The following is a 122,642-nucleotide window of genomic DNA, read 5'->3' as shown; positions in this document are numbered from 1 at the left end:
CCTATTACGTTCCTTCATCTCATGCCTGGAGACATGGGGAGGTTTTAAGTGTTTGTGCAAATATTTTTGAGTACAGTGCTAGTTATATATATGATTAGTATAGTATAACACATCAGATTTCATTGTTTTGGTAAACAGAACATGGGGGTTAACAAGGAAAGACGGCTTTGCTTAACATTTAAAACCTTAAGACATCTGTTATATAGATAAAGGCCCCATTTTTTTAATAATAACTAATATTTTTGGTCAGTTTGATTTTCTGTGAAAATGAAATTTCAATAACCTGATTTTTTTTTTTTAAACATCCCCTCTTATATTATATTGCATGCTGCAGCTGTTGAGAAGGTGAGGGTGAAAAAAAAAAAGATTGCTCATTTTGTACATATGTTTTATGGTTGCATTTTGTAAGTCGTTTTAAGCAATTTTATAAGTTTGTATTTATGATGATGATGAGAAGGAGGAGGGGGATGACAAATCCCTCCTTGGCCCAAGTGGAGTGCTCATATGGTGATTCTTTTTTGTGTATACTGAATTGTTAGTGTGATATTTTTTTTTAAGAAGAGTTTTTTTTTGCCTAAAACTCAACTTGAATTGTTCTCTCGTCGGTAAACATTATTGCCTGGTGTCCTCCATGTGATTCTGCACTTGTTGTTTATTGTAGGCAAGAGATACATGATTATAAGTATTGTCTAAAAAAAAAAAAATCTCACACCTTTTCGGATCATGAACTACAAAAAAAAAAAAAAAAAGCAAAATCTTTGTTAGATTTCAAAAAAATGATGCATATGCTTTTTTTTTTTTTTCCCTGAATGCATTTGGTAAAGAGAAGCAGTACATCTGCTTCCTTCTTACATCTGTCACTAGTCGTGTTAACAGCAGTACATTTACACACGATCAACTAGAATCATCGTGAGGCTCAGTAAAGCTCATTTAGATCCACAGATGATGATCAGGCACCATCATGGAGGTTACCATGTGAAATCATGCCGAGCCTTAAATTCGAATCGGTGGCAGAAGCTTTATTTTCCAGAGCCATACGCCTTGTGCAATGCTTTTTAATTTAAAACTGTTTTAATAGGCTGTGGCTTGATTTAGACAGAAAATATATTTTCTACTTGTTTGAGGACAACAATAAATTTAGATGAAAATCACTGCAGTTGTGCATGTTTTTCTTTCTTGGTAGAAACTGGTATTATATAGCCCTAACTACCATTATGGTACCAAAACTATGATGCACTGTGTGTTCTGACTCACTTACTATCTGGATCAGCATTACCCTTTTAAGCCACAGTAAATTTTATTGGATCGGACTAAACGGGCCACACGTTCATGAGCCTTGGCTGTCCATGACTTTGTTGACAGCTCACCGGTTTTCCTTTTCTTGGAACACTTTTGGTATGTTTCGACCACTCCAGCCTGGGAACATCCCACAAGTGTAACGGCTAGAAGATTGGGTCAGAGTAATTACAAAAAACACCTGTTGTAGTGGGATGTTCCTAGTCTGCAGTTTTCATACCAAAAGTGCTCAACAAAGCAAAACCGGTGACCTGGTTTCAAGGCACTATTGGGCATGAATGCTGAGTGTAATCTAATGTAAAGGTTAATGATGACTGCCTTTGAAAAGTGTCAGATCCACCCAGGTCATCACTGTTTTGGTGTAAAAATAGGGACATACTCAATATTGGGTGTCTCATTTTAATATTATTGCTGATCGGTGTACACTGCCTGGCCAAAAAAGGCACCATTTCAAAAAACCCTACATCAAGCAAAGAAAACTACTAGGGAAATTAGTTGTTGTGATGTGTTAAAAAAAAAATGGCATTATTAAAGCCTAGCATGACAACACTGAACTGTCAGCTGCACAAATGAAATGTGGGAGGAGATCGCTTCATGTTGCATCATAAAAAGCTGACCGTAAAAATCACATTTATGTTAAAAGGTGGTTAGTGTTATGATCTGGGGTTGCTTCAGTTGGTCAGGTCTACGCTCTGCAACGCTACGTTGCAATAAGCTGATTACCTGAAGTTACTGAATCTGGAGTTTTTCTTCCCTGATAGTACAGGTATACTTAAGGCCTCAAGAGTAAGAGTGCTTGTGGGAGCCAATGCTACAGACACCTACAGCAAATACAGCAGTGCTTTCTTACTCACTCACTCACTTACTCACTCACTCATTGTCTATACTGTTTTATCATCTATACATGGTCATGGGGGCCTTGAGTCTAACCCAGAAAACTTAGGGCACAAGGCGGGTACACCCTGGTGAAAATCCCTCCCAGGGCTCATACACTGACGCTCTCATTCACACACTATGGTGATTTGGGCTCGCCAGTTTGCCTAATCTGCATGTCTTTGGATTGTGGGAGGAAATCAGAGCAACCAGAGGAAACCCACCCTTATGCACACAGACCACAAGGTAGGAATCAAACTCAGACCCTGGAGGTGCAGGGCGACACAGCTAATCACTACGCCACCGTGCCGCCCCAGAAGTGCTTTCTATGAACTTTCTTATGTGGAACAGGGTGGATTGTGCTTACCTCAGGGGTAAATATATCATGCTACCTTTTGACTCGGTGAAAAAAAAAATTCTCACTACTTTGCTTATGTTGATAGGAAACGTCAAAAAGCAGAATGATTCTCCCATTGCATATATTTGTTCAGTTACCATATTACCATATTATTCTCGCCAAACTTTTACCATATAAAATTTATCTACACTTGCTTCTTTCCAAAGCTCTGGAACTCTTTTTTTTTTTTTTTTTTTTTTTACCCATTTTAAAATTCTTTTAGCATAGAAGATTACTTTTGTACATAAAGGTAATTTGTACAGTAGACTTTTATTTTGGTAAGCCTTTCATGTCTGCAGTTTAGGATTAACGGAAACGTTATCATATGACAGTCACGTGACTGGGACGCGGAAGACAGATGAGAGGGTGAGTAGTGCAGCTGCAGAGCGGATCCTATAGATATTAAATATATATTTGGCGCGTAATAATCTAGAACAAACCAAAGATTAAATACCGCGCAGTTAATTTGCCAAATCAGTTGTTGTTTTTTTTACCTGTTTGCCAGTGAATCAGAATCAGGGGCAGGTTAGTTATTTAGCCTTCAGAGTGAGAGTGTTATCGTAAACAAACAAACAACAACAACAATAATAATAATCATTGTATAAATGGCGCCGTTCCACTTCTTTTTATTCTCCTCTTTCTTCTTGGACTTTTTCTTTTCTTCTTTGATCTCCTCTTTCCAATCATCATCATCATCCTACTCTTCATCATCTCTAGTGTTATCTTTTTGCTCATCCCTCTCTTCTTCTTTTTCTTCTTTATTTTTTCTTCTCTCTCTCTCTTCCACCTCTACCTAATTTCCTCTTCCTCCTCCTCATCCATCTTCTTGGATCTTTTCTATATCCTTACGTACTATACCCTTTCTTCTCGTATTTATTTATCATCTCACTTTGATCTTCTCTTCAACCTCGTCATCCTTTTCTTCCTCATCTGTTTGTCATCGTTTTTGCTCATCCACCTCTTCCTCTCTTCTTTCTTCTTTTTTATCTTGTTCTCTTTCCCATCTCTACCTTATTTATTCCCTCTCTTCATCCTCCTCCCTATTCTTCTTTCTGAACGTTTTCTTTATCATTATGTACTATATCTTTTGTTCTTGAAGTTCTTTATCATCCCACCATGATCTTGTCTTCCTCCTCTTGCTTTTCCTCATTCTCCATTATCTTCTATTATGTTGTCTTGATGATGATCCTTGTCATTTCCTCCTTTCTCCCTCATCTTTTTCTTTTTTATCTCTTTGTGTCATCACTTCAATCATTCACCTCATCCTTATGCTTCTTCTCTTCTTCTTTTTCTTTTTTTTTAACTTTTTCTTTATCCTTACTTACTTTTACCTTTCTTTTTACTTGTATTACTTTATCATCTCACCTTGATTTTTGTTCCTCACCCTCCTCCTTTTCCTTCTTCCTCTACTATGACCTCTTTCTCCTCCTCATTATCATTTTTTTCTTCATCACATATTTCTTTACCTAAATATAATTTCTTCTTAATATTAAGAATAGACAAACAAGGTAGCTCTACAAGGTAGTTTTTTTTTTTTTTTTAAACCTAAATGAAGTTTATGGCTGATAAGCATTTGGTCTTTGCAGTGCTTTGGCAGTTGATCAGCTCCAGTATCGTACTGTTGGATGTTTTCCCGGACTCTGTGGCCATCACCATGGACTTCCTCGCCGAGAATAACCTTTGCGGCCAGGCCATCCTGAGGATCGTGTCTCGTGGAAACGCCATCATCGCTGAGCTGCTGCGCCTCTCCGACTTTATCCCAACCGTGTTCAGGCTCCGAGACAAGAGCGACCAACAGAAATATGGAGACATCATCTGCGACTTCAGCTATTTCAAGGTAAACTTAGGACATGCTTACCTGCTTTGCTTTTACAGTTTTACATTTAAAATAATAAATGTGTGTGTGTTTTAATACATGTGCATAAAACCTCAGGGTCAGGATTACTACGAGAACAAGCTTGAGGCCAAGCCAGAACTTCAGGACCTGGACGAGGAGTTCCGGGAAAACAACATCGAAATATTGTCTCGCTTTTATCTGGCGTTTGAAAGTGTCCATAAATACATTGTGGACTTAATAAGGTGAGAGAACAGTTGATAAATGCTGGACATGCCATACTGATCTGCCGATTTATTAGGAACACCTGTGAACGCACATTGATGCGAATGCGATTATCCGATCAGCCAGAGTGTATGCGGATACAGCTTGAGAGCTTTAGTGAATATTTGCATGAGACATCAGAAGTGTGATCTCCATGACATGGTCATTGGTGATAGATGGGCTGGTTTGAGGAATTTCTGAAGCAAAAAAACAGGGATTTTTACACCCAACAGTCTCTAAAATTTACGCGGAATGGTGTGGAAAAACTACTAAACATTTAGTAAATGGAAGTTCTGCAGATGAAAAAGCGTTGATGGTAAAAGAAAATTGTGTCTCAAACTGAAGGTTAGTGTACCTCAAATAACGACTTTTTACAAACGTGATGAGCATAATAGTATCCCACAGTGAACGTGCTGAAAACCACGTCGGGTTCTGTTCCCTTTAACCAAGAGTAGGAATCCGAGGCTGCGGTCAGAACAGAAACTGGATAGTTTAGGATTTTGAAATCTATATATTTCTTTGTGTTTATTGAAACTACCATTTCTTAATGCTTAATAATAAGTTATATATTTAATGCTTAATTATAAGTTATTATGATGTTATTTTTTACTTTAGAAGTCATGTTAATTTTTTTTTACCAGGTTACAGTATTAAAATAATAATAATAATAATACTATGATTGCTTTAAAGGTACCTGGATGACCTTAATGAAGGTGTCTACATTCAGCAGACTCTGGAAACAGTCCTGCTGAACGAAGATGGAAAACAGCTCTTGGTAATAATAATAATAGTAATAATAATAATGAATTTAAATGATGTACTGTACAATACTGTGCAAAAGCCTTAGGCACCCTATTATGTCACAGTGTCGTAGTGCAGTCTCGCTCTTCTAGGGTCGAGGGTTCGATTCACGTCTTGTGTCTGAGTGCCTGCAGTTTCCATGTTCTCCCTGTGCTTGGTCGGTTTCCTCCCACAGTCCAAAGACATTCAGATTAGGCTAATTGGTGTCCCTAAATTGCCCTGTAGTGTGTAAATGAGTGTGTGTCCAGGGTGTACCCTGCCTTGTGCCCGAAGTTAACTGGGATAGGCTCCAGGCTTCCTACAACCCTGTATAGAATGAGCAGTATAGAAAATGAATAAATTATTATATTAATGTTTATCCTTTCTGCATTATTATGTACAAAACTATCCACTATTTTCAAACATAACTTAAAAATGTATAAAAACATAACATTACAGAAGAATATTTGCATACCTGTAAAATATGCAAGGCTCTTGTGTTTTACAGTATGAATATAGAAAGGAGCAAGTGTGCCAAAGTTACTAGAAATCCAGCACACTCAGTAAAACCTAACAGATGTTTTATTTACAGTACTACAAAAATGCCTTAAACAAAGATGCCTTTGAAAACATTTCTGCATTAAAAAAAAACATCTAAACTGTGTGCTAGTGTTAAATACAGATTTGTGCAGTTTTAGGAATAAAACAGCTGTTACTGTAGGTTTTACTGAGCATGCTGGAGTATGAGTTTTTTTACTGGTAACTTTTTCACACTCCCTCCTTTCTATTTTTATGCAAAAGCCAGGAGTCTACATTACAATTTTTTTCATCTATAAACCAGTCTGTTATGTAATATGTTGCTTTCTTTACAGGTACATAAATATTCTTCTGTAATGTTATTTATTGATTACTTTTTACCTTCGGTTTGGTAAAATTTAATGATTTTGTACATAATAATGCAAACATGATAAACATATCTAACACAATTTGTGCTAAAGATAAAAGTACAGTGTCTAAGAATTTTGCACAGTACTGTGTATATATTAAAATGAAGAAATCTTTAACCGTATTAACATTTTTTGTCTTGTTCAGTGTGAAGCTCTGTACCTGTACGGCGTCATGCTATTGGTTATCGATCAGAAAATAGAAGGAGAAGTCAGAGAGAGGATGCTGGTCTCCTATTACAGATACAGGTACAGATGTAAATGCGCCTTCATTTGTCTTCAGTTAACAATAATGGAATGATGATTAGGGATGAGCCTGAATGAAACCATCATCTCTTTCTTGGCACATAATCATATGTCTGTAATGAAACTTAATTCCTAGGCTTTGATGATGTAAACACAGTTTTTTTCCTCACATGCAGTGCTGCTCGATCTTCAGCAGACTCAAATCTGGATGATATCTGTAAACTCTTAAGAAGCACCGGTTACTCCAGTAACCCTGGGGCAAAACGGCCCAATAACTACCCGGAAAGCTACTTCCAGAGAGTCCCCATCAGCTCCACCTTCATCAGCATGGTCATAGGGCGTCTGCGCTCCGATGACATCTATAACCAGGCATGAGAAACACTCACGATGCATGTCATAAATTTTTTTTGGGAATAAAATTAAAAAGATAACTGATTCTGCTTACTACATTTGTTTAAAAACTTTTGGCCTCTTTTTAACTTTATTTTACCCTTTATTTTTGGATTTAGATTTATTCCATATTTTTATTTTTGTTACTTAATTGTTTTTTTTTTTTTAGAACGTTTTTTAGAACTAACGTTTTGTTAGTAATTCTTTTTTTAAATTTCTCTTTGATTATATTTTCATATCTAGATCTTTTTTTGATGAGGGATTGTAGATTTTTTTTATTCATTAAAGACGTGCTTGTTTGTAAAAATGTCCACCTTTTCCATGTGCTAATGGTTTTCAGGTCTCTGCTTATCCACTGCCGGAGCACCGGAGCACCGCCCTAGCCACCCAAGCAGCCATGCTGTATGTCTGTCTGTACTTCTGTCCCTCCATCTTACACACGCAGCAGGCCAAGATGAGAGAGATTGTGGACAAATACTTTCCTGATAACTGGGTAAGCGGTGTTACTGTCACACCAGGACCTGATTTTAATACGGTGTTGATGTCTGCACACGTGTACATTGCAGGAGTCTCAGATATTATTTAAAGCTACGGCTAGGAACTGACTGATTTTAGACACAATATGTTAAAATATTATGTTACATTTGCTCTGATAATGAAAATAGTTCCCAAACAAACTACATCTTGGTAGAATATGTTGTGTTGCCATGCCGATGCAGAGACTGACTGACAGCCCATAGTAATTTAGTAACATTTTCAATGGAACAGTGAAAGTTTGACCTCTGAAGGTGTGCCGTGGGTATCTGTCACCAAGTCGTCATGTGGGGCCTCCATTGACATGTTTTTGATTTCCATCCTATGATTAAAAAAAAACGTGATTCATCAGACCAGGCCACCTTCTTTCATTTCTCCATTTGTCCACTCCCGATGCACAATGTAGGCACTTATAGTAGTGGGCACGGGTCACCATGGGCTCCCTGGCCGTTCTGCAGCTACGAAGCCCCATGCACAGCAAACAGAGATAGAAAGGTATCAGAACACACTGTTTATCAGAACCAGCATTAACTTTTTCAGCAAGTTGAGCGACAGTATCTCTTTTGCTGGAGTGGACTACACAGGCCAGCCTTTGCTCCTCACTTGCTTCAGTGAGCCTTGGTTGGCCATGACCTTGATGCCAGTTCACTGGTTTTCCGTCCTTGGAGCATGTTTTAGGTCCTGACCACTGCAAACTGGAATTGCTTTGTCCCAGTCATCACAAATTGGCCCTTATCGGAGTCGGTCATATCTTTACATTTGGCCTTTCTACCTTCAGGGACAAAATGTTCACTTGCTGCCCAACATATCCCAGTGTAATAATAAAAAAATAATAATAAAAAAAAAAAAATTCACTTCATCTCTCAGTGGTCATAATGTTACAGGCCGATATCTCACGGTATATTTATCATATGGTGTTTGATACACTTACTGTACATGCTCTCTTGTTAAATCAGGTGATCAGTATTTACATGGGCATTACTGTGAACTTAGTGGAGGCCTGGGAGCCTTATAAAGCAGCCAAGACTGCACTGAATTACACCCTGGATGCAGCAAACATCAAAGAGCAGGTGTGTATGTATACACACACAACAGCAGTTATACGCTTCACTTACACACAAACACGTAGTCACACCATAATAATATGGGATTGACCTGTTATTAGGCGCAGCCCTCTGCTCACTTAAGTGATATGAAAAGCATTTTATGGAGGATTTTAATTTCTTGTTCAGTCCTGTTTTATCCCCACGAAAATTATTCTCACATTATGTACAAGTAAAAGTAAAAAAAAAAAAAAAAATACAGTAATAAGCATACAGTAATATGCTCCAATATCTTTGTTCATTTGATATAACTAGATTTTTATTAAAATACAATTATATAAAATATAGTGTTTCTAATCTTAAACTGCATATTCTCAGTTTATTTTTAAATGGTTATTTTGAGGGAGTGTATTTTTACTGTTATTTTAGAAATATTTTTGGCTAACATTTTTTTAAACGTTTTTTCAAAATATTGTAATTTAACAAGAAAACATCCCAATTTTTTATCTCATAATAAGTTGGAAAAATTTTAATTAAACATTTTGACGTTTATTTTCTCATAATTTCCCCCCTTTTTTTAAAATACAACTTTATTCTTGTTACATTCTCATTTTATTTTGGAAATTTTACTTCTGTTGAAAGTGCACCTAATACCCCTTCATGGTGCTTTCATCAAGTAAAAAAAATAAAAAATAAAATAAGAATATATATATAATATATATATTTTTTTAGTTAATTCATTTAGATTAATATTGCAACTCAAACTTATAAATCTAATCTTATTTAATTTATATTGAAATAATTTGAAATATTTTATCCAAGATTTATAAGATTAAATAAAATAACTGGTATTTGTAAATCATATTGTAAAAATGCCATCAAAAGGATTTCTAAACATCTAAAACGCTTATTAGTTTTGTTAATTGTTTCTGTGTGTTATAATTAAACTGTATTTTAATATATTAAATTAATCTAATTATCGTATTGCTTACAAGACTGAAGCAAATGAAATGCTTAGTTCAATTAAATTTTTAATAAAACAAGCAGGCGTTGCTGTATGAATTAATAAACAGTAAACAGAATATTGCCATTAAACTTCATCAGCATTTCTGATTTGAAATGTTTCCTAAAAGTGCATGCGTGTGTATTTTCAGGCTTCTCGCTACGCCTCCAGCGTGGAGACCCTCCGGCCGCAGGTGCAGCAGCTGCTGAAGGAGGGCTTCCTGAGGGAGGAGATCGTCCTCGACAACATTCCCAAACTGCTGAACTGCCTGCGTGACTGTAACGTCGCCATCCGCTGGCTGATGCTGCACACTGCAGAGTCAGGTCTGAGCCATGTCTCTTTGGCTCATTTAAAACAGATTTTAAACAAAGGGCCGAATCATATGAATAACAAATGTTTTTTTTTTTTTCCTTCACAATAATTTAATTAAAAAAAAAGGCATTCAAAATAGTCAACATGTGAGAGACCTGTTACTTTATCATTCATCTGATTTTAATTCTATTTTTCCTTCCCCCATTCACACAGTCTCGGGGAATAAGATAGTTTGTAATCACTTGTATAGAATGTATTCTTCATCTTATGTCTTCCAGTGTACGATCCGAACAACAAGAGACTGCGTCAGATCAAAGATCAAGCGATCAGCGACTCCAAATACAATCCCAAGATCTTGTTTCAGCTTCTCCTGGACACGGCTCAGTTCGAATTCACCCTTAAAGAAGTGAGTGTCCAAGATTGCAGCTTCTTCTCACCTTTTCCCACCATCACTGTTTGATATGTGGGCGTAAATGAAGCTGTAAAACTACACATTATAGAAACTCACCTAGGAGTTATTGCCACATCCCCCGTATAGTCCTGACCTCCCTCCGAACCACTTCCACATGTTTGAACCATTAAGGGAGTTTCTGGGAGGCCAGGAACCTTGATGGTGGGTGCATTAGTGTAGCAGGGAGTTATATAAAGAAATAAAGATTTTTTACTCTCGTAACTTTCTTCTGTTATGCTACATTATCAAAAATCCTGGTTTTATTTGAACGCCCCGTGAAATCTTTTTTAATTGAATAATGACACGAGGCTGTTTATCATGCGATATAATTAAAAATAATGCACCGGTTTATTATTTAAAGTCTAAAGAATTTAAATATAGCGTGTAAACGTCTGTATCACCATGCTGTTTTGGTATCACCCAGATGTTCAAGCAGATGTTGGCAGAAAAACAGCTGAAATGGGAGAGCTATAAGAAAGAAGGGTCGGAAAGGATGACAGAACTGGCCGAGGTGTTTTCTGGAGTCAAGCCTCTCACTAGAGTGGAGAAAAATGGTTCGATTCACTTTATTTAAACCAGACCACACAATCAGTCTGGCTCTTTAAAATGGTGGCCATGTTTTGCCACTTGAAACTATTTTTGACTGATGATTTTGAATAACAATGACTAGTAAACTTAATGGCTTAAGCATGGGATCAGTATAACTATCTGTGAGCTTATAGAATATAAAAATAGTGATTTCTGTAGAATCTAACTAAGAATTAACCATCAGATTAGTCTTAAGCTATCTTTTTGTTTAGCTGTGACATAATTATATATATTTTTTAACCTCTTTAGTAACGCAATTTAACATTAACAGTTGTTAAGGTGTTGGATTACTGATCGGAAAACCCCAGGTTCATACCCCACCTCCATCAGGGTGCCACTGTTGGGCCCTTGAGCAAGGCCCTTAACCCTCAACCTTAAGGATAAAGTGCCATTTAGTGAGTCTGTGGTTTAAGATAAAAGCTGTTTTTTTAATTATGTCTTGCTGTTTCCTCCATAGAAAACCTGCAGGCGTGGTTCAGAGAGATCTCTAAACAAATCGAGTCTCTGAACTATGAAGACTCCACAGCAGCCGGGAGGAAGACGGTGCAGCTCATTCAGGCTCTAGTAGAAGTAAGCGCTGCTTTCTTATTCATTTAGTCGTACACAATATAATTAGAGATGTTACTTAAGGAATAAAGTGTGTAGTTATGTAAAGAATGTGCCAACACTAAGTTTTTATTTATTTATTGAAGTATGTCACATCATCTATTTGCTTTGTTCACAGGTACAATTACTGTTGATTATTAGACTTGGATAATATAAGGTTTCAGTTATTATAGACACTTTATAATTAAACCCCGCTCATCAAGCCCCTGAGTGGCACAGCGGTAATGTGCTCGCCCTTGTACTCAAGTAAAAGTACTGTTACATAAATGAAATTTGACTGAAGTACAAGAAAAGTTACCATTATAAAAATCTACTTAAGTAAAAGTTACGGAGTTACTTTATTTTAACAGCGCGGTTGGGATGGGGGATTCTGGTGTAGTTTAAAAAAGACAAGAAATAAAAGGATATAATTCTCAAAGTAGTTGTTTTTAATTGAAAAAAGACCTTTGCATAATAAACCTGTTGCCTTTCTTGTTATTGAAAGGGTCGCTTAAATATGACCAGGAGTTTGCTTCATAAGAATTTGATAGCTTTTCATTTTCATCTGGGTCTGCATCACTGGCATCTGCTTTGTCCGTCTTTATCGTTCTTCCGAATTTAGCGCGTTTGTTCTCCATGCCCATCAATCAATCAGTGCAGTGGTGTCTGGGGTGCAATTTTTTCCACCGTTGCATTATTTTTAATAATTTTTCATTCATTTATTTTTTACTCGGTAGCGAATATGACTTAAAATGTAGCGAAGTACAATACTTCTAACAAAACATATTTAAGTAAAAGTAAAATTACAGATTTATAAAACTACTTTAAAAAGTAGAAGAACATAAAAAACTACACAATTACAGTAACGTGAGTAATTGTAATCCGTTATTTTCCACCTCTGGTCTTAAGACAGTTTCTTATCAGTACGTAATGAAATAAATTCTTGCGCTGATGTTTTTCATTAAGCACTTTCTGTTATCTCAGGTGCAAGAGTTCCACCAGCTGGAGTCAAACCTGCAGGTGTGTCAGTTCCTGGCCGACACACGCAAGTTCCTGCACCAGATGATTCGCACAATCAACATTAAAGAGGAGGTTTTGATCACTGTGCAGATTGTGGGGGATTTATCCTACGCCTGGCAACTTATAGATAGGTAAGGTCTGCTATCTCGGTGAGAGGTGACAGAAGGGACACAGATATCCTGTTAAAAATGTTAAACAGACGAATCAAACCTGAAAATGTGGTTTAATACTCTTCACTTTTCAGTTTCACATCCATCATGCAGGAGAGTATCCGAGTCAGCCCGTCCATGGTCACCAAACTTCGAGCGACGTTTCTGAAGGTGTGGCATCCAAGTATTATAAATTTTAACGAAGACGAGCTTGCAGTTACAGATGTAGACGTTTAAACTAAATTTTGCACTATCTGCTTTAAACAGTTGGCCTCAGCTTTGGATCTTCCCCTGATGCGCATTAATCAGGCCAACAGCCCCGACCTGCTCAGCGTGTCACAGTTCTACTCTGGAGAGCTGGTGGCCTACGTCAGAAAGGTACTGACTTTTGATTGTGCAGAGTAACAGAACACAGTTATGAGAGTTCAAACTCACTTTATTTCTTCATATAATCTTCTGCTTTACTAATGCACTTAGTGCTTGGATGCGTGCATGCTTGGATACTATCAAGGTAGAAAGTTTTTTGCGTGGCAATAACAAGCAGCCGAGTTGAAATAACGTGCAAGGGGTGTTGGTGAATAATTACGTGTACAGTTCTTGTAATTGGAATTTTTATTTGGAAGTCCCGGTTAGACTTGAATGTGGCACCTGTATTAGCCAGGCTAAAAAAAGATTTCATTAATGATAACGCTCACTTTTCATGTATATTGTTATTTTAAACCTATCAGTTTTATATAAAAGTAGTTAATAGAAACATTTGTCCCTGAACATGAAATTTGTCCTACCTTCAGGTCCTGCAGATCATTCCAGAAAGCATGTTCACCTCGCTGGCTAAAATCATCAAGCTGCAGATCCATGATATCATGGAGGTTCCTACACGGCTGGACAAGGACAAACTAAAGGACTATTCCCAGCTTGGGGCACGCTACGAGGTCAGAGTACTAGGATTTAATGTGCATTTCTATCATTTTGTTTTAACAGAAATGTGTGGCTTACCTTTAAGTCCTTTATTTGTTGTCAGGTTGCCAAACTCACCCATGCCATTTCCATCTTCACTGAAGGAATTCTGATGATGAAAACGACACTTGTCGGAATCATTAAGGTCTGAAACTTTATGAAGTTGTATGTACTGTATGTTGCGTTTCTATGATGATGTTACTGGAATATATATAATTGTGCTACATCATCATCATGTGAGGATGATGTAGCACAATTATATATATTTATATGTATACGTATATACTGTATATGGTGTGGCTTTAGGTGGATCCCAAGCAGCTGCTGGAGGATGGAATAAGGAAGGAGCTTGTTAAACGAGTTGCTCTTTCTCTACACAAAGGCCTCATCTTCAACCCCAAAGCTAAAGTAAGAGCAGAACTTAAGACCTTCGTGTTTTCTCTTTCACCCGGCCATGCGTAATTAAAAGTTTATTCTGAATGTAAATATAGAGGATTCTTTATGCAGTTTGATGTACATTGAATTTACATGATAAATTGTCCACTTTTGAGCACATTTCACTTTAATGCTTAATAATTAAACAAAAATTTATAAAATGCAGACATCTATTAATATATAGTGCAGTAGACTTATTTCCTCCTTTTGAATATTATATTCTAGTGTCAAATAATCAACTGATTCTTTTTTCCAGCCGAGCGAGCTAATGCCCAAACTGAAGGAAATGGCTGCCACCATGGACGGCTTCTATCGCTCTTTCGAGTACATCCAGGACTACGTCAGCATCTACGGCCTGAAGATCTGGCAGGAGGAGGTTTCCCGGATCATCAACTACAACGTGGAGCAGGAGTGCAACAGCTTTCTCAGAACCAAGGTTTCCTCACTGCTCCATCTGTATTACATTCACTTTAACATCTGTTTTTACATTTGTAATTAAATACACATTAGATGGCCGCAGTTGCAGCAAGATGTATGAGCTATTGTTTGTCTTGTGAAAAGCCAAAACCCACACATACATACACAAAAAAAATCACATCATATTTTTTAATCTTACTTTTTGTTACTCTGATCTGGAGGTCAGCTTGTATGCAGGTCATATGAATAGGTACAGATTATTAGCTACTCTTTAGTTTATATGGAAACATTCCTAGCAGACCTTTAGATTAAGAGGTTAAGGTCGTTACTAGCTAGCCAGTAGAATAAGACATGTTAGCTTTACAGTATTTATTTATTTGTTGGTTAGTTAGTTGGTTGGTTGGTTGATTGATTAAAAAAAAAAAAAAAGGTCCTAGATGGAACTTTTCCTAACCAGCTAGCCTGTAAAATAGCATGTTAGCTTTAGTTTGAATAAAAAAGTTAATTTCTGCCTAGCTATTCTGTAGAATGAAAGATGCTAGCTTAAGTTTAAATAATTAACTTTCTAACCACCTATTCTGTAGAAAAAGACATGTAAGTTTTAGGACAAAGAAAAAGGAATTTGCTAACTAACAAGTTTAAAGAATAAAATGTCTTGGCTTTAATTTTAAAGAAATTAAACTTTTTAACCTAGCTAGCCTGTAAAATAAGTCATGTTAGCTTTGGTGGGAAGAAAAAGTAACTTTCTAAGTAGCTAGTCTAGCTAGTCTGTAGAATAAAAGGGGCTACTTAAGTTTAAAAACATTAGCTTTAGGATAAAGACAAAATAATTAAAGAAGAAAACATCTTACTGTAGCTTTAGTTTAAAGAAAAAAATTCTAACCAAATAGTCTGTAGAATGAAAGTTGCTAGCTTAAGTTTAAAGAAAAAAAGTTTCTTCCTAACCAGCTAGCCTGTAAAACAAGGAGCGCTAGCTTTTGTGGGAAAAAAAAGTAAATTTCTAATGAGCTAGTCTGTAGAGAATGAGGTGCTAGCTTAAGTTTAAAGAAGTAAGATTCTTATTAGCTAGTCCTCAGATTAAAACAGTAGCTTTAGTATTAAGAAAAACTAAGTTAGTAACTAGCTAGCCTATAGGACAAGCTACATTATCTTTAATTTTAATATAAGATATTGTATTAAATAGATGGTTTCTAAAATAAAGGCTATAAGCTGCTTTTTTATTTGTAATAAAACATTTTCTAACTAGCTAGTTTGCAAGAAAAACACAGGCTCCTGGCTAGATACAAAATAAGTTTTTAATTTTACTTCAATTAAATAGTTTTTTAAATATATATTTATTATTCCTAATAAGAGGTGTTCGCACCAATTTAAAGCAAAAGTAAATTCCTACTTTTCTTCACTTGAGAATAAGGAGTATCATAAGCAGTTAAAGGGGTAATAAAAGGACAATTGAAAATTTTCAAATCCACATGGAATTTATATTTTGACCCTAATTTGACTTGACATATTAATTCTACGAGAAAACTGTGTTTAATAATAGAGGACTCATCACTGGCGGGACATTTTCTGGTGTACTGTATATTAAATAACCATTCTCATGCCAGTGCGCTGGCTCTTCTTTCTCTACATCTTCATTCATTTAGTTTTCTATCTTCTTTAATTTGTATCAGAGTTGTTATGTTACCACTAATCATTTTGTTTTCCTCAGATCCAAGACTGGCAGAGCATCTACCAATCAACACACATTCCCATTCCCAAATACTCACCGGTGGACGAGTCGGCCACTTTCATTGGCCGTCTCTGCAGGGAGATCCTGAGGATCACTGATCCAAAGTAAGTTCAAATAAAAGGTCCACTTGCTTAACATCACTATACTTATGTGCAAGCTGTTTGTTATTTTCATTTGTCATTTTTCTTTAGGACAACGTGTTATATAGATCAGTTGAACACCTGGTATGACATGAAGACCCACCAGGAAGTGACTAATAACAGGCTGTTCTCAGAGATCCAGGACACTCTGGGCACATTCGGCCTGAACGGACTCGACCGTCTGCTGTGCTTTATGATCGTCAAGGAGCTACAGGTGTCTGTTAAAGTTAACAATATGTTAAACATTACGTAATAATATTTTAGAATAATTAACATTTAACACTTAAACAATAAGAGATCATCTAAGACATAAATTTAAATAAGTTTAATAACTCATGCTTTGGCTTGTTTTTATTCCAGACTTTCCTGACTGTACTTCAGAAGATCATCCTCAAGGACAAAGCTGTGGTCGATGTTTTTAAAGCTTTGCTGACCGCTGTGAACCCGGTGAAAGGCATTGTGGGTAGGGTAACACTATAGTTAAAGTATACAGTAAGTTTTAACTTTAAGAGCCAGGTCTTATAAAAGGGACACTGTAATAGAGTCACAAAATAAAATCAGAGGATATTTCAAGATTTTAAGATGTGTATTACATAACTTTCAAATAAAAACAAGGGATATTTATAGCATTTTGTTAATTTATATAGTTATGTGGAACAAATAAGATGAAAAGGAAGCAACAAATTTATTAATAGAAATTTTGGATTCAGAACATTCTTAACAGCGACATGAATTGCAATCGAAATGATTCTCTGAATTTTATAGAAATCCAAAACTCTTACTTTAAAAAACAGTTAAAAAACAGTTTTTTATATAAGTGTAACCCCCCCTTTCAGCCACCAAAGGGTGTACACTCAACTATACATTAATTAAAGTTAATCCAAACAAGATCCTGGGTTCCAAGTTCTTAATAACGGTGGCTGCAATTCCCTATTTACCCGCTCAAACAAAATTTTAAATATACATCTAACAGAAAGAGTAGCGCGGTGCCTCCACTGTGGAAATATTAAACTGAAATGAAGCTATTCAGTATATACCATATTTCCCCAGAATACTAAGAAGAAAAAAAACAGATTATCACATCCCCAATAAAACACATTCAACAATACATATACATAACCAGGGCAATTTATTAAACCCAAGGAAAACTACCAGAATTTGTTAGGTAACCTAAGTAAACAAAATAATAATAAATAAAAAGAAATAAAGAGCAGAGTACAGTTAAACTGTAAATTTACATTTACCCTTCACTGCAGCGCCATGAAAACATGGAGAGAAAATAATAAAAGAACCAGTTGCTCGGCGCAGGACGTTGGGGCCCGTTCGTTGGTGCACTTTTGGCCGTACCAAGGAAAAAAAAAAAAGTTACCACAGTACGTTCTCGCAGCCAAGTCGAGGGTGTGTGTGCGTGTGGGTCAGTATCAGTGTAGATGTAAGTTACCCGCAACCTTGTTCAGGGTAGAAACTCAATGCAGCGAGGCGCCCGCGAGCAAGTTCTGCCGAGGAGGGATTTCTTTCAGCACGTCTCAAGTTTGCGCAGCGTCACGGTGCAGACAAACACGCAGCCGAACACTTCCGAGTCCTGGCGTATCGGTCACTCTCCTCTGTGGTCGGGTTTCCCGTCCGGCAGTGGAATAAAGCAGCAAAAACTCCAAACAACACTTTTCAGAAAGAGAAAACTGCTCCGAATCTCCGCACGTTGCTCTCGCGCTCTCCTTCCGCGCTCTCTCTCTCTCTTTCTCTTTTTTTTCCGCTTTCCCCCCCCAAAGAAAAAAACTTCCCGCAATATTTAGTCACTCATCTTCTCATTGGTCCATTCACGTCTCATTAGCAAACCAATCAACATGGATGAAAATTATTGGCCAACACATTATAACAAAAACGCGGCAACTCTTACCAAGGCATTCTGGGTAATGTAGTCCCAGTATACAATACAGTAACATCTTAAAAAAAATACAGCACAATGGAATTACAAAAACAAAATATGCAATTCTCCGTATTACATTTTCACAGGTCCTTACACTCTCCCCCCACCAAATAACAGCATGCCCCCAGGCTGAGGGATAGAGGAAAGAGAAATAAACAAATAAAAAAATAAACATCTAAACAAATCACAGTCTGACATTTACCCAGGACAATGGATGTAAGGCAAGGGACAGGAGAAACCCTTCTGCATGCATGTATTACAAAGTGCATGGAAATTACACCACCAAGCATGTGACCTATTATACTTGGCAGGGAAACTGAAATTCGTAGCAGTCATGAGATGAACGCCACAACATTTAGAACCTACTAAATAATCCTTAGCTGGCCCACCGGGTTCATCAAAAGTTAGACGGGCAGGGGGTTTTCTCTCTCTGTTCGACCTGCGTACAACTTCTGAGGAAGATACCGTGCTAGCTACAGGTTGAACATCAGAAATGCACACATCCTGATTTACAGGTACAGAATCCTCTACAATCTCTACAGTCTCTGGCAAATCAACAGGGATTTCAGTCTCTATATGATCAGTTTGTGCAGGAGTGGGTAAGTGACATGGAATGGAGGTACTGGGCACCTCGGACGCACTGGGCACAGCCTTGTTGGGCTGAGGGGGAGGCTGGTCCTCAACATAACACCCAAACTCAGACTCTGACTCTGAAACATCACCGTCATTTTGAGCATTCACCTGAGGATGAAGTGGTTCCGGTTCAGAAACCTGACATTTCCCTTTTTCCTTCCTAGGCCTTATAGCTCGGGGTCGGGGAACATCTGTATGCTCAACCACAGGACTCAGTCTCACATCCTGTGCCAAAGGCAAAATATGGTTACGATGCATCACCTTGACCCGTCCAGGACTATCCATAGACTTCAATCTGTACACAGGGAGGTCAGACAGTTGACTGTCAACTATATAAGGACAAGAGCCCCATCTGTCCGCAAGCTTGTGCTTACCTGTCAGACCCAAATTGCGAATTAAGACCCGATCTCCTGGGCTTAACCTATGATAGCGAACCTTCTGGTCATACCTTTCCTTATTGCTTTGATTCATCTTGTCAGCAGATGCTTTGGCTAACTGATACGCTGCATGCAATGACTGCTTCAACCTTGTCACATATTTTAGGTGCGAGGATGAGGAGGTGTCATCTGCGGATGCACCAAAACAAACGTCTATGGGGAGCCGGGCTTCCCTACCAAACATTAAGTAATATGGTGAATACCCGGTGGCTTCATTAGGAGTACAGTTATATGCATGTACCAGATGGGTAATGTGCTGGCTCCATTTTGATTTCTGCAATGAATCAAGAGTACCCAACATGTCTAACAGAGTTCTGTTGAACCTCTCAGGTTGTGGATCACCCTGAGGATGATACGGAGATGTCCTAGACTTCTTCACCCCCAGCACTGTCAACATCTCAGTCACCAGCTTACTCTCAAAATCCCTGCCCTGGTCTGAGTGTATGCGAGAAGGCAAACCATAGTGTATGAAATACTTGTCCCATAGGGTCTTTGCCACTGTGCAAGCTTTTTGGTCTGGTGTGGGAAACGCTTGGGCGTAGCGAGTAAAATGGTCAGTGACGACCAACACATTGCCGACATTCCGCGAATCAGGCTCTATAGAAAGAAAATCTATACAGACTAAGTCTAAGGGTCCCGAACTCTGCATGTGTGAAAGGGGAGCAGCTTTTTGAGGCAGTGTTTTTCTTTTAATGCAGCGTTCACAAGTCTTACAGTATTTCTCAACATCAAGCTTCATTCGAGGCCAGAAAAACCTGTCACGAACCAAACTGTAGGACTTGTCAAACCCCAAATGGCCAATATCATCATGCAGTGACTTCAGAACAAAGTGGTGAAACTGTTTAGGCAGCACCAATTGTCGGACCTGACGGTCACCAAACTTTACTGTCCGATATAGCAGCCCCTTGTCAACAGACAATTTTTCCCACTCCCTTTTCAGGACTCGAGTTTCTGCATTCCCCAGTCGGATGCTGTTAACAGGTCTCTTTTGACTGATCACTTCCCATATCTCACCTATGTACGGATCTTTCTTCTGAGCATCTTGAATCTCATCAATGTTAAACACAGGTAACTGCTCAGTCACTAGTGTAGTAGCATGACAGTATGCTTCAGGGACAGCAGACACATTGCAACCAACCATCTCTACGAAGCATGGAGAACCAGAACCCACCCCCTTAACAGACACAGCCTGACAAAGAGCTCGCACACCTGGTGCAGGAATTTCTAACCACTCATCATCTGAAGGATGACTGGAATGAGGACGCCTAGACAGTGCATCAGCATCAACATTTTTCCGCCCTGGCCTGTACTTCAGACTGAATGTGTAGGTGGACAATGCAGACAGCCAACGGTGACCAGTAGCATCCAACTTTGCTGATTTTGTAATGTATGTGAGGGGATTGTTGTCAGTTCTCACCTCAAAATTTACACCATAGAGGTAATCATGCAAGCGGTCCACAATCGCCCACTTCAGAGCCAAAAATTCCAGTTTGTGAGCTGGATAATTCCTCTCTGATGGAGAGAGACTGCGGCTAACAAAAGCAACAGGACGCAAGTCACCATCATGCTCCTGATACAGAACACCACCTAACCCATCATAACTGGCATCAACATGTAACACATATGGTTTTTGTGCATCAGCAAAAGCGAGTACAGGTGCCTGAGTCAGCTTTCCTTTAAGCTCCTGAAATGCAGCCTCACACTGCTCACTCCACTGGGAACCAAAAGGCTCAGAGGGTTTCACCCCAGGGCGCAACGAGCCTTTCAGCAGCTCATTCAAAGGTCGGCACAGTGTCGAAAAACCCTTCACAAAACGGCGGTAGTACCCGCAAAAACCCAGGAATGATCTGAGCTCAGTCACAGTTTGGGGTCGGGGCCAAGAAACAACAGCCTCTATCTTGGAGGGGTCAGTGGCTACTCCATCTTGGGAGACAATGTGCCCAACATAGTTCACAGATGCCTGACCAAACTGGCACTTGTCTAAAGATATTTTGAGACCTTCAGCTCTCAATCTATCCAAGACCTTCAAAAGCCGCTCTTCGTGCTCCTCCAGAGTATGCCCAAACACAATCAGATCATCCAAGTACACTAAAGCCTCCAAAAAATTCATGTCTCCCACTGTCCTCTCCATGACTCTCTGAAAGGTGGCAGGTGCACCGCAGATACCCTGAGGCATGCGTTCGAACTGGTAAAACCCTAAAGGGCAAATGAATGCGGTTTTCTCCTTATCAGCATCACTCATAGGAACCTGATAGTAACCACTCCTCAAATCTAAAACCGTAAACCACTTGCTACCAGAGAGACAATGAAGGGCATCTTCAATCCGAGGCACAGTGTACTGATCAGGGATCGTCCGCTGATTGAGCGTCCGATAGTCAACACACATTCTGACCTTTCCTGACTTCTTACGCACAACAACAATGGGTGATGCATATGGACTCCTGGATTCAGCGATAATGCCATTTCTCTGAAGATCTTGTAAATGTTGACGAACGTCCTCCCAATCAGCAGGAGCCAAGCGACGGGATCTCTCCCGAAAAGGGCGAGGATCTGTCAACCTAATTTCATGCAAAGTGCTCTTTGAACAGCCCAAATCCCACTCATGACAAGAAAACACTTCCTTTCTCTGCATCATTTTCTCACACAAGCGCAGTTTAGCCTCCTCTGGCATGGGCGAGGCTCCAAAATCAAAAGCTGCAGAAGAAAGCTCGCCTACACTTCTCATGCTACCAGAGAGGGGAATCTGTGACACCACATCCACCGGGAATATGTGAGCAAGGGGACTGCCACGCTTCACCACAACATCTCTGGAGGAAATATTCTGCATTGTGACAGTTATGTGCCGACTGAAAACAGCAGCAACTGGATGAACCTCAGGTCTCACCTGCAACTCTAATGAAGACACATCATCATCGGCACACACTTGATCTACGAGCACTAAAGAATCCTTAATGGGCCCTGGGAACTTGGGCAACCCTGGCACCTGCAACACCTGTCCTGGTTTTAAGATGGCTGGTTTACGCTTAGTGTACCACACAGTTCCATGCTTCTCCAGATCTTTAGGTGCAACCAATGATGCTTTACAAGACTCAAAAGCTTCTCGGATCAGAGGATGTACCTGGAGAGTACTGATAAACCCCTCTCCTCCATGTTCCTGACAACACTCAAACAACTTCTTCACTAACTGTGTGTTTGTACCCACCAGAATAGCTATTCCACCTTTAGCCAGCGGGTCAGGACACACAAGAGCTAACGTGTCCACCACCTGATGCACGCCTGCAACAGCTTCCGTAAACTCAAGCTTGAGTGACAAATATCCATCATACGGGTATCTATGTGAACTTAGACCCCAAATTTCTAGATTCTCCAAAGGCTGTATGGGCAAATGTTTCAGATAGGCATCATAAAAACTACGGTACAAAATGGTAACCTGAGAGCCACTATCGAGAAGAGCTTTAGCATAAATCCCCTCTATCTGAACAGGCACCTGAGCTGAAGGTCCCACCAATCCAACAGGTAACTGCGGAGGACTGACTTTAATTGAGGACGTACAATGAATGGAACGCGTTCTTTTATTGGGAGCCCCATGCCGTTCCCTCACTGAGCTCCCAGCCAGTTTCCCTGCGGCCTAGCCCCTTTAATGAGCTTCTGATTTACCAATCTAAGATTCTCAGAATTTGCACAACTTCGCTTTGTATGGCCATCCTCCCCACACTTGTAGCAGAAAATGCCAGGCAAACTAGAAGACAATGAAAACTGTGGCATTTTAACCCTCTGGAGACCCTCTGGAATAGGGTTCACAGCTCCCAGATTACCAGCATTCTGGGCGACACGATCGGCTGGGGAAATCACTGGAGCTGCACTCAAAAGCTTCATCTGAGTTGCAAGCTCCTTAACTTCCTTCCTTAAGCTGTCCAATTCAGACATCACAGGACCGGACGGAACTGACGGAACAGCAGTCATGGCGACTGAGACTTTTGCATTTGTTCTAGCACTTAACCAATGCTCTTCCTCTCTCACCTCCCGCATCAGCTGGGAGAAAGAAGGTGGGTCTTGTAAAGTGTGAGTCACACGCACCCGCAAAGCCACCATGTCACTGGGGAGTGCCCCTTTAAACAGTTGTTCCATTCGTGCACGATTTACACCCACAGTATCAATGCCACCCTTCAGGAGAGCCCGATGGAGAAGTTTGTCCAATCTATACAAATAAGCAGAAAGTTTTTCACCATCGTCCTGAAAAGTGTGACGAAATGTGGCCATAAGATCTGCTCCGCTTTCAGTAGATCCATAAGCTGTGTCAAGAGCACATAAGTATTCAGTAGCTGTAGCAGAAGGATTACCAACTTTGAGGAACCTCACAATGTCTGCAGCAGGCCCTCGCAAACTCTCAACAATGCGTTGTCGTTTTGCCGCATCGGTGCATTGCCATTCACTGACCATCTGAGTGGCTTGCTCCATCCAGGCATCATACTCTTCCTCCCCTGGCGGAACAGGCTTTAAACCAGAAAACAACCTCAGTTTTCTATAGCTTGGTCCATCATTAGATGACTGAGTGCAGCGATCTACTAGCTTGCCTATGGCATCCACTAAATCAACATTAACGACAGGCTTGGTAGACTTATCTCCCACAACAGCCCTCACATCACCCATAGATTTACCTTCCTGCTGTAACAATGCCAGCAGCTTGGCCTCAAAATCATCACCTGCAACGACAGCCGGGTTAGGGGTTACCAGGCTACTCACTACATGAACAGGCCAAGGCCCGACTTCACCCTCAATCCCAACTTCAGGAGGTACACCAAGGCTTGGCGCCAACTCAGCAGAAGACTCCACTAAAATGAAAAGTTGCCTTCCAGTCACATCACCCCGCCGTCCACAGATACGTGTTTGACCAAAGACTTTCACAGTATTCAAAACACGGCTAAGCACGCCATCACTAACATCCAGTGGTACTCCACTAATCACAATGGCACGAGCCAAATCCACATTTTCTTCCCGGGTCCACTCGACTGCCTGACTAATATCCATATTACACACCAAAGACAATTTAAAATAAAATGAACAGACCTCAATATGGAATTAAATAAATCAGAGAAAGGACTGAATTTGGGTAAACAGGAGATAAAGATCCCAGCGGTGCCTCCAAAATGTAACCCCCCCTTTCAGCCACCAAAGGGTGTACACTCAACTATACATTAATTAAAGTTAATCCAAACAAGATCCTGGGTTCCAAGTTCTTAATAACGGTGGCTGCAATTCCCTATTTACCCGCTCAAACAAAATTTTAAATATACATCTAACAGAAAGAGTAGCGCGGTGCCTCCACTGTGGAAATATTAAACTGAAATGAAGCTATTCAGTATATACCATATTTCCCCAGAATACTAAGAAGAAAAAAAACAGATTATCACATCCCCAATAAAACACATTCAACAATACATATACATAACCAGGGCAATTTATTAAACCCAAGGAAAACTACCAGAATTTGTTAGGTAACCTAAGTAAACAAAATAATAATAAATAAAAAGAAATAAAGAGCAGAGTACAGTTAAACTGTAAATTTACATTTACCCTTCACTGCAGCGCCATGAAAACATGGAGAGAAAATAATAAAAGAACCAGTTGCTCGGCGCAGGACGTTGGGGCCCGTTCGTTGGTGCACTTTTGGCCGTACCAAGGAAAAAAAAAAAAGTTACCACAGTACGTTCTCGCAGCCAAGTCGAGGGTGTGTGTGCGTGTGGGTCAGTATCAGTGTAGATGTAAGTTACCCGCAACCTTGTTCAGGGTAGAAACTCAATGCAGCGAGGCGCCCGCGAGCAAGTTCTGCCGAGGAGGGATTTCTTTCAGCACGTCTCAAGTTTGCGCAGCGTCACGGTGCAGACAAACACGCAGCCGAACACTTCCGAGTCCTGGCGTATCGGTCACTCTCCTCTGTGGTCGGGTTTCCCGTCCGGCAGTGGAATAAAGCAGCAAAAACTCCAAACAACACTTTTCAGAAAGAGAAAACTGCTCCGAATCTCCGCACGTTGCTCTCGCGCTCTCCTTCCGCGCTCTCTCTCTCTCTTTCTCTTTTTTTTCCGCTTTCCCCCCCCAAAGAAAAAAACTTCCCGCAATATTTAGTCACTCATCTTCTCATTGGTCCATTCACGTCTCATTAGCAAACCAATCAACATGGATGAAAATTATTGGCCAACACATTATAACAAAAACGCGGCAACTCTTACCAAGGCATTCTGGGTAATGTAGTCCCAGTATACAATACAGTAACATCTTAAAAAAAAATACAGCACAATGGAATTACAAAAACAAAATATGCAATTCTCCGTATTACATTTTCACAGGTCCTTACATAAGTTTTAGTTTTTACTATACAATTCGCTTCTGAACAAGTAATATGATTGGACAAGAGGCTTTCCATGTGTTTTTAATAGACGGTAACAGCAGTCAGAAGTTTAACTATATGTATCAGACCACATCAACTGTTGGTCGAAGCGTGGGTGAAAGGAGGTCAGTGCGGTCCATAGTACTGAGGTTAGAGGAGTAACCTGCCAAAACCCACATTCAAAACCAGGTCCGGAAGCACTTTCAGAAAGAAAACACATCTGATAGTGTTGTCATCTTAAACAAGAATTGCCTCCGAATCATCCATGTTCTTTTCATGGCTAACATGAGCTACAAAGCTAACTAGCATCTAGCACAAGGCTGAATCCCAAATCTCTCTCTAACTACTGAACAAGGGAACTACTTGGTGTGTGGAACAAGTGATTCCACATATGATAAAAATTGAGGAATAACACACTTTAGGTTGTGCTGGATATTAGCCTGATTCTGATACCTGCGGCTCTAAGGCTACGCTCTTCACAGCCATGCTGATATTCATTAAAACAGCATGACCTCAAGTGTGATATTCCTCAATTTTATTATGTGTTAGACATTTAGAGCCTTATGTTACACTTAAGATTTTACACTGTTGTAAAATGACTTGACTTATATGTATATGTAAATGTGGATTTGTGCTTTTAACCACACAGCAACAGCAAGCAAAGTGTACGCTAACGCTGTAGCCAAAACACAGAAAGTCTGGCCTGCATATCTGGAGTCCATTATGAAGGTATTTGTTTTTTTTCCCCTAATTTTATTTTTCATCTTCATTTTTGGCCCCTTCAGTAAAGAATAACTTTAGTTATTTTAAAGTTTAAAGATTTTTTCTGTTTTTCTTTTTTATGAATTGTTTGTTAAGGCAAAATATATTTGTAAATCACTTTACATTTATTTGTGAATTATGACACTGGTCTGAGCATATATTCATGTCAGATAAATGTTTTATATTTATATTGAACAGCTAGCCTAGTTGCTAGTATTTCTGCCTTTGGGACAGAGCATCTGAAGAGAGGGGTGTACAGTGGAACCTTGGATTATGAGCACAATACATTCTGAAAGCGGCCTCTCATTTCAAAACACTCGTAAAAAACTAATGAAATTTTCGCATAAGAAATAATGGAAACTTAAATTATTCGTTCCACAGCCCAAAAAAATAAATACATAAAAATAATTAACAAAATAAAAAAGTAGTTATAAAAAAATTGACCTGCACATTACCTTAAAAAAAAGTAAAAATAAATCCCGACAGATAAGTGTTTCCCCCTTCTCGTCTTACACAGTTACCCGTCCTCCACTCTTTTCACACACTCGCCCACACACAACAGAAACACTGTTTTATCGGAAAAATAAACAAGAAATCTCTCTAATGACACTCGATTGAGCGACACACTAACGGAATCACTGCTGTAAAGTAAAAATAAAACAAATTAACCTGCACTTTACCTTTGAAAAGAATCACGCTAGAGCAGTGTTTCTGTGTAGAGCGGAGAGAAAAAGTGTGTGTCTGTGAATGCGAAAGTAGGAGGTGTGTGTGTGTGTGTGTGTGTGTGTGTGTGTGTGCGCCACGGTGTTCAATGACGTGCCACACGGACACAAAGGGCAGGCTGAGCCTTGAGCAGAGAGAGAAAATGGATTTTTCCATTTGAGACTTGCTTTTGCTTTACACCCGCGCTGTACACAAACGCATACAGACACAAAATAAAATGTTTTACACACACACACACATGGTCACAGTGTTATAGTAAACAGTACACGTGTGCACGGATGTTGATTATACCAGTAAGAGACGTACACTGAGATCCAGCAGGAGAGACGATTACCCACAATTCCGCAGCACAAGAGAGAGAAAAACCGTTGGCTCAGTTGTGATCACGTGACGCTTGGTGTCAAAACAAGAAGCGTAAGCATGATTATATGATACTCGGTTCTCATAAACCAAGACTTGCTCGTTTTCCAAGTCAAAATTTATTAAAAAATTTTTATCATCTTGCGGAACACTCGCAAACCATGTTACTCGCAATCCGAGGTTTTACTTTCTTTGCCTGAATTTCAAATATCAACAGTCTTTTTTCATACTGCCTGACTCATCCATTAAGACTCACATTGCAAAACTAAATGGTCTGATTAGCTGCGTTTATGTTGCAGGTGGGTCAGATGCAGATCCTGAGGCTGCAGATAGCAAATGAGTTAAACTATTCATGTAAGTTTGACTCCAAACATCTCGCAGCGGCTCTGGAAAATCTAAACAAGTGAGCTAGCATTGTTTCTGTCAAATATTATTATTTATTATTTTTGCACAGAATGAATTCTTGTTTTTAAGTGCTTGTTTAGAAGTGCATCCTTCGGGTGATGCTGTAGCCTCTCGCAGACGAGGACATAGCGAGAGCTTACTGATCGAGCCAAACACGTGATAGTCTTCTGCCCTTCCTAACTGGCTGGTAGTCTTAACCTTATTGTGGGAGCCCCCTAGTGATGAGGAGGAATGGGAAGCGGCTAAATTAGGGAGGTAAACAAGGGGGGGAAAAAGTGCATCCTTTTCTCACTGTTTTTTTTTTTTTCCCCCAGATCTCTTCTCGCTGATATTGAAGCCCACTACCAGGACCCGAGCCTGCCGTACCCTAAAGAGGACAACACCCTGCTTTATGAGTTCACTGCCTATCTGGAAGCAGCTGGAATACACAACCCTCTGAACAAAGTCAGTCACATTTGTAATATATTGTTTAAAAATATATATTTTAATGAAAGATTAAAGAACAGAAATTTTCAAATTGGGGTTTGTGTATACAGTATACAGCACCTTCAGGTCACATCTGTTCTTCAATCATTTATTAAATCAAAACTGTTTTTTTTTTTTTTTTTCAGATCTACATCACCACCAAGCGCCTGCCGTACTTCCCTACAGTCAACTTCCTCTTCCTCATCGCTCAGCTGCCTAAACTCCAGTACACTAAAAACCAAGGTTCCACCTTTCCAGAGCCTCTGATTCTATCGATTCTATTACACTTTAGATAATGATGTAAATCAGGTCAGAGTTCATCCTCGAGCCTGATTAACCAGTGGTTTATGTGTGTGCAGGAATGACGTGCCGGAGAGCGGCTGATCCAGTAGACTGGGTTCCTCTCGTCCTGGGTTTACTCACGCTGCTGAAACAGTTTCACTCCAGATACACTGAGCAGTTCCTGGCTCTCATTGGCCAGTTTATTCGCTCCATCATGGAGCAGTGCACCAGGTAGTGGGCTCGAATCCCATCAGGAAATGAATCTTTAAAAAATATGGTTTCAGATATGATTAAATGTTGTTATTTACGTACACGATAAATTCAGTGGTTCATATATTCAGTTCCAAATGATTAAGATCATTTTCTAGGTTTAGTGCCAAAGCAGATTCTTAACCTTTTTGCCTCAGGTCAGTTGATCTACAAAAGGGTGTCTAAATAAATGCTTGTCATTTACAGCAATAATTTATTTCATATACAAACTTCAGATTTCCTAAACATGATTTTGCATGTAAGAAGATAATTCATACTGTGCGAAAGTCTTGAGCCACTCCTCATTTCTTTACATTTTGCTTCCTGAGAGCCAGACCTTTTTCTATTTTTAATGTAGTCTCAAGAAATAGCTCTCCAGGCCTCCTGAAGGACTTTTTTGGCTCTTACTTTCAGTCCAGTGTCTGTACCTGACCAGTTTCAGATGAATGTTTTTCCATTTGTTATGCCACACATATGAATCATTTAAGTCACACAGTTGCACAGTACTGTACGGTGCATAGACAGCTGTTTGGGGGAATTTAGCCAAATTGCATTAAAGGAGACCTTATTCTTAAAGATTCTTTAGATTTAATCTTAAAATTTATATATTAGACAAGAAAAAAAGGGACTAATCAAGAGTGTTTATTATTTGATACGCAGTCAAAAGATCCCTGACATGCCGGCTGATGTAGTAGGAGCGCTGATGTTTTTGGAAGACTACGTCCGCTATACAAAGCTATCCAGAAAGGTAATTAATAACAACAACAAAAAACAATTCTGGTTATCAAATCATTTCTTAACATCAGGGCAGAACAGGTATACTGGTCTTAATGCTCAAAATGTGTCTGTAATCATCTCTTCTGGTAAGGAATAAAACATTAGGAGTGTGCTGTTCCAGGAAAACAATCAACAATGCAGTGGTGTGAGTGCAGCCCAACATAAAGCAAATGTACCAGGATGCACTGAAGTTTATTATTTTGATTTAACAGCACATCAAAAAGTTTATATACCGCTGTTATTTATGGTGATAGCTTTAAGTTGTTGTTTTTTTCTAGAGGTTAAATAAAGTAAAAAAAAAAATGCAGCTTGTTACAGAGAAACCATAATGCACAATGTCTTCCAATTCATGGACTTTCCTGTGGTGGAAAACGTGACACTGGACTACCTACATAAATATTAAATAAAAAAGTGTCCTCAGAAAAAAAAAACTTCACCATATCAGCCAAGATATATATATATTTTTAATATGGGCGGCACAGTGGCTTAGCGGTTAGCGCTGTCGCCTTCCCCTTTCAGGGTACGGGTTCGATTCCTGACCAGGTTCAGTTCCCGCTTGGTTTTCCTCTGGGTACTCCGGTTTCCTCCCACAGTCCAAAGACATGCAGATTAGGCTAACTGGCGTTCCCAAATTGCTCATAGTGTGTGACTGAGTGTGTATGTATGTGCACTGCGATGGATTGGCACCTTGTCCAGGGTAGTGCCCATAAGTAGTGCCCTAAGTTTCCCCCCACGACCCTGTATACAGGATAAAGCGGTATAGACGACGAGTGAGTGTTTATTATGGAGCAACTGCCATACGAGTCTTTGTCATGTCACTCTTAATGATCACCTGATGTAAAAAAAAAACAGCTGCCATTTCCAATAGCATACAGTGGTTGTGCATGGGGTCTTCATAACATACAAGGACAGAAACATTTATGAGTTTCTTACCTTTTTCTTCTCGAAGGTGATGTAAAACAAAACTGGACTTGATAAAAATTTGTAATTACCAGTGACTGAAGTTTCTCAACATATACACTGTTAAACACTCATATAACACTCTCTCCTCACATGGTTATATTATGCCAATTTACCACTTATATAATTAGTTTATGATGACTGAGTAATTGTAATAATTGCTTCATTCTGTTCTTTGCAGGTGGTGGAAGCTCATGTCCCAAGTTTCATCTTTGACGAGTTTAGAACAGTGTTGCAATAAGTCCTTTGGTTAACACATTTTGCCAATGAACCACTTGCGTTACCATTTTGCCTAAATGACTAACAATTAGTTAGTTATTAAAAGTGTAATTAATTAACATTTCATCTTATAATGTTTTCCTAATTTTTTGTTCTAATGCAGCTATACTAAGTGTAGAGATGATTGTAATAAGATGTAAATAAATGGGTCCTTGAAAACATTTTTGCTTTTGTATGCACACACACACACACACACACACACGGGCTGTTCAAACCGGGACTCTGATTGTACAGAACATAGTACTGTAAGTAAAAACTCCTTTTATTTCTCTATATAATCCCCTGCTACACAATGCATTTATCCCAGTTTTTCCCTAGTGCTTGGATACCATCAAGGTAGAAGTTTGCACCATTCAAATGGTAATTACCGTGCTTGATGTCTTCTGTAAATGTCAATCGGTTTATACCTTTCACTCTCAAGTCCTGGTTTGACTTGAACGTCCGTACATATACATGTTTTTTTTTCACATTTCCACAAAACAGGTTTTAGTTACAGGCCTACTCATAACTAAATTAATCACACATTAAAGTAATATTGTGTCAATGAAAGGTTTATTTTGTATTAAATATATTACATTACTGAATGATAACTGTAAGAAAAAATATGGGTGCTGATTGTTTGTATTAAGTTTACATACAGCATACTATAAAAGAAAAACAGCCTCGTACAGAACTAGCATCAGGGAATAAAGAAAACAAAAAGAGTTTATGAAACAGACAAACATAAGGCATTTATGACGTCTCCTGAAGCAGGTGCAGACCTCTCAGTAAGGTGTTTCTCATTCTCCAAAAAAACAACCCTGAAACGTGTCCAATTACACGGTTCGCTACGCGTGACATGGCGTGCATAAAGTTAGTGGATCTACATGGTCACTGGAGGGTGACGTGTCAGTGACGGCAGTTATGCTGTAATCGTTGGCTTAAATTACATTCAAGAGTGCGTTTGTTCTCAGGATCCTTAATCGCTATCTGTAATATTCGCAGCGGTAGATGACACGGTGCTATTCAGTCACGGCAGCGGCGTTAAACCAGGACAGCGAGATGCTGAAAATATTGCTTGAGATGTTGTTTTTTTTTTTTTTTCTTCCAGGTGGCTTTGGATTTAGCCTTCATCAACACCATGTAGAGCCATGCACTTGTGTGTGTATAGTGGAGAAAGAAAGAAAAAGTTCAAAATTTGTGCTAATACGTATCAGTATTCACGAAGACCTAGTGTGAGAGTAATGATCGTAAATGCACTTAATTACATGTCAGGGTAGGAAGAAAGAGCTGGAGACATGGTTGTAGGCAGATACAGTGTGAATAAACACACGTAGGATGAGGGAAGGAAAAAAAACAGGCAGGGTTTATGATATATTGTATGACACTATGAGTACAATACTGAGTCGTTTTTTCGTAGGACGCCACATAGCCTCAGCATGGTGAGGGATTGTGCAAAGACAAAACCATCTTCACGAGCTTGCATATGCGTTGGTTGTGAGATACAGTACGAGGGCTCCGGTACTGCAGGTGGCGCCGTTATCTATCTCGGAACGAAACGATGAAGTTGGTATGTACAGCAGGGGCATGACGGCCCGTTAGCTTCGCGTTTTTTTATGGCATCGTGGGATTCCAGCAGATACAGATCTTTTGTTCATGGTTGTAGGTGACTTTTTATTGCAAACTAGTGGAAATTAAACTGCATGGACCTGACTGGACATCCCAAAATGAGACCAATAAGATTAGAATTACACTGTATATGATTTACTGTACATGGTGGTGGTGGATGAGCTATAGTTCATAGTTTGTTAGATTGTTGCATTGATATAAAACTGCTAACGGAAATGATTTAATGTCGCATCCCTTCATGCTTTATTCAAAAACTGTACCGGTTCATAGACGTCGTTCTGTATCTTCGAAAAAAAAATCTACAGCTATTAGATTACCCGTCAGCAAAAAAAAATAAAAAAATAGCATTAAAAGTCAACGCTACCCTCTTCAAAAATTTCTTATTCTTACACACAGCATCAGATATGTTTTAAATCGAACGGATTAAGAAGCCTATTCAAAGATTTAGGAAATACACAGATGAATCAAAACCAAGTCGATATACAGACGATTCAAAGTGAACGCACAAACAAGAAGTGGAGAATGTTTCTTCTAAACCCTACAGAGTGAGCAATTTTTTTTTTAAAAAAGCAATAAAAAAAGGCAAAGCATTAAAAAAAAACAACAAAAAAAGAACAATCACGATTCACTGTCGTCGAGCTATACATATTTACATGTGAGGAAATAAGAGAGCGTGTATGGCAAGGCTGGATGTGTGTCGCTAGCATTAGTGCTGATACACTGTGTGAATAGAGAAGCCCTAAAAAAAATGAAATCTTACCAGCTTACAGAAATGCCCTTCGAGAGACATGCTGTCCCCTGGCCTGCTTGTTAAAATATTAGTTTTTTTGTTGTCGTCATCATCGTCTTTAGCACTACAAGGAGTTGATAAACGTATTCTCATGCATACAGTGGAAAGTTTCAACGTGCTTTCGAAAACAAAAAAACCTTTTGGATGACCTTCTCTCAACATGGCAATCACAAGACATTATTGGTGCTGGATGAGGAGCCAAGAAGGGACAGAGGGGAAGGACAGGCCATTCTTGGGCCCTGAAAAAAGTTGGCAGGACAGGAGAAGAGGGGCAGGATTAGCAGTCTGGTGTCCCCTGCCTTGTTTGGATGGACAACCGAATGCAGCAGTGTCTGACTTTGACCTTTGACCCAAGCCAGTCCCTCTGTCTCATTATGGTCTACTGCAGTGATGAGAGGATGACGGCCGTGCTCTTCATCCCGGCGTGCTCCGGTGGACCCGCTAATCCTGGAGAACTTCAATACTTCGGTTTAAATTCATTAGTTTTTTTTTTTTTCTGATTTGTATAAAAGCGGAGGAATGTGTAGTCCTTACGGAGATTCTGCAGAGTGATCGCTCTTTATATTGACGTCTCCCACAGCTGAAAGACAGAAATGACAAGAGAGAAAAGTTACATGTGAAAATGTGAGGTATATCTTTTGTTCTCACACACAGATTTATGAAGACGAACACGAAAAAGCTACATTCATTTAGGACAACAAAAAGTGTTTCATAAAAAAAAGCAAGGGTTAGCATGGGTAGCTAATGAGCTGCGGTGGCTGAGCTGCGTTATTGTAATATACGGTATTGTAATATACAATTAGAAAAGTTGAAGGCTTCTGTTTGAAGTACGGTATGCGCCAAAATATACAGTACTGAAACTCGCGCATCTAGAACGCACATCTGCGATTGTCAGCTCCAGACGCACGCTGTGTAAAAGAAGTTGTGTTGAGCAGTTGGTTTCCAAATGGGTCTCTTGACGGAGGAAAAAGTATTCATAGTTCATAAGCAGTCTTAAATGGGGACTGAGTTAGAATAAAGGTGGCAGAACAATTCCTTCCCATACGCGTCCCATTCCCCCCATCATACTCCACCTGATGCCCCACAGACCTGTGAAGAACATTAAAGGAGAGTGTGTACAACTGTAAAGATCCGCCAAGTACTGTGCCTGCATTATGCGAATCTTTTGCAGCACGTTTGTTCCAGGAATCCGGGTTGAGAGTCTGCATGAACAATATGAACACTGTCTACAGCAGGGGGTCGCACACACACTTCAAACACTTACATTACGCATACCGTGGTCAATCAACACGCTAATAGTGTGACGAAATATGACAACGAGGTAATAATGCTTGTCTTTTCATTTCAGTAATATATATTTTTGTGCACACTATACCGCTTTATCCTGTATTCAGGGTTGTGGGGACCTGGAGCCTATGCCGGGGGGGGGGTTAGGGGACGAGGCAGGGTACGCGAATCCATCGCAGGGTACACACATGCACTCACTCACACACTACGGGCAATTTGGGAACACCAATTAACCTAACCTACATGTCTTTGGACTGTGGAAGAAAACCGGAGTACCTGGAGGAAATCCACCAAGCACGGGGAGAACATGCAGACTCCATGCATACAGGGAATCGAACCCGGACCCTGGAGGTGCAAGGCGTCAGTGCTAACCACTACGCCACCTAGAAACCTTCGCCTTTAGTTAATTTTTTTTTGTTTTTGTGGGGTATCCATTTTTTGCCTGGTTACAATTAAAATGATGTAACATGTTCACACCTGCACAGCATTGACTGGGGAGACAGTAGCCTTGATCAGAAAATGCTGATAAGACAGTGGGCCAACAGAAGCTTTAATATAACCGAGGTGCTGATAATTTTTTCCTCACCCTCGTACAGTATTTGTATTTAAGAAAATAACTTGTATTTCTTATCCAACCTTTAGAATATCTTTTTAAAAATAAAATTAATTCGATGCCTTGCTTTCATTATATAACACCATCTGACGGTTAAGACCTCGGTCCTAAAGATCGTGTCTCACCCTGGCACTCTGTCTGTTGGCCTTCCTCTCCTCATCTGGGAGCGGCGGCATCGGGTACGGGTACCTTCGGCTTGAAGCGATTGAGCCCGTGGATGAGGTTGGGGACTTGGCAGGAGACAGCGTCCTGCATGAAGAGACACAGCGTTAGAATTCTATTCATTTTCATTATGTCTTGGTCTAGGTCAGAAGCTGGCCCTTTTGAACCATGAGAGAGGTCAGAGGTCAATACAAGTTGATAAAATTAATTAACATAAATAGTGCGTAGACCAGGCGCACGTGTTGTTACTGTAATATATATACTGTAGCATCTGAGGATGTTCCAGAGCCCAGTGCATAAAGTGAAGCAACACAACACAGATTACACAGAATAGGGGTGATGCTCAACGATAATGTTCACAGACAAGGACAAGGACACGACACAAGACAAGCACACAGAACAGTGAGCATGCAGATGAGCTGGAGTGTGTAATTAATAATAATAATAATATTAAAAGGATTTAACCCAGTCTAATGCAGTGTAACTTTAAGCCTAGCTTCGCTCGTCTCACCAATTCACACAATCCACAGTAATTAAGGAAGAAAAAGTTTTGTTTTCAAGTAAACACTAAACTAAATACTTTTCCTCCAAATGGACCGCAAATACATTTTACTGCCGTCACCTTCGTTTTGTGATTTTTTTAAACCCATTGGACCTTTTCTTCATATCTGGAAAAATGAGGATCAAATCATTAGCTAATGATTTGCACTGAATTTCGCTTTTTTAATAACACAATGCACTGCTTCAATAAACCTGTAATGCAGAGATATAAAATATACATTGTGCACTATATATTTTTAGATTGGAGCTGTGTTCCAATAAACGTCCTTTCTGACTCGCCTGCACCAGATGAACTGAGGGACATCCTCATACCCAATTTAGGGCTGGTTTAATATTTTCTAGGCAAAGTTGGCACACTGACATCATCACTAAATGTTACTTTAATTTTGTAATCTCAATGCAAAAGCAACTTTAGTGAGTTTTAGGAAGGACGTACAGTACTGTGCAAAAGTCTTAAAACAACTCCTTATATCTTCATATTAAATTCAATGTAATATGTAGAATAAATTAAAGAAATGGGAGCGAATGTCTTACTGTGGCAGACTAGTGTCAAAAGATAATTTAAAAAAATTAGTTGGTAAAGTGCTCGGCCTGTCATCCGGAGATCGCAGGATCGATTCCCGGGTGATGCTGTAACCTCTCGCAGCTGGAGGTCTAGAGAGAGCTGATTGGCCGAACTCTCTCAGAGGGTTAATCACGGCTCTACAGCTGAACAGGGGCGTCTGTGAGCTCACGCAAGTGGAAGGAGCGGATAGCATTGTCCTCCGAGTGTGTTACGCCGCCCACAACAGTGTGTGAGCGAGCAGTTCGAAAAGATGCATTCGGCTGGCGTCACTTGGTTCAGAGGAAACACGTGATAGTCTTCGGCTCTCCCGACTGACTGCTAGGAGTAGACTTAATGTGGAGCCCCCTAGTGATGGGGAGGAATTGGACACGACTAAATTAGGGAGAAAATCAGGGGAAAATCCTAAAAAAATAATTCTTTGTTCAGCAGTTAGGTCATTACCCCTCCCGTCTGTTCCAACCACACAGCATTCACCATCACTAGTATACTAATCACCGGCCTGATCATCTGTCATCGTCTGCACCTGTTTCTTATTAGTTCATGCCTTAAGTTAGACGTTTGTTTTTTAAGCTAAAGTGATTTATAGGTCACTGTGTGCTTAACAAATCCTTTGAAACTGTTCAAAGACTGGACTGAAGCCTGAAGAACTGTTCCTGAATTTTTACATTAAAAATATAAAAAAGTCTGACTCTTTGGAAGCAAAACTGTCAGAAATGAGGGGGTGGTCAATACTTTTACATAGTACTGTATATACAAAAAGAAGTATATTTGTGTTGAAGTGGGGGGTCACAATGTTCAGTGAACAACAATGTGCTACAACACTAAGACTATAGAGTCCTACACCATCATGCAATAGGAGAAACTGCATTTCAATTATCACACATTAGTGCACTAATATTCATTTCCGGATACAAAATCTATTTTTAAAACAAAACTAGGAACAAAGCAGGAGGATTTTTTTTCTTGGAGTGTTCACTCCTTGTGTTTCCCTTAATTGGGCATGAAATATAAAAAAATGTTTAAAAAAAACCCACAGCTTATCATTTACTAAGCCTTTATCTGATGAATGATCCATATTCAGTATCTGCTATTACAAACAGTTTTGAAGTTATTTGGAGTCATAACAGGTTTGTTGAATGCGCACACACACTCATAATGTTCACGCCATTGAGTTTCATAAGGTCAGCCTCCGAACAAACAGGATTGCATTTCATAATGCTGATCTTTTTTTTATTTCTTTATTTTTATCAAGATAACAATCAGAGGGATGCCCTTAAAGGAACTCCTACAATATGTATAGGTTTAAAACTAAACGTAAAGAATAACTGATTATACATATAAAAAAAAAGAAGAAGAAAAGGGCAAAATGAATACGGGGAGGAATATAAAGCAGTCTGAGGTAATACCTAATATAGGGTCCCTCAGTGTTTTTATTCACATCTTCCACCCATTCAGTTACATAATAGTCTGATTTGGAGCAAGGGGTTAAATACCTGGAGGGAGAAGTGGGGCGAGGAGAGATAGATGATGACCACAGAAAGAGTGAGAGAAAGTGAGAGAGTGGAAGAAGAAAGACAGGTGAGAGGAAAGAGAAGGAAGAAGTAAACGAGTTGGTAAACGACAGTAGAGCAGAGCACAGCACCGACATTGCCTACGGCTCACCAGGATGCAAGTGAGAGAGCCACAGGATGAGGGAAAGAGTGAAAACTTTTGGCCAAGAAGACATAGATAGTGACAAAATGACACTCATCACAATAATTCTCTATTCTCTATAAATAACTCTGCTAGGTCATTCGCTAGAAGAAGAAGGTCAAGGTGCAGTGTTACAATCCTGCGATTAATCTTGTGTGTTGGGTTCGACATGCTCCTGTTCCAAATTCAGTCAAATAAAAAATTATAAAAACAAATGCATATGCCATACATATTGAAATCAGGGCTGAATGCTTTTAGGATTTGGCAACTTAAACAATTATCTCCCTCTTTACTTTCCCTCCATAGCTTTGACTCTGTATTTGGTTTTTAATTCTGCTGGTTGTTTATCTTACATCCTACTGGACTACTGGTGTTCTACAGGTTCTACTGGACCTTGTGGTACATACTGTAACTGGGCTGCTAATGGTTTTTAAGGTGGACTAATAGACTACTAGTGGGATACAGATTCTACTGGACTACTGGTGGTATATAACAGCTACTGGTGGTCTATATGGTGGACTATTGAGGTTTATACCTGGACTACTGGTCATTTATATGGTGGCCTGCTGGTGGTTTACTGTATATGGTGGACGATTGAGGTTTATACAGTACCATGGACTACTGGTAGTTTATATGATGGCCTGCTGCTGGTATATATGGTGGGCAACTGGTGGAATTCAGGACTGGTCTACTGGTCTACTTGTGGTATATAACTGGAATAATGGTCGTATATAATGGGATGGTTGATGGTATATAGCTGGACTACTAGTGGTCTATAGGGTGGAATACTGTTGGTCTACAAATTGTACTGGGATATTGGTGCTATATAACTGGACTACAGGAGGATTATATTACATTCTATTGGACTACTTATGTTCAAAAGATTCTACTGGACTACTGGTGGTCTATATGGTGGCGTACTGGACTAATGGTGGTTTATACCTGATGGTCTATGGTAGACTACCGATGGTTTTTATGGTGGGCAACTGGTGGTCTAAAGATTGTACTGGACCATTGGCTGCATATAACTGCACTACTGCTGGATTATATTAGATTTCACTGGATTACCTGTGGTCTACAGATTCTACAGGACTTCTGGTGGTATAAAACTGGACTACTGGTGGTCTACGTATATGGAGACATACTGGACTACAGGTGGTTTACCACTCATGACTTACTCTGTGGAGTTGGAACGAGGACGGAACTTCTTTCCTTTCAGCTTCTTTCGGTTGCCACTAATATTCCCTAAAAAAAACAACGCAGCATGCATTACACATGAAAGCACTATTGAAAAAATACTGGACAATGTTCCTGAGTAATAGCATGTGTTAGATGTTTGAATTGTGTTCAGCTGCAGCTTTTATTGACCTCATTTCGAGTGAGCTGATGAAAGATTTAGTAAGTCATCAGTCTCATTTTAACTCTGTTCTAATCTTTTTGTTTTTTTTATACTTTTGATTAATTAGAATGCTTCATTATGTGAACCATTATTATTGACTTACACATATACACGCAAACACATGTATAACTCTGTTTTCTGAAACTGTACAGTATACACTAATGTTTTATTTGCATACCTTGCCAAGAGTTGCTCCTGGGCCGTCCGTTTTCACAGATATCAGAAATGTGCTTGGCGTCTGGGATTCTCTCACTCCATGAATGCGACAAGCCGTTGGACCTTTCAGAGTAAAGCAGCAGACCCACAGACAAAAACGACTGTCATAGATTTGATCTGGCAAGTGCATGACAGCTTTACACCTTACATAATTGACATGATCCACTTCCCCACAAGACAAACACATCAGGAGTGGAGTGAAATGACATGAATAGGGATGAATGATATGATGACACAAATGGTGTCAATGACAAAAAAAGGGGCCAAGTTAAAAGATATACTTACTGCAGCACTATTATTCAGGTGATACAACAACCTGCTTATTACACTTACACTGACACAGAGAGAGGACAGAGTCATTGCAGTTTCAGGAGCAAACAGACATCAGGCCCAGTATGAGCAGCACAGAGCCCTTCACTTTATACAGCTTCAATATGGCAGTTTGTACAGTGGCATGCTGCTGAACTTTAATAACTCACCTTAGTGTTATATAAACTACTCAATGTATGTTAGTGTCCACAACTGAAAGTGTACATTGTTGAAACTTATGGATATTTATTATTTTAGAATAATTTGTTAAGTATATTTTATTTTTAACTATTTTTACACAACTATTTTTACACTTTACACTTGGAATTCTTATTCACACATCTTTTCTCCCGATTCCATTACACCATATTTATATTTAGTGTGAATAGTAAAACATGTATGCTTGTAACACAAAACCAAAATTTCTGCTATATTTGTATATTAATAAATAATTCAATTAATATATATTATGTGCATTTTCAATGCGTGGCAGGTAAAGAAAAGGCTATTCCTTATGAATAAAAATAGCAATTTTTGGCAAATGTCTAAGGTGTAAAGGGAATTAAAAGTGGTAATACATAGTTTTAAGGTAAGTAGACAATTATACTGTATAGTTCATCTTAAAAAAAGATATTAAGTTCATCTTAATATAAAGTTCATCTTAATATAAAGAAAAAAAGTTAATCTTCTTTCGGAATTTAATTTAAAAAGTAATCTCTCTCTCTCTCTCTCTCTCTCTCTCTCTCTATGATAACCATCAAAATGAAAACAAACAAAAAAGAACATTTCACGTCACATATAATGAGTAACATTTTAAATTAAATTACACACGCACAAAATTTACAGAGATTTTAACAAATTTTTTGAGATGCACTGAACATTATAAAGGCGTATAAGTTTGGCTTTTTTTAGTGTGGCTCATATAGTGGATTAAAATCATAAAAACTGTTTTGTAGTGGACCTAGACTTTTGGATCCTCTATGTCTTCTGTCTCATCACATAACAATGAACATGTTTCATCATTATGGGCAGTTTTACATCATGATTAAAGATTAAGGCTGATTTGGTTGCACTATATACTATATGCCTACAAAATATGGTATATATTATAAATTATATAAAAATAAGGTTTAATAGGACAGATTGTTGATTGTCTTGTTCAAATATTATCTTTAATCCTCATGTTTAACGTGGCTCATTTTCTAACAACTGCACTACCCAGCCTGTGACTTTTAACATTTAAGGCTGTCCCAAACTAATATAAAACTAAACTATACTACACTGAACCTGTTCATTACAGAAAACTGTGTGCTGCTTAGGACTGAGGCTGATGATAAGGATGGCAAGGATGAAAATGAGCACAGATGCACACCTGAAGCCGAAAAGTGAGATGTTTTGGCTGATGGATGGAATGGAGGTGTAGATCTGCAGGTGAGACAGGTAAGCAGACCTCTTCTTGGAGCTGCTGCCTGAGTTGGAGCTCACACCCTGTGGCACGTCACTATAGAACGAGTCGGCGTCGCCTGGCTTCTTAACGTAATCCCCTGGTGGCATTTGTCTGAAGAATATAAGCTAGGTTTGAATTAATGCTGTTAAATTGATATGAAATGTAGTCTGTATATTATAAGATTTAAAAGAAATACAATGGATATTAACACATACAGTATTTAAAAACAATTTCCCTAATACAAAAAAGTTAAACGAACCGACAAAATCTTCGATGCACTTCGGATTCTGCAAATTGCCGCTGTCTGTAGTTCCTGCATGACCCAAAATATACAATTAAAATTAATCATTCACAATTTTTCATTTTATGGTTACCATAGAATTGCGATAGGATACAAGATAACTTACTGTTACGGCTCGATTTGCACTATTCTGTCCACTGAATGCTTATTCTCATTCACCTATACAGTACGTCGGGATCAACAAAGTCTCTATCTATCTATCTATCTATCTATCTTTTTTTAAATAATATTCATAATTTAATTTAAACTATCAACAATTGCAGAACTTAGCTGTAAATAGTCAAAAATAGTTTTTTTGATGAGGAGATGCTTAGTTAAGATAGATAGAAGTTTCCAGTGTAAGTGATTTGTAGTAATAAATTTGGCTTTAGGACAAAAGAGGTTTATTATTATTATGATTATTATTATTCAGGTAGCTAACTAGCTCAACAATGATTTACAATCTACACTGCTTATACTAGCTAGATGATTAAGATAGTCAAACCAGATGATTTACCAGTGACTTACCAGATGATTTACCAGAAATGATCACTATATAATATAATAATATTAAACTATTATATGGCGGCACAGTGATTTAGTGGTGATCACTGTCTCCTTGCACCTTGAGGGTCAGGGTTCAATTCCTGCCTTGGGTTCTGTTTGCATGGAGTTTCCAGATTTTTCCTTGCTTGGTGGGTTTACTCCGGGTACTCCGGTTTCTTACCACAGTCCAAAGACATGCACATTAGACTAATTGGTCATGCATGTGAATGTTGACCGGAGGTCCTACTACGGCTTTAATATGGAAATAAATACAATAGATCCCATTAGCTGTCATGGTCCCTAGTTGGATTACAGAGGTGCATAGATGGATAGATGCTGGGTAAGAGTGAATAAACATCCCCAAAGTGTATTGAAATTATAAAAAAAATAATAATAATAATAATTGTTCTTAAATTTTTTAAACATTTTTTATCCCCTTTTGCTATTATGTGACTTATGTCAAATGAACCTTTGGGTAAAATTGGTATTGCAACACACAAACAACTTTTTTAAATATTTACTTTAGAAAAACATACTTGAGTAAAAGTAACATGCTACAGTACAGTATTAATACTTTTTTTATTCGGTTATACTGTATCCATAATAATAATATAAAATTAGCATTTTGCTCTATGTTAGGAAAGCTAGTGTTGTTAATATTAGCCACTAATAAATGCTAGTGCCGGAAATGCTAATACAGCTCATAGCAAGAAGCCTGAGGTATTTATGTTTTTTTTTTTTTTTGTTTTTTGTTTTTGTCATTAAATTACTGTAACATTAAAAAGGGTCTTTAACTAGAGTTTGGATAACAGATATAAGCTCTTAATGATGTATTATAAACCTAAATTAGCATGTTAGCTTGTGAGAAGCTACGACAGGTGTATTTTTAAAGCTACCAAATCCCATGTATTGACCGTAAGACTCACATAATCACTCATCGAACTGAGAGATTTACATAAAGTTTAATACTAAAGAAGGGGTGTTTAGAAAAAGAAGCAATTAAAGAGAGTGCGGTTTAGAAGAAGAGGGGACAGAAAATGTTAATAATTAGCATAAATCTAGTTTATAGATTAATATATATTCCTTTTAACATTTACTTACTTGTAGCCCCAGGCAGATATAGCCAATATAAGAGCCAGGACAAGAATAGATCCTGCAATTGCACCGATGATGATATTGGTACTGATAATGCCTGTGAGAAGAAAAAAAAGACATGCCATGTTTACTGCTGCAATGAACACTCACATGCACACACACACACACACACACGAGACATTGTTCTGTTTTGTTAAACTGGACTTTCACGAACCAAACAATGTCTCACAGTAAGAATATTTTACATTTTCCAGGGAGCACAGAACTCGAATTCAATTATTCCCACACATAAACGGTGGACAAGATTACAAACCAAGGATGCTTTATGGCTTTTAAAAATATTCAGTATAGTTCTGTGGTAACACACTGTACTGATAGGGACTAGAAAACTAGAAAATCTAGCATTTTTGTTCACCCTAGACCAGTGTTTCTCAGCCCTAGTCCTGGAGGACCAGCATCCCTGCATACGTTAGTGTTTCCATGCTAGAAAAGGCTGTTAATTAGTTGATTTGTTAAATCAGGTGCTCTGGGAGCTGAGAAAGCATTAAAATGTGCAACGCAGTGGTCCTCCAGGAGTAGGGTTGAGAACCTCTGCCCTAGACACTTATAGCAAAAACATGATTACAGTTTAAAAGTCAATAACATTCTAAACGTAAAATAAGCAGAAAAAAATGAACATTTTCTATATTTAGGTCACTGATTATGCGTTTCACTGCATAGCAGACTGTGTATGGTTGTGTACTGTATGTGACCAAGTATTTTTATTTATTTATTTATTTTTACTTTTGAAGGAATACAAAACATAAGGGATAAACTAGGGAAACAGCACACTTCAGAACACATGGGCGAGCACGCACACACACATACACACACACAAACAGTCGCACCAAACAAATCAAGTTTGAATAGAGTAAAAATTTACAACAATAAACAAAAAGAAACCAGGTGAAAGATAGGGTTGAATAAAGAAGAAAATGAGGAAAGACCGACAACACCCAACAAAGAACAACCTCAAATCTGACCTCACTGAAACTCCAGCAAAAGACATGAGCCGGGGGACAAAGAATGAGTGTGTGAAAATGAAAGCTACAAAACAGAAACAAAGAGAAAAAAGGAAAAAAAAAACATTTCATCTTTAACTGGTGAGTGCCATGAATATGTCAAAGGAAATCAATGAAATAAAACCATAAAGACAAAATAATGCACTAAATGCACACATTAAAGCACAAATAGATAGATTATTTATTCTTAGCATTGAAGTGATACACAGGTAAAAGTGCAGGGTTTAGTCCAAAGTTCTGTTTGGGTTGTCCTTAAAATACCTCTTATATTTGCACCCAGTGGTGGGCAAAGAACACAAATCTTGCACTTGAGTAAAAACAGAGACACCCTAGGTAGAATAGTACTGAAATAAAATAAATAGAAGTCCTGCGTTTACATTTCTACATTAAAGTACAAAAGTACTAACCTCAAGATTTATTTAAGTAAAAGTATAAAAAGGATAAAAAGTACTGAGTTTGTATTAGCTTACTATAACTTTTAAGGCATAGTAAAACACCTGCTATATGACTGAGCATTTCAAAGAGGGAAGACAAATCATGAAATTATGTATAACAGCCAGCAATTCTGTTCATGTAACACAATGAGATGCACAAATGTAGTAAAGTATAAAGTACAGTTATTGTATTGTAGGATGCAGTCAAGTAAAAGTAAAATGTAGCCGCTACTAAAACTACTCAGGTAAAGTACAGATACATAAAAAACGTACTTAAATACAGTAACATGTAAATGTCAGCTTTGCTTGTACTACAGCACTACTGAACAATTCATTCTGATTGGTCAGATGTTCTTGATTAATTATCTGATTAATCTTATTCTCTGATTAATCCGATCAGCTATCACACTAGTCCTTGAAGCATAGTTTATACTGACTTAGTCCTTCAAATAAGTGTTTGTTACAACTCGCAAAGTTGTAACAAACAAACGACGCTCCACATATAGAAATTATAAAATCATTTAAAATCCGGGATTTTAAGAGGTTTACAGTGTGGAGATATTATTTAGCATTTTTTTTAGGATCAGTCTTCTGTAATGCTGACAGATTTAACACGTATAAGTAAAGGTTTTTATCTAATTAACTTAAAAAAAAAATAAAAAAGCAAGGCAGGTAAGATTTATAGATTCTGTAACATTATTGGAATTATCTTGCTTTTTGGATGTTATGATACTATAGGAAAAGAATCAACTTTGAGGTGAGACCGATAATTTTGCAATGTATTGTGCTGCATTACACGCCCGTTACTGAGTATTGTTCTTGTAACAACATGCCATTTACTCTTTTTATTCCTTACATGAAGATCTTATTTGGAGTACAATGTAAGACATTTACTGTATATTATTTTATTAAAGTCTAGGTTAATTGAAAATATTAAATGTATTCTAAAATCAATTCAGATTAACTAAAAGACTTTGTATTTATATATTGTGCCCACCTCTTCTCACTGCTGCAAGTAAAATTAATACATTTTAATGCGTTTAATGTAACTTATTTGTTCCTAGTGAACTGAGCTGATATAGGCAATAAAATTCACCTGATGATGTAACTGTAGGTCCAACCACCAGGTAGCTGAGTGGTGATGAGGAGTTACAGTCTTCACCTGCCCAGCCCAGATGACACACACACTTCAACTCGTTGCTGCATACCTGCAAAATGCAACACACATGCTGGATTATAATGAATTCTTGTAACGTGCAAGTGTTATGCCGAAAGATTGTCAAGGATCTGATTCTCCACTCTGTAAATATTTCTAGGCAACTTGGCCCAGTCTTCTTTAAAATGTATGTACCAGTCAAACGTTTTACTTTGAGTCTTATCGCAGTCCTGTTTTTGAGGTCATCTGGTAAATATCGTTTTTACACCTTCATTCATAGAAAAATTCCATTTCAAGTTCTGGTTTGATTTAAATGTCTCTTGTGGTAACATGCTTATTCTAATATGGTAATATTCCTATAATACTTTAATAATAAAACTTACATTAAAAATGCATTTATAATATATAATTATTCATATGGTGGCAGAGAAGTCACCACATACCAGCCAGAAATTAGTCGGCGTCACCCGTTTCAATGAATCAGTCCGGAAGTATGATGAAAATGTCTGAAGCTGTCCTGATGGTCACTAATCTTAATTTTGGAAAATCCTCAACAAAACTGAGTTTACAGTCCAGTATAGTGGAAAACAGCTCTGAGACAAAATGGTGTCAAGGATTCCCCTCGTGATTTAAAGTCGCAGAGACAACTGTGTTACATTTCAATTCAATTCAATTCAATTTTATTTGTATAGCGCTTTTAGCAATTTTCATTGCCGCAAAGCAGCTTTACATAGTCAAAAGAATTATTTCACAGTGAGATTCATTTCCTTAGGCGCGATTATGGTTTTGGGCCCCATAAAGGCAGTGAAAGGAAAGGGGACAGATTTAGTCAAGTGGCTTGGTATGCTTTACTTTATATACTTGTGTCAAAGTCATAAAGGTTTTACTGTGTCGGACTTAAGAACATATCGGACTTACAAATGTGCTCCCAGAGTGAAACTTGTTTATAAGTCAGGGACTACCTGTATATCAGTGAGAAAGTTTTGGGTACTTTAAGGACAAATTTGTGAGACCGGTTTCACTCATTTTCAGTTCGGATTGGGATTTATTCTGACTTTCGCAAGTCCTCATCCACTCCAAAGCTTGCATTTGATTCCATTTATTTCACTTCATCCTCTTATACAACAGGCCTCACTTGGTGCTTCTATTTAAATCTCCTGCTATCGCCTGTAAGTGAATAACATAAACTTGATGTTCCATAAGTGTCGTTTGAAACACACATACCCCGTGTCCAGAGCAGATGACCTTGTCGGTGGTCCCAGGGCAGGTGCTGAAATTGAAATCCTGAACCGGGAGGCATTTGTGGTTGAAGCAGATCCGGTCAGTGCCACATGCCGTGCCGTCTTCCACATACCCTAGGTCAGTGTCTCCATCAATCATCACATGTCCTCCACTAGGACAGACAGACAGACACACACACACATGAGTAAAGTGCAACTCATTAGTACAGTGTTTGATATACAGCTAGTACAGTGTGTGTGTTTGTGTGTTTACCTGCAGTCTAGTGAAGCACTATGCTGGGCCACAGAAAACGACGTCAGGCCTCCTTGCAGCTCTCCCAATCTGGGTGCGGGTGAGATGTTTGAGCAGAGCAGGTATCCACACTGCACATCTCTAAAACATACACATACACAATCCTCATCACATCTGTTTTACAAGGACACACACATATATCCATAGCAGGTCCCTCTTACACATTCACACTTACTGCTTTTTACACTGGACCCATGTGTCCTTGTCCCTCCCACAGTTGCCCTTCTCAGTTCCCTCGATGTTTAGCTTCTCGTAACAGAACTTATCTGCGGACGTCGCTTCTGTAAGGACATTACGCTGTAATTGCAATTAACACTGACACAAAGGATCTTTTTTTCCGAAACGTGATCCTCAGAATTAATGAAAGTTGATATTATTAACTGATCATTGTAGCACTTACTCTCTCCCCAGATGTACTTGCACTGCCTGTCTTTAGTTTTGCATCGTCCATTAAAGCACCGTCCCTGAGACAAACGCATCACAGAAAACACAGCAGGGTTAATTATCTTCTCATCGATTTAGTGCAAGCATAAATAAATATTCTTGATATAATCACCTGATCTTTTTCACAAGTGTAGCCGTCCATTTTGTGGACATTTGGAGGACACTGCGGAAAACAGAAGACAAAAGTAAAAGGTTAGCACAAGAAATGAACTCTTGAAGCATAATTCTGATCGGCTGATAAGTTTAAATTACTTTTTATAACTTTCTCATGTATTCTTGCATAAAATTAAAACGTACAGGGCACTGCACTGCATATTTTACGCAAGTAGAGCAGGAAAGAGAGTACTTCCCCATATATTATTCCATGTATGGGAACCTACAGGGCACTGCATTGCATATTTTACTTTGACAGACCAACTATAAGAGAACTTCATCATGTTTCTTTGCATGTACAGGAACCTACAGGGCACTGTATTACCTATGTTTTACTGCAAGAGCACATTACAGGGGACCATATAATGTTTTCTAGCATGAACAGGAACCCTATAGTGCACTGCATAGCATATCTTACACTGGAAAGGCACCTTAGAGGACATGTTACCTCATGTTTCCCTGCATGTATGGGAGCATACGGCTGGTTTTTATTGTGCAGAGGCACAATACAAAATCCATTTATCATAGGAACACCATACTGGCAATTTTAATGTGTTTAATTCTACTAATTGTCCATCAGGGTCTAAAACTAATAATAATTAAATTAAAAAGAAGGAAGTTGGACTCCAGTTTCTTGGCAACAAGCTGTACTTATTCTGTCCTATTTATTTTAAGACAAAGCAAAAAATGACTATTTGTAATACATTTCACAACCTTACTATTAACTATAAGCAACATGAAGTATTATCAATTTGGCAAGTGCTGATAAGAAAAAAGTCTTTAAAAAAAGGGAAAAAATGTTTTCGTAAAATAATGTTTATATTAATTTGCAGCCAGCATTATGGGGAAAAAATGGCAGCAATTAAAAAAAAAATATGACAACCAGTTCAGAGAATGCATAAGAGCGCCCTCACCTGGCTAGAGTTTCCAGTGCAGTTTTCTGGTATGTCACAGTCATTGACAGCCTCTCTGCAGATCACACCCGTGAACTCCATCTACAGATACAACACAAACATCATCTATTCCCATGTCCCTGTTCTACATCCAGTACAGATGTTCAAGACTACACACAGATCATACCTGACAGTTATTGCAACAGAGCCCATTACTGCATTTAGAGCCCTGAGTCAGGGCGCACTTCTTACAGCAGTTCTCTCCTTCTCTCGCACACTCCTACAGAGACAGAGAGAGAGACAGAGAAAGAGAGAAAGAGAGAAATAAATAAACCTTTTCAGAGTTTGAAGAGGTTCTGAAGACTTCATTTATCAATCTTTTGATAACATCATGTCCAAATGTTTGCGTAAGTCTAACTTTTTAATAAAACTTTATAAAAAGTTTTAAAAACACTGATTTAATTCATACATGCAGATGTATGCAGATGTTTAAATAGTTCACCTTTGCAGCTTAAGACATTACATTACACATTACATTAAGATTATTACTACTATTTGCACTGTTGTCACTTTGCCACATAAAACTGCACATCAGGCTTGCAATGCATTTTACTTATTAGTATTAGTATTTATGGCTTTTAAAGAAAATTACTATTTCTTGTGACTTATTTGCTTTATATATAGTCTTTTTATAAATCATGTAGCTTTTTGTTCTAGGCATTGCACTAGCAACTTTTGGTCAGCTCATACATTGCAATCACATCTACAAATCTGTCTTTGTTTTATACTGTCTGTACATTGTTGCTTGAAATCTGGAATACCTTCGGAATCAAGAAAGTAATAAAGATTAGTCACCTATCTTATTTAGTGCTGACTCTAATACAGTTTTAAACTGTATCAAATGAAGACTTGTATACACTACCTTTTATACAAAAGCATTCTAAATCAAATTTGTCTTACCTATTTCATATTTAATATTTATTTAAATAATGCTTTTAACATGAAAGAACTGGGTTTTCCAAAATCAATATCTAAAATTGCACTAACACATTATGTTTTTTATGTCTCGTAGATGACCAGTTGGGCTTCATATTAGTTAGTCTTCTTATGCATACCTTTACACACCCAGGAAAATGAATTTTATATAGAAGTGTTTTTTTCCTGCAGTAACAGTATTTTCAAGAATCACAAAAACACCTCACCGCTGGACTTCCACAGTCGCACTCCTCTCCCGGTTCCACAAAACCGTTCCCACACTCTGAAGGATCCAAAAGCTATTAAGACACACACGAGGGGAATGTTAGGATGCTTTTATATGCATATCTTAAAACTTACCAATTCTGACACTCTTCTTTTTTTTTCACCTTCGCTGTTGCTTTGGAGGCAGAAAATAAACACGAGAAGAGCTGCTTGTGTGACCTGACTGTATAAAGCTACAGAAATATCATCATGTGTGACATCTGAACATCCCAGAAATAGACAAAATTTATTTTAGATACATACTGTAGCAGCATTGGATGTTGTAACCTCGTCTTACAACATATTTGCTCACTTGTTTTTTTTCGCACCGCCAATTTGTCCTCCATATGCTTGTTTTATTTCTTGCCTTGAGAACTTTCTATACTCTCATTTCTACACATTTTCTACTCCTAATCCAGACATGGCTGCTTCTTTAGTTTAATACTCAAACTTAAAATCTAACATAAAAGGTCAAAATAAAAGATCTAAATCATCCTGATCTATTAACATACATTTTGAATTATTTGTATTTGTCTGAGCCTTCTGAAAACAAATTCTAAAAATCATTTGATAGAAACGACAGGGACTTGTACGTGGACGTTTTTTTTAAAAGAAATGATTTTTAAAAAACTGCAACTATGATCTGGTGATTTTCTACATGGAGATCTTTGCTTAGCATTTGCCTCTTCAGCTCTTCAGGTTTTTTTTTATATTTAAGCTGTATATTTCAGTCGTTTTATTTTCAAGGTAGAAAAAAGACACAAATGTGGTACTGACGAATAATTAAAAATATAAATCTAGTTAATCACAGTAAAAGCCTGTGATTAATCACGATTAATCGAGATTTTAAAATACTTAGATTAACTTGTATTATAAACATGCAATAGCACTGTCGCCTTGCACATCCATGGTCTGGGTTCGATTCCCGTCTCTGTGTGCATAGAGTTTGCATGTTCTTCCCGTGCTTGGTGGGTTTCCTCCGGGTACTCCGGTTTTCTTCCCACAGTCCAAAGACATGCAGGTTAGGCTAATTGGTGTTCCCAAATTGCCCATAATGTGTGAATAAGTGAGTGAGTGTATGTATGTGTGTGTGCCCTGCAAAGGATTGGCACCCTGTCCAGGGTGTACCCTGCCCTAGGGTCTCCTGGGACAGGCTCCAGGTCCCCGCGATCCTGAATACAGGATAATGCGGTATAGAAGATGAGTGAGAGAGTGAGGGAGTGAGATAAACGTTCAATGCTCGAGCACACAACCAGACTTCCATCTAGAAGCTTTTAATAATGAAGACACCTGGTGATGTTTCCTTAGTTATCTTTGTGTCTGTGTTAAGCGTGCCATTATCACACACAGGTGGGTAACCATGCTGTGATTTTGGGAAGCCAATAGGGTCAAACTTGATCATATGACTCAATAATGTTTAAAAAAAAATTAATGCATTAAAATTAATCACATGCATTAATGCATTAAGCCGTAGTTATAACATAAACGTGACGAAAATATTGTAATTTATGAACATACTTGTTTTACAAATGGTCCACCATAATAGGTGTAATTACTAACAGAATGTACCATGTGTTGTTTTTTTAATAAATATCGAACAGTACACGTGAAGCTTGAATGTCCCCATGACATTTTCTACCAACTTGTCTATATATCCTTGTACCCTCCTCATATGAGGGCTGTTATACTAGTATAATTGTAGTTGGTCGAAGACATTAATTAAATTCATAGTTATCAGCTATGGTTAAAGAGAACAAGTCGGGAGAAATTGCAACGTGTAATACAGTAGAGTCTCAGGAGAATGAGAGGTCTAAAAACTTTTGTGCTGTTATTAAAAAATAATCAATCTCTGTGTGATAACTTGAGCTGCATCACACCTCTTCTATAACAGCATGTCCTCAAGTGTTTTATTCCTTATTTACTGTTCTCACCATTATTATCACCATGATACCTTTTACATTTAAATGGTACTGCATTGCAGTTGCAGTGGGATGTGACAATTCTACAGTATGGAATAAATTCTGGATTCTCAGACATATAAAAACTGTTATTTTTCTAATAATTCCATAGCCATGATGACCTCGAAACAAACAATAGAAGATTAAACAGAACCAGACCTACAGTATCACTGCACCACTCTTTACTTTTGGGGACATCCAAAGTCAGTGGCCTAAGTTCTCCCACACCAACCCACATCTCCCGTCCCTCCACTGGCTTCCTGTAGCTGCTTGCATCTAATTTCAAACACTGATGCTTGCCTACAAACACCAGGACCTCAAAGCACTTAGTAAACCCTGCACTACACCACATTCTCTCAGATCCTCCTGCACTGCTCGGCTGGTCCCACCATATCTCAGGGATTGAGGAAGACATGCATCTAAAGTTTTTTTCTGCCCTGGTTCCTAGGTGGTGGAATGAACGTCCTCTAGATGTCTGTACAGCCGAATCACTGGCAAGCTTTAAGCAACGACTAATATCATTAATGAATGTAACCTCAGCTCTGATACATTGGGAACGCTCTTGTATTTGGCATATAGACACGTGCCGTGAAGTCAGAGGCCATCGATTTAATAATTGACAGATTTAAGCATATTTTTGCATATGGATCCAAGCTTATAACAGCCTACAGATTCTGATAAAAAACTACAGAAACCCTTCCCAGTATCAGTTCAGCTTAGTCAGGATGTCGATTTGGTGGGTTGATTTGCATACTGCTGCCTTGTGCATCATCGATATTGAAAATGCCATTATTGCAGTAATGATCCACACAATGGCATTCGTGCAGAGCTTTATATTTGAGTGCAATAAAGCAGGGGGAAAGGCTCACCTTGGATGGTTTGTTGAACAGACACGATCCACCGCCGCTGTACAGGAAGTTGTGATACTCCTCTATGTTACAGTCGGAAAATCTCTTGGGCAGATAAAAGCTAAAAAACAATGCAAAAACCCACAGAGAGATGCTATGAGCAGATGATTGGACAAATCGATATAGACAATATTGATAATAGCCACTTTCAATTGTGCCCTGAATACCTACAGTATAAGCTGCTCTAATGTATGGTAACTGCAAGGATGTGTGTACTGTTACTCAGCATGTATAAAAGGACATTTTGAAGTGTAACTCGTCTATAATTTACGTACAATATCAGTGCAATAAATCTGTAACACCAAACAGATCTCTATGTGTTTAATGACTGGACATATAAAGAAGATTTCTAAGTGTCTTACAACAATTTTATTTAAATTTGCAACTGCAACACGAAGATAAAGAAGTACGCACACAAACGTTAACATGTAATGATATAAATCCTGAAACCGAACTATAGCTACATATATAGCTATAGTAACTCAGCTAAAATGAGAGCAAATATAAACTGGTAGTTGTGTGTCTTCAGCTCCAGGAACCAGACAACAGGATGCTCATGTAATGCATCGCTATTTGAGTGTGTCTCCAGTGTGGTTAGCATTAGGCCAGCGCTGTCAATCTCAATCTCATTACAGACTACTCGGCCTGTCGTGTCCTGATCGCTAGCTGTGAGTCAGAAAGCCTACTCAGTGTTCGCCAGGACGGAAATGCACAGCACTCAGTCCTCTGAATGCTCACCAGATCATGCTCCACCTCCATCGTTCTCTTCTACTCACACTCATCTTCAACAACAACAACAATAACACTTTCTTATTCTCATACCGACATTGTGTCCGGCTTTTGATTTAGATGTTTTAGGCATCAGTTCAAAACTGTATATTCAGAATAATGACACATCCAGTGTTTCTGTCCCCATAGCCAAACAGCGTCAGCGGTTTGTTAGTGTGTCTGTTCTGCCTATCCTGTCTGTCTCTCCTGTCTTTCCTGATCTCTGATCTGTTTCTCTGTCTGTCTTGTATATGCAGTATCATCTGGTTGCCAATTTTGTTCTCTCACTCTTTCACTCATTCTCTTTTACCTCTTGTCCTGTACATTCATCATTCCCAAACTCAACAAGCATGTGGCATAATTTTAAATGTGAAAAAAAATCTGTGGCCCCCTCCCAAACATTTAAAACAACTCTGATCAACTCACGAAACTAAGATAATAAAAAGCAGATCACATTGTTGAAATACAATGAATTTGTTTGATTTGTCCTGGGAAAAGGTACAACTTTTTTTATTCGTGTTTTAAATTACAAATAAACTATAAGTCCACATGCAGTACCATTATGACCCACTAGTGGGGTCAAGGCCCACACTTCTGTACAGGCAAATACTGCTGTACAGGGTCAGGAAGGCCTGGGGCCAATCCCAGGAGACTGGGGCAAGTGGATGCGGTGCCAATTCATCAAAGGGCACGCACACACACACACACACACACACACACACACACACACACATTTACATGCTATGGGCAATTTGGAAATGCCAAACAGCCTAATCTGCATGTCTTTGGACTGTAAGAAGAAACCAAGATTACCCAGAAGACAGATCCCTAAGAGGGACATGCTGCCTCAATTTTGTTCTGTCTTCGTATTTTTTCTATCTGTTTTGTCGATTCTCTCTATCGAGTCTACTTGTCATTTTTTTTCTGTCAGCCTGTCTTTCCTGCCTGTCTCTCTCTCTGTCATGTTTGTTTTGTCTGTCCTTTATCCAACTGTCCTGTCCCTTCTGTCTGCCTTGTCTTGTCTGTCTGTCTGTCTGCCTGTCTTGTTCTAGCTATCTTGTCTGTCCATGCATATCTATCTACCCTGCCCTGTCTGTTCTGTATCTTGTCTGTCCTTCCTGTCTGTCTGTTTGTCCTGTGCTGCCATTTAAGGGAGAAAACATCACAGGACACATTTTCATTAAAATTGCAATTCGAATTAAATGTACATGTACAAATAGGCCACTTTTTTTTTCAATAAAAAATTGCAATATATATATAAGAACAATAACAATAACAATAACTTGGAATGTTGGATTGTAACTTCCAACACTTTAACATAATTCTAAACACCTTCACTTTGAGAAACAAAAGTGGGCGGGGCTTAAATGGCTGCTTGATTCCTTATTGGGAGAAAGCAACAAACCCCGCCCATCGAATGTATAAAAACCTCAGGACTCGTCATAATACTTTCGTTTAAGGATCCAACACAAGTGACAAATAATACACAGCAAATCTGCCAATTCCAGTATACTTACTAATCATAACGCCATTTACACTAATATTGTTAACAGACTTTTTGTTACAGAAGTTTGATTGAGCCACTTGGGTAGAACCCCTGAGCAGAAGTATTGCTTGAAAAGCTAAAAGCACATGATGAAGAGCAAAAACCACCGACACACTGTATGTTGATATTTTTCAGCCAAACGTGCTCAGCCCACACTTATGATTCAAGCTGTCATAAGTTCAGCGATGATCTCTGGATCCAGCACAGATTGCACTGTGGCATCTAGTTGAGTGGATCTACATGTGAATTCCTTATACCCACTGGCCACTTTGTTAGGAATACCTGCACACCCGCACCTTCATGCAATTCGTACCTCACCAAAACTAGACAGCTTGTCCACTGTCAGTTAATTCCAGGTTAAAGGTCTCGGCTTACAAGAGTGGAACTCGATGCTTTTTTGCTACTCATCCACTTCCGTACATTCTGACATGCTTTTCTGCTAAACATGACTGTAAAGAGTCACTGCAGCCTTATCGTCATGTCAAACCAGGATATTTTTCTTAGATCGGTCTCATTAACAAGGTGTTTCAGCCTTTAGTACTGCTGCTCAATGTAATGTTTTTGCTTTGACCATTCTGTATTAAATCTAAAGAGTTATGTTTACATTTTGCATAAAAATAGCCTAAGATCAGTATTTTTGAAATACCTAAATATTTGGCACCAATAACCCTCCATCCATCTATCTAGAAACCTCAGTAGTCCAACTAGTGACCGTGAAGCCAATGGTGCCAATGGTGACCATTGTATTTATTCCCATTTGTACGCCCGTGGTAACTTCATGCACACAGATCCGACGTGGGAATCGCCACCAATAACCCTGCCACAGTCTAACTCACTGAGAGTCACATTTTCACCAATTCTGATGTGAACATTAACTGAAGCTTTTGCTCTGTATCTGTATGATCTTATGCGTAGCAGTGTTTTCACGTCTTCGGCTAACTGGATAATTGCATGAACGTGCAGGTATAAAAAAGTTGATTTTAAGGCACTAAATAGAATTTTGACAGGTTGATTGTTTCCTTGAATGGGAATGGAATCACACAAATGATTTTTTTTTAAGCTTCGATCAGGGATTCTTGTCAAAATCCCAATTACTCAACATTCCATCAAACAACTAATTACAAAAAAAATGACAAACAAGAAACAAATAGGAACTAAAACGAAAAAGCCTAGAGAAAAAATACAGAGGGCTTTTAAGCGCGCTGTATCTTTGCCCATCATTGTGATTTTCGATTTCTTAAGGTGGAGCATTGAGGCTCGGCCAAAATGCTAGTAGACGGAATGAGGAGGGCGTAGATGATCAACAGCCCTCCCTCGAGAAAGCTGATTGATTGAGCGAGCAGCGTGTCACGGCCAAGCTTCTGCTCACCTGCTGCTCCCATTCGGGATTGAGGGGAGACGAGAAAGGCGTTAAAAGAGACAATGATCATATGCACACAATGACAAATACACACGCAGACACTCTGACAATGTCACAAGCATGTCCAAACTGTAGCCTTACACTAGAGACCACTAGAGACGTCATAGTGTCAATACAGTCATCAAAACATAAAGTGGTTTACGGTTTATCAAAAATAATATTTCTAATATCATATAAATACAACACAGAATGGAATTCATAAATGTCAACAATATTTATGTTAAAATTCAATTTAAATTCTATTACAATTAAAATCTATTTCTAATTTATAGTAAGGCGTATTATTATCCACTTATCCTATTTGTATTTATTTTTACACCTTATACAATGACTCCAAAATTATTGGCACCCTTTATATAAAATGCACATTTTGCATTTTTCTTATACCTGTCTTGAAGGATGCAAATAATTCTGAAGCTGACTACACTGTATATTGTTTTGGCCCAAACTATCTATCTATGTATATATTGTAAACGGGACTCTACGGTGGCCCCTGAGGAACACAACACTCAAAATATAAAATAAAACAAAACTAGACCAGGATTGTCGTTTCTGTGATATCTTGAAACTTGAATTAAAACATTTTTAAACATTTTTTTAAATGCGTTTTTATACTCAAAAAATTAAACTGCACTCATGCCACCTAGTGATCATATTTAAAATATGAGTGTCATGTTGCATAATTAGACACTGTACAATGTGGTGACATGGTGTTTTTTCTTTCTTTTTATATACCATGGCCATGAATTAATATATCAAGGCCACCTAAGCATGAACATGATTAATATTACATTCTAATTCTGAAATGAAGCCTGGGACGTCCTGAAGTCACCGGTAATGTGACAGAGATGCCATTATTGTTTCACCTGTTCTTGATGGATAATTAACTGGAGGCCACCTATTGTTGCTAACCTGGCTGTGACATTAAATTGTGGCTTCAAGTTACACTTAATACACTAATCTGGCCTCAATACATCAATTCATGACCAAACCTTATTAATAAATAATCCCTATGTCACATCAGAGGTGTAGAAAAACAAATCCTTTTCAGCTTTTAGTTTAAAGCAAGATCTATATAATAGAAAGTAAAAGTGTCACAGATTAGGGCGTGGCGTATACGGTACATCACAATATACGTATGCTAATAAATTGTTTGTGTTAAAACACAAACGAACATAAAACAGAATGGCTAAATAACAACATGACATCACGATTCAAAACAAATGCTTGCAAAAGAAGAAAAAAGGGTGCACATACATTTGGATTTGGACACCATGTTAAATTGTTTCTGCACTAAATGTCTTATGGTGCATGTGTGTGTTTGTGTGCACTCATGAGAAAAATGTGCTTGATTAGTAACTTACCCAACATCATCCATTATACAGCCGGACCATTTATCATCGCACTTGCATTCCCCTGTGGAAAAAAAACAAACAGATGTGTGCATGCATGCACAAGTCGGTAAAAACAGCTGTCTTGTCCTGGACGTTTACATTACCAGCCTGAAATTAGTTAAAGCTAAAAAAATTAAAATCAGTTAAGTCACTTCCTTATATGGTCCAAGATCAGCTACGTATTCGATACACAGTCAAGCAATTGAATAACTACGGGCAGATGGAAATTTATTCGAGTTTTTGTCTCTGTGCATGTCTAGTGTACTCACTGACGTCAGTCAGCACCAACAGGGCAGGGATTTCATAGCACTGCTAGCAATACCTGATAAAACACCTAAAGCAATTATTCTGTTTCCTTTTCTGGACCTCAACAAAAACAGCCGACTAACTGGTGGCCGGCCTTCAGAGCCAAACCCCATGAATATTTTTAACTAATTATTCATTATGCATTCATTGTTTAGACGTAATGATGCGCACATAATACGCAATATAGGAATATCAACCATCATGACAATCCAATCTGATAAAAAAAAAACTTTAAAAAACAGGATTTGAGCAATGTGGCTTTTAATGCAAACGTTGACCAAGTAAACATAACATCCTTTAATAATTTGCATATCAGACTGGCAAACAGTTAAAATGAAAAGATGACAACGCGATGCATTTGCTCTTCAGGTGATTAAGGTAATGTGAATACTGCTGCTACAGTAAAGTGGGATACATGCGCACAAAACTAGTGAAACTGATTCTAACAATGCAGCTCGCTAGCACATAGCTATAAGGTTATTTATACAAACAACTTAATGGAACAAAAGTATTAGGATTATTACTGTTTTTTGACGGAAGTCCTAGAAAAGTACTGACACTTAGGACTGATTACTAACCGTGACCGTGACGGGTTGTACTGAGAAACCAAAGAGCTACATTACAACTCATGAACTCAAAAAAATGGATTAACATGTTTATCAAGTTGTCAATGTATTTTTATATAGAGCAATGTACATTTACATTTGTTAACCAATCTGACCCATGTACCAAGCGCTTTCCCTCATTTTCCATAACTCTTGTCCAGGACATGGTAACGAAAGGCCCGAAGCCGATCCCAGAGGACTCGAGCATAAGACAGGATACACCCTGGACAAGCACACACACTCTCAAAATCTAATTCACACACTATGGACAATCTGGAAACACCAATGAGCCTAATCTGCATGCCTTTGGACTGCGGGAGGAAATCAGGGAGAACCCAACAAGTACGGGGAGAATATACAAACTCCACACACACAGACCCAAAGATGGGACTTGAACCCTCTACCCTGGAGGTGCGAGGCCACAGACAGTGCTAACCAACATGCTGTATAATAAAAAAATGCTTCCAGAAAAAAGTCAAAATAATATTTTTTAAATGTATTGCTACGTAAAAACAGTTGCATAGTTTATGACGTACCATTTAGTATTCTTTTCTTGTCTGAGAAAATGCCAATGTTCTGGCCAAGCGACTGTGCCAGTGTGATGGCCATTTCCTCTGTTTTTCCATACTAAGAAAACAGAAGATTAAGATTTGAGACCTTAATTCACAATGTTATACAGTAGTTTTATACAGGGCAGCTGTCATATAGAGAATATTACTGAAATACAACCATTCGGTACATTCTTTAAAAGTTACCTCATTGACTCCTCCCCCTTTAGTGAGTGAACAAACTCCTCCCATATACGAGGCTCCACCCCAGCTGCTATGGAAACGGTTGCCGCTGGAGACAGAAATAGAACGTATTAGTTGCTGCCTTTTACCTAATTATTGAACAAATGGCTGGCATTAGTTGTGCACTGTGTGATACAAGACAACTGGGTGTGCGTGTGTATGCGCATATGCAAAAACCTACGAGAACAGATGGACAGAGTCGCTCTTCTCCTTAATGAAGTCTCGTCTGTACTTCATGAACTCCCGCAGCGTGATCATCGGGTCATCATTTATATTGAACCTGTTGTCTGCCGCCCAGGTTTCTATGGCAACCAGAACAATCCGGGTGTTCAGTTGCTCCTTAAAAATCTAAAGACAGAGGTAAAGAAAAAAAAACATTAATAAACGAATCAGGATCGCTGGAGCTACTTTTAAGGAACACATAATGGAAGTCGTTTTAAGAAAATTAAAAATCACTCCTTCAGCGCACATAGGATGCTGAGACTAAAAGCCCTGAAATTTAGTGCTAGAAAGATGTTTTCAAAACTGAGAGGTAGTTTAACATGACTTGCTCTGATGAACAATCATTTGCCTCTAAGTTGTAACTCTAAAAAGTTCAGGGGGTAAATACTTATGCAAACCACTATAGACAGACTAGGACATCTTCTGAGAACATATTTTATTGCAGCTGAACACCATAGATATTATTATTATTATTATTATTATTATTATTGTAGTTGTTTGAAACGTTTTTGATGTAAAAAGACAAAAAAAAAAAAAAACACTGACACCATTTTAGAGGAAGTCCACTGAAGTTTAAATTAATAATTAAGCTATGTATTAATCCTTCAGTTCATAACCCTATTAATAATACAATTGTTACATTTTTGAGCCATTTTTGAGTCAGATATTTACATATACATAAAGAAAGAAAGGAGAAAGAAAGAAAAAAAGAAAGCTTACACTAACAAACCTTAAATCTGGAATTCAAAAAAAAAAATATAATATTATTATAATTATAAATATAATTCCATGTATGTTGCAATATTATCAAAAATGTGTTTGTATTACAGAATATTTGTAATAATATTCGTAGAAATATGTTTCAGTAAAAACTGCAATATATTTTTTTCATATATTTCATATTTTTAATTAGTTTTTTATTTTACTTAAATCAACCAATATAACACGTTTCACAGCTTACACATCCAAAGTATTTGCAGTTTGGGTTAAATAAATGAATAAATAAGGGGGGAAAGGACCAATAAAACTGTAAACTCAAATAACTATACAAAGTAACAATATCAAACATTGTTTTTCTTAAAAAATGTATCAAGGTACAGTATGTAACAAAATACAGTTTTTAAAAAGGGGGGAAAAGCTGAAATATAACAGAAATAACTGCAATATAATTTTTAACAACTTCATTTAACATCAGAATATTAAACCGATTATATTTTTATAAAACCTTGTGCTGGAGCTGTGATCCACATAAGAGACCCCATTAAAGCATGCCATGAATTACTGCCCCGAGTGTTGTTGAAAGTCTCTTGTCTTTTTTTTGGCAGACCAAGACTTAAAATGATGCTGACTAAATCTAAATCTGTTCACTTTAGGGTTTGTTTTTCCTGTTTGCTGTCCAAGCTGCCATTTTGGTGCTGGTGTTGACATACTGTGAAAATACCACCTGTCTCACACCAGGGATGAATGTGTGTCTGCATGTGTGTGTGTGAAAGCAAGAACTATAGAGAGACATTTTTATATGAAGTCTAGTTGCATTTCCCAAAGGCAAACACTCAGGCAGATCGAGTTGCCCATGAGGCCTGTTCCTATTTCAGCTGCATGAAAATATGAGCTGATGAATAAAGATTGATGTTTTTCCCCCCAACTTGGATGAAGGTTATAGAAGATGAGCAGACATAGTAAAAATAGCCAGGCATCAGAGAGATATATTCGTGTTATCATAAACTGAATCAATAAGTTATGTTGTATACATACAGATTTACAATTTCAGAAGTTGGTGTAGTGTATACCATATCAACAGCAGGGCAAATGTAAATTGATCAGGACAATTTAGTGTTCTATAATTTTTCAACTCAATATAATTCAAGGTAAATGATACTTATTCAAGGGTTTCACAACATCAAATGCACCAAGCAATGAATAAAAATGGTGATGTGTCATTCCTTAAAAAACAACATCAGGACATGTTATTATTCACATCTGGTGACATCACACCACCCTGTCTATAACTATATCTAATTTATTACATGATACAGCTGGAGAATTTTATACTTACAAAATCTGCCATGTTCACTACAGACTTGGCGTAGTTGTTTGTCTGGCCGACTGAAAGCCGATGCTTCTTGTACTGCGAGAAATTCAAATCAGAACAGATGTTCCCCAGGGGTTAGTTATTGGTCCACTTTTCTTTTTATACTAAATCACTAGTGACAGCGATCACCTTACATAACTGGTCGTACTACTGCTACAGCAATGACACTCATTCCTTTTTTTCTTTCTAAGTCTACTTCCTTAGAAAAGACGACATATCTAGATGTCGTACACTAGATCAAAATCAGACTCAGGAACTGGTACTATTCTCTTACCTATGAACTTAAAGAGTTTGTTAATATTTTGTTGCATTCAGCTGCTTACTCATTTTGTAGGCTGATCTGAATGAAAACATCTATTTAATGACTAATGTAAATGCAGTCTGATATCTTACCATCAGATGGTCATTGATAACCATCAGCTCGATATATTTTGTTTCATCCTCGACACTGTGGGAACTTTGCTGCACCTGAAGACACAATCAGTATGACAATCAGCTGACAGTTGGAAAGACTCATAATGAAGAACATTATTATGATCTGTTGTTCTGCTGATGACTACTTTATAAGATTTATATAGTGTTAAATAGCTAATTTAATCTATTTATTGGCTAGATTTAACACTTCTGCCTTTTTATGCTGATGTTTCTTAGTTAACAAATGTCTGTACTGACAAGGATAGCTAGTTAACTAGCTAGATAGACATTGCTTTTATATTTGTTAAAATATAATTTGTATTCTTAGTCGGCTAAGGCTCTAGGTTGTTGATTTGGGCATCTGAGGATCTGGGTGCAAGCCCTGCCGTCGGTGGTTGCCACACCTATGCTATCCAGCCACTTCATGCAGTGCTGGTTCCAAGCCAAGTTAGACAAATGATCTGTCTGTTTTATGCAAAGCCATTCCACATAATCAATGTCATATTTTGTACAAAGAAAATTTACCTGTCTCTTTTTTCTCCTGTGAGCAGCTCCGGTGAAGAGTGGAGGGCTCTGGAATGGTGACTCTGCAAGATCAACTTATAAAGACAGCAAGACAGCAAGACAGTAAGGGCAAAATTAAAGTCACTCATTCCATTCTTTAGAAAAAAAACACATCATAAATAGAAATTCTTTGTAGGTTCATTATATAAAATAACTTATTACGATTTCTTAAAATTTCCAATATCATAAATAATATGAAAGTTGCTGTGTTATCTAATGCTCCTTACTTAATTTAATTGCCATGAAGGATATGGACTTACGAGGTGGAACATAATTCCCTGGAGGCTGGAAGCCTGGAGATTTATAAATCATGTGCATTTGGATGTCTTCCTGCAGACAGAAATTGTGGGAGATGGCAGAATTATGGATGTAGCCAAGTATGCATAATGAGAGTCATACATGTACAAAGGTGCATAGACAAATAGAAGGGGCGGGGTAAGAATAATGCAAGAATAAACAAAAATATAATTGTGCTAAAATATAAATATAACAATATGAGCACCCACCTAATATTGAGTAGGTCTCCCATTTACCGCCACAACAGTAATGCATTGTGTGTTCTGACACCTTTCTATCTGAACCAAATAGACAGATCTGAACCTTTTCCTCAATTTGAGCTACAGTAGCTCTTCTATTGGATCAGACTACATAGGCCAGTCTTCACTCCCTATGTGAGGCTTGGCCACTCATGACCCAGTCACCAGTTCATTGGTTTTCCTTCCTTGGATCAATTCGGTATGTTTTGACCACTGCAGACTGGAAACATCCCACAAGAGTTGAAGTGCTGGAGTTGCTCTAACCCTAGACATCAGGAGCTACAGTTACAAGACCTTGTTGCAATGGCGCCTGGAAGTTGGTGTGATGTATTGGCAGCAAGTTAACATTTTGTCCTAAAATTGATGTGTTGGACGGGCAAGAGTAAGGATTGGAAAACCTTGACAAAGGGCCAAATTGTGATGGCTTGAGAAATGGGTGAGAGCAGCTTTAAAACTGGAGCTTTTGTGGGATGTTCCTGGTTTGCAGTGGTCAGAACCTATCCAAGGTGATCCGGGGAAGTGATCCAAGGCTCAATAAAACACATGGGAGTGAAGGCTGGCTAGTGTAGTCCGATCCAATAGAAGCGCTAACGTCGGTCAAATTAATGAAAAGGTTCAGGCTGGTTGTAATAAAAAGGTGTGAGAACACACAGTGCATGGCTGTTACGGTGGCAAAAAGGAGACTTAATATTAGCCAGGTGGTCATAATGTTATGGCTGTTTCACTAATCTAAAGTAAATCTAAAGTAAAAAAGTCATAATATAATTTAATTAACAATATAAAGTTATCTGTAACATTCTACATACATACAGAAAATACATAACATATTAATAGCATAAATAAAACAAACACACGAGTTAACGTATCGAATTAATTCATTACAGCACAGGAGTTTACTACTACTGTACACTGTTTGAAATCGTGAACGCGCATGTGACGTCACTCGAATCCGCCTGGTGGTCACGTGCCTCAGGAAGTCTTTCCAGTTGGAAACTCCGTGGTCTGAGGCGTTGACGAAAAACGCGAAGAAAAATGAGTGATATTACACCGAAATAGACGAGTTCACCGGTAGGATTTCGCTTAATTATCGTTATTCGGTCATGTACTCGTAATTAACCAAGACTTGAAAAGTAACGACAGGAGCAACAGGTTGAAAAGCTCGTAGCTAACTGTTATGCTAACTGGTTAGCTCACAAGCCAGCTGATTTAATGTTTATCAGCAGCTACAGCTCTATGTGCGGCTTATACACGATTAAAAACTGCTTTATACAGATTTATAATTGAAGTATTGTTTACACTTAAAGCTACGAAGAACGCTAATGCTAAATTATAATTGTGTGTGTTTGTGTAAAATAAATAAAGCAGAAATAAAACAGTCAGGTCAAACCTCAGTGTTTAGCTTAACTAGCTCAAGTTAACGGTTCTAACTTTAAATAGAAATCATTTAGTTCTAAGCGTAAAAAGTGTTCATTATTGTACAGGTGTAGTGCTAAATATATATAAACACCCAGAAAATGTATGTGTAATGTAAAATAATGCATATGAATAATAATGTTGTGCTCATTCTATATATTTTTTACAGAACAAAAAGGAAATTAACCACATTAAGTAAGATCCATGTTTAGAGACAATCAGGAATATAACATATATCTTTTTATAATAAATAAAATATTTTATTGATCTTCTGAACTTCTGTTCCTAATTCTTTATTTATTGCTGTTTTGAGTTTCTTTTTAACCTTTTGTGTTCCAACGTAAAGTGTCATTGAATGCTTGAAAGGTGCTTAGAAATAAAATGGATTATTATTGTTGTTATTCTTATTTCAAGGATACAGATGCCATTTATTTTTGATTTTTTGATTTTTAGAATTCTTAAATTACATTGGAGATTTGTAAGTAATAAAAAACCATGCTTTGTTTCATGGAGTTTGAGCACAAAACCGGAGTTCTCTGTTTATTCGTTCAGACAGTGTTACTAATGTGTGTAAATAAGAGAGGGTCGGGAAGGTAGAGGAGTTTAAATATTTATACCCCTATCTCACCTATGTGGTTTCACCCAGTGGCCGTAAGTATGGTTAATCATGACTCACTACGAGTTTTGGCGCTGTGATCAAGTTGCTATCTTTATTTAAATTTTAATTAAAATTGAAACATGTTTAAAACCTTGCAGAACTTTGTGGAACGTTAGTAGGCAATCGGTGCCTAACAACGCATCTCGCCACGAGTCAAACCGCATAGGTGAGATAGGAGTATTAGTGTCAACTGTCCAAAGCAATGGGGAGTGTGGTAGAGAAGTAAAGAAGAAAATGCAGGCTGAATGGGTGGAGAAGAGTAGCAGGACTAATCTTTGACAGAAAGTTATTGGCAAGAATGTAAGGGAAAGTTTATGGGACGGTCAATCATCAATGTTGTATGGTTTGAAGACGTTGCGGCTGATAACAATACAGGAAGCAGATCTGCAGGTGGCAGAGCGATAAATGGATGAAAAGGAGAGAGATGCTGCAATTTGCTTTGAGAGTGACAAGAATGGACAGGAATAGGAATGAGTATATTAGATATACAGTGCAGGTAGGACGGTTTAGGGACAAAGTTAGAGAGGCCAGGTTAAGATGGTTTGGAAATGTGCGGAGGAGGGATGAGGGGTGTATCATGAGGAGAATGTTAGAGATGGAGCTGCCAGGCAGAAGAAAAAGAGGAAGAGATTTATAGATAGTGAGGAAGGACATGCAGGAGGTTGGAGTGGCAAAGGAATAAGTGGTAGGCAGAGTTAGATGGACACAAGCGATCCGCTGTGGCCACTGCTAACAGGAGCGGCCAGAAAAAAAAAGTAGAAGACAATGTTACTAATGACATCATGTAAAGTGTGTTGTTTCTGGTACACACTGATAACCCATGATAGTTGTGTATTGTTTGGCATTCTTGTCTTGTGTTAGTCACACATGCATTTGCCTTAATTCGAGCTTGAATAAAAGGATGAACAATGGTTCCTGTGAGTACTGGTGCTAATGAATAAAGATGTCATTTGTATGCAGTATGATTATTTATTAGGATTATAGTCATTTTGTCTTAAGGCAAAGTGTCACAGACACCTGATTTTCACCTCTGTCCACCTTTCCGTACACAGGTTAAGTGTTCCGCCACCATGACGTGCCGTGATATCCATGCCACGAACGCGTTTGCTTTCATCATCGCCCTGGTCTCTGTGGGTGGATTAGCTGTTGCAACTGTCATCCCTCAGTGGAGAACCACACGTCTTTTTACCACTAACCTCAATGCCAGGAACGTTACCGTGTACGATGGACTGTGGACCAAATGTGTCAGGCGTGAAGGCACAACTGGATGTTACTACTTTGACTCAGACTGGTACTCCAAGGTAGACCAGCTGGATCTCAGGCTGCTGCAGTTCTGTTTACCAGCAGGTTTGTGTATATTAATGGAAATGAAATGATGGTCACAGTCCCTGATTAACATTACTTTTAAACCTGTATCAGGATATGTAATAGGGGAAAGAAATTTTATAGTAGAAGCCCTTATTATATAAAACTAAATCCTGGACGGTTTAGTTTTTCCTGTAGTGAAGTATGGGCTCTTGTTTTCCACAGGTCTGTTCTTCTCTGGCCTGGCTCTGCTGATCAGTCTCACAGGCATGTGCAAGACAGTGTGCTGCTCCAGGACCCCAGACGACATCAAGTCAGGCCGCTGCATTGTAAACAGCTCAGGCTGCCACCTAGTGGCAGGGATATTCCTCCTGCTAGGAGGCGCCATCGCTATGCCACCATCCATCTGGTTCCTGTTCCACACACGTGAGTTGAACGCACGCTACGAAAACATTTTTGCCACAGAGTTTGCTGCGTATGTGGCTATTGGCAGTGCCGGTGGCCTTGAATTCGCCGCCCTGCTGATGTTCATGTGGTACTGCATGTGCAAAAAACTGCCCTCGCCCTTCTGGCTGCCCCTGCCTGAGCCGCCTGCTATGAGCGGCAGTGTTTCTGCTCAGCCGCTAATGACCAACGGATTCCCGCCCCCTGTAACCTACGCTCCTCAGAGCTTCCCCCCTGCTGTTCTAGATGCTCCAGCGTTTGTGCAAGCCCCGGGTTATCCACAGGCCATGCCAGGCCCGCCTCTACCCCCTCAAATATACATGCCTCAGATGTCAGTGCCTGATGGATACGGGTCCGAAGCAGGAGCCTCTCAGGCTTACGGCTACGCCCCTTCACAAAGCTACGCCCCTTCACAGAGTTACGCCCCCTCTCAAAGCTACGCTCCCTCTGTAAGCATTGCACCTTCTCAGAGGTATGCTGGACATCGCTACTCCACACGATCACGACACTCAGGGATTGAGATCGACATCCCGCTCCTGACAGAATGACACTGAAAGAATACACAGAGTTGTTCACTGTGTCGCCCATAATAGATGGGAAGACCGCGAAACTTTAAATACACACACGTGTCTTATTTTAATTCTGCTTATCTTTAAAACATAAAAATATTTATGAGAATAGATAAATAACAGAAGGAACACTGAAATTATTCTCTGCAAGATAAAATCAGGAAGCATCGGTCACTAATCCCACCTTAAAGATGATCGAAAATCTGGTAAGAGATAATAAAAAGATAAATTCACATGGGATGAACAAAATTAAGTTCACTAACTAGTCCACTGGACAGATCCACTCTCGAGTGTCTTGCCCAGTCCCATGTTTGTGTTGGAAGTCTATTTGTTACGTTAATACAAATTGAGGAAAATGTATGACAGAGTTTATGAGCTTGTTTACAGATGTTTCTGTTTTCTTTCTTTCCTTTTTTTTGTTGAATGAACTTATCCACCAGAGAACAAAAAAAGAAAAAAACACCATCATCATCACACAAATTGCCAGGCCATGAAAAACTTTTAGTCCCAGAAATCCTGGATACTAAGTTGTTCACCCCTGAAACAGATAATATAGATTTTACAGGAATTCGTTAACAAGTCAAATTGAAGTAGAAAGCTATTATGGACTAATGGAAGTTATTCAAAATAATAATAATGATTAACAATGAGTTTTTCTATACATCCTGTAAAAAGGTGAATATGGAGAATCTGGAATTTTAGTATTTACTTAAGTTATCAGTCAACACTAAGATGTAATGATTTTATTTTTTATTTTTTTTACATTTTACATAAAATTTTAAGTTTTTTACTCTGAAATGGACATTTTCACCTAAACTTTAGGCTTAATGTCTTGGCCACTACTTCACTACTGTCTTGGCCAGATGAAAAAATTCTGGTCAACTGTGCTGAAAGACAACGCGTCCAATATCTTTTGATAAGATTTCCCCCCCTTATGGTTTACAACCACTCAAAAAAGCCCTCTCACTGTATGAGCTGTGTAAATGCTCAGAAGTCACTGGACAAAGCAAGGACATTGGAGCTGGAACAAAACTGTCAGCTGCTTCACTACACTGTATTTTGCACTTGAGTTATACTAACACTGATGTTAACACACAATGCTTTCTAGATTTTTACAAACACTACTTATGATTGATTGTTAAATGGAATTGCTGTTGCTTTAGGGTTCTTCCAGACTTCTCAAGCCTTTGTACTTATTTTGTAGGGAATTGAACTAAAAAAAGGGGAGCAGCTGTTTTATTCTTAAAGAATTGTTACAATGTGTTGTGCAGCAAGGAAGAGAGAGAGAGAGGATCTTTTGCCCTAGTTTTATTAATTTTAATGAAGCATCTCTTATTAATGTATTCATATATTACACTAATACTGAAGGGCTAAAAAAGTTATTTAGATATTAAGTGCTCGGATTGTCTGCCTTTTTTTTTTAATTTCTGATGTTTTTTGTACTAACTAGTGGTTGTTATTTGTTATTATGTAATTCTTTACTTGTTTTCTTTGCTTTATTTGTTCTTATTTTGTTTGTGTAGATTTTTGAATTTCCACCCTTAACGAATAGTCAGGGTTGAGGGATCAGCTTAGTGAAAGTGAAGATGTTAGACTCATCATTCCATGTTAAGATGATATACTGTATAAATGTGTTTCATGATTAATCTTTTTTTATAAAATGTCCACATCTCAAAGCATGGATTACTTATGTCATGTGTTGTGCTTAATAAAACACACTGTGTGAAAGAATAGAGGATTTATGAACAAACTGTCGAAACTGTTGTTTTCAGCAAACACAGATTCGAAATACTGATGGACTCGTCCCGAATTTCACTAATGCATTTTCCCTTTATAGCGATTCACTTACAGCAGACACATTATTATATGCCAAACCTGTTCTCATCATCAATTATACAATTCCTCAACCTCATCATACCCTGAATCGACATGCCACAGCAAACGCCTTTAAATACATAATGCCGTCGTGTGCTCCCTTGTGACACTTAATTTTGTTATGCATCGGCATAGGTTTTCATAGTATCTTTTAAAAAACTTTTCTGTCACTGATGTAAGCTGTGGTTTATTATAAATATGTGTATTGTAGGGGTGTAACAGACACAACAGTTCTGTGCATACGTTTGCTTTGAAGTCATGATTTGGTATGTTTTCGTTGTAGTCAAGTGGGAAATAATTACATTTCCTTTATTATGACTCTCAATAGTAATTATATAAACTTGTACACATTAGCAAACTGGCCATAATTTCCAGAACACATAAATAATGCATGTAAAGGCACACTGTACATTTCCTTCTTAAAAAAAATTCCCATACCTGTGTCTAGACATCAAGATAGGGACGGAAATCACCAGGGACGAGATCTGATACGATCTTATCACAATACTTGGGTGCCGTTTGATTTGTATTGCCGTTTTGTAAATATCACGATTTTATAAAATATCCCAATTAGATATTAGCCATTTTTAGATTTTGTTACAATACTAAACAAACTTATCAAATGATTTGCAAATACATAACCCGCCACATGAAAGAACCATGATACATAACTGAATCATTTTACCCCCTCATCTCTATAATAAGCGTAAACAATTGTTCTTTCAAACAACACTAATTAGACTTGCATTAGGTTGCATATAAAAATAAACATGTCTCATGGTCTTCTGACGCAGCTTTTGCCTGCCCTTAAATATTGCATCAAATTTAGATTTAATTTCTTGACCATTCCTTGATCCAGAGTCATACAATCCTCTGACAGTCCCTCAAACCAGTTCTGACAATAAAGTTGCTCGCTGCTTAATAACAATGGCACCCCACTGTGATCTATTACAGGAGAACAATACCTGTTTATGGCGCTTGTGTACTGCCAATTAGAAATATGACACATAAAAGCTGTCAGCTTCAACATTACATCATTCCCTAAAGATCTTTTCATGTTCATAATGTGTAATTGCAAAGGTCACTAAGGCTAATAGCATACGGCTTTTAAATAATAGTGTTGCCCTCACATACACTCAATAGAGACCGTAATAACGAGTTTACAGTCTGGAGAAGCCAGACAGCAAGAAAGACAGAAACTGATATGTATATTCAAGCTTAAGTGTGTGTTCTTATATTAATAAAGCTGGTACCATTGGAATAAATGTGTTATGGATATGTGAAAGTGTTAAATGCCTCTGGTATGAGTCAGTCACCCTTTTGTTTGGTTCACTTGGTTCAATTTTGACTCATCGTTGACACAATGTGACGGAAGATAACGTTTATTCACTGCTAATTAAAAGTCACAACACATGTCTGTTCGCTTTGCCTCAGTGATGTTTAAAAATGACACAATGTTGGACGGAGAAGTTGGTTCTCTCATCTTTCAGTGGCATCACACTGGGCTTTTCCCCCTTCCCCCTCTGTCACACTCTATAGAGGGGGCAATTCTGTAAAGGATTAGGGGTCTAAGGGCAGATGGTCTCAGATGGTTTGGTGTAGAAATGAGATGGGGTGTGTACATGCATGAAGACAAAGAAGGGGCAGGGTATGAGGGCATGAGTGAGTGCCTGTATGATGAGGGGGGTAGGGTATCAGGGATAAGCGTGAATGGATGTGTACGTGTGAAGAGGGGGAGGTGTGTGACTGAGGGTGTGTATCGTGGCTTGTTCTCTCTGGGGAATCTGATAATGAATAAGAATCAGGTCTGGGAATGGCACGTGTTTCCCAGAATCCCCCTGGCACCGACTGATGACATTTATGAGATAGAATGGACATAACAAGGAAAAAAAGACAGATTGGTGAAGGGGAAGACAAAGGAACAAGTAAACAAAAGAAGATGTAGAGAGGAACAGGGAAGACTATATTGTACTGTAAATATGCTTATGTCAAGTGTATGTGAATATACCCACACACTCACACAGTCTCTGTCTTACAGCTACAGAGAAAAATAAGTATGTGTTTCTTGATTTGCTGGTATGAACGGTACAGAAAAAAATATGTCCGTGAGAAAGAATGACCAAGTATAGCTATTCCTGCAGGTTTTACCTGACACTGTCTAGAGATGATGCAGTAACAGGGACATAGAATGCAACAGTGGCATTAGGTCTATAGAAATATTTACAGAAATAAATCAGTCCAAACACAACACCAAAAAAACCTCCAGTGTAAAACACAGACCAGAATATAAACCCTACTATCATAAACAAGTATAAACAATTGCACATATTGTAAACAGATGAGTCCAACCTAGTCAAAACACCACATAAAATTGCTAAGAATACACAAGTCAAAATACCAGATATAAGAAATAAACAGACAAGTCAAAACACCACATAAAACCTAAGAATAAACTAGTCAAAACAGCATGCATTATAAACAAAAAAAAATCAAAAACCACATAAGTTAAGCAAACGAGTATACATATACATAAATACAGACAAAAATAAACTAGTCAAAATACCACATTGTATTTAAAGATGAGTGAAAACACAACATATGGTAAACAAACAAGTCGAAACACAACATACGTTAAACAAAAGAGGCAAAACACAACATACGTTAAACAAACGAGTCAAACCACCACATCTGTTAAACAAACGAGTTATAAACACAAACGAGTAAAAACAATATATGGTAAACAAATGAGTCAAAACACAACATACGTTGAACAAACAAGTCAAACCACCACCTACGTTAAGCAAACAAGTCAAAAAAACATACGTTAAACGAGTCAAAACACAACATACGTTAAACAAACAAGTCAAAAGACAACATACGTTAAGCAAACGAGTCAAACTACCAAATACGTCAAATAAACGAGCCAAAACACAACATACGTTAAACAAACGAATCAAACCACCACCTATGTTAAGCAAACAAGTCAAACCACCACATTATATTTAAAGATGAGTGAAAACACAACATACGGTAAACAAACGAGTCGAAACACAACATTTGTTAAACAAAAGAGGCAAAACACAACATACGTTAAACAAACGAGTCAAACCACCACATCTGTTAAACAAACGAGTCATAAACACAACATACGTTAAACAAACGAGTCAAAACAATATATGGTAAACAAATGAGTCAAAACACAACATACGTTGAACAAACGAGTCAAACCACCACCTACGTTAAGCAAACGAGTCAAAACAACATACGTTCAACAAACGAGTCAAACCACCACATACGTTAAACAAATGAATTAAACCACAACATACGTTAAACAAACGAGTCAAAACACAACATACGTTAGGCAAACAAGTAAAAAAAACATACGTTAAACGAGTCAAAACACAACATACGTTAAGCAAACGAGTCAAACCACCAAATACGTCAAATAAACGAGCCAAAACACAACATACGTTAAACAAATGAGTCAGAACAATATATGGTAAACAAATGAGTCAAAACACAACATACGTTGAACAAACGAGTCAAACCACCACCTACGTTAAGCAAACGAGTCAAAACAACATACGTTCAACAAACGAGTCAAACCACCACATACGTTAAACAAATGAATTAAACCACAATATACGTTAAACAAACGAGTCAAAACACAACATACGTTAAGCAAACAAGTAAAAAAAACATACGTTAAATGAGTCAAAACACAACATACGTTAAGCAAACAAGTAAAAAAAACATACGTTAAATGAGTCAAAACACAACATACGTTAAGCAAACGAGTCAAACCACCAAATATGTCAAACAAACAAGCCAAAGCACAACATACGTTAAACAAACGAGTCAAACCACCACCTACGTTAAGCAAACGAGTCAAAACAACATACTCGTTTAAACAAACGAGTCAAAACAACATACTCGTTTAAACAAACGAGTCAAAACACAACATACATTAAACAAACGAGTCAAAACACAACATACGTTAAACAAACAAGGCAAAAAACAACATACATTAAACAAACGAGTCAAACCACAACATACGTTAAACAAATGCGTCAAACCACAACATACATTAAACAACGAGTCAAACCACCACATATGTTAAACAAACCAGGCAAAAAACAACATACGTTAAACAAACCAGGCAAAACAACATACGTTAAACAAACGAAGCAAACCACAACATACGTTGAACAAATGAGTCAAACCACCACATAAATAAAGACAAAAATAAACTAGTCAAAATATCACATTATATATGAAGACAAGTCAAAACACCATATTATATAAACAGAATAGTCCAAATTAGTCAAAACACCACATAACAAACAGATCCTTCCAAACTAGTCAAAATAAAATGTACTGTATACAGATGAGTCCAAACGCTGCACAGTTTAGATAAAAGACCCCAGTCTAGTCAGAACACCACTTAATATAAACAGACGACTTTAAACACTACCTAATATAAAGAAACAAGTCGAAGCCAGTGTTGGCACCACATTATAAACAGATGCGTCCAGTCTAGTCAAAATACCATTTAACATCAACAGTCAACAGTAAACTAGTCAAAACTCCAGGTAACATGAACAGACGAGTCTAAAAGTCTCATCTGTTAAACATATTTAAAAAAGCAGACAAGTCAAAACACCATGTAAAATAATCAAATAAAAAAAAAAAAAAACACAATATAAACATTTTGTATTAGATTTCAGGGCGACTGCACATTAAACACAGGTACACCAGGCTTTTGGCTTCAGGCAGCCTTGGCAGCGTCCCACACCGGGACACAGTATGGTGGCCAGAGAGGTCCACGTTTCTACTGCAGCACTGCAGATGACAGATGCGCGAGCCATATGGCCAACTGGGTTGGACTCGTCTCTATGGATTATTGTCATGTCTAAACTCATCACATCACAGCACCACCTAGTCACGAGGGGAGGCATGAGGTGATGGGGTCAGGGCTAACAGTCACTACAAAACCACACAGGAAAAGGCTGAACCAGGCCGGATCAAATTAGTGTGTTCCGTTGATGTCACCCCATGACTGCTTTTATTACTGACCTCATTTATGATGGGAAGCGAGAAAATAATGCTGAAGGAGGTTTTGACTAAATGAGAGGTATATTATATATCAAGTTTGAACAGAAAAAGATCTAAAGTTACCATGAACATTACATTTTCCAGAGTCAGTGCTGGGCTTGAATGTTTTGTGGGATTTAAGTCAAAGACACCGTGAGTTACAGAGGGGAAAACTTCTGTAACTTCAGGGAACGCTCTGATAAGAGGAATTCTGGGAAGTGCAATTTGTCCTTTTTAGATTCATTTAACTCGCTGTATGTTTATTTAACTGATGTTGTAATCCATCTCTGAAGTTCTGGTCTAATCTTTGATCATCATTCACGTGTTACGGTCTTGAATAGAAAATCACTCTTAAGTGACTCTTTACACCTCACAGCTCCAGGGTTCCTGAAGTTCCCATCTATGTAGAGTTTCACATCTTCTCCATGTGGGTTTCCTCTAGGTTCTCTTGTTTCCTCCTACCTTCCAAAAACGTGACAGACAGTCCTACCTAATCTAGATTGCCCCTAAGTGTGAATGTTTACAGGCATGGTGCCCTGCTATAGACCAGCGTCCCATCCAGGATGCTTAACCTCCTATTATCACTCCCACTGTTCCTGGGAAAGGCTGCAGACCCGTCGTCAGTCTGACCATGGCAAAGCGCTTAGTGAGGATGAATAATTAATGAAGGTGAAATCAACAAATCAGCAGCCGAGACACAACTCTCATGGAGAGACTGCAGTTATTAGTCGATCTCAGTTCTTAGAAAACTTTCTCCGTCACCCTGTTCGTCGTAATATGCTGTTTGTGGGTGATTTTTATAATCGTTTTTTAAATGCTCTATGTAACCAAAATGTAAAATGTGTTTAAAATCTATATCAGAAATCTGCCAGGATGAAGAAACAGTAGCTAAAGCCTTAATCACTTGTTTTTGAAAAATGCTTATCTTATCATTGTGTAAAGTATGGAACTGGAGAGGCTTCTGTTTTCATCTCCATCATCCCTATTTTCTCTCTTTCTCTTACTTTCTCTCCCTCTCTGCTCAGTTTTTCCATCATCAGTACATTTCTTGCACAAGATGAATAATGCATGGAAGTTAGACCCTGTAGCTAGAGCTGTCTTGTGCTTAACCGGTAAAGTCTTAAACATGGACAAACCATTTCTATTACAAATTATACTGAGAGACACAAGGTACAATGGGATTATTATTTTTGTAACAATGTCTCTTATTTAATTTATACTGCTGATAAAATGAAATGATAAATATTGACTGTTTTAAGATGAAATTTAAGAATAATGTGACTATAAAATAAAGAGAACGCCAGGTCACCGCGTCAACAACAACAATAATAATAATAATAATAATAATAATAATAATAATAATAAAGGTTGCATGAAGTGTGAGCGAAATTGAGTCATTTATTGTTTAAAATTAAGGTTTTTGATAGAGTATCTAATAATTAGATATCATTTAGATAATTTAGATAAATTAAGATATTTACCTAGATCAATGAATAACGACTAATTTATACAAGTTATTCAATATGATTTAAAGGGGACCTATTATACAAAATTCACTTTTTAGCCTAGCAAACCATGTGAAGGAAAAAAAAAAATCCCTTCCCTGCTTTTTGCCCTTAGTCCAGTTTTTTTTATTGCCCAGGGCTTAAACAAGCCACTTAGATTTTCCCCTCATCTGTGACCTCATATAAGAACAGCTTGTTGCTCTGCTCTCCTGTTCTCATGGCTCAGCAGTAGCTCATTTTTATAGACATTGAAATGGCATGTTTGAATGAGAAGTGAAACAAAGGACGTTTAAGGTCTACAAAATGCCTTATCTATTTCTGCTAGAGCAGGAACACACCCCTCTGAGACACGTGTTAACTTCCTAATGAAATAATGGAAGTTACACAGGTCAACAAAAGGCAGTTCGGGAATCAGGGTGTGTGTACGTTTCTTACTGAGGGTGTGTGTGTGTGTGTGTGTGTGTGAGCGAGAAAGCAGACTTTTACTCACATTCTCCTTGCTTTCTTCATCTGGTTCTATCAGGTACGTGTGGTTTCCATCGAAAAACATCCCACTAGATAACAAAACAGAAAATGACGGAGATGATTAAGCCTGAGCCATACAGGGAAGTAAAAAAGTCAAAAAGCAAAGTGCTGCCGACCTGGGCCCCAAACACCCTAAGTCCCAATCCAATCAAGTGCCCATGGGATGGGGTTCCACCCCGAAACCCACAACTATTAAAGGATCTGCTGCCAATGTCCTGGTTCCAGAGTTCTCAGGGAACTCAGGGAACTCAAATCCTAGGTGATTTTAATGTTAAAAATGCACTATTATGGCTGATCGGTGTAAAGTATACATTTTCTATTCAAATGTTTATACTTTTATGGTACTTTTACCCTTTTTTAATGTATAACCTTCTAACAGTTTGCATCACGATACTAAGATTAATAACTGTATGTATGTATGGCAGTTAACCTGGTTCTAATATAATATCTACTGTATCTGGACAGTTTGAAGGGGGTGAATACTTATGCATGGCACTTGTGCTTAGATGGTCTTTTACAATATGAATATAATGCTTTTTTTTACATGGAGGTTTGAAATTTTCCAGAGCAGATGTTGAATTTAAGTCCATAAATGTTAAAGAGAAGCAAATTTTTGTAAAATACTTACAGTAATTGTTTACTACAAAAGGACATGAAAATCATCATGTGTGATAGAAGGATGTGTTTGATGGTCTGAGGTTTCAGTGTAAACCTTCAGGAATATTTTGATAATGTCCAGAAATACTTTTTATTCGCTGTATATACTTTTTATTCGCTGTTTTATTAGCTTAAGTTTTGCAAGATTTTCTCTTACATCAATTTCCTTTGATGTGCAATTATTTATGTTTCCTATGAAATTTACCAACTGCTCCAAGTCTTGCATGTGAGTGTACAGTAGACTGTTGAAGACGGGAAGAAATGATCTTTTTTTTCCCCTGCAGTAATCACACACACTACATATCTGATGGACAGAGATCAGGTTAAAAAAACATTGGAGGATTTCATTTAATGCCAGTTTGAATATCTTATCCCAAGTTAGCCCTCTGGTGAACAGATATCGGACTGCTCCAGACGTAAACACACACGCAGACAATGTCATTATGTCCTGGAGTCTGGACTCAATCAGCTGAATTACTATTGAACCTCCTACAGATTTAGCAACAAAGACAGCAAGGTGAACTCGTCTTGTATATTATGTCATGTACAAGCAGTATATCACGCACACACACACACACACGCACACACGCACACACACACACACACACACACACAGAGAGCTCTCTAATCGGGTGACCTCAGTGTGGATGATAGTTGTGTGTGTGTGTGTGTGTGACTACAATCGTTGAATCTTTAAAAAATAAAAAATAAAAAATCTACTTTCTTTTAAAGGAGCAAGACATATTTCAATCAGAGATGAGATATTTTGTGTATGATATCATTTTCAATACCATTCAGCTCATACTGGGTCACGGAGGTCTGGAGCCTTTCCCAGGGGACTTGGGCACTAGGGTGCCAGTCCATCATAAGGCACACAATACACACACACTGCAGGCAATTTGAAAATGATGTGCTTATTAGACTAGTCATGTAGTGCATGTCGTTGGAAACTCACCATGCAGGTGAGAACAGACAAACTCCACACACACATACACACACAGACCCGTGGCAGGAATCGAACCCTAGATCGTTGAGATGCGAGGCCACAGTGCTAACCACTACGGCACTGTGCCAACAGCAAGAACGATGAGACAAAAATATTGAAAGGTAACGTTACAAACGAGAAAACGAGGCTCGGAGACAAGACAGAACCAACCAGAGCAAGCGGAGGATATAAAAAGTCCAATAAACCAAGAGCTGAACACAGGACAGGTGAGGGCGCTAGAGAAACCAACCAGTAACAAGAGACGGGGTGGAAAAACAGGACATAAATGGAACAGGAATGAAAACAAACACGAGCACATGGTGTTCATTAAAGGGACAAAACACAACTGGGCCTGGAGTCCATGCATGTTACCCTCCGTCACTCGCAGTCAGGCAGCCATTATTTATTATTATTATAGATTTGGATGTAGTCTGAATAAATGCATTGGAGAAACAGAAAGAAACAGAGAGAGACAGAGAGAGAGAGTGTGTGTGTGTGTGTGTGCGTGTGTGTAAGCAGTGCGCTGCTCTAATTTAGTGCTTCATGCAGCAAAAGAGAGAAAGAGATTTGACCTGACTCTGTCTTACACTAAAAATACTGACAAAAGGAACTTAGCTCCCAAAGGAGCACACATCAGCAGGGCTGTGTGTGTGTGTGTGTGTGTGTGTGTGTGTGTGCCAGTGTGCTGTATCTGTATACTGTACCTATATGTTTGAGTGTGAGCTAAATGCATATATGTGAATGTCTTTAGATGTGTGTGTGTGTGTGTGTGTGTGTGTGTGTGTGTGTGAGAGAGAGAGAGACTGAGAGAGAGAAAGGAAAAGCCCTAGTTCTTTATAGAAAGCTTTTCAGACACCTTGGGAATATGACCCAAGTTTGGGACAGCACACAAGGAGCTAAAGAGTGAGCGTGTGTGTGTGTGTGTGTGTGTGTGTGTTCTAAAAATGTGAAGAAAAAAAAATCTTTATCTGAAATCTGTATAGTTCCTCTAAATGTTCCATTATACAAACCACCTTATATTTTTCCATGATCACTGCTATATTTTTAACATTACTAAAAATGCGAACAAAATTAAAATTTTACTTTTAATAATCGTCTGTAAATAGCCATTTATCAGGTGATTAAGCATCATTACAACTAGTATAAAATAAAGCCATGGCTCACATCACATTCAGTCCGCCAGCTCGGCTTGCCATAAGAAGTGTTGGAAAAGCACCGCGTCTAAGCTCGGCCGTGATCACGTGACTGCTGCTTAATTAGAAGATCAGGTCGATCTGGTCGAAGCTCGTTAACTGTTTTTCTTTCTTCGTCCGATCGTCTTGTGAAGGGGTATTTTAGCAAAGAAATGACAGAATTTCCTCTCATATTTATCTGGCTCCACGTCAATTAATGTTCAATACATTAACTAACAATCTGCTGATCGTTAATGAGACTCATTAAGAACGGTCCAATCACATGAGCCCAGATATTTAAAAACAATATTGATTCGCTAAGAAGAAAACTGGGTGGGTTCAGGGCGCACAGTGCTTACGGGTTTGAGTTACTGGCTGCTGTACATTCTGTGGTCACTTTAATAGGAACCTGTTTCAGAAACAGCTGATTCCCTGAGGTGTTTCGTCTCTAGCTGTTACACACAATGGCATGCGCGAGCCAAAATTTAAGTGAGTATCCATCTCGTCTCAGAGAAAATGAACAAGGAGACTGGTTTGAGGTTCGAGCCGATAGAAAGGCTACAATAACTCACTACTACCTGAGGTAGTAAAGGAACCTCCAGTTTATGAAACGTGAAGATATCATTGAAAGAGTGAGTTCTGACCAATGGAAAGACAAAACCTTTTTTTTATTTATATAGATAATAAAATTATGTTGTAATAGATATTTTTAAACTGATTGTGTGAGGGGAGCAATCTGTGCCAGATGGGCATTTTAGCGCATAACACTGGACTCTCAGTTCAGGTATTTTTTTATATTTCATAAATTGGAAGATGAGAAACCAGTCTTAGAAAATGTTCTGTATGTTCACAGCATTACGAATTTAATGCAACTTTTGTAGTACTTGGATATCTGACTGAAATTTAACCTGCGGCAAAGTAAAATCAAAATCATAAACAGTTATGTGGTCGGATTTAAGAATCTACTTAAAATAAGCTACTTGCTCAATGTAAACAAACACCTGCACCAATAGATATGAACTTTTTAGGAAAGCTAAACTGAATATTTTTACTGGGATTATTTTTGACCGCTGAAATAAAAGCGCTGGAGTGGTATAAGTGAATTTGAACGCAAAGTCGTTTTAAGACAAAACTTTATCCGATCTCCTTTTTCGATTTCTCATCTGATTCACTCTCAGTGATTACCGAACAGGGAGTGTATTTGGCTAATGACGAAAGAAGTACAACTTAGCGTTAACAAGCCATAGGATACAGTACTTAACCTGGTATTTATATTTATTTATTTATTTATAGAGAATCAAGATCAGTGTGAAAGCAAAATGATTCACAGGTGTTTTTACGACTGTACGACCCAATTCGCCAGCATTTTGAAACACCTATAATGCTGTATATCCCCCAGGAGCGCTAAACTGGAAAGTCCATTTCCTTGCTGCTCGACTCTTTAAATCATAACCCCATCAGCAGCCGTGCTGAATTCAGTTCTCCATTAGAGCCACTGAACTGGAAAGTGGTCCGTTGAATCAAAGAAAAATAACTGTTGGATTTGGGAGGATTGTAGTCGGGGGTTTAAAAGCATTCCCCACCACACCTTTAGTGTACACATTCACACACTCGTTTGTGCAGAATGCAGGAATTGTGAGATGCAATATGAGTAAATAAAAGCTTTTGATGATTATGTAGCTCTAATTGCTGAATGGGATAATTACCGCTTTGGCCCGTCACTGCCGTATAGAGGGATGGGTTTATTATGTATTAGTGCGTGTGTGTGTTTGTGTGATATGATAATGAGAGAGGATGCAATTTAATGCATGTTCGAAACAACGTGTGCTGCTGACATGCTATGAAAAATGAACTTTTTAAATCATATGAAAAAAGTTATCAAGTCAGTCATGTCCGTGTTAGAAATGTTTACTATTGCAAGAGAAATGTAACTGTGCATGTGGCGGGTTGCACTAGAACAAAAAAAACTTACTGCATTCCATGGCAAGTGGACAGGGCCACAAAGGACTCGGGAATATCTTGCACCGTTCCATGGTAGTAACAGTGCTCTCCGCCCTGAGAGAAAAAAAAAAAACACACACACACACACACACGGTAACTCACATGCACTCTTAATACATTTTATTTTTACCCAGAAGTTATATCCAAGTAAATATTCTCAATTAAATGTTCTAAATTATTCCAGGTATTGATTTTTTTTTTTTTTTACCATCATTGGTGTAAAATTCCAAACGGAAATAAAAAAATAAAAATTATAACAATATTCATAACCCAGTCCTAATACTGTAACATTTTTTCCTAATGGCAACATCTGTGTCACTGATGAGGTCTCTATTAGAGATATGCGAATACACTTAGCCTTGTGGCATAATTATGCGAACACGCACATACAAACACAAACAACCTGGCCACGTTGCTAAGAAACTGAATGGCAGGCAATTCATCAGTACACACACACATACACACACACTAGTTTGCTGGCATCTGAGTGTGTCTCTGCATACTAATCACCAGCACAAACTCCCTCCATACACCAATAGGCACTAACAGCCTCCTGTGAAGGTTTCATAGAAAAGAAAAAAAAAAATCATCTTTTCTTCTCCTGAGAAATGGTCTACAGCACGTTTCTACAAGATCGGGTGCTCATAAATTCATGCACAGTTTTTCTCTTAAACATAATCCATTATGTATGTAATTGAGACTTCTGCCTGACGAAATATAGATGGTTAACTGTTATTTGTCAAATTTGATCTTTGATCTTGATCAAAAACGCAGGTTTTGAAGTATTAAAACTAATTAAACTATTTAACTAACAATGAAATGCTGTGTAAATTGTAATGATGATTGTGTAAAAGTCATGCCAATCTTATGTGCTACACTCCAGTCCAGTAGGTGGCGATTATTGCCACAACCGCTTATAAATTCAAAAGAAGAAAAAGAAGCAATACTCTTTCAAAACGCAAGTATCTATAAAAGATGGGCGTGGTTTGCATTTTTTAAGCAAAAGCTGCAGTATATTTTTGAGGAGTTTATCAATTTTAGACCATTTAACCATTTAAACCTGAATTATTTTAAAACTGATGCTGAATCGAAAACTGATCTACAACAAGACTGACCAACAAAAGATGTGTAATTGACTAAATCGCACAACTCCAGCACACTGCATCCTCACATTTGTATTCTTGGTTAACTATGGAATTTTAAGCCGTTTTTCCATACATACAATAGATCACTGTACTACACACAGTACTGTGCAAAGGTCTTGTACCTCCACTCTTTTCTTTATATTAAATGAAATTACGTAGAATAAATTAGAGAAATAGGAACACATGTTACCGTGACAGGCTGCAAAGTGCCTAAAAATGCAATTTAAGAATTCGTTGTTTATGTAACAACCTCAGCAGCAACCTCATTTCCCCTCTCGTCTGTTCCAACCATTTAGCATCAGCAGTATACTGATCACCGGCCTGATCATCTCACTTTCTCACTGGTTCATGCCTTAAGTTAGGTGTTTTTTTTATGCTTGAATGCTTCACAGTGTGCCTTAACAAACGAAAAACATTCCTCTGAAACTGCTCAGGTACAGCGACTGGACTGAAAATGAGAGAAAAAAATTTGCCAAATATGAAAACATACAAACATAAGGAACATCTGGGAACTGTTCCTCAAGACTGCATTAAAAATACAAGAAGCTCTTTGGAAGCAAATATGAAGAAATAAAGGGTGACAGTACTGGATAAGTGGACCAACAGCTCATAAAAACCCCATCACTAAGTACCCCATGCCAGAAAAGGTACAGATTATTATCATTGACCCTGACACACCCTGGCAAGCCACGATCTTACTGAGCAACTACCAACGACTCATCACAATTCGTGTGCGCTGTATATATATATATATATATATATATATGCATGTGTTTTTGTGATAGAAATTCTGCATTTGTAAGAGTAATGTTCAACGCCTTCCGAAATGCAATCCTACCAATCTGAAAAGCACTTTGATACAAATGATATAACTATATAATAAAGCGAATCATTACGTCATATTGAGTGTTTCTGTGTAGACTGCTGAGACAGTTTTTTATTTTATCGGACACTATCGACAGGACAATACGCATAGTCGATATGCTGACTGTACACAAGGCCTAAACTGAGTGTGAGTTATAGTGTGTGTATGAGTGTATGATTTACAGAAATGCTTCTCAGCGTAAGTGCTCGGCTGCCATTAAGACAGTGGGGGGTCTCTCTCTCTCTCTCTCTCTCTCTCTCTCTCTCTCTCCTTCCTCCCTGTGGACCTCCTGCAGCATTTTCCTGGCAGATCGATTTAACACACATGCTCTTTCTGTCTCTCTGTCCATTAATTCATGTCTACATTGACCTTATACATTCGCACCATACGTTAACAATTTCTCTTTTTTTAAATTCTTTGCGCTTTTCTTTCTGTTTTTTTTTTTTGTTGTTGTTGTTGCCTTGAACGAGTTGTAGGAAAATCCTCAAGGGTGGTTGAAGTGGACTCACTCACACTGTCTTCATCACACACACAAATATCTTCTTCTCTCTGTCTCATTCTTCACCTCTTTTATTCCTGAAGGGTAAGGACTCGGCTTAGAGCCAGGCCTCCAGACTAATGACCCAGCATGCATCGGTGCCTTGCAATCTCAGAAGCACTGAGATTTAGGGAGACCGTTACAGATCTCTCTCTCTCTCTCTCTCTTACACACACTCAGACGTGAACACACACCAAACACACATACAAAAAACTAACACGGATATTTTTCCTATCTGTTTAAGAGAAACAGATTCTATATATTGGTCTAGATTAAAAAAAGGAGTGAAAACCTTGGATTGCACGCACTCTAAACAGGAAATGAAAAAAAAAACGATGACGAGAGAGGAGGAAGGAGGGATGGAGGGATGGAGGACAGCTAAATATAACTACATTTCTGCTCTAGAATTCGGTTACATCTTTTCTGCTCCGAGCTCGTCTTTCCCAAAGTGTCTTCCAAGCGTTTAAATTCAGAAACTCTTTCACTCCTCCTGTCTATCTCTCACTCTCTTCCATTTCTTTCTGCATGTTATTCATTATATTACCCGAATGATGCTCTACGTACAATAATGGCGAATTAATAATCAGGAAATGTAGCTCTGTTTCTTCGATTCATTCTGGCGTTCACCTTACACAGCTAGAGAAGGTGTGTGTGAGAACAAGTATCCAGATGGAAATTCTGGCTTGTCATACTATAATTAATCAGAGAGACACACACATACAGACTCAGGAGAGAACGAGGGTGTCATGTATAAGTAGGACAGAGTGAGCTTGTCTCCAGTGTATGTTATGTGTGGATGTGTGGGTGGGAACAAGAATTATACCCGGTCTGGTTAGGAATGTATACATGTTCTCTCTCTGAGAACAGATTCATTTAATTTTCATACACAGACAAAAAAAAAAATGATAACACCACCAAAAATGAGTCTACTGATTGAATCATGTCGTCTATATCAGCAAAATTCAGCTTCCTGTTCTTGTGTTTGACTTTATAAGCACCCAAATTGGGGCAATTAAAAAAAAACTTAATCTTTTTATAGGTACAACAGTGTTGTTCATCGAAGCATACCTTTTAATATGTTATCGCTTCTACAGTAAAAGCCAATACACTGGTGTTTGTATGAGCGACTCTGAACTTAATCTAAGCCCAATAATGAATAGGATTTTTGTTTTTGTTTTTGTCCGTATTTAACAAAGAAAAATGCATAATGAAATCCTTTATGAAAAGATGTCTGTTTGGCATTCAAGAAAGTAATGTTATGTGTCAGTATAAGTGGTGGCCGGTCAATAAGGGGCGCTGGGGTCTTTCCATTAATGTGTGTGTGTGAAAATCAAATAAGAGAGGAGGAGGAGTTACTGTGTAAGTTGAGAAGAGGGAGAAGACGGAGTCTGATTCCTCCTCTCCTTTTATTTTATCTTCACACACATACACAAACACACAGCGCCTGCGTGCATTAAAAGGAAACACTTATCTGTCTGGATTTTTAAAAACTTTTTTAAAGGTAAAGTGCAGGTTATTTGGTTTTATTTTTACTTTATATTTTGTGTTAATTCTTTTAATGTTTTTTATTATAGGCTGTGGAACGAATAATTTGAGTTTATAGATTATTTCTTATGGGAAAATTCGCTTTGATTTATGAGTGTTTTGAAATACGAGTCCGCTTCCAGAACAAATAATGCTCATAATCCAAGGTTCCACTGTAGATAAGTGCATTAGTGTAGAAGGGGATTATTTGGAGAAATAAAGGAGTTTTTTTTTCTCTCATAACTGTGTTCTGTTATTCTGCACAATTAAGAGTTTGACTCGACTGAATTGAAGGTACACCCAGAAAGTACATCCTATTACATCTGAGCAAGTAAATAAGCCTTGATTAAATTAAAACACCAGTGAGGGAATAATAAATCTGGAGCAAGATCCTAGTCGGTTGAATGTTTTGTGCATTCTGAGATGTTTTCCTGCATGCCACAGCTGTAAAGAATGGTTATTTAGCTATCCTGAAGGTCTGGGCAAATCAGTCTGGCTGATCTCCTCTTACCTTTCCCATCATCAAGGCACTTTTTCTACATTCTCTGTGCAAAATCTTTCTTTTCTCTTCTCGGAAATGCTGAAACCAGCCAAGGAACCAGGCCAGTGCCAGTGTAACTAGGAGAACATTTTCTCCCATTCTAAGGATCGATTAGTTCTTCGTTATTGACCAGGATGCGACTGCATTTCTGCGTGAATACTTACTTTGGTGATGACCGATTTCCCGTCTTCTGATATATGCCTCTCCACATACTTTGACGAGAGCAGGTCACTGCAGACAAAAGCAGAAAAAAACAACAGAATTACAAAAACAGAAGGCAAACCGCCATACAGATCTCACTTACAAACTTTCCATCGAAGACAAAATATTCACTTTATTCAGTTTTTTCAACTTGATCAGCTCATTCTCCCTTTCTCCCCTGTTTTTCATTTTCATTTGCTGCTTTTTCTTTTTCAAACTCCCTGAATATAAACTCAGCCAATTACGGGCTAAGAAAAGCACTGGCTGAAACCTGAACCGTGATTTCATGCGTTCGTATAGATTCAGGAACTTTTATCAAGTGGAAGAGCAGAAGCGGGCTGCGGAGAAGGACGCGCTAGTTTGTGTGCTTAATAAGCAATAACTCCATAAGGAGTTCACTTAGATACAAATCTGGGACGGGCCATAATGTACCATAATGTACACACACACAACAAGGTTTGCATATAACAGAACGTTCACCTACCCACTTCGTCATAGAGAGGTGCCAAGATATTAAAACCCCTGTTCAAGTGCATACTTGAGCATGAACACATATTAACACACACACACACACACATGCGCACATCAGAGTCTAGGGCAGGGTCTATGCTCAATGTACACTCTGTTTTTATTCATACAGTATTTTATAAAATTATATATGTTGTCTGATGTACAGACAATAAAAAAACTAACACCTTTATCACACAGGCTCAATTACATGAACATCGCTTTACTTATAATTCAGTGCATACATAAGAATAATGTAAGTGAGCATGAGAGAAAACGTGGTAGCCGGGCATTAGAAAGAGATTAGAATGTTAGATCCTGGTCTGTTCAGGTCCTGACCCACTACTTATGCTCTCGGGGATCGATGAGGAAGTTAGAGAGCTTAATGCTCAGGGCAGGATCGTAGCCAGCCACCAAAGTGCACATTAACTAGCTTTAATGACTTAGCAATACATAGATGGCCACCACTGGCGAACCTCCCCACCTATACACATACACACACATTCACACACATGTGCAAGCCTTTCGTATAGTATTTTCATAGTAATAATACCATATACAGTACATGTAATAATAATAATACCATATACAAACCCACCAGATCACTGAGCTTATCTAAAATCTGTCATAGAGCCACATCCATGCAATAACATCTGCTAATTAATTTATTGATTAATAGGACTATCAAGCTATCCTCTCATTTGTCCTGTCATAATCTATGCATGTGTGTATATACTGTGCGATAGAGCAGAGCTCTATATAATGTTTCACTAAGTCACATGTTTCGGTAATACAGATCAATCTATGTCAATCTGTCTCAGATTGCAAACCTGATAACCACAATGTGTTTTTACTCCTGTTTGTGGAAAAACATGGGCAGACTATAAAATGAAGTAATTTTTTTTTAATGTTATGTGATGTTTGGACGTCTTCGTACTTGAGTTTTCATACAGGACTGATTCTAGGCTTGTTTGACAGGATAGGCTCATAATAACAAGTTCATGTTCACACAAAATCCATTGCATAATTCTATACTGTATATAATATAGAATATAATAAATATGTTTGCACAGGTTGCAAAGTGGTAGAGCCATCCATTTACTGTTTTGCTCCACTTCAGAACACTCAAGTGGTAAAGAATAGCACTTTTGGGATACATGGCATATCATCGTGCAGGAGTATCTGTAAACATTATATGTTCAGCCATGAAAGCTAAAGAAGTATGACATGCTAAGAATTTTCACTATGCTAGTTATAACACTTTAAACAGGGTTTGTTTTGTCTGGTTTTGTATATCAATAAGGAGCACCATCTTCTCCGCTGGTCATAACAACCCATCCCCCACCATCATAAAACCCGAAACAGTTAAACCAAGCACAATAATCAGAGAGAATGCCGGGTGGCTTAGTGGGTCTGTGTGTATGGAGTTCGCATGTTCTCGTCGTGCTTGGTGGGTTTCCTTCAGTTGCTACGGTTTTCTCGAACAGTCCAAAGGAAAAAAAGCAGATTAGACTAATTGCCGTTCCCAAATTGCCCGTAGTGTGTAACCAGAGGTCCTACCATGGTTGTAAAAATGGGAATTAATACAATGGTCCCCTGATGGACTACATTTCCCCCTAATTTAGTCGTATCCAATTCCTCCCCGTCACTAGGGGGCTCCCACATTAAGGCTTCTACTACCACTCAGTCGGGAGGGCCGATTACTATCACGTGTTTTCTTCCGAACCACGTGACGCCAGCTGACCGCATCTTTTTGAACTGCTCGCTCACGCACCATTGGGGCGGCGTAACACACTCGTAGGACAGCACAATCCGCTTCTTCCGTTTGCGTGAGCTCAGACGGCCCTGATTGGCTGTAGAGCCGTGATTAATGTGGGAGCACTAAGCACCTCTCATCCCTCCCCTCTAAGAGAGCTCTCAGGCCAATCAGCTCTCTCTAGATCTCCGGCTGTGAGAGGTGACAGAATCACCCGGGAATCAACCACTGCACCACTTGGAGGCCCCATTCTTATAATTTCTATATATTTTTTAGATAATTCTATAAAATAAAATGCTCAATTGTGACTTTTTCTCTTTTTTAAAGGCACATATGGATCTGCATTATACACCGCAAAGCCACAATATTAACACCACTGCCTGGTGAATAACACAGATTATCAATTATATACCAGTAAACTGGTGACATGATCATGACCAAGGCTTATCTATGACTGCAGGTAGCAATCTGGCCCAATCCTACAGAAAAGCAAATGTACAGTAGCAGAAATTGCTGAAAAAAGTGGAGGCTGGCCATGATAGAAAGGCGTCAAGACACCCAGTGTATCAAGGCTGCCATGTACTGTATGGGACTGAGCAGGCAAAGGTTTCAAGGTTGTTGATCCGACATACAAATTCCCTAGATCTCTTCACTGGCAAAAATTTTGTCACACATACAAATAAAATAAGGTAAAATCCTTCCAATAACACAGAAAAAGTGTATTATTACTTTAATCATTACAATGTCGATGTTATGTCGTCAGTTTTCCACAATGTGAAATAGAAGAAACTTGAGAAGGAATAAAAGTGATGAGGGTAGTTGAAAGGTGGAGAGAGTATTATAAAAGCAGGAAATGGTAATCTATTGCTTATAGACTTCCCATTAAGCACATCACACATCTCCCACACACAACCCTTCCCTGCTATTTCACTTGCTATGCTCTTCAAATTCTCCTTTCCTATATATCGTTCTACAGACTTCGCTACTAAAGAGCTATGAGCAGGGGAGGTGATCTTAAGGTTTTAAGGTTAACGACCCAAAGAGACGGGGCACAAAGACTTTACCACCAACATACATATATATATATATATATATATATATATAGAGAGAGAGGGGTTGGACAATAAAACTGAAATGCCTAGTTTTAGACCACAATAATTCAACAATAGTCCTCCACAGTGGCCAGAAGGATTTTGAGCCATTCTTTTTGCAGAATAGTGCCCAGGTCACTACATGATGCTGGTAAAGGAAAATGTTCCTCCAAAACACCCCAAAGTGGCTCAATAATATTTAGGTGACGGCCATGGTAAATGCTCAACTACACTTTCATGTTCATCAAACCACTTTGTCTTGGGTCTTGGGGTACACCACTATTCAGGGCTGTCTGTGAGCTCACGCAACCGGAAGAAGCGGATAGCGCTGCTGTCCTCCAAGTGTGCTACTCCGCCCCAAACGGTGCGTGAGCGAGCAGTTTGAAAAGATGGTCGGTGACATCACGTGGGTCACAGAAATCACGTGATAGTCTGCGGCCCTCCCGACTGAATGGTGGTAAAAGCTTCATGTGGGAGCCCCCTAGTGACTGGGAGGAATTGGACACGACTAAATTAGGGAGAAAAATCGGGGAAAATTCCCCCCAAAAAAGTCAAATTTACAATCACTCTGTCTTGCTGGGTGAACTGGTGCATTATCATCCTGATACATGGCACCGCCTTCAGGATACAATGTTTGAACCATTTGGTGCACATGGTCCTCCATAATAGTTCGGTAGACCTTGGCTGCTCCAACAATTGAACTCTGATACAGTGGTGTGAGAAACTATTTGCCCCCTTCCTGATTTCTTATTCTTTTGCATGTTTGTCACACAAAATGTTTCTGATCATTAAACACATTTAACTATTAGTCAAAGATAACACAAGTAAACACAAAATGCAGTTTTTAAATGATGGTTTTTATTATTTAGGGAGAAAAAAAATCCAAACCTACATGGCCCTGTGTGAAAAAGTAATTGCCCCCTGAACCTAATAACTGGTTGGGCCACCCTTAGCAGCAATAACTGCAATCAAGCGTCTGAATTGTTGTAATTCAGCTTTATTTGAGGGTTTTCTAGCATGAACCGCCTTTTTAAGGTCATGCCACAACATCTCAATAGGATTCAGGTCACTCCAAAAGTCTTTATTTTGTTTTTCTTCAGCCATTCAGAGGTGGATTTGCTGGTGTGTTTTGGGTCATTGTCCTGCTGCAGCTTGAGTTGACGAACAGATGGCCGGACATTCTCCTTCAGGATTTTTTGGTAGACAGTAGAATTCACGGTTCCATCTATCACAGCAAGCCTTCCAGGTCCTGAAGCCGCAAAACAACCCCAGACCATCACACTACCACCACCATATTTGACTGTTGGTATGATGTTCTTTTTCTGAAATGCTGTGTTACTTTTACGCCAGATGTAACGGGACACGCACCTTCCAAAAATTTCAACTTTTGCCTCGTCGGTCCACAAGGTATTTTCCCAAAAGTCTTGGCAATCATTGAGATGTTTTTTAGCAAAATTCAGACGAGCCTTAATGTTCTTTTTGCTTAAAAGTGGTTTGCGCCTTGGAAATCTGCCATGCAGGCCGTTTTTGCCCAGTCTCTTTCTTATGGTGGAGTCGTGAACACTGACCTTAATTGAGGCAAGTGAGGCCTGCAGTTCTTTAGATGTTGTCCTGGGGTCTTTTGTGGCCTCTTGGATGAGTTGTCTCTGCGCTCTTGGGGTAATTTTGGTCGGCCGGCCACTCCTGGGAATGTTCACCACTGTTCCATGTTTTTGCCATTTGTGGATACTGGCTCTCACTGTGGTTTGCTGAGTCCCAAAGCTTTAGAAATGGCTTTATAACCTTTACCAGACTGATAGATCTCAATTATTTTTGTTCTCATTTGTTCCTGAATTTCTTTGGATCTTGGCATGATGTCTAGCTTTTGAGGTGCTTTTGGTCTACTTCTCTGTGTCAGGTAGCTCCTATTTAAGTGATTTCTTGATTGAAACAGGTGTGGCAGTAATCAGGCCTGGGGGTGACTACAGAAATTGAACTCAGGTGTGATAAACCACAGTTAAGTTATTTTTTAACAAGGGGGGCAATCACTTTTTCACACAGGGCCATGTAGATTTGGACTTTTTTTTCTCCCTTAATAACGTAAACCTTCATTTAAAAACTGCATTTTGTGTTCAATTATGTTATCTTTAACTAAAAGTTAACGGTTTTTGATGAGCATAAACATTTAAGTGTGACAAACATGCAAAAGAATAAGAAATCAGGAAGGGGGCAAATAGTTTTTCACACCACTGTATGTCACCCATAATGTTGTGTGCATTGCAATATTTTAAGCAAAACTGTGCTAATGCTCTGCTACTTAAATCTTCACTTTCTGCAATCAATTAAGATTGGCCACCAGGCTGGTCAAAGACCAGCCATGAAACCTTCAACACTAAGTGTGTTTCAGTTTTATTGTCCTACCTATGAAATTGTTTTATTTATACTGGGGTTTTGGAAAGGGGGAATACCATTTTACTTTCTGTCACCCTTCCAGTCGACCCCACTATAAATAAAACACAATCAGTGGTTTAGCCTGTTCACAGCCTGTGAGAAAAATGCGGCTTGCCATTGTAGGAGAGTATTGAAAAGATGTACAGTATATATTCTCTTACACAGTATATCTGATCATATATTCTCGTTATTCACATGTGCAAGTGTGCTAAGTTCGAAGCTGCATGTCCCAAAAGGCCAAGTGCTGTATTACCAGTACAATGTGTGGGGTGTGTACACTTATGCAACCAGGTTATTATAGGTTTTATGATGATTCATTCCTTTTGTCTGTAAGTCTTCTCTCTTATACAGCTGCACAGAGAAAGAGCTGATGTTTACTCCATGTCTCCGAAAAAAAAAAGAAAACTGAAAGCAAGAGGAGTCTAGACAAAAGAAGTCCAGACGCTGTGATTGATTTTAAGGCTGCAGTCATTTGCTATTTTACAATATGCTCGGAAAAGGAATGTTGTTCTGTTCAGGTGATCGACGATGTAATGATGACCAAAATCAAGCACTTTGTTATATGATGAATTAACTTTATTTCGTCAAATGCTAGAGTGCATAGACTATTAAAATCAGTGATGAAAAATGCTTAAAAAAATACATAGTTTTAATACAAAACAAACTGACATATAATGTAAGAAGATTATTATTATGACAGCATGCTTCCCTATGCAGCCCAGATATGTTACTGATCTTTCTTGATACTGAAAAGGCTTTTGAACGTCGTAAATGGCCATGCCTGATTTATATCCTATCTAAATTATACAGATTCAATATACTGTACATACACCCATCCACAAAGTCTGACAACTTTCATACTGGGAGGGGTACTATGCAAGGATGCCCAGTGAGTGCTTTGTTATTTGCATTACCTACTGTATAGAACCACTGGTCACGGCTATAAGGAATGATGGTAATATTAAAGGAATTTCTCTGAGTAAATATCAGCACAAAGATGTCACTGTATGCTGATGATGTTTTGGTTGACTTGGCCCCTCATAAACAGTCAATTCCTAAAATACAGTAACTCCTCAGTGTACAAATGAGACACCACTACTGTACATGGTGTTTACTGCACACTTGAATAGACACCATTTTGTTTCAGAGCTGTTTTCCACTGTATTGGACTGTGTTTCAACTCCATCGGGACAGCTTTACAGGATAGCCATTTTCCATCATCGTGTTCCAGGACTGATTCTTTGAAACCGACTAGGCGACTCATTTCTCACACACTCCCACAAGCCTACACATACAATATACCGGACTTTAGACATTATATACAGTACATTCACTTACATTTGAAAATATTGAATATAATTGTTAATATTGGTATTTGGTTTTTTGCTCAATACATGTAACCTATTTCCGTGATTTGTTTGCATCTACGAATGTTTGTAAAACCCTGGTCCATTCGTATCGAATTTGTAACTCTTGAATGTTCATAAGTTGGGGACTTACTGTAATTGATCTCACTGGGGAGTGTGTACATTTTCTGACTATAAAATAAACGCTGAAATATATGCTTCTGGCCATGCCTTTAATGCTGCTAATCGTTGAATTTCTGATCTAATTAACACCCAAATGACACGTGACACGAACACGTACGGCACGGCTTTTGAGAGGTCATGACACGTTCCAGTTATTTGCTGTCACATGTATGTTTTTTTTTTACAGTCTTTGCTGCTAGGGTTAAGTGATGAACAAAATAAAATCCTAAAATTCCTTTTTTTTTAGCTGTTAACATTTGTGAGAGCTCTTCAACTCTGCCCCAAACCAAAAAAGTTGGCACACCAAAAACAGCGTGGCAGAGTTCTTCTCACTGCATGAACACACCAAGGCATCATCAGATAATGATCAGGTGCTCCAGGAGATGATTAGTGAGCGTCAGTCTGTGGGGAAAAACACTCGGGTGAAGTGCTATGCTCTCTTAGGACTACTGTGATACTGCTGTTACGTAAGTGTGTTCACACATGCAGACATCTAAGGCTAAGCCTTTTCCAATCCACTGAGATTCGTTAAACACACAATGTTTCAAATATAAGGTTAAAATGAACTAAACAGACTAAATATAAAACTAATATATTTGCATAGGAAATACAAGAAAATCTACTTACAACCATGTTTGTGTTGGACAACTTTTTCTGGACAGCTAAAATGATGAACAAAAAAAAATTCTACACATGGAAATAGACGCGTGGCCTCTGTGCCTATCAGTCTCCATGGAGGAGGTATGGCTTCGTACCCCATATGCTCAGATAAATAAGCACAGTTGTGAATAAGTTATGTGAGTGTTACAGTGAATAGTGGTATTGGGCATCATATATTTCAGGGCTAGAAAAAATGCAGGACAAAAAAATGAATAAAATACCCGAAACAATATTTTTAATATTTCTTCATGATTTCCTGTCCAGATGTCATGTACTGCAGATATAAAGCTATTTTAAACCTGTCTTTCTTTTCTCCACAGTACACTACACCAGAAAATGACACCCAACACTTTTAATGAAAGTCAAGAAAGAAAGAGAGAATTGCGGAAAACAATGATTTAATCGATAAGAGATATGATACAATTTAATCAGTTGTTTTAAATCCTTCTACAAATGGCGAAACTAACTAACCATGGCTAGTGAAGTTGGCAACAGTTAGTGACGTTATATGTCAATTAATGTCTCTCGTCCAATCAGATTGCTCAGTCGGAACTAACGATAATGTAACGCCTAATTAGCAATCTATATCCCACTGTACAGTATCACAGAGACAACACATGGTGTACAGTATGCTACATGCATTTGCATGTGCGTAGGTATGCACATGTGTGAGTGTACCCGGCATAGTGCAGTGTGATGTACAAGTTCAGCTCTTTGTGAATTTGCTGTACAGCTTTAAAAGCCTGCAGCACATTACAGTATCATCCAGTCTCTAGAGAGCACCCAAACTGCAGCCTCAGCAAAGCAAAGATCTGGCTGTCCCTTCATCTGAGCCTCCACACACACGCACAATATGACATATACACTATAATATTTATTATACAGGACGCTAGAGATACTAGAAGCAGTCTCTGATCTGTATTTATGAGTATCAAAGCAGATACAAGATGTAAGATGTGCGAAGTTCCATAAATATACACACCTCTTTTATCACTGTCACATAACCTGCACACACAGGATGACTTAACTCTGAATCAAGGTAAGATATGTGTGTGGTGAAACACACCAGGGCATGTTGTTAGAGGAAAATAATCGACAACAGGGCGGTGTGATGAGTATAAAGGCTGCTTCCAAACTGAAGTTAATAATTTTTTTCTATACCTAAAGTATTTTATTTTGTTTTATTCTACAACAATTTGCTAAGAATGTGTCATTAAAATAAAAACACGCTTTTGCTCGCTTACTACTATCTTCTAATATGAATAATAACCAAAAAATCCATGTTTTGTTACAGAAAAAAACACAAAGTGCATTGTGCCAGTCCAACAACAGGCCAGATGTTGTTACTGTACATAAATCAACAACTTCTGACCAATAAGTGATAGCGGCATTAGTGATGGGTCGTTCATGAAGGATTAGTTCTTTTTGAACTAATTGAATCTTTAATTTGATTCAGAAGAACAAGTCGTCTCTGAGAGAGATTTTCTACTGGGCGCACATGCGCAAAGCATCGCAAAACCCCTGTTAGTTAAGTACAGGAAGCAGAAATGAGTAGTTACCTTTGAGTCTTTTGGTCCAAATCGTTTGTTCTTTTGTCACGTGACTCCCATAGACGCTATGCGGTGCAGTACACTGGAAACAAAACTGAACAATTCTCAACGAGTCTTCTAACCCCAAATCATTCGTTCTTTTGTCATGTGACTCCCATAGACGCTACAAAGTGCGATCGATTCAAAAGAACGAACGACTCGGACTAGAAGATATGAGAGGTGAGCTGCTCATTCTGTTTATCATAATATGTCCTTAGATGCATTGTAAACTGGAACTAGAGCCAAAATTTACAATGTAGATGTGTTGGGGGTCTGTTTAATGAAAATGTAACATTTTATTTCTGGTCAAAAGAATTAAATGACTGAAATGACTCAAAAAAAGAGCGCCCCCTTTTTTGATGAACAAGATTCAAAGAACCGAGTCCCAAAAATTATTCAAACTTCTCATCACTAAACGGTATCTCCGCCATATTCCCAGAAAAACTAAGGCACATAAGAACTGCAAATGGGTGTTCCTTCATCTGAGCTCCTTCCTTTGCTTTAGACAGGATCATGCTGTCAATTAACACATACACACTCACACACATACAAAAGAAAATGGACAAGAGTTTTGTTTCAGCTGAAAGAGGCCCATAATTACTTTAAACCACCATGTCCCCTGTTGCCACATTGTTATTGGACAAAAAGCGGGACATACACACATACCAACAGGATCATTATTATTACTCAGAAAGAAGGCCAAACAATGATTGACCTGTCCTCGATTGTGCACTCGAATACACCAAAAAATGTCATGCAGAACACAATTTAAATAGTGTAATATACATTTTTGTTATATATATATATATATATATATATATATATATATATATATATATATATAGACTATTACATTTTATCTAAGCACAGTATACATTTCTACAGTATACAATTTATTATAAATGGTTTATTACTTTTATTAATAAGAAAAAAAAAAACAGCCCAGACATCTGTTGGTTAATTGATATGTAAACTACCAGTGCGTTCAAGTCAATTTTGACTGTGCAGAATAACAGAACACAGTTGTGACAGTTAAAAACTCCCTTTATTTCATTTTACCCTCTAACCCTCTGCTACACTAATGCACTTATCTCACGTTTTACTAGTGCTTGGATACCATCAAGGTACAAGTTTTCCTCATGCCTTTTCATATCCAACTACCTGCTTCACATATGAAATGCTGGCCTCCCACGAACTCCTTCAGTGGCCCAAATATGTGGAATTCACTTGGAGGAAGTTCAGGACTTCACGGGGGACTTGGCAATAACTCCCAGCCGAGATCCTGCAACGTGCAAGTAGTGTTCATGAATAATTATGTGTACAGTTCCAAAATCCAGATGTGTCGCTTCCGCAAGTCTGTGATTGTAGAATTAGATGTCTGGCTGAATTTTCACAGGTGAAGAACGAAAGAGCATTTTGAGGAATTTGTATCTCTAACCAGTTCCCAAGCTGTTTATTAGCCGCCTAGTGACTAAAAGAAGATGTAGGTGTGTTTCTATGGACTTTTGTACATCAGACATGGCTGTATCCTTTTATCATGCTAACACTTTTTGATTAGTGCTTGAAGTTTTTGACAGGCTGGACAACCCAATACACTGATTAGATAATGAAATACACAGAGACACACCCCAACAGTGCACAGGGGCTTTGAAGATACAGTTCATGGAGCCATGTGCAACTTGTTTAGTCATACTTTGTTACACAATAATGCTTTTATGCTTCTAATGCTTCAGTAATACAAACGAAACAACAGGGTTAGCAATACTTAAGCAAGACTGTATCCTACTCTGCTGAAAAGCTAGTCAGTAGATTGTGGGTGTAAAGGCGTAGTGGTGGTTCAGTAGATTGGGCTACTGATGAGAATTCCATGATTTCAGTTTTTATTTTTTTATTTATAACTAGTGTTAGCAAATGAGAAATCAAAAAAGTAGCGGTTATTTCACCTGTGAAAATATAAACTTATTCCAAATTTTCTAACCTATACCATATAATATAACTGTAAAGTTGACAAGTCTGTGCATTGAAGATATTCACGAAAAAAATATTTGAGGGGACGTAAGATAAGTAATAGAAAACATCAAGATGTTTTTTTGGATTTTTTGTCTGTTTGTCTGTCTGTTTGTTTGTGCACTCATTATGTAAAAACTACTAAACAAGTTTTAATGGGGTTTTTACAGATGTATTTGGCCGAGCTTGAGGAAACATATCCACTTTGATTCATTGCAATTGGCCCAAAGAAAGAGAAGATGTGCTACTTTGAAATTGAAATGGAAAACACCCTGATATCATAAAAAAACTAACCTGGAAAAAAAATCATTAGTTTATCTCAAATTTCAAAAACAGATGGCGCTGTACATTTTTAAATATGCGCTTATGCGTGTGCAATTGAAACCTACTTAATAAATGCAATCTCACACCTTCATTCCGCACAGATATCCGAGTACACTGCAAATATTCAAATATAATCTGTCCAGCGATCAGTTTAAGAGTTTGAGACTAGTTTCGGGCTCCTCCAATGTATGAAAGATAAGGATATCATTGAAAGAGCGAGTTCTGACCAATGTACAGACAAAAATTTATATAGATGTGTGTCTGGGAAATTAATCTGCACAGTGGGAAAGATGACCTCCAAAAGTCCCTGGATTAACATTTTTCTAATAACGAATCTTATACGTAGATGAGAAATCTGAAAACCTTTCCCTGGATAATGGTTAATGTTAATTGTAACATCAGATTCTTTTTTTTTTTTTTTCAGGACTTGCTTTATACTTTATACTATAATAACTTAATTGGTTAGCTAAGAAAAAAAAAAATCTGATTCATCCACGGGACAAAGGCAAAAGGCATGGAAAATGAGGGGAGCAGCTTGCAAGAAGATGGGAGGAGGGGTTGCATCCTTTTACCACCCCCCTCAACCCGAGCCGTGTCGTTAACATGCTATGAATTTTTCATTTTATTTTGCCCCTAATTATATCAGCGTCTTTCACATTATGTTATATATTTGCTCTAGGAAGCAATACTTCAAAGTGCAATACTGTCAAACTAATGAAGCAAAACTGTTTAAAATGAATTAGACAGGGGAGGAGTGCTAAAAAAAAAAAAAAAAAAAAAACAGTGACAAGGAATGCAAAATAACCGAGACCCAACATTTGTTTAGGATCTGAGGTGTTCCACTCAACTCCTCTTGGAAAGCTAACTGTGTGACTAGCCTCAGGCAATGTCAGCTTTAACAGAAGAATGGCTGTGTGATAAATGTCACTAGAGTGGGAAAAAGAACACTTAAAGCAGATTCTCTCTCTCTTACGTTATTTGTTTCACCCTCCTCCATTCAGATTTCTCCTCTGCTGCTTGATGATCATATCTGGAGGCGTCCCCTGCTTCTCCACCTTCACAACCCCGACTTAAGCGTGCATGAAGGACGACCAGATGTTCTGGCTTTCGCCTTTCATCCTTCTGCTTCACAATCGCTTCATCTATAGCATTGCTTTCTCTTTCTTATCGTTTTGTTTTCAATAACTACACCATACACCAGGTATGAATTTCGTCAAACTGCCGAGGATATCAAAGCGTTAAAGATGTGAACAGGACAGTAGTCACCAGTAAGACTTCGAAGACGGGTGCATCACATTAGAAGAACAGAGGCATTAATGGGTTGTAAAAGGAAGTACGATCCACAAAATTAGATCAACTTTTACAATGTACAGCTCAGTTCTTCTGGATTGTGCATCCTTTGTAACTTTAAGCATTATGAATTCACAAAGAGAAAATAAATATCTTTAGAGGGGATACAGGGCTTAATAAGCACCGCCGGGTTAAAAATGGTAGCCAGGAGGCAGAAAGGAATTGGTACAAGCACTGGCTCTGCTATAGCGCTTATATATTCCTGACACACCTGAGCCCCATGGTGTTTCTTTTGTTGTTTAGTATTTTAATGCTTAAATGCCTTTTTTTTCACTGTGCTCTTAGTTTCCTAAAATGCGCACTTAACCATGTACATGCACAATGAACCATGTAACAAACTCATGGAGCATCTATTTATTCTTTATACAGTTTAGAATTAACACTCAGATCTGTCCATTTTATTAAGCACTAGAGCTTTGAATCATAGGTAGACTTTCTAATTGATTTTTAATCGGAAAAAAAGCCAATCAATTCAATTAATTGAATGGACAAACAAAATACTTTTTGTGATTAAATTGCAAAACCGATTTAATCGCACAGCTCTATTAAGTAGCACTTGCATAGCACTTGACTAATGCTATGTTGATAATGAAAGCTCTCACTCACTCTCACTCATCGTCTTTACCGCTTTATTTCCTGTGTTCAGGGTCACGGGGGGTCTGGAGCCTATCCCAGAAAGCTTAGGGCATTCTGGACAGGGTGTCAATCCACTGCAAGGCACACACACATACACTCACTCACACACTCATTCGCACACTACAGGCAATTTGGGAATGCCAATTAGCCTAATCTACAGGTCTTTGGGAGGAAACCCACCAAGCATGAGGAGAACATCCAAACTCCATGCACATAGAGACAGGAATCTAACCCGGACCCTGGAGGTGCAAGGCGGCATTGTTAACCACCACACCACCGTGACGCCTATGTGCCATCACCATGCTGGGGTTTCTGAGGAGGTTCTCCTTGCATTACCGCTCTGGGTTTTACAGTTTCCTCCGAAGTCCCAAATCCGAAGTCCCAAAATCATGCTAGCAGAGTAAGGCATCCTAGTGAGTGATGAATTCTCCCACATTCTCCCCAGTGTTCCTAAGATCTGAGGCTTTGGATCGGGTGCAGCCCCGACCAGGACGAAGCTGAGTTAACGAATAAGTGCATGTTACAGGGAGTTTTGAAAATGAGCTTTTTTTAAGCTGAATTAAATGGTAGTTTTTTAATTAATATCTTGAGTCAAGTCTCATTTTCTTCATATTTTGCTTCCAGAAAGGCAGACATTTTTGTATTTCTTTAAAACAGGTGCTAAGATAACAGATGATGACTAGTTTACCAGTGAGTTGTTGGAACAGATGAGAGGGAAAATGAGGTTGCTGCTATGGTTGTTACATAAACAAGTACTTTTTACGTTTCATCTTTAGGCATTTTGCAGCCTGCTACATTACAAAATTTGTTCCAATTACTTTAATTTAATCTACACCATTTAATTTAATGACATAAAGAAATATGGAGTGGCTTCTCCTTTCTTTAAACAGCAGCACACAAATTTCTCAGGTTAAGCTTTTTTTGACCATCACCATCACATTTGACAAACACTAATTGTCTATAACTCTTTGTATAGAGAAATCTGTATACATCAGATCATCTTCGTATTCCCCTGATTTATTTTGGAGCATGTGAAGCGCTGAGCAGCACTAAAATAACAGGTACGAAGGATTTCTTGTGTTCTGCAGTCCAACTTTACGCCGAGGCCAGGACATTTTTCTACATACGTCATCTTTATTCAAAAGAGCCAATGGAAAGCCAGCAAGAGCAACAAAACAAAATCCCGAGTGAATTCAAATCGGCTAACTCACCAGTGCTGAGCTATATCCACCAACAGGCATACGCGCACACACACACACACACACACACACACACACACACACACACACACACACAGACACACACTGCAGTGAAATCAATTCTGATCTACAAAGTGCAATATTTATCATCATCTGCATACCAAAATGGAGAATAAACACACTTCGCAGCTGGGTCTGTATCAGATTTTTTTTTTTGCCATCCCACGCAAAATAAAAATTAAAAACATTTTGTATAAACATTCAAGATCCCAATCTGAAAGCACAAGCTTACACAGAACCACCTACATAACACTGCATGACTCAAGAAAGATGAAAAAAAAGAAAAGTCACAGATCTCAGACAGAAAAAAAGAATCATGCGTTAAGAAAAAAAGACACCATAATTTCTCAATCTTTAAAAAACTATTGCATTTTTTTTGTTTGTTTATTTTGTTTTTATATTATGTTTATAATGAATGTATGCTTCAATTGTTGGTAAACGTCTTTTATAGTTTATATTATCATAATAGTAGTTATATGTGTATATACTATTTGAATATTGCATTTTAATATATTGAAATATTTAATATTTAAATATCTTGATGTTTTAGGTTTGTGTCTCTGTCTTCTGTTTCTTAAATTGTAAATTCGCTCTAATGTCAAATAAATAAATAAATAAATCACACTCAGTGAAATGATTGTGTGCTTGTTCCATTACATCTATGGCTTTCTTTCAGCATGAACCTGCTGTGTTCTTTTTGGCTGTATGGTCTGTTGTCATGGCGACGTGGGATGATTGAAAAAGAGACTCCCCCCCTTTTTTTGACGACTCCCCTTTAATGTAGCGCTCGGCTTCATTAGTCACAATGTGGATTTGTGTGTGTGTGTGTGTGTGTAGGGTACAGAAGGGGGTGTTCTTTCTCTGGGATATACAGATAAGACTTAGTTATTCCAAAATTTTCCTTTATTTCTTAGAATCAGCTGCATTTGAATAGAATTTGATCTAAGAAGCTAATGCACACTTTTCTAAAAGATTAAAAAATGTTGTAAATAACTGACAATATTTATATCACCTTATCCCCCCTCCTCCACGTCAGTCTTCAAGCATTTAAAAGCAATGAAGGTCATCGATCATTCAGAGCAAACAAGGGCTCTGGGGGGGGCTAAAGAAGAGGTCAGCTTATTCGACACACACTGTACACACACTGAGGCAAAAAAATGTCTGAAAACAACAAGGAAAGCTTGATGAAAACACCCACCCAAAAAACAAGACAAAGACCGGGGCTGGATTGTGACTGAAAAGGAACTAAACTGAAGTGATTGATTAATAGCACAAGACAAGACGAGAGAGGTTCAAAACAAAAGACCAAAATGACACGGTCAGGCTGATACTGACAGCACACACACACACACATACACACACACACACACTGACATACAGTAATTACCCACAAAAAGAAAAAGAGAAGCAAGAGAGAGAGAGAGAGAGAGAGAGAAAGAGAGAATCCATGGCCAGGAATGATCAGCCAAGTCTAAATCTCTAAAAACTGTTATGAACGAGACGCATGCAAACATAAAACCTACACTTAATAACGATAAAATAAATATCAGTATTTATATTTGTCATCCAATTTGATTACATCATTACATTCAACTTGATTCAACTACTATCTTTACTGAGCATAAACGAATTTAAGAAAAAATAATGAACAGAAATATAACAGAATGTGCTAAACCTAAACAAAAGGTTGTTTTGTTCTACCGTGATATCTACAGTTTTCTTTTATTTTGAGCATCTTTGTATTTTCCAGAATTAAAATCCTCTAATTTGATTCCATATGTTGACATTTTCTATCTGAAACAAACAATAGAAAAAGGTAATAGTTTGACATTATCTTAGCTAACTATGTTATATATGGACGATGCTAGAAAAGCAGCTTTTATTGTAGCCAACAAAGCCAGTGGGAGTTAGCTAACTGGCTAGTTATACCTAGCTAGCTAACATACACAGCATGTGACAAAACTATCATCATCTTTTTTTTTTTTTTTTTTTTTTTACAAATATACACAAAAACACAGCAAACTCAATCAGTTATCACCTAATTAGCACTATCTGTTTAGCTAAAATAACCTGAGATAATTATTTAACTTCTCAAAAACTCACTCACTAGCTTCCTACCAAATTAAATTTCACTTACTCCCTCCCTGTCTGTACCACTTTATCCTGTCTACAGGATCGCGTGGGGATTGGAGTCTATCTCAGGAGACTTGGGCACTAAACAGGGTACACCCTAGACAAGGTGCCAATCCATCACAGGGCATACACACACACACACACACACACACACACACACACACTGGGAACCCCATTTAGCCTAATTTGCATGTCTTTGGCCTCCAGATTACCCAGGGGAACCAGATTACCCAGGGGAAACCTACCAAGCACGGGAAGGACAAGCACACTCCATGCACTCAGAAACTCACTTCATGCACCCTGGACCTTAGAGGTGCAAATGTTAACCACTAAGCCACTGTGCCACCTCTATTTCACATCAAACTTATATGTGTAACATATCTTTTTTTTCAAGAAACATTTTTTATTATTAAGCACTTTTGAATATATTGATTATATGACTACCCACATTCTGTAATAACAGCTTAAATTCTGTGACTTAAACTGAATTTTCATGGCAACATCTGAAATAAATAAAGTTCACGCTGAGAGAGAACATCAGAACGCAGTGATGAATGGAGAATTTAGGTTATTTCAAGATAGTTATCCATACACATATTCTCCACCATATCACACACACACTTACATGTCCTCACTCACATTATCTGCATGAGAACTTCACCACAGAAACCAAGATTATTATTGTCATTAAATTCCCACACGAACAATTATGTGAGGTTTCAGACATACAGACATGTACTGTATTTTTTTATATTTCTAACAGATTTTTAATGTGTGTATTGAAGTCACTAGTCCTGTAATGTTATTAGCATTATACTGTATCAGCACCTTTCAGATGTAATGGTTTTCCATTACCATTAAAATGATGTGAATGGTAGAACAATTACCGAGCTCCTCATGACACGCGCGCTCCCACGGCTCACAAAAAGCCTCCTAGAGACATAAAGAGACTCATATTTTAAAAGCTGAATGTTCTTCATGGTTGTTATTAAAGGGCCTTTTGAAATATTCACGATAGTGCACTATTACAATTCGCTCACATTTACAGAGCTTTCTGTTGCTCGTGTTACAGACAGCAATTACACTGCAGGTTGGACGCAGTCACAAAAGTTTCCAAAGGTTCATCTAATTGAGCTCTCAGTGCGGGTTCAGTAAGACCCAAGCATTTATGAATAAAATTTGACTAATCATAAGTTTAACTTTTTTTTTTTATTATTATTATGATAACCAGAAACTATATACGTATACAGTACTGTGCACTTGGCAAATGCTAATAACTACTGTATATCAAGGATGTCTTAAAAAACGTTTCTACATGCACAAAAATACTGTAAAAAGCAATAAAGAGTAATTGATGAAACAAGGTCAATAATTGGTGTGATAAACGTTTGCTTAAAATATAGTCTCAGGTACAAAGTGTTCAGTTTTATAAGGAAATGAGCTGCTTAGTTTTACTAAACATCATGCAGAACCAGTCACAGCCCTTCTAAGGACTCTGCTACTTTTTTTATGCATGCAAAACCTAGAAACTTTTTTTTCTGGCCTAAAAAATTGTCTTATACATTATATGCTGCTTTTTTGGCCTACAGATATTTCCCTGTAATATTTCTTTTTTGAAATACTAATGTGATGTATTTTTGTACTGACTTAATTAAGTAATAAAATAATCGTGTATAAAAAAAGTAACCAAAAAAAAGGGTGTATAAGACTTTTGCATAGTACGGTATATGGCCAGAAATAGCAAAAACTTTAATAAAAGAAGGGAAAAGTGAGGGGAAGGAAGGAGAAATGAAGGACTGAAAGAAGACAGGAAATGAAAAAAGGATGAGAGAATGGAAGAAAGGAAGAAGCATTGACAAAAGAAAGGAGGAAAGGGTGAAAGAAAAGATAAAAAGTAAGGAAGAAAGAATGGTAGAGTTGGAAAGAAGAATAAAAGAAAGGGAAAAACAAATGAATCAAGGAAAAAAGGAAGGACGGACAATGGAATAGATAAAGAAAGGGAAGAAATTGAGAAGATAGGATGAAGGAAGAAAGAAGAGGGAAGATTAGACAGAAGGGAGGGAGGAATGAAAAAATAGAGGATTGAAGGTAAAGAGTGAAGGAAGGAAGAAAAAAAAGAACATAAATGTATTATTTTCAATGTTAAATGTTACTAAATCATAAAACCTTACTGAAAAGAAGCACAAGACCTATCTTGTCTTTTAGGGATTAAGGCTAGCCATAAAATAAAATGGCCTTTTAAACCAGATTAATGCTAAATCAATTTCTAAGATTTAGCTTAAACATGATACAGTTGACTTAACTCCAGAAATGAATGAAGGTTTAAATGAAATCTCAAAAAGAAGGTTCAATATTGTGAGACGAGATACAGATTATTTGTACCATGTCAGTGAACCTTAACACACACCAGCAGCCGCCCCAGATGACTTTTCTAAGAATATGGACACTTTCCAGGAATGCTTTGTAACAACACTTCTATTTTCAATGACTGAGCTGAAAGCTTGGCCTATTAGTAGGAAATATGCCAAAAAGGAAACAGCACATAGAAGGTCATTAGTATGTAATGAATACACAAAAAAGAAATTTAGGATTGCAGCCAGCAGTCATTACAAAACAGCAGAAATCCCTGTTATTAGAACATGGTGTCAAGATCGCAAACTTGTAACCAACTGCACAACCAAACTTGCACAAACACGTACAAATGATTAAGGATGAGAAGTGAACAGAAGCCTATACTCTTCCTATCTCTGCCTTACACAACAGAAAAAAAAAAAGAATATCTGTGCAAAAGAGGGAAGGCTGGCCCATTGCACCCATGTTCATTCCATCATAAATGGAATGAACATAAGTGTAAGTATGTATCCAATGTAGTAAACATTAAAGCACTTTTTGTAAGTCGCTCTGGATAAGAGCGTCTGCCAAATGCCTAAATGTAAATGTAAATGTAAATAAATATGCAGATGCTTACAGTCTTACAGTGTGTAGACTCGCTGTCGGCAAAAGGAGAGACAGAGAGAGAGCGAGCAAGAGATTATTTCCCATCAGCCGGATGCAGTGATCGATAGGACTCCAGGCATGGATCCTCTCCTGAGGCCTCAGCACAAATCTCCAGCCATTATGATCAAGCAGTCCATCAGCAGCTCCAAAACGCGCAGCAAAAGCCTCTGCTCTTTCCAACGTTCAAAAATGTTCTTTAACCATATCGTTGCAAGTGTTTTACTTAACCTCTTAATCATTTCAGCGAGCACAGTGACAATATAACAACGTAATAGCATTTTAGGATTGTCATAGCAAACATTGAGCAACTGCATTTTAAACAGTGGAGTAAAGGTGTACCAAAGGTACTCACTGATTCAGTTCCAGGTCTAGGATGAAAGTCTGGCCGAAGGCTGTAACCTGGAAACTGGCTTGAGCCAAATGATTCTTCTGTAAAGGACAGAGCAGAAGTGGAGTTTAGGGTTAGGGCTTGGGTTAGGTTCTTTTACAAAAATTAAATTTCAATAAATAATACTGATCATGCATATCACACCCTTACTAAAGTAAATTCCAATTTAAAATAATACAGTAATGTTCATATATTAACAGCTTATGCAGTGGTGGCCAAAAGTATAAGAAAAAAGGTTTTCAGGAATTCTCAAATGTTTAAATAATGACCAACAATATATTAAGAATAATGTGTTATTTTACACTATGAAATTGCTTATAAAAGTTCTTTATTCTTTAAAACCTACAGAGTCTACAGTAGTCTACAGTACTCTGGGGTCACTCGTCCAATCCATGCCTGCTCGATTGCTTCCTGAGGATCATGTGAAGAAGACAGCGTCTTGATTGTTACTGCCTGCTTCACCAGTGTCCAACAATTTTCTATTGGGTTTATGTCAGGAAATGACCCATGCCATGGCTCCAGAAACTGAGCACCATTTCCAAACAGCCAGTTTCTCAGTTCTTCAGCTAATTAGTACAACTAAAACTACAGCAACTGAAAGGGAATTCACCTGGTTTGTGCACATGGTGAACTATAATACATGGAATTTTATTATGGAGTGTTGTATTAATACTTTTGGCCAGCAAAATGTACACATGAACTCATACTCCTGCAGACGATACACAAAACACAAAACCTATAATAAACATATATATTCCAAAAAAAAAACCATATAAGTAACATTTATGGAAAAACTCTCTATTGGTCTGGGTTTTGTACATAGGTTTTCAAACACAGGAAAGAGATGTGTTACAGATGTGTTTATACAGTACTTTACGGTTTCTCAGTACTATGGCGAGTCAATTCTTCTTATCGTCGTATTAACTCAAGAGAGAAGATAAAGAGAACATGAAAAGAAATTACTGTTTATAGCTGGTATATTTGTGATATCAGGAACTACATTGTTTTGCAGACATCCCATAAGAATAAAAGATAATGTTATGGATTAGTTTTCAGGAACAGAAATCTACACTGTGTGTTATTCCTTCCTTCGGTCTCTTTTTATTAGCTGATTTGGGTAAATAATGATGGATTGAATGGGATGAATGACTTATAGTCATCTCAATTCATAATTTGTAAACTGATTATGTAGTTTTTCTTTTATACCTGGCTTTGGAAACGGGCTTCCATGGGACTACAACACTAATGTGCATTTTTTTTTTTTTTTTTTTGCATAGCTGTGTCTAAATGCAGTGCTTTGGGTAGGGGTGTGTTTCGGCTTTGTGGTCTAATTGGTTTTAATTCATTGCAGCTCTGCTGTGAACACAGGGGCTGGTGGCATTGTGATTGTGCCGCTGGTTAATTCAGCGCCCGCGTGGCCCCATATGGCTGAGGGTTTATAACAGCCCCCTCAGGGAAAGAGGGGAAGCATTTGGCTCACAGCACATTGTTCTTATGGTATTCACTCGGTGTGTGCAGACGTGTGTGCGGTTAAGGAGGGAGCGATCGAAGTGTGTGCATAGACTGAAGTCCCAACCCTAATCTAACATATCCCAAAGGAGCCACAAGGGCTGAAGGTAAAAGGGTAAAAGGGGGATCCTCAAAACGTCACCAATGAATGAGCTATGACCAAACACCCTTCCCCCCGAACACATTTCTGCCCACGTGCCTAGAAGTCTATTGTCTCGGTGATGCGAGTAGTGCTGCCTCTACACAAATTTCAAACCCACCTGGACCAGTCTGCATTACCTTACACACATCAATCTCATTAAAGAGATCCAAAGTGTTTAGAGAGGGAAGGAACTGTGTAAGAAGAGACCAGAGTTTCCATTACAGGTTCTCCTTACGCTCATTTTTTTTTTCAATTCATTGATTGCAATCATGCAGCTTTGCCCCATTCGTCTCTCCAAACCCTCACTAAATTCGCTCCACTGCAGTTTTGTTGATGCTCCAATTAAAGAAATGCTAAATACAGAAAGCTACCAGATCCCGATCTCTGCATCGATCAAATGCTATAAATAAAATGCCTTGTTTTCCAGCCTAAAAACAGACCTTGCTGCAAGATAGCAGGCAAGTTTTAAGGGCATTTGAAAACATTCAGAAGCATTTTTAATGTTTTAGTGTATACTCCTCAGGCAGGAAGCTCTAACTGCTGAATCATGAGCCATTACGCTCCACTGTGATTTTCTAAAACACTGATTCGGGCTGTTTAGATCAACTCAGTATAAAGAGAATAAATGTCTGGCAGCTAAAAGGGATTCACCAGTTCATCAAGCAAGTATGACATAATGATTACATACAGTATGGTATCCTACTGAGCCTCTTAAGGGTCATAGAAGGAAAAAAAGGGTTATTTAGTTTCTAGGTAAGTTTAATAAATCCTGCCTCCTGGATTATTTTTACTAGCATATCCATCCATCTATCCATTTACTGTAGGAACCTCTGTAGCCCAACTAGGTACCATGGAGGCCAATGGAGATTACCACTGTATTTATTTCCAATTTGCAGCTGTGGTAGGACCTCCAGTCAACATTCACACATGCATTCGCGCTCTATGGACTATGGGAGGAAACCGAGTACCCAAGGGAAACCAGTGAGGTTAAGAAATCCTGCCTTCTGTGCTATCATCGATTACAAGAATTTGGTGTCATGATTGGTTACAAGAAAAGACTCGTTTATTATTTGTTGGAAACCAAGAGAATAACGGGAGGACTTAAATTGTTCTAAAATTCTTAAATGCAGTTTACTGTACCAAACCTGAGGTATATGAGTCACTGAAGTTTTTTGCGAGATCTTGCAAAAGTTTTGCATGATCTCATCTTTTTTCTTCTACATTATTGTTTTTTGTTGTTGTTGTTGTATTTTGTATTCGATGTGGAATATATTGGTTCAATAAGGACCCTGGTTCTTCCAAGTGGTGCTTGAATAAAAAAAAAATACGTAAAGAAAAAAAAACAAAGATACTTCTTTGCCATCGATTTGTGTCATACCTCAAACATAACAAATGAAAGTGTCATCAGCTGGAAGTAGAGTTAATGTTCCTATATTTAGGAACATGTGAAGTTACCAAAACCTATGAGATGTCCGTACATTCATTGAATGTATTTACTTGAAAGGAAAAGTTTCAATCTTCTTACTATGTTCCTTTCATTTTAGTTTCTCTGTCGTTGCTGGGGATGTTGGCGTGATTAGTGATAATACATGAATACTTGAAGGAGTTTGAGGATATAAAAAGAATAATCATAGCCAGCCATTTTAACACGTTATATATTTATGACATGCCTGTAATCTCAAGATTTCGCAACATCTCCCACCTTCCCATGGCGCCGCAGTAAGGATTCAAGACTAAAACTAGAACTTGCCTCTTGCATTAGCATTATTGACATTTTGCATGGATGGAAAAAGTTGATCCAGATACAACACTAGTCATGCTAGCACTTTCAGCAAGAAAACACATCTGATAATTGCCTCTGAACAGGTCCTTGTTGTGTTTCATGGCTAACCAGCTTCTAACACAAGGCCAAATCCCAAATCCCTCTCTAACACCTGATCAAGGGCACTACTTAGTGTGTGGAACAAGTGATTATAGACTTTACATAGTGCACTAGCTTTCCATTTCACGCTACTTGGGGTTCGACCCTGGAACAATTATTTAGCTATTAATTAGGAAGCTTGAAATATCAACTAATTGAAGTATTGGTTAATGTTACCTGCACATTGTTTCATAAAGCGTAAAGCACAGCATATTCTATAGCATCATCCCATTTGCAAAGCAAGCCCTATTATCGCTAGCAAATGGCACCAGATCCAAAAGCAACCACATATTTGTACACCATCTGAGGTACATGATGTAATCACATTATGACAACAAATCAAACTTCTTCAAATAAATGCCCTTTCAGGTTGCAAAGCCCACCATAACTTACTGCATGTAAAAACAATCATCAGAATAGCTATCAATTGCATTAGGTTATTACAATCCGGTAGGTAGGTCTTCAGGTAATCAATTTCTATTATTTCTTGGCTGTGAAGTAAGAATCTCCTTTAAAGGTCATTTAACGCCACAGTAATGCACTGTTGTGACTGATGTCATGGTAGTCATAAGTCTGCAAAAGTTCAATATAGTTTAAACTAAAAAGCCAGTAGCAGTGCCAGCATAGATATTTAGCGAGGCTAGTTTTGCTATGTACTGTATAGGCAGCACAAGATGATAAATGCTCGATGGCACATCAATGATTAGAAACACAATATATTTACACCGCTATCGTCTATACCGGGTCGTTACAGGGTCGCGGGGAGCCTGGAGCTCATCCCAGGAAACTAAGGGCATGAGGCAGGGTACACCCTGGAGAGGGGACCAATCCATCGCAGGGCATACAATTACACATGCTGTAATTCACACCTTCAGGCAATTTGGGAAAACCAATTAGTCTAATTAGTCTGTGGGAGAAAACCGAAGTACCCGGAGGAAAACCACCAGGCACCAGGGGAACATGCAAATTTACACAAACTGCACACAATGGTGGGAATCGAACCTGGACCCTGAAAGTGCCAGGCTACTGTGCTTACCACTATGCCACAGTGCCGCCTAGGTATGAGCTATGTACTGTATGAATATTATTATCCGTGTAAAACCGTTATTTGCCTTTCTAACTAATAGAATCACTTATCAGTCTTTTAGCAAAGTTACATGCAAATGTGTTTCAAATAAGTCATCTTACCACATTTACAAAGGTTTCAGTGCTAACTCATTTTTTCTCACGCGAGTTACCAAACAGTATCACAGCACAGATGATTTACATTTAGTGACGCCTACAAAAGTTTATAAAAAGCAAAGCTCACAGAGGTGAAAATGACAAGACGATGACTAAACAGAGAATGAACACCGCCTAAGCATGCCGTGCACTAAATCTCTTTGTAATCAGGCTCAGCAACTCCAGCGTTTCAGCCTCCATAGCCATCGCGTACAGTTCAATGTCTTACAGGGTGTTATTAATTTTGTCCCAGATGTTAATAGCTAGTCTCATTTGTCCTTATTGAGGAGTGTTTTCTGTCATATCATTAATATAAAAAAGAGCTTCATGGGAGTTTCACAAAATGTTAGGGCACTAATCCGCAACTAATCGGCGATCAGCAGGGGCTGTCATTAGAGCGTCTTCTTAGACGTAAAGTTACATAGACTCAGGAGATCTTGAAGGACGGGAATGAGTTTTGCAAATTGTAATTTCTTGTGTAAATTCTCCTACACATGATTTATGGCTAAATTAGTTTGTAGCTAGTTTGATAAATGAGGCCCGGTGTTAATGATGTATATGTAACCATGGTAAATGAATGTACATAAGTAAATACTTTTTCACTGCAAGACTACGAATTTGTGAAACAAATTAGCGTTTATTCATTTAATTAAATATGTTTGAATACTAAACAGTATATTTAAACAGTTTAAATCGAAATAACATCATTTGTCAAAATTATCTCTTAAAGTGTATTTATTTTTTTCTTACCAAATGGTTCAGTCCTAATCCAAGGAATTGGTAAGGTTTAATTCTGGTAGTACTTACATGCCTGACTACGATTTGTGAGCATCCTTTACGTTTCTTGCATAAATGCTAAATGCATAAACGCAAACACACTTTGCAAAAATGTGTTTATTATATAATTTTCCTAGAAATTTCTCACAGACGAATAAATATGTTTTGCATACTAATGCAGTAAATACTTTGCATAAGTATATTTTTCAAGTACGTAGAATGTTTTGTAGAGATAACCGTCCCATAATATAATATAAATTAAAACTATTTTTACAAGTCGACATGGTTGTTTAGACTCTGTCCTGCCCTCTAGTGGCATCCCTGGAATATGAACTTGCAACCTTTTGTTCACCGACAGTGTCTAAAGCATTGACCCACAACACGACAAAAGATTCCTTTTGAATGAAAAAGTCACATATTTGAAATGGAAATGTTTGAAAGTGAAAAGGTTTCGATTCTACTCAAATCAAAGCTAAGTAGAAGTGCTTCTTCCAATACTTCACCAAAGTGCTGTTTGCGTCTGTTATTGATTCAGATTTACTCAATCACTGGATAAACAGCTGAAGTGTAGAGCTGGAAAATAACCAAGACAATTCGGTTATCCCCCATCAGAAACCACATCGTAACCGATACAGCACATTAGCAAGATGAATCAGCTCTAAAGGCGGGCCAACCCCATCCTGACATTAGCGCATGCACACGCAAAAGAAAGGTTATAAATAAATAAATCAGAAAGGAAAATATGCCCCAGGCTCAGAACTGCGACGACACAGACGCCCCAACTACGCTGCTAGTGAAAGGGGACGCAAGGATTAAAACTGCTAATCCACTTATCTCACCGCTATTGGTATCAGTTCATCCACACAATAATGATATGCTCAGTAACCTTGAGACATTCAAAAGAAGAGGGATTTTCAAGCTAAGCCAGTACAAACAATGTCTACAAAGGAGCTGCTCATAAATATTCACATTTCAGAGAATAAGGCTCGTCATATTTGGTGGCATTTAAAAGCAATCATTTTAAAAGCTGAAACGCTGGCCTCCCAGGAACTCCTTTAATGGCCCATACATGTGGAAATGGCTTGAAACAAGGTCAGGACTGTACGTAACTATGGTGGGGGGATGTGGCAATGACTCCCAGCCGAGTTCCAGCTGTGCAAGTGGTGTTGGTGAATGGTTGAGTGCACTTCCCCCACAGACAGATGCGTAAAAAGTGAAAAGTTATCTGCCGATTTTCAAGGATCAGGCTTTCCATTTAGTGAATATTCATGGGAGTAATTGCAGTGGGCTTGGCTAGGATCATCATTCATGGATGTACAGACTTCTTTAAAACGTATGCACCACTGAAATGTTTGAAATATTTGAAATAATAACCAGATCTTCTACAAACATCAAGTTATCCGTTGATTTTCAGGGATCAGGCGTTCCACTAGCTGAATGTTCACAGGAACGACTGTAGTGGGCTCCTTAGCCGGGACCAGCATTTATGGACTTCTGGCCTTTTTTTGCACCATTCAAATCACCATACAGTGCTTTAAATTCTCTGTCAAAATTGATGTCAATCGATTTTACACAATGATTCGCAAATCCCGGTTTGACTTGAACGCCCCTTATACTTTTATAAAATCTTCCTTTGGAACAGTAATATTTAAACATACCGCTATCCTTATTATTATGTCTTGATATTCCAATAAACCTCTGCTTGCTTCACTTTTCAGTGAAATAAACATGCAAATTTTTGCATATTTCATTATTGTAAACTTCACATTTCGTACATACTGTTACACACACACTGCATTTCAAATGCTTTTCTTGTCAGTCAAACAGGATACAAACACATGGTTTTACTAAGTAGCGTGTTGATTTATACAGTCAAAGTAAAGTGTTTTTCCTCTATTTATTGAAGCCTCATTAATGGGCTAGATTAGTGCAGTAGCTAATGTTAATGCTCTGTGCGGCAGCGTTCCATTAGCATGATAAACGGTTAAATGAAGGCAACAATATGGCAGATGTTTCAACAACATTTCATCAGCTCTTTGCTTACGTCATGATCAGCCTACAGACGACAATCTTTCGTGACCAAATGAGCATAAAAATTGCTTTAATAAATGAGAGTAAAAGCATAGCTTCCTATGCCACTCTAAACAGGCTCATGCACTTACTTTATTATTCTAGTTTATCCCAGAGCATTGTTGGACTCTCAAATCTGATTGATCTGAAGGTATTGATTAATTTTCTGCAGTACCAGCTGCAAATTAAGTGAAAGGTTTCTATGGTAACGACTTATTTACAGGAACGTGAATGCCGAACATGATAAACAACATAATTAACATTCATGGAAGGAGTCTCCAGTGTCAGCGCTTTGTAATGCTCAGAATATTTTGTACCACAGTGCACTGTGCTGTTTTGCTGGATCATTACAAGCTTTGTTTTTTGTTTTTTTGTCTTTCAGGAGAGAGAAAATGAGGAATTGGTGATGCCTGTTATAATAGGGATAACTAAAACTTGATCTCACAGATGCTTTAAAAAAATTTATGAAAAAGTATGTTATCCAGTAGAAAATGAATAACGTAATAGCTGACAAATCTCAGTAAAATAAGAGGAATAAAACACTTTAGAATATGCCTTTGTGGGAGAATAGCCAATGTCGGATTGAGCACATCGACTTCTTTTTATTACACATTGAGGTCTTGATATTTTTTCTAAAACAACATTTATTCATTCTCCATACCGCTATCCCAGGCTTCTCAGAGCACAAGGTGGGGGACACCCTGGATTGGGTGCCACCCCAGTGCAGGGCACAAACCACTTAAAACTATACACATATTTACTTGTAATACACACACAATGTATCTCTATATACATTGCATAATAATACAGTACTGCTCTTTTTGTATAATTTTGTGTCTTTCTGCATATTCAATTCTACCAATTGTTACGAACATTACCTGCTATATTCTTGCTATTTTTCCTTTTAGCATTATCTATTCTGTAGTTACTGCACATACACACTGCATAGCCATGTTGTATATATGTATATATGTATATAACCTGCACCATGCATATATTTGCTAAACTGCATTTCATTGCTAAGTACCTGTACTATCCAATGGCAATAAAGTTGTACCTACCTACCTACCTACTCACACTCACACACAATCATACACTACAAGCAATGTGGAAACATCAGTCACTTTACAACTAACAACTAAGGACTATAGGAGGAAACCAGAGAAAACCTACGAAGCATGGGGAGAACATGCAAACTCCAGGCACACAAACCTAGGGTTGAGATTCGAACCCCCAGCCCTGGCGGTGCAGCCATGCTAACCACTGAACCACTATGTTTCCCCACCCCACCCCCATTACATTCCTTACTTATATTAATGGTTTACTTACCAAATGCTTCGGCATTTTATACTTAAATCATCACTGTAATTTGACTTTGCATACAGTATGACAGAAACATGTGCATAGTGTGTTGCACTTTGTAAAGGCGCACGCGCATCCTTTGTTTGCCAGTGACGCGCGCGTCGGACCTTCTGGACACTTCATCAAGGAAAAAGAAAAATGAGAAAACAGAAATATAGTCGAAGTAGCATAAAAAAGGAAACCTCTTTGGAAACCTAGGTCGATGAAGAAAAAAAAAAGGCAAACGTAAACAACCCTTGAGAATGAACTTTAGTGATGCAAGCTCACCTGGTCGGTGCCTGGGCTCGCGCGCACCCGTGTACTCAGAACGTCATGCGCGGTCTGTCCGTTATCCGTGCGATAAACCAAGCGCACCGGTACCGTGCTCTCTTTCCCGAGGAACCTGCTATCATCACGTAAGGCCCTCGTTTTCCCCAGGACGCCTCCTAGAATAAACGGATACAAAAAATGTGATCATAATGCCCCGTGTGCATACGCATGCGCGCGTCTATTACTATCACAGCTACGGTAACAGAATAAAACCAGTTCAGGATGCAGGTTATTACAGGTTATGGCAGTAAATAGATCTTCTTTCTGTCTGCCATGACTGTTTACATCCATCCGTGCACACAGCATGTTCACATTAGCAGTCTATGTATTATAATAAATGCATGCAAAATAACAATTGCAAATTCAGTGACTTAAAGGAATTAAAAATAAAGCACATTAAAAAAAAGAAAAAAGGAAATCGCGTTACCATTGCTGGAATGTCGCGCGCTCAGACACAGCGCTCCGCACACACACACAAGCCAAAGCCCCAGTCTGGAAGCCATCACCGTCATCATCATCATCAGCATCATCAGCATCAGCACCGAAATCCTCTCCAGCACAGAACACGAACCCCGATTGTTTTTTGTTGTTGTTGTTGTTTTGTTTATTTATTTTATTAATCGTATCCTTTTCCGCTTGGTTAAAGACAATGGCGGCTCACGCGCGTCCCCCCGCGCGCTCCGTTCGTCTGGCCGACCCGCTCTCTCGCGCTGGTTGCCATTAGCGACACTGGCGCAGCCTCCGCATCGCGCGCGCTGTAGCGGGACGGCGACGAGTCGAGGCGAGTTTCAGCTCTTCCTCCACTGGAGCCGCCTCCTCCAAATAGAGAGAGAGAGAGAGAGAGAGAGAGAGACGCCTCACTGCAGAAACGCCGTATGAATATACATGAGGCGCATAAACGGAGTTGCGCGCGGGGAGCGACGGGTAGTGTAGTGCAGAGAGCCTGGTTGCTGCCTCGTGGCCCACCTGCCGCCACGGTGTGCGCAGAGCAGACCACGTGACGGCACCCCCAACCCGAGCATTGCGCAACAGTGGCAAATAAGCTCGTGCACCCAGCTGTGACCCCAGCTGTTCATCAGAGCGGTGAAGCTGCTATACAGTAGGTTAAAGGATTCTCTAATAATTCAGCACCCAAAGACACATCAGATATTCTGTAAATATGCAAGCTATACAAACTACCATGATTTATATATACTGTATATTTATATTTAAATTATATTTTATTTTGTACCTTTCGTAAATTTACATATTCCAATCTAAATTTGTGCCTTTTAAAAAAATATAAATTCTACTTGAATTCTCAAGTGTAATTTTCCTTTTATTGTAGTGAAATAAAATTTATTAGAGATTAATTACAGACAAAATGTCCAAGACAAAAAAACTAAACAAGATTAAAGTCAAACCAATGAAATATACAAACCTGAATCAGGTCTGATGTTAAAAATAAAGGTGTTTTTTGTACTCTTATTTATTGATTGATTTACTTATTTATTTATTACTTTCAAGGCTTGTCCTACTCAGCCTTAACTGCAAGTCGATACAAATATTGACAGTGAAAATAAAAGATCTGAGAGAGATTAAAATCCCCTAAATGAATTCAGCATTTTTGCCAGGAACAATGCATGTATGGGCAATTCTCCATCATGTCACTTTTGATATATTTTTAATCGCTAAATATTTTTGAGACATTATTATAGTTCTGATTACATTTTAAATGTGCAGGTTTTCATGCTTTTAAACGTATCAAATGCCTGTAACAATCATAGCATTTTATCCACAATAATTCTTTCAAGTGAATTCTGCTATAATCTTACTTTACTATACTGGCTTCTCCGACAAATCCTTGTCTTGGTTTTCTAATTATATTAGTGATCAACTTCAACTCAGTTTTAATAGATTGCAACAGACTTTTTCCAATTTGCATATTCAGCTAAATATTTCCAAACTAAAGTCATGTGGTTTGGAAAAAAATCAGATCTTTGGATCAGATTACTGAATATAAGTATCTGGGTATTTGGCTAGATAACACTGTCTTTTTTAAAACACATTGATAATTTGAAGTCTAAGATCAAATCAAAACTTGGGTTCCTTTATAGAATGCGTTCAGCATTTACATGATCTGCTAGGAAAATTCTGGTGAAAATTTTTCCCATGTTTGATTATGGTGACGTTATTTATAGATCAGCATCCAAAGGCCTGCTTCAAAAGCTTGATGTTCTCTATCACTCTGCCATCCAGTTTATAACAAACGCTCCATTCAAAACTCATCACTGTACCCTGTATTCTTCTCTCAATTGGTCTTCATTGTATACCCGCCGCAAAATCCATTGGTACATGGTCATTTACAAAACTCTCCTCGGTTTGTCCCCTCCTTACTTACAAGAATTGTTACACTCTTTCTGACCTGCAAAAAACGTTAAAACTGGATAATCTTATTCCTAAATGTGTTTTTCAATCTTGGATCTCAGCTCACTTTAAAGAAGTGTGTTGCTGTTATTTAGATTAGCTGCTCTTATTCATTGCTGTTCCACTGTTCACATTGTACATTTTTATATATGTAACTTATTTACTGTTTTTGCTTTTATTTTTCTCGTAATTTCATTTATATTGTATATATGTATCTTTCTTAAAATGTTTTATTCTTATTAGTTCCCCTATTACCCCCAAAAAGCTCAGCCTTTGCCAGGCCACAGTTGTAAATAAGAAACCTGTTCTTAATTTCTCTTGCCTGGTTAAATAAAGGTAAATAAATAAATAAAAATGACCCCTGTCCCAGGGCTTCCTGAAAGCAAGTTTAACAAACCTTAAACATGAACTCATAGTTGACTGAACCCCACAATACTGTATATACAGTTACCACTAAAATGTCTGCAATGGCACTAAACCCGCTCCAATTACACGGGTCTAACCAGAGCGTGTTTATTGTGGAACGATTACTGGAGCTGGTGGGTAATGAGACAAAAACAGTACGTAATTTTTTTCCCCATACAAAAGGTAAAATTTTTACATTATGTGTAGAGTAAGTGAACAAACTAACTGAAGATGGCTTAAAATTCAAATTAAAGGTTTAGATTAATGCACAGCTGATACAGTAACTTGTCGCAAAAAGATTGCAGGTTACCTCACAGACAGTAGAGGGATCTGCTAGTCCCTTAATCCAAATAGTCCATTGCAACCTACTGAATTAATTGTGACTATAAGAACGTCACAGGATACTGGAATTGCTCCAATACCTGTAGAACATGAACAAAAAAGTGACCCGTCTATGTTTTCCCCTACGGGTGACTCAGAGTTTCCATAAATTACTGCGTAAAATCCAAATTAATGAAAATTAACTTGACATTAATTATAAGAAGAAGCAACAATTAATCACATAAAATCGAATTTGCAATATAGACCTGCGTAATTATTTAATGGTAATAGGCAATTTATTACAGGTACAATTGTATATGCATAGTTTGAAAATTACTGAAGTCAGAAGTTTACATACCCTCACTTTTTCATAATCAAACCTGATTCTATATCCATTTCACTAATTTCCTGTCAACTGTAGTTTTGGGAAGTTGGCTAGGACATCTACTTTATGCATGACATCATTTTTCCAGTAACTGTTTCCTTGATAGCATTGTTTCACTTATTCACTATATCACAATTTCAGCTTTTCCATTTTAGAAGTTTACATACACTTGGTTGACTGTGCCAGCTTGGAAAATTCCAGGAAATTATGTCATGGACTTAGAAACTTCTGACATAAAAGGCTAACTGACATCATTTTAATAAATTATTCGGTGTACCTTTGGATGGATTTGGATGGATTTAAAACTCTGTGTCTCTTTGTTTAACATTATTGCAAAATCAAAAGAAATCAGCCAAAACCTTTTTTTTTAGACCTCCACCTGTCTGGTTCATCCTTGAAAGCAATTTCCAAATGTCTGAAGATACCATGTTTATCTGTACAGATAATACTACGCAAGCATAAACACCATGGGACCACACAGCCGTCATACCTCCTAGGAAGGAGACGCATCCATTTTATAGAGATGAATGTGCTTTGGTATAATAAACTACAAATCAATCCCAGATCAACAAAGACCTTTTGGAGACACTGGAAAAAACAAAAGCATGGACTCATGGAAGTCTAGTAGAAATCAACAAATATTTAACAAAAAATCTTCCAATTTGGCCAAATTTTACAATTCCCAAAGAAACCATTATACAGATTTGAAGCTTTTTATAATTATTTTTACCTAAACATGTTTAACTTAAGAAGCCATAAAAGTATTGCGCAGTCTAAGGAATGAAACACTTGGGATATAAAGTTATAGAAAATTCACAGATAATCATACAAAGCTAATTACCACTCAGATGTTCAATATTTTCCTATAACAATGCATTAAAAGATTTCCTTCCATCCAGGAACCTCTGTAGTCCAACTAGGGACTGTGGAGGCCAATAGTGACCACTGTACATTTGTACAACTGTGGTGACATTACAGGCAATTTGGAAATGCCAATTAGCCTAATCTGCATGTTTTTGGACTGTGGGAGAAAACCTGGAAAACCACCTAGCATGGGGAGATCATGTAAATTTCATGCACATACATCTGACGGGGGAACTGAAACCAGGACGTGACGACAACGCTAACCACAAAGATGCCGTGCCGCATTTAAAAAGTGTTTAATTGTCTTAAACCACAGCAATTTGTCAATACCCAAGAAGCAAGCTAAGTCTTATTATACTGTATGTCATGGGAACACCCTCTCTCTCACCAGCCTCGCTCATCATTTCACTTGAAGTTAACATGAATAAACAAAATAAGATTAACTGTACAAAACACAGCGTGCTGTGCTGCTGAAAAAAATGGAAAGTGTATAACTTGTCCATCCTTAAGACATCCCCATGATAAATAACTGTTAGAAGTACAGGCACTAAAGACTCCTTCCAAAAACTTCTAAGAATCACCTCCTTATACAAGATAAACAACTACACATCTTTGATTAAAAAAATAAATAAATACAAATTGCAGTCCATAATTCTGTTCATTATTAGGCTAAGATTATTTCCCACATCTACCAGATGTCTCGGTGAACGAGCTGTTACTAAATCACAGAACTTAACAGCAGTGTGGCATAAAAAACTCTCAACAGGATAATGCAATTATCTATAGATGTCCAAGGTAAGAGATAGAGTTTTTAATCATTCGTTAAGTACAAGAAAATACTTACTCATTCTCTATACCCCATATCCCGTTCAGGGTTGAGGGAGGTCTGGCCCCTGTCCCAAGGGACTCGAGGCACAAGGCAAGATACACCCTGGGCAGGGTGCCAATCCTTTGCATGAACCGCACAAGAATGATTTTTTTTTTTAATAGTATAGCTATTAGAATACTGTTAGCTAGCCAAAATCCCCCTCTTATATTGAAATGCTTTGAAAGTAATATTTTATTCTGCGCAATCCCTTCTACAAATATGTGCAAAAATTATTCAGTTTGTACAAGTGCAGTCTGAACGTAGTTTAACAGCCAAAATGTCAAAATGACTAGTTAAACTAATTTGTAAGACAGGTTTCATATTGCTTATTTTCTTTTTACTATGCAGAATTAATTTTACACAGATATTGC

The 122,642-nt window shown here is 38.2% G+C and overlaps 4 protein-coding genes across 7 annotated transcripts in view; 2 read left to right on the top strand and 2 right to left on the bottom strand.

The window, feature by feature from the left end:
- The first annotated feature begins 2,901 nt into the window (after window positions 1-2,901).
- washc5 (WASH complex subunit 5) lies at window positions 2,902-31,192 on the top strand. Its single transcript, XM_053487631.1, has 29 exons — window positions 2,902-2,932; window positions 4,153-4,403; window positions 4,500-4,645; window positions 5,355-5,439; window positions 6,537-6,637; window positions 6,811-7,003; window positions 7,365-7,517; window positions 8,515-8,628; window positions 9,756-9,927; window positions 10,195-10,322; window positions 10,792-10,921; window positions 11,413-11,525; window positions 12,525-12,691; window positions 12,805-12,880; window positions 12,977-13,087; window positions 13,501-13,641; window positions 13,731-13,811; window positions 13,973-14,074; window positions 14,358-14,537; window positions 16,227-16,351; window positions 16,439-16,601; window positions 16,748-16,850; window positions 26,419-26,498; window positions 27,914-28,017; window positions 28,334-28,463; window positions 28,631-28,727; window positions 28,844-28,997; window positions 29,676-29,763; window positions 30,934-31,192. Exons 2-29 carry the CDS (start codon window positions 4,221-4,223, stop codon window positions 30,991-30,993), a joined length of 3,480 nt encoding a protein of 1,159 aa, XP_053343606.1. The 5' UTR covers window positions 2,902-2,932; window positions 4,153-4,220; the 3' UTR covers window positions 30,994-31,192.
- Window positions 31,193-31,566: 374 nt separating this feature from the next.
- adam22 (ADAM metallopeptidase domain 22) lies at window positions 31,567-117,573 on the bottom strand. Of its 4 annotated transcripts, XM_053487635.1 has the most exons (32): window positions 117,450-117,573; window positions 116,981-117,138; window positions 107,676-107,752; window positions 87,019-87,085; window positions 82,213-82,295; window positions 77,392-77,455; window positions 63,763-63,832; window positions 63,464-63,537; window positions 62,918-62,992; window positions 62,489-62,560; window positions 60,392-60,558; window positions 60,175-60,259; window positions 59,956-60,046; window positions 58,479-58,530; window positions 53,342-53,441; window positions 50,478-50,549; window positions 49,463-49,555; window positions 49,297-49,377; window positions 48,342-48,392; window positions 48,186-48,249; window positions 47,961-48,066; window positions 47,747-47,866; window positions 47,477-47,645; window positions 46,193-46,304; window positions 43,608-43,698; window positions 41,940-41,993; window positions 41,606-41,791; window positions 39,887-39,987; window positions 39,488-39,554; window positions 38,024-38,110; window positions 35,455-35,578; window positions 31,567-34,009 (listed from the first exon to the last, which is right to left on the bottom strand). In XM_053487635.1, the coding sequence occupies exons 1-32, from the start codon at window positions 117,556-117,558 to the stop codon at window positions 33,989-33,991; spliced, it is 2,943 nt and encodes a 980-aa protein (XP_053343610.1). In that variant the 5' UTR covers window positions 117,559-117,573; the 3' UTR covers window positions 31,567-33,988. The 4 variants fall into 4 exon arrangements, with proteins under 4 accessions (XP_053343610.1, XP_053343607.1, XP_053343608.1 ...); XM_053487632.1 differs by lacking the exon at window positions 38,024-38,110 and having other exon boundaries at window positions 117,450-117,572; XM_053487633.1 differs by lacking the exon at window positions 38,024-38,110 and having other exon boundaries at window positions 41,684-41,791; window positions 117,450-117,572.
- Window positions 64,996-70,156, top strand: cldn12 (claudin 12). The gene is made up of 3 exons (XM_053487641.1): window positions 64,996-65,106; window positions 67,162-67,456; window positions 67,640-70,156. Exons 2-3 carry the CDS (start codon window positions 67,180-67,182, stop codon window positions 68,404-68,406), a joined length of 1,044 nt encoding a protein of 347 aa, XP_053343616.1. The 5' UTR covers window positions 64,996-65,106; window positions 67,162-67,179; the 3' UTR covers window positions 68,407-70,156.
- Window positions 117,574-121,328: 3,755 nt separating the features above from the next.
- The window catches only part of dbf4 (DBF4 zinc finger), an 8,569-nt gene continuing 7,255 nt past the window's right edge, over window positions 121,329-122,642 (bottom strand). Inside the window, exon 12 of the mRNA XM_053487442.1 lies at window positions 121,329-122,642. This exon is cut by the window's right edge and continues 1,076 nt beyond it. The gene's annotated coding sequence lies outside the window, so the exon portion shown is untranslated.

The sequence above is a fragment of the Clarias gariepinus genome, chromosome 26 (assembly GCF_024256425.1).
Source record: "Clarias gariepinus isolate MV-2021 ecotype Netherlands chromosome 26, CGAR_prim_01v2, whole genome shotgun sequence".
In the NCBI taxonomy this organism is placed as follows: Eukaryota; Metazoa; Chordata; class Actinopteri; order Siluriformes; family Clariidae; genus Clarias; species Clarias gariepinus.
Note: the sequence above shows the minus strand (reverse complement) of the source record. Positions and strands in the feature narration are given on the sequence as shown.

Coding starts and splice junctions, on each gene's coding strand:
- cldn12 (XM_053487641.1), top strand. CDS start 67,180: ATGACGTGCCGTGATATCCATGCCACGAACGCGTTTGCTTTCATCATC. Junction 67,457..67,639: donor GCAGTTCTGTTTACCAGCAG/GTTTGTGTATAT, acceptor TGTTTTCCACAG/GTCTGTTCTTCTCTGGCCTG.
- adam22 (XM_053487635.1), bottom strand. CDS start 117,558: ATGCTGATGATGCTGATGATGATGATGACGGTGATGGCTTCCAGACTG. Junction 77,456..82,212: donor TCCACTTGCCATGGAATGCA/GTAAGTTTTTTT, acceptor TTTGTTATCTAG/TGGGATGTTTTTCGATGGAA. Junction 47,867..47,960: donor TGGGTCCAGTGTAAAAAGCA/GTAAGTGTGAAT, acceptor TGTATGTTTTAG/AGATGTGCAGTGTGGATACC.
- washc5 (XM_053487631.1), top strand. CDS start 4,221: ATGGACTTCCTCGCCGAGAATAACCTTTGCGGCCAGGCCATCCTGAGG. Junction 6,638..6,810: donor GTCTCCTATTACAGATACAG/GTACAGATGTAA, acceptor CCTCACATGCAG/TGCTGCTCGATCTTCAGCAG. Junction 10,323..10,791: donor TCGAATTCACCCTTAAAGAA/GTGAGTGTCCAA, acceptor GGTATCACCCAG/ATGTTCAAGCAGATGTTGGC.